This window comes from Pelophylax lessonae, assembly GCF_965119305.1.
Source record: "Pelophylax lessonae genome assembly, chromosome: 1".
NCBI classification, from domain to species: domain Eukaryota; kingdom Metazoa; phylum Chordata; class Amphibia; order Anura; family Ranidae; genus Pelophylax; species Pelophylax lessonae.
The window spans coordinates 185801682-185945860 of NC_138768.1; the positions used below are offsets into that span (position 1 = coordinate 185801682).

Here is a 144179-nt window from a genome sequence, read left to right on the forward strand (position 1 = left end):
GGATCGCGGTGCACTTAAAGGGCCAGTACCTTGAAAAAAAAAAAAACAGTTTTTTATTATGGAGTCCCAGGACAGCAAATTTCCCCCAGCTTTGGTGGATGATTCAGGTTCCTCTGAATCTTCTGCTCTGACTGCCGCACCTGCGACTTTAGCGTCCAAAGTGGATCTTTTGATGACTGAAGGGGATACTAGAAAAAGGCCTAGGCTCTCTCTTTCTTCTGATTCTGAATCTGACATGGTTGCCGTAGATAGTGTGCCCCTTGAAGGGTCCCGCTCTTCTCAGTCTGAGGGGGAGGCGGAGGTTGCGGGGGTGGATGATTCCCCCCCTGGGACGGCCGAGGACCGCGCAGCTATGGATGCGCTGATCAGTGCTGTTAAGGAAACACTACATTTAGAGGATGAGCCCAATCCTCCGGGTAAGCGGTCCTCTTTTGGTACCAGGCCACTGTACCAGGCCACTGTGGCCAGATTGAACAGGGCCACTCTGGTACCCACCGAGGATTCTCCGGTGTTTAGGGATCCTACGGATAGGAGGCTGGAATCTCTTGACCGACATTCCTACATGGTGGCGGGTTCCATGCTGAAACCTATTTTCGCCTCTGTCATGGTGGCTCAAGCCGTGGCGGTTTGGACCAAGGTGCTCAGACGCACCCTCGTGGCTGATTCTGCCCCCCCCCCTACTAGCTTGGGGATGGTGGACCAGATTTATCAAGGGGTCATGTATTTGTGCGATGTGGCCTTGAATGAGGCCCCATTGGCTGCGCGCTTGTCTAGTGTCGCAGTGTAAGATCCTGGCACTCTCAGTGCCTTTCTATCTCCTCACTTCCGGGTTGCGTTCCACCACTCAGGTAGGTGGAACGCATATAGGTGTGTATTCCTTAAACAGTGCTGACGTCATCATCAGGCGCCGCACTGAGAGGCTATTTCAACTGACCGTCTGCACTCACACATTGTTCGTGCAACCGCTCCTGATACCTGCCTAACCTGACGCTGCCGAATCTTCCAGCTACATACCCTATACCTGGATTGACCGGAGCCTCGCTACCTTGTCCTGCACTCCCTCACTACTGGCTATTGATAAGTACCCCACAGGGGACCCCCTCTTATCAACAACACTTGCTAACTAATATCTGCATTACAGAACTGTTGCTAGCTCTAGGATACATGCTCTCTAGTATCTATCACCTGCATTACTAAACTAGATTGCTAGCTCTTGTGCCTACTGCTTACTAAACCCTGCATTCCTGAACTAGATTGCTAGCTCTTGTGTCTACTGCTATCTGTTACCCTGCAACTCTGTTTGTGCATACCTCTGAACACCACATCGGTTACCAGTCTATCCGATTCCCACATTGGTTACCAGCCTATCCGATTCTCACATCGGTTACCAGCCCTATCCGATTCTCACATCGGTTACCAGCCCTATCCGATTCTCACATCGGTTACCAGCCTAGCTGATTCTCACATCAGTTACCAGCCCTATCCGATTCTCACATCGGTTACCAGCTATATCCGATTCTCGCATCAGTTACCAACCTACCTCCACACACCTACAAAGAGACTAACATACCTGTGTTATCCATTGTAACTATTACTTCTACCTATCATCATCTACTATCACTCCTGCAACATCACTATCTGAGTGCTTATCATCATCTACTGTCACTCTTCAAAGCCTATACCTTCAGTGTATCATTTCACTGCTACTTGCATAATTACCTATCACTCCTGCAACATCATTAACTGAGTGTTTGTGTATGTGCATACTGAATCAGGCTGAACCACTGTGATGAGTCAAGAGTGTTGGATCAGGTGATTTAACATATCTCTACAAGACTACTGAGTGGAATTCTGCAGCTGTAGATCCAGCCCCATTGAACTAACAACCCAGAGCGTTACACGCAGTACTTAATCACCGCTTGATTTGGTTGAAAAGCTGGTCGGCTGACCAGACTTCCAGGAAGATGGTGTCTGACATCCCTTATGCTGGGTCTCGTCTTTTTGGAGAATGCCTGGATGAATTGGTTAAAGGTGTCACTGGGGGCAAGGGCACTCTGCTGCCCCAGAATCCTAAGGGTAAGTTTTCCAGCGGTAAGCGGGGCCCCTCCTTTAAACCAAATCAGGGGTCCTTTAGTGCCTTCAAGGCGCAGGACAAGGGGAAACCTTTCAAGGGCCAGGGTGGCCAGAGAAAGCCCTGGGCGGGCAAGCCAAAAGTCGCCCAGGCTGGTGCGGCGGCACAGTCTGCCACTGCCTAAAGGGGCACCCTCACCCGTTTCAGTGGGGGAACGTCTGCGCGGTTTCCTCCAACCTTGGCTGCTCCGGATTCTGGACAAGTGGGTTCAGGAAACCATTCAATCAGGTTACAAGATCGAATTCCTTTCGCGACCAGGGGACAGATTCTTTCCCTCAAATCTTCATTTGACCCCAGATCGGCCGCAAGATCTTCATCGGGCGGTTTAGGATCTCCTCGCCCAGGGGGTAATCGTCCCGGTGCCACATCGGGACAGATTTCGGGAGTTTTACTCAAATCTGTTCACTGTGCCCAGAATGGAGGGCAAGGTGCGTCCGATTCTGGACTTGAAAGCTCTGAACCGCTACGTGCGCGTTCAAAAATTCCGCATGGAATCGCTCCGTTCGGTGGTGGCCTCCCTGAGTCCGGGAGATTTCCTGGCTTCTATTGACCTAAAGGATGCGTATTTACACATCCCCATATTCAAGGGTCATCAGAGGTACCTCCGATTCGCTATTGAGGAGGAACACTATCAGTTTGTGGCATTACCTTTTGGTCTCGCTTCGGCTCCAAGGGTGTTTACCAAAGTGCTGGCTCCTGTTCTGGGCCTATTACGGGCACAGGGCATTGCGGTCTTGGGTTATCTGGACGATCTCCTGTTAAGATCGAGTGCCAGTCAGAGCCTGCTGTGCGATCTGTCCACTACGGTTCAGACGCTCCAGGAGTTCGGATGGACCATCAACGTTCAGAAGTCGACTGTGTCTCCTTCGGTTCATCTCCCGTATTTGGGAATGGTCTTGGACTCCGCCCAAGCGAAGGTGTTTCTGCCGGAGGACAAGCTCTGGACCCTGCAGAGCGAGGTCAGGTCCCTCAGGGAAAACGAGTCCTAGTCACTCAGGACCTGTATGCGGTCCCTGGGATTGATGGTGTCAGCCTTTGAGGTGATACTGTTTGCACAGTTTCACACACGGCCTCTCCAGGCGGAGATACTGGCCAGATGGGACAGGCTTCCTCAGTCCTTGGACCTGAGGGTGTCTCTTAGTCACCCGACCAGAGTGGATCTTCTGTGGTGGCTTCAGTCCCCGGCCGTAGCGGAGGGAAAATCCTTCCGGCCGTTGCTGTGGACGGTGATTACCACGGATGCCAGCCTGTCGGGCTGGGGTGGCGTCCTGGGCAACCTGTCTGCCCAGGGCACTTGGTCGGTGGAGGAATCATCCCTACCAATAAACATCTTGGAATTGAGAGCGATCAGGCTGTGTCTGCTTCATTGGTCGGATCGTCTTCAGGGCCGCCCTGTACAGGTGCAGACGGACAATGCCACTGGGGTGGCTTACATCAATCACCAAGGGGGCACCAGGAGTGCCCGGGCGGCTCAGGAAGTGACCAGCATTCTGTCTTGGGCCGAGACTCACGTCCCAGGGATTTCGGCAGTTCACATTCCGGGTGTGGAGACTGGCAGGCCGATTATCTGAGCCGCACCCGGAGGTTTGTGCGAAATGGGGATCCCGGGATGTGGATCTGTTCGCGTCCCTGCTAAACAACAAGGTGGGAAGGTTCGTGGCAAGAACGCGCGATCCTCTGGCAGACGCCTCGGATGCGCTGGTGATGTTTTGGCACCTGTGTTGTCTGATGTATGCCTTTCCCCCGATTCAGTTGTTGTCCAGGTTCCTGCAGGTTGGTCTCGGAACCAAAGTTGGTGATTCTGGTGGCCCCGGACTGGCCAAGCCGGTCCTGGTACGTGGACATCATTCAAATGGCCGTCGAGCCTCCATGGCGGCTACCGTTACGAGACGATCTAATGTCTCAGGGACCGATCTTCCATTCTGCTTTACAGTCGCTGGCTTTAACGGCATGGCTGTTGAAAGCCAGGTCCTGAGAGACAGGGGTCTCTCATCTGAGGTCATTCCTACTTTGCTCAAGGCTAGGAAAGCCTCGTCCGGTAAGATGTATTACCGTACCTGGAAGGCTTATTTTGCCTGGCGTGAATCCAGAGGCTTCCCTTCTCGTTCCTACTCGGTGGCGAGGGTATTAGCCTTCCTACAAACTGGTGTGGACCAGCACCTGGCGTTGACCATGATTAAGGGTCAGTTGTCTGCACTGGCCGTCCTTTTCCAGCGCCCATTGGCGTCTAACTCTTTGATTCGCACCTTTATTCAAGGTGTGCGTCACTTGGCCCCTCCTCGAGAGAGCGCCCCTACCTCCTTGGGCCTTGAACTTGGTTCTGTCCATTTTGCAATGTTCTCCCTTTGAAAACATCAGGGAGATTTCTTTGCCTCTGCTGTCGAAAAAGGTTGCTTTTCTGGTAGCGATCACTTCTGCACGCAGAGTATCGGAGTTGGTGGCCTTGTCTTGCTGCTCCCCTTACCTGGTGGTTCATAGGGATAAGGTGGTCTTGCGACCTAACCAGTCCTTCCTTCCAAAGGTGGTTTCTGACTTTCACCTTAATGAGGACATTTTTTTGCCTTCACTTTGTGCGAATCCTAAACATCCTAAGGAGTTTGCCTTACATTCCTTGGATGTTGTCAGGGCGATCAGGGTTTACCTGTCGTCCACTGAATCCTTTCGGAAGTCGGGTTCTCTTTTTGTCCTTCCTGAGGGACCTCGGAAGGGAATGGCTGCGTCTGCGGCAACCATTTCAAACTGGATCAGACAGATGATTGTACAGGCCTATTCGATTAAGGAACAGGTACCGGCCTTCCCTGTCAAGGCGCACTCTACCAGAGCGGTGAGTGCGTCCTGGGCCTTCCGGCATCAGGCTTCGGTGGTCTAGGTGTGCAAGGCTGCGACTTGGTCATGTGTGCACACCTTTTCAAAATTCTACAAACTTGATGTTCTGGCATCGGCAGATGCCTCCTTTGGCCGCAAAGTTCTGTGTGCGGCAGTGCCTTAAGGGGACCCTAGTTTTGCAGGACCCTGGCTGTTGGGGTTGTTTTCCCCCTTGTTTATTTGCTTTCCTGGGTTGTTGCTCCAGTTGAGCTTTTCTGTTGCCCAGAGGATACCTTTCTGTTCACATAAGGTTCCTTTCTCTGCGGTGGGTGCTGCGTTGCCTTTCTGACGGTTGCGTTTCCCACCCCTCATGTCTACACTGCTTTGGGACATCCAATTGGTGAAGACTGTATGAGTGGGCGGCGACTGTCAAAGGACGTAAGAGAAAACTGAATTTTTGTAAAATCTTACCGTAAAATTGCTTTCTCTGAGTCCTCTGACAGTCGCCGCCCCCGCCCCTCTATTTGGGTTTTTTGGACTTTAACTGCTTGCTACCAAACTGAGTTGGGATGGCTGATAGCAGGGGGATATTGGACCAGTGGGACAGCCCCCATAGGTGTGTCTATGTAAATTACTTTGTTTTTAACAAGTCTTATGCCTAGCTTGCTCCTATAGATAAGAGGTCAATACCCATTGGTGAAGACTGTATGAGTGGGCGGCGACTGTCAGAGGACTCGGAGAAAGGAATTTTACGGTAAGATTTTACAAAAATTCAATTTTTTTCCTTTGTTTTTTTGGGGGTTTTTTTTAACCATTTTGCTAAATCTTTTGTGAATCCGTACTGCTTGGACCTTGATGAAGGGGACATACTCCAAAAGCTTGTCCTTAAAAATTGTATGTTAGTGCAAATAAAAAAAGTATCGCAGACAGTACTCAATTGTCTCATTTACTTGGGCAAAATCAAAACTAAAATACCTTGTAATAAATTTAACTTCATCATCAGAATACCTCTATAATGTCAATTATATACCAATGCTAAATGAGATAAAAGCAGATATTAAAAAAATATAGAATCACCCACTCTCCTGGTTGGGGAGGATAAACATAATCAAGATGATTATATTGCCCAAAATCCTATACAGATTTCAAATGTTACCGATTGCTATCCCATCTACGTACTTTAGAACAATAAAAACAAAATTTCTTAAATGTATCTGGCAGGGGAAAAAGCCTAGAATACAATATACGGCTCTCAGTAGAAGCAAATTACAGGGAGGACTAGCGGCACCAGATATTAAAATATATTATATTGCAGTTATATTTTCACGTATGTTAGAGTGGACAAAAATACATTCAGATAAAAGATAGGTTAAGATCGAAACCACAAGTAGAACACAATTAAATAAGAATATTTGGATTCCACCAAAGTATAGGGAAATTGACGCAGATAAACACGTGAATTGACGAGAGTGATATATAAAACATGGGATAGGATTTAGAGACAGGCCAAATGGGAATATAACTCTCCTTTGATATCATTAGAAGGCACAAAATACTTTGCACCTGGGAATGAGATACAATTTGGGAATTGGGTAAAAAAAACACGCAGTTAAAAGATGTAACACAAAGTGGGAAGATTAGGCCATATCATGAACTCATCGCTAGGGGAGGAAACTTAATGTTGAATGAATGGAGATATCTTCAGTTAAAACACTTTGTGAGCTCTCTGCCACAACCTATCAGATCCGAGAAGGACCTGAATCTAGTGGAAAAATTTTGCAATCCAATAACAAAAATAAAAAATGGTATATCTCAGATATACAAGATGTTAACAGAGATGGCGAGCCTGGGGAAACCTCTATTCATTGAAACATGGGAAAAAGAGATCACGCCTAAAAGAGCACGAAGTGAGGGGCATACTGAGAGCCGTACATTGTTTTATGATAGATGTGAACACCATTGAAATTAATTATAAAAGCATATCGAGATGGTATATAACGCCGGTAAAAGCACATAAATACCATCCCGAGAAATTGGAACCGTGTTGGTGGGGCTGTAATGCACAGGGTACGATGTTTCATATTTGGTGGGATTGCCCTAAGATCTGTAAATACTGGCAGAAGGTACAACAGTTTATCAGGGAAATTACAGGAGTGTGTATCAGGTATCAAGTGTTGGAGGCCAATGGAAAGAGGGCTTCCCTTGCAGCTAAGTTCCAAACTCCTCTGGAGATGAGACAGGAGGAGTTAGGCCCAAAGTCGCACAAGTCGCCTGCAGAGTTGCTTGCAAAAAGGGTTCAGGGATATCGCTGTTGTGCTGCGGGGTTACTGCAGGCAGGTGGTACCTGTGAGATGAAGCAGGTACTTAGAATCGCTGAGACAGAGGGTGGTTGATTCAAGCCAAGGTTCGGTCCCAGGTGGGTAGCGGAGAAGACAAGGTCAAGTGGTAGCCAAAGTCTGGACAGGTAGCAGGCAGAGGAGATCCGTTAAACAAGCCGAGGTCAAAGTCAGGAAGCAAGCCGAGTCAGTAACCAGGAATCACAGGAAACACAGGACGTTGGTAGAAGCTGAAGATCAAACAGAACTTAGAGAAGGGCTGGCTCCCTTATAAAGGCTCAGGTGAGGGGCTGACGGAGATGAGGGGTCCTAGAGCCCTTCTCCTGTTCTGACGGATACTGGGTCCTAGAGCCCTCCTGCTATTGGTGCCCTTACAGTGTGCATCATGAACATGCTTATTTCACAAAACAGACAAATCACAAAAGCAGTATAAAAACACGCTCATTCCAATCCTGATAAACGCTGCAAAAGGGGCAATACCAAAAAAATGGTTAGATGCAGAAAGTCCCACCCTCAGAGATTGGTTCAATAGAACCGAATATATATATATACAATATGAAGTACCTAGGTAGTATAGAGGAGGAACAGAGTTAAAGCTTTTTAAATAAATGGAGAAAATGAGCAGACTTCAAAAAGGCTATCAAATATATAGAAGTATGGATAGACTGGGGGGGGGGGGTGACTGAGGAGCTTAATAAAGGTAGGTTGGGAGAAATGGCACAATAAAGGAAATTAGGGGTAGAAGATAGGGGGAGGGAGGGTTGGTAGGCCGAGGGATTAAGGGAGGAACGATATTTATTGTAGATTGAAGTATTTTGAATTCTTTTTTTTAAAGCTTTGTACACACCAAATTGAAAAATAATACATTTATTTTAGGAAAAGAAAAGTAGGGGGAAGGGAGGGAGAGGAAAAAAAAAACAAACAAACATTTTTTTACACAAAGTTGTCCATTTATAAGATATTTCTAACGCATAGAATGTACATACCAAAAATTACACCATAAAAAAAAAATATTCTGCTACTCATCCTGAGCATAGCGATACCACATGTGTGAGACACAGCCTGGCCACATACAGATGCCCAACATCCAAGTAGCACCTCCATGCGTTCTAGGAGCATAAATTACAAATATAATTTCATGACGACCTATCACGCTTTTGAAGGCCCTGGAGAACCAGGACAATGGAAAGGCCCAAAAATTAACCCATTTTGGAAAGCAAACACCCCAACATATATTCTATGAGACATTATAAGTCTTTTGAACGTGTCATTTTTTTCCACAAATTTTTAGAAAACATAGAAAATGAAAATGTATTATTTTTTTTTTTTTTTTTTACACAAAATTGTCAATTTATACGATATTTTTAACACAGCAAAAAGTACAGCTCAAAATACATTCTGCTACTCCTGAGTATGGCGAGACTTTTACACAGCCTGGCCATATAAAGAGGTCCAACATCCAAGAAGTCACCTTCAGACATTCTAGAAGCATAAATTATACATTTAATTTCCTGACAACCTATTGCATTTTTGAAGGCCCTCCATATTTCTAACACATAGCATGTACATACCAATTACACCCCCAAATCCATTCTGCTAAGCAAAAGGTTAACACAAGATTACCTGTGGTTTTAGTAGTGCAGTGGTCCACAGAGGAGAGCATCCAGGTAGCAGGGAGGGATGTGGTCAGCGACAGCAAAAGCAATCATCCAGGCAGCAGGCAGGAATACTGTCCATAGTCAGTACAGACAGCAGGCAAAGATACTGTCAGCACAGCCAAAGTGTTGGTCCAGGTAGCGGGCAGAGATGTGGTCGATAAAGTCCTCAGTCATTACAGGCAGCGATATGGTCAGCACAGCCAAAGTATTGGTCCTTGCAGCCGGAAGGACCATCAAGCTTAGGGCCTCTGTTAGTAAAGAATGGGGACAGAGGTAGAGGCTTCTCCCACCCAAATCTCTTTGAAGCCTCCGGACCCCAGACCCTGTTTTGGGAAAACAGAAAAACAAAATCTGGTATTATCTACTCTGAACACCATTCTGATGCCCTTCACATACTGTATGTGAGACCCCTGTGTACTAAAGTAGAAGGGAAAAGAATCAGTCCAAGTGTCAGGCAAACAAAACGTGGTTGAATAACAGGCCGAGGTCGGTGCATGTGGAAGTCAGAAACCTTGTTTAAAATGGCAGGCAAAGGCATAGTCAGTAAAGAGGCTGAGGTCGGTGCACGTGGAAGTCAGAAACATGGTTTAAAATGGCAGGCAAATGCATAGTCTGTAAACAGGCCAGGGTCAGTTAACGTAGAATGTAGAAACCTGGTAGCAGGCAAATGATCCACATGGGTATTTGAAACAGGGAAATGGCAGTCTGTTAAAAATAAGGGGAATTAATATCTTACACATGTGTGATAAATTCTGAAGCATTCTCCAATGTATAGGCCAGGTTGGGAGAGACTTTGGGGACAATGATAACTCGTCTCTAATGATAACTAGTCTAGTGTCTTTTCTAACTCCACTGCTGCACACACAAAATGTATTTTGGCGTCTTCTTCCTGATTCTGTGGGGGTAATGCTATAGGGAAAATGTTGCTCATGAAGTCGACTCACACTATCAGAGTGAAGGCTTCCTGGGGAGGGTCCTTGCTGGTAAATCAGGGGAGTGACGATATCTTCAATATATTTGAGATAGGCTTTCTGTTGACTTCTGACATACGAATTATACATGGTCATATGAAAGAGATGAAATGCAACCTTCTTTATACCAGTAAGGGGACTTTCGGGTTGATAAATATGGTTGTACATCTGGTCGTTTAAATCCACCCCCCCCCCCCTCCCCCCATGAACTGATTATAATCATGGACACATTCAGGATTTACAATGGGGCCACGTCTTCTGTAAATTTCCACCAAGGTGTCATTGTGGATGGTGGACATGACATAAACATCTTTCATGTCCCTCCACTTCGCGGCCAACACTTCCTCATTTCTCAGAAATGCAGATTCCCCTCTTTGACTAAATGTTGTGGGAAGCCCTTCCTGTTTTTTCTGGAGGTACCACAGGCCAGGGTTTTTTCACGGTACAGGTGAGGAAAAAGGGGCAAGCTGGTATAATAGTTGTCCACATATATATGATGTCCTTTTTTGAACAGGGGGTACATGAATTCCCAGACATATTTCCCATACACATACACGTGGAAGGAGGCATGCACATATCCAGTGGCTCTGTCACAAAGTTTGTTTAGTTTCAACCCATACCTGGCTCTCTTACTGGGAATATACTGTTTGAAGTACAGGCGGACAGTAAAGTGGATAAGGGATTTGGTCACACAAAAATTTTGGTCTGGGACATGCACTTTAAAAAAACCTTTTAGAAAAAGATTTTATTAGAGGGTGTATTTTATACAATTTGTCGTGGTTGGGATGATCTCGGAAGGGCTTAGTGAGTTATCAATAAAATGTAGGAAGCGCATAATCATGTCATAGCGTGTCCTGGACATGACAGCAGAATAAATCGGCATGTGATGGATGGGGTGGGTGGACTTCATTTTTGTTTGTAAGCCCCATATTAAATGTAAGGCCCAAAAACAATTTGAATTTGTCTAGTGTGAGACAACGCCAATGAAACATACGGGCGTATGACGAATTGAGGTTGGAGGAAATAAATTGCTCTGCAAAGAGATTTGTTTGATCCACCATATACTGCAGCAAATCTTGTGGGAAAAACAAATAAAAATAATCTAATTGTGAAAAATTTGTAATGTTGGGCTGCACACCTGGGTGTGCGGTGAAAGGGGGGATTATAGCTGACCCTGAGCTGGCAGGCAAACATAAGGTGTTTGCCAGGGCATCGGGAAGGTAGGTTTGGGCCCAGATTCTTCTGGTTTGGTGTGTTATTCCATTGATGGCACTGGGCTCCTCTTCCTGGGGGTCTACCTCCATTTGTGTTGGTGCCCTTGGGGTGTATGGCCCTGCTGGTGGTAGGAAGGTCCTCTCATCTTGTTCTCCTTATTCTTTTAGGAGGGACTTTTTACTCCTCTGATTCGGTCCCCTATCCACTACTCTCTACTGGCTTGAATTCCGAACCGAATCAGATTAAAGCTCCCCGCTGCTGTCGTCATCCTACATAGTAAGGATTGTATATGCCTCCTGTAGCATCCTCCTAGGTAGGTGCTAGTGAGAAAGTATAGTTTTGAGCTTTGTCTGCTTACCAGAGGGGCTGCAGGTAAATCTATATTGTTCTCTGCCTACCAGAGAGCAGGATCTGTTAGTGAAGTCTGCTCATTGTGCTCAGTATGCAATTCATTCAGTCTAAAGAGTGTTTCACACTGGTCCAATAGGGAGGTATATTAGACAGTGGGAGGAAACCTGAAGAATGGGTGCATGGGCTTTTGATACAGTCCTGATGATTGGCAGAGGGCAGGACGCCTCGGTGCATGTTGGGATACTGTGTAAAAGCCAGGAGCACATGTGCTCGATGTCTTTCGTAGGGGAGCAGAGTCCCGGAGGGAGGGGCGGCTGCCTCCTCTTCTGTAGAGGTGCCAAGCAGCCTCAGAAGGTCAATCTGAGGGTGGGAGGAGTGGTCGAGAGGAGCTGAACCCAAAGGTCCAGGGAAGCTGACCGAGAAGGGAGACACTGGAGGTCCTGTTTCTGCAGTATCGTGAGTACAGGAACTCGTGTCAAGTGGCCTGACCTGAGAGGGGCCACGCCTGCTCCTAGGATAGTCAGTGGATGGGTGTCAGCCGAAAGGGGATGCTAGTGAGAGTGTCCTGAAGATAAGATAACAATCCCCAAGTCATCTTGTCAGAGAGTGAAGATAGCAAGATACTAAATTCCATCTACACCTGTGGCAGTGTGGATTAACGGCCGTTCCTAAGTACTAAAGTTCTGAAGGTAGAAGTCCTCATCTATGTGAATAGTTAATTTGGAGTATCCCAATATTCCCTTCTCCTATCCCAATTACAAAATAAACAACAAACAAAACAAACACCCCTAGACTTTTTATTTCAGTGAAGAGCCAACAGGAGCAAGGAGGGATTCAGGAGTTTGATCTAATTACAACTGTATGCTTGAAACCAGGGGAGCACGTCAAGGCAATTCCTAGCAGTCCCAGCAGGGGCAGTGCCACACTCCTCAGATGTAAAAAATCTTTTGGAAATGGCGGCTAGTATTGACGGCCTGTGTGACAGATCACTGATGGCGGCACTGATGGCCTGTGTGACAGATCACTGATGGCGGCACTGATGGCCTGTGTGACAGATCAGTGATGGCGGTACTGATGACCTGCGTGACAGGTCACTGATGATGGTACTGATGGCCTGTGTGACAGGTCACTGATGGCGGTACTGATGGCCTGTGTGACAGGTCACTGATGGCAGTACTGATGGCGGTACTGATGGCCAATGTGACAGGTCACTGATGGCGGTACTGATGACCTGTGTGACAGGTCACTGATGGCGGTACTGATGGCGGTACTGATGGCCTGTGTGACAGGTCATGATGGCAGTACTGATGGCAGTACTGATGGCCAATGTGACAGGTCACTGATGGCTGTTCTGATGACCTGTGTGACAGGTCACTGATGACGGTACTGATGGCCTGTGTGACAGGTCATTGATGGCAGTACTGATGGTGGTACTGTTGGCCTGTGTGACAGTTCCAGATGAACTGTGTGGCAGATGGCCTGTGTGACAGATTCAGATGGGCTGTGACAGATCCAGATGTGCTGTGTGCTAGATCTAGATGGGCTGTAGGACAGATCTAGATGGGCTGTGTGATAGAATGAGATGGGCTGCGTGACAGATCCAGATGGACTGTGTGAAAGATCCAGATGGGCTGTGTGACAGGTTCTCTTTTTTTTGGGGGGGGGGGGGGCATGTGGTGCACAGTAATGTGTGTAGCAATTGTAAAAAACTCAAACACTCACCGATCCCTGCTCTTCTCCTCACACAATAAGTGTGTGTGGAGAAGAAGCCAGGATCTTTTAGTAATGGCTCTGTCTTGTGTTGATAGTTGTGACAGGCTGTAATTGGATACAGCCAATCATGTAGTAAACAGCCAATTTCATTTGCTGTTTACCATGATCAGGGATGGGCTGTGTCTAAGAGACACATTTCACCCTTGATCGCCGCAGTGCGCCCCCTCTGGGCCACACATTAGCAGCGCATTCTGCTGGACATCATATGACGCCCAGTCAGGATAACTTAACCACTTTGCAGCCATCATTTTGCTATATGATGGGTGGGAAGTGGTTAAAGAACATATGTACAAAGCCATTATACATTACTTTTAATCTCAGCGTGTGTTGTACTTTTTGCAATGCCTCTATGTAAAAACAATATATACCTTACTTTTGGTAATATTTAATAATATATCCCCTGTACCTTTCCAAAGTCTGAAACCTAAAAAGTCATTTGTAAGAGAAAGCCTAAAACTGTTTGCTAGACTTACTGACCTTCCATGAGGACATTTATTTATTCTGTTGAATATAGAGTTGTCATAGCTATATTATCTGTTATCTGTGTTCTTGTACATTTGATGCACTACACCATGCCAGCCCAGATGCCGAAAGATAATGGAGAGCCTTCGCTTAGGTTAAAAGTACAGTACAGTACAGTATTCGTCTGCAAAAAATCAGAAGAACAAAACCACACATGCTCAGAAATGAAAGACAATATTACAATACAATACAACACATTACATCACTTCTGAAGTTTTATTCTGTCGTGCAAGAATTTTTGTAATTTACTAACTTCTTAATTTTTAATATGAGACTAGCATGCAGAAAAAAATGGACGATCATTCATCTGATATTCTCATCGTGTGTACGAAGCTTTTCTCCAAAAAAAGAAACAGATATATAACTCCTAATTGGTTATATTTAGTTATAAACACAGCTCTACCATTAGAAAATATAAAAAAAATGTTTGCAGTGCAATCATGATTAGATCATTTTATCCCTCCTAAGAACATCTCAACAGATAATTCTCAGAGGTAAATGCTTAATATCAGGTTTTGTAATTTTCTAAAAATCCAGAGAGACATTTATCTGGTACATCACGTTTCTCAAATATTTAACTTTTTTAATTTTGCTATATACAAGCAATCTTAAACCTTTTCCCCCCGAAAATACTTTTCTGATTCACGAGATACACATATGCAGTATGTAACAGCAATACGTGATAAAAGTGGCATTTTAATACTGTGTGATTCATTAACGGGGGGAAGGCTTCGTGCATTATTAAAGCAATATATTTTTCCTTTGGCTTTAACATATGAGTCACAAAGCTTGGTGTTAAAGGACAAATTAAAGAGGAGCTTCAGTCACTTTGTAATGTCAGCAGCTACAAACACAATAGCTGCTCACTTTTAATAAAAGGACACTTATCTGTCCAGAGATCCAGCACTGTCCTCACCTGGGCCATCTCTTCACCAGTCTTTGGGTCACTAAAGCCGGCATGTGTACTGGGGGAAGCCAACTGTGTTTCCTGGCAGCTGCACAGCTCACTCCCCACTGTGCATGTGTGAGCCTGGCTACACTTTCTAAATGGTCCTGCAGCCTCCTGAGGTTGTGGGGGGGGGAACTTCTGCTCTGTGGAAATGGGGAGTAGGTACCTGTTAAAGAGGAAGTAAACCCTCCTCTGACACTTTTACCTATAGGTAAGCCTATATTAAGGCTTACCTATAGGTACTGTAAATATCTCCTAAACATGCACCGTTTAGGAGATATTTACCTTACATGCAGCCAGTGACATCACTGGCGCATGCGCTCTAAAGGAACGGCGATGCATACTAGCTCATTATGGGTTTCTCTTTCAGGTTGCAGCAAAAAAAAAAAAAAAAGTTTCATGGGTTTACAACCTCTTTAAATCTAGGTACCTGTCCCCCCCCCCCCCCCCCGAAAAAACATTCTAAATATGATGTTGGGGTTGGTGGAAGAGAAGCAGACCTTCCTTTCCTCTTTTGGGTAAAATTCTAATTCTTTTTTGAGTTAAAAAAAATTAAATAAACAACTGGCCTCCCTGCCCTCCTTATTATTTACTTTACACAAATATATAATTTGGATGGAAACAAAACAGGAAACATGCCTATAAATTTAGATTTAACCACTCTGTAAAGGTTTGGGAACTGAGGAGACCAGTTGCTGGAGTTTTGGGAGAGGAATTGTCCCATTCTTGCCTGACATAGGATTCTAACTGCTGAACAGTCCTTGGTCTTCTTTTTCGTATTTGTAATTTCAAGATGTGCCAAATATTTTCAGTTGCTGAAAGATCTGGACTGCAGGCAGGCCAGTTAAACAACAAGACTCTTTGACTACAAAGCCATGCTGTTGTGATTGATGCAGTATGTGCTTTAGCATTGTCCTGCTGAAATATGCAAGACCTTCCCTGAAAAAGACATCATCTCCATGGGAGCATATGCTGCTCTAAAACCTGAATATATCATTCCGCATTGATGGTGCCTTTCCAGATGTGCAAGCTGCCCGTTCCAGATGTACTAATACAATCCCATACTATCCAATCTTTGGAACTGAGTGCTGAACAAGCCAGAAGGTCCCTCTACTCTTTAGTTCAGAGCACGTAGCACCCATGGTTGTCAAAATGAATGTCAAATTTCAATTCCTCTAACCACAGAACAGTTTTCCTCTTTGCAACAGACCATTTTAAATTATCTTTGGCCCAGAGAAGACCACAGCATTTCTGGATCATGTTCAGATATGGCTCCTTCTTTGCATTATGGAGCTTTACCTTGCATTTTTGGATGGTACAGCGAACCATATTCACAGACAGTAATGTCTTTCACAGAATCATGCCTGTTTTTAATGCACTGCTGCCTGAGGGCCCGAAGATCATGGGTATCCAATATTGCATTTGCGATTGGTGTACCTCCCTCTGACCTTTACTTCTAAGACACTTTGACTCTCTTTTTGTACCCAATCTTTCTTTTCAGGTTAATGTACTGTAGTCCCGTTGACAGAAAAGGGCTGGCTTCAGCCAGGAAAATTTCAGTGAACAGAATCCAAACACAGTGGTACCACAGGGCCCACCCGGCAGTAGATCTTCTGATATGTGTATCAAACAGGTGCAACGTTCAGCAGCCTTTCCATCAGTCTCTCTCCACTTCCTCATTAGCCCTCTCATTTATTAACCCCTGCAGTGTCTCTTAAAGAGACCTGTCGTACAAAGAAAGGAGATATATACCTGCTGTTTTGGGCAGTATATACCCACCCCACCAAGCCTCAGCCAGTAGGAGGTTTAGGCACCAGTGAAGTCAAAATAATGGACATTGGAAAGAGCATCAACATTTTAATTTTAAAAAGTCCAAATACCAGCTGCACTCAATACAGTATTTGAACTTGTGATCATGTGTGCTCGTGAATGCCATGGAAGGTGCCATGCCAGAACCAAATGCATACATGTGAAGTCATCAGCACTCTAAATAGATGCATTTCATGTGTTTACTCTGAAGACAGTGTCAAAAAAGCCATAAGACACGGATGTTTTGGGGCCCCCAGGGTCCCTTTTATAAGGGAACATGGTAACCACTATCAGCATAATAATCCACTTTGATGTCAGAGGAGCGTGGTTGGAGATAAGCCTAATAGTTTCTTCCTAAGAGGTAGCAACAGAGTGATTCTGAGGCCCACTTAAGAGCCAAACATTCTACTACAGTGTAGTTTCTCTCTGCCCTGGTTAATTACCGACTGAGAAAAACCACAGGATGCTCTTTTTTATGGATGACCTGTGACAGGACAGCTCCTAGTCTGTCTGGATGAAAAATTATTAAGTCGGTAACCACCAGGAAAGGATATTAGAACAGTGCTGACTCACTTGTCAGCAAGGTTGGCATCTATTTCCTAGAGTGACTAAGATACTGACTCAGAGATGGTGCAGTTAGGTAAATCCTGGTGCCTGTGAAGGTCTTGGCATTATTCACAAATGTCTGAATCAAATTAGGCCCCTGCTGCTACCTCTTACCTTGTGACCACCTACATAATTGCAATAGGCAGTCTGAACCAGAGTAGAGTAGAGTAGAGTGTAGAGTAGAATGGTGAGCTTGGTCATCCTCTGAATTCATCTCTATCCAAACTTCCAAGTTGCACTCTTTTAAGCCCAGTGAGCTGTGTGTCCCACAGCACATGTAAATAAAGGGGCAGGATGCTGGTGATGACATTAGTGCTTTTACATGGACACATACTTATATTTAGTTAATACCATTGGCTAAATATGGACAAGTGTTCATAAAAGGGCACTGAAGGGTCGTTCCTCACCCCACATCAGATGTAAACAAAGGGGCAGGATGCTGGTGACATCAGTGCTCTTGAATGGTTTTGTCCATATTCCCATTGTACACTTTCCTGGAAACAAGGCTTGTCAGTAGCGGGTGCAGCAGCGACTACCAGTTGAATAATGGTCTCATCACAGTTCAATGCACATATTCGCCAGCACACCATGGATCATCAAATGTTGTCCAAAACTTTTATTGCAGAGAGATCACATTAAAAAGATACAAGTGCAATGTTTCAGAGCTGCAGAGGACCCCTTCGCCAGACATGAGATGACATTAGTACTTTTATGTGGACACATCCTCACATTTAGTCAATTCCATTGGCTAACCATGGGCATGTGCTCATATAAGGTCAATGACAGGTCATTCCTTACCCAACATCACATGTAAACAAAGTGACAGGATGCTGATGTCAGTGCCCTTGTATGGACACATGTCTATATTTAATCAATTTCATTGCATGCCACCAGCCTCCTGCCCCTTTGTTTACAGATGCTGTGGGACAGAGAATGACCTGGCCCTTAGCTGATTAAACTTTGAAACAGCACAGAAATCCAAACAGAGATGAGTTTAAAGGATGCCCAAGCAAATCTTTACTAGCGAAGAGACTGAGGAACTGTTTTCTCCTGCCATAATGACATCATCTCAGCTTGAGCATAATCAATAATTTGTATTTCACAATGTGATATTTTAATTTTAAAAAAGTGTGCCATTATTATTTTTCCAAAAATTCATATATTTCACATTAGAAACCCATTTTGTTCTGCCTGGTAAAAAGAATGTATTGTTAGCTCAAAAGCAAATGCTAAGTCCATACCTGTCAGCTGAATACAGAATATCTGTATTAGATTCATTGTATGGCACATAAAGGGCAATGTGTATTACTGAGGTGCTTAAAGGCTTCTGTTAGGCCAATCACAACTAATGAAGGGGAAAGCTGCACCATATTTTTAGATGTCCAGAAATAGTCATGGGCTACAGCTTGGGCAGGGAACACCTAGTGCAGGCCTGATGAGCAAAGCAGGAAAACAAAACACAAACTGCCAAGCAACCAACTGAACATGAGCTGAACATTTGGAACTGTAACAAACATAGTAGATTAGGCATGGTAGATATTGCCAAGATTCAGCAGACTTTTCAGGTTACAATTTCAATAATAGACAAATCAGCAGTGAAATGGAATAACTCTTACCTAATATTAGCAAATTCAGCTTAACGTGGCCTGCACACATGAAGATGGGATAATGGGAAACATTGCCTGTCTGCATGATATGTGCTGTTTTCACCATCAATTAAAGTAGTAGTAGGTGTCTAGTTAACAAACGAGTGTGCCCTGGAAGTGAAAAGTGTCTACAATGGAGTTACAATTTAGAAATTTGTTGTTTAGGGTTATATGGAGCTGAGGATGCCCTACTTTTTTGTGTCTTCAAAAACATATCAAGGAACAAAAAAATATTGGGTTAAGACACCGTTAGTATCACATATTTCTCATGAATGTAAAGTCTGCAGCGGTAATAACCACCACTTCATCTCTGGAAGATTTACCCCCTTCATGACTAGGCCATTTTTTGCGACACTATACCCAAAAAAAAAATGTTGTCCTTTTTTTCCCACAAATAGAACTTTCTTTTGGTGGCATATGATCACCTCTGCGCTTTTTATTTTTTGCGCTATAAACAAAAATTGAGTGACAATTAAAAAAACAAAAAACAAAACAATATTTTTTACTTTCTGCTATAAAGCATATCAAATAAATAAAAAAAAAAAATCAAATTTCTTTATCAAGACATCATTGGTAAAAGAAAATCCCAATAAGCATATATTGATTGGTTTGCGCAAAAGTTATAGCATCTACATACTATGGGATATATATCAATTTAATCTTTATTTATTTATTTTTTTTATTAGTAATGGCGGCGATCAGCGACTTATAGCGGGACTGCGGAACCAGTGACACTAATACAGTGATCAGTGCTAAAAATAATTACTGTCACTGTATTAATGACACTGGTTGGGAAGGGGTTAACATCATAGATGATCAAAGGGTTAACTGTGTGCCTAGCTAGTGTTTTAGTGTAGTGTGGGAGGTGCTTTGCAGGAATACAGGATCTATGCCTTCCTTAAAGTAAGAACAGCAATCTGCCTTGTTTACATAGGCAGACTGCCGTTCTTCCTGTGGAATCACAGCAGGAGCGATCTTCTGGCGGCACGCACTCATGCGCGCCAGGAAGGGAGAAACACGTATGTTTACGTGATCCTGCACAGCGCGGACACACTGAAGCAGTAAAACTGCTATAGTGCGATCAGCAACTGGATAACAACACAGCAGCTTTAGTTCTGAATTGGATAGATAGGGTGGGTTGGTAGAGTTTCTTGCTTGTCAAAGGCACGTAAATGAGTAAAGCCAATGATCAGCAATCAGTGCCTCATGAGCCACATGCTGCTTTCAGTACTCTAGATTTTACTAGATTAAAAAAAAAATTGATATATGTTGCCCCCTTTTCTTAAAAAAGGCTACCAGCAAATAATTTAGCTGTGCTAGGTTGTAGTTGACCCGGCTGATTTTATAGTCTTTGTGATCATTTGGGTTTTCTCCTAAGCCTTGTGTGGCTATAGGCAGGGCCGCCATCAGGGGGGTACAGCCAGTACTCCTGTATGGGGCCCGGGCCCATAGGGGGGCCCGGGCAGCAGGAAGATTGGTGGGGAGAGGGATCAATGACAGAGCGATGCACTGTCTGCCTCTTCCTCCACCAGCTGAAAGCCGGGTTTTCCCCCTCTCGCCGGCTTTCAGCTGTTTGTCCCCGCCCACACTCAGAGCTGGGACACGGGGACTGCAGTCTGGAGAAGTGGTGGAGTTGTGGAGAGGTAAGACCTGGGAGGAGGTGCGCTGTGTGGTGCTGTGTGGGCTCTCCCCTCCTGTCTGAACAACACTCGTCCATGCAGCATAAGAGACAGGATCGCTCTTACATTGCATCGCACTGTACACACACACACACACATAGTTTGATTACCACCCCCTACCTCCTCCACGGGCTGCTCATCTCCAGACAGCAGGAAATGTGGGTGGGGGGGGGGGGTAATCAAACTGTGTGTGAGTGTACAGTCCGATGCAATGTAAGAGCGATCCTGTCTCTTATGCTGTGTGTTGTTCAGACAGGAGGGGAAAGCACAACACAGTGCACCCCCTCCTGGCTTAGTATTGGTTTCTCCCTGTCGGTTTGGGGGGCTTACAGAAATAATAATGGGAAAATAATTTATGCCTGGGATGTTTGAGGGATTGGCAGCTCTTATTGCTAGAAAGTGTAATGGGGATTTGGGGGGGGGGGCATTTGGTAGAAGGAGGAATGGGGGGTATGTGCTTGTAGGAGGGTTTGGGGGATTTGAGCCAGAAGGGGGGATTGTGGGAAAGTTTGTGCTAGGAGTGGGGCTGGGGCATTTGTGCTAAGAGGGGGGAATTTGTGCTGGGGGGATGGGGTTGTGAATTTGTGGAGGGATTTGGGGGGTTGTGCTGGGAAGGGTGATTGGGAGGGATTTGTGCTAGGAAGAGAGATTAGGGGGGGGGGGGGGTTAATCATTTTGATATTTTCGCCGGAAGTGGGGGGGGGCCCTGTCAAATAGGCTGTATGGGGCCCTGGGATTTCTAGCGGCGGCCCTGGCTATAGGTCCCCCCTTCTGTCAGTAGGTGGCACTGTTACCTTTGACATTAGTATGAGGAACTACAGTAAAGCTAGGTTATGAAAATGAATACTTTTCTCAGCCAATCAGTAAGAGCTTGATGGCCACTGTTGCATGCTGGGAGAGTATATATATATATATATATATATATATATATATATATATATATATATATACAGTATATATATATATATATATTTGGGGAGGTGGCCCTCCCACTCAGCCATGTGCACAACCATATCTGTGCTGCTGCCTTGTGGGAAGATAGACCTGTACATCTCCCAGAGCTCTGTGGCTATGGGGATCATCTGCATCCTATGCTCTGGCTTTGCCATTTTTTTACGCCACTGGAGTCGGCGCTATGGCAGCAGAGAACTACTGCTAGTAACCGCTCATCCACCACTTCCATCCCAAGTGATGTAAATAGACTGGGTGCATGGTTATGCAACTGTTGAAGAAACTGATTCTACTGCTACTCATTCCAGTGTGTCTGTCTTGGCCAGCATTGATCCTGCAATGCAGAGGCTACTGCACTTGCCAGCATCACCGCCACTGCAGTGGAAGTGCTAGTTCCCACTGCGACCATCTACTGTGAGCCCTCTACAGCCACCACTGGCCCTGATCAGTTGTTGCCCACTTCACCAGTCACTGCATCAGAGTGCCCGCATCTACCGCTAGTACAGAAGAAGCTGCAACTGAGAACTGTTGACCATCAGTCACTGTTAGCTGGGTTAGGCATGCCCATACATCCCGCTGCTGTGGGAAGAGTCTATCCCGTGTCTTGCCACATCGATGTCTAAAGCTAGTGAGCAAACTGGAGTAAAGAATGTGGAGAAATAGTGATAACTGTTTGTGTATTATCTGATGTGTGCTTTCCTGTGAAGATGCTTATGTTTGCTGAGGTTACAGCCATTGTCACTTCAGTTATGGCTGTGACACTTGTTGCCAATGGGAATTGTTGACCTTGTCTAAAGAAAACACCCGTAGGAATTATTGTTGCTGTTTCAGAAAAGAAAATTTACAAAGTTCACTGGAATCAGTCACTGTTTATCCCTAGGAGGCTACATTGATCTAAGGTTACTTACAACATGTTCTGTGCCTGCAGCCCTTGGGATCACAGGCTGGGAAGAGCATTGTCACTATTATAGGGAGTCAGTGCTGTGCTTGCTGCTGTTAAGAATGATCTCCCAGGTATGCAGAAAAGGTACCCTAACCTCTTGCAAAACTTGGGATTACAGACAATCCTATCATCATTAGAAAGCCTAACCAAGGTAACTGAGGCATTACATTTCTACTACTGGATCCTCTGGAAAGCCTATTCAACTGCCTGAACCCTGTTACTATTGGTGATCCTGTAAGTGGTTGAATCCTGTTTTTTTCGAGTTAAAGTGGGGCACAGCCATGTTGCTCAGGATTGGCTGTGTTAGTTTCACAGGGAGTCGTTCTTTATATGTAAAATGTTGCTGCAAGGACACTCTTGCTGGTGCTGTTTGCTGCTGGGTTGTGCTCCTGATACCAGCAGTTGCAAGAAGTGCCCTGAAAAGTGATCTGCTGTCCTGTTGCTCTGGATTGCTACTATGTCCTGTTATCTACATGGAAGGAATATAATCTAATTTCCCTGCTACAAGGAGCTGAGGCATGTTTCCATGTGCTTATGGGACTTGTGTGGCTGTGCTGCCTGTCAATTTTGCAAAAATAACAATATTTTTCACATTTATTTATATGAAATTCCCCCCCAAAAAATGTAAAAATCTTTGAGAGGGAGGGGCTATGTGTGTCCCTAGGGGCGTGATTCTAACTGTGATTGGCTGTGGCTTGAGATGTATGAACAGTGATCAACGGTTCTACATAGTAGAACCGTATGATCGTCATTCATGCACCGGGGAGAATGACAGGCGGCTTGTTTACATTAGCCGCCTGCCTTTCTCCCTCTCCACTCTCCACCTACGTCGCTCTGCCTGTGAGGGGCTGACTGCCGCAGTAAATATACTGTGAGCAGTCGGCAAGTGGTTAAGCTTTTAGTCCTTGAGATCATGGGCCCAAAGAAAAAGTTGTTGCTAATAATGGGGGTTTGTGCTATGTTACTCCCATTCGACACTGCTCCAGAATGTTATGTTATGTTTCCTAAAGTTGAAAAGTATTTGCTGGACTTTGGTTCACACTAAAGTTTGTACCTATTGGACTCTGGGGAAACAGAGACAGTAAAATGTCTTCTGCTAGCCAAATACTTTGTTGGTTTGGGCCCAACAAATTTAAGTATGTTCCATTGGACTCTGGGGCTACAAAGACAATGAAATGTTCTAGTTAGTAGGCTGTGCCTTTGATTCCTGGGACAAGCCCAGAAACTCATTATATATACAAACGCTTTGTTGGTCTCCTGATTGTGAGATCTCTGTTGTCAGTAAGCTGCTTTGTGTGGCACAGGAACTCTATTATTATTACATTTTTGTATGAGGACCACTTTACTACTACAGGTCACATCTTTGCATTTGTAGGTTTGCACTTTGCATTTGCATTTGACTTCTATTTCTTATTGGCACATTTGGATAAAGTTATTTAATTAGTTCATACTTCATATTGTTATTGGAAATACCTGGTTGAATAGTAGCCCAGCTTAAAGGGCAAGATGTAAATAGACCTTATGGCAAAGTGGGTCTAATGTTCTGGTATGCAGCTGGTGTGGAACATGGAGGAGCACAATATCAGTGGTGGATCTCATAATTATATTGCATTATCACCAATAGGAGGAATATTGATTATATGGTGATAACAAAAGCCTGTGGAAGATAGAAGTGTTGGGACTTTTGATTGCATGAATTTTCACACTATGAATGAGTTTTCTATCTTTATTTATTCATTCTTGAACGTTTATATTTATCACCTTGTGTTCCTATTTATGTCAGATGCAGTTAAATCAAATGGAGTTGAGGCACACACACACATAGCAAAATATTTGGTTGCGCTGCTCTTTTTACTTGGTTTTGACTTTTAAATTGTTACTAAACCTACAGTAAAATCAGTGTGTATATGCAGTAAAGCATGCTTGTTATACTCGCTTTTGAACCTAAGGGGTTAATCCTTTGCATTGCGTATAAAGGCTGGTTGATCGAGTCTCTCTGATCCTCCTCTTCTTTCACTGTCTCCAAAAAACAAACTGATATTTAAAGAGCCAGGGGCTGGGCTGTGCATGCTCGGTTTGGTGTGTATTGCTAGTGAGTTTTTTTTTTTTGGGAGAATTCATGTGATCAGGTCAGGGCCAATTAGCACTGTCCAGACATGTCCACACAGGGGATCAGGGGAGAATGAAAACTCCTCCTACAAGCTTTACTAGGAACTGTTACAAGTCACAAGGCTTCTATATACTGTTGATGAGAAAAGGTATTTATCCGTTTATATTTACTAAAATAATTACATTCCTATGTTCTGTGTACTGCGGGAGACCAGATATAGTGAATGCAGGTTCTGGGTTTAAAGTTTTTAAAGTTAACACTTTAAAAAAGTTCTCCTGAATCCCATGGAACAAACTGATTCATGCATTGACTGGCATTAGAGCATCGTGCACTTGTGCACTTCCAGAAACCGTAGAAAAAAAATTCTTGTTCTATGTTTACTGTGTATTCCCCCATGTGGTCTTGTAAAATTATAAAACTGAGGAACTGGCCTTGTCAAGAGGTATTTCAAGCAAGTCAATGCATGAAAGTAGACCATTTGCAATATTCATGAGCTAACTTCATATATTACATTATACACATTGTTTCTTTAACAGCAGTCTCTATAACCTCAACCTTTCCCTGTTGGCAAGCTTTATACAATGTGGGTTTGCAAAAGCCTCCAACTATTAGTGATTAGTGTCCTGTTATCTCATATATATCATATATATATACACAGTATCTCAAAAGTAAGTACAACCCTCACATTTTTGTAAATATTTAATTATATCTTTTCATGTGACTACACTGAAGAAATTACACTTTTTTACAATGTAAAGTATTGAGTTTACAGCTTGTATAACAGGGTAGATTTGCTTTCCCCTCAAAATAACTCAACGCACAGCCATTAATGTCTAAACCGCTAGCAACAAAAGTGAGTACACCCCTAAGTGAAATTGTCCAAATTGGACTCAATTAGCCGTTTTACCTCCCCGGTGTCATGAAACTCGTTAGGGTCACAAGGCCTGAGGAGTGAATGGGGAGCAGGTGTGTTAAATGTGGTGTTATCGCAGTCACTCTCTCATATTGGTCACTGGAAATTCAACATGGCACCTCATGGCAAAGAACTCTCTGAGGATCTGAAAAAAAGAATTGTTGCACTACATAAAGATGGCCTAGGCTATAAGAAGATTGCCAAGACCCTGAAACTGAGCTGCAGCACGGTGGCCAAGACCATACAGAGGTTTAACAGGACAGGTTCCACTCAGAAAAGGCCTCGCCATGGTTGACTAAAGAAATTGAGTGCACATGTTCAGCATCATATCCAGAGGTTGTCTTTGGGAAATAGACGTATGAGTGCTGCCAGAATTGCTGCAGAGGTTGAAAGGGTGGGGGATCAGCCTGTCAGTGCTCAGACTATAAGTCGCACACTGCATCAAATTGGTCTGCATGGCTGTAGTCCCAGAAGAAAGCCTCTTCTAAAGATGATGCACAAGAAAACCCACAAACAGCTTGCTGAAGACAAGCAGACTAAGGGCATGGATTACTGGAACCATGTCCTGTGGCCTGTTGAGACCAAGATAACTTATTTGGTTCAGATGGTGTCAAGCATGTGTGGCAGCAACCAGGGGAGGAGTACAAAGACAAGTGTGTCTTGCCTACAGTCAAGCATAGTGGTTGGTGTGTCATGGTCTGGGGCTGCATAAGTGCTGCCGCTACTGGGGAGCTACAGTTCATTGAGTGAACCATGAATGCCAACGTGTACTGTCACTTACTGAAGAGAGCATGATCCCCTCCCTGGGCCGCAGGGCAGTATTCCAACATGATAACGACCCCAAACACACCTCTATGATGACCACTGCCTTGGTAAAGAAGCTGAGGGTAAAGGTGATGGACTGGCCAAGCATGTTTCCAATCCTGAACCCTATTGAGCATCTGTGTGGCATCCTCAAATGGAAGGTGGAGGAGCCCGAGGTCTCTAACATCCACCAGCTTAGTGATGTCGTCATGGAGGAGTGGAAGAGGACTCCAGTGGCAACCTGTGAAGCTCTGGTGAACTTCATGCCCAAGAGGGTTAGGGCAGTGCTGGAAAATAATGGTGGCCACACAAAATATTGAAACTTTGGGCCCAATTTGGACATTATCATTTAGGGGGTGTACTCACTTTTTCTTTTCCAGCAGTTTAGACAATAATGGCTGTGAGTTGAGTTATTTTGAGTGGACAGCAAATTTACACTGTTATACAAGCTATACACTCACTACATTCTAGCAAAGTGTAATTTCTTCAGTGTTGTCACATGAAAAGATATAATAAAATAGTTACAAAAATGTGAGGGGTGTACTCACTTTTGTGAGATACTGTGTATATATATATATATATATATATACACATCATATATATATATATGATATGTATATATATATAATATACATATAAATCTTATATTTCTCTTTGTTCCATGCTCTCTTTCTCAGCCTTCCATATTGCAAAATGCTTCTGATATATGGAGTCCTGGAAGGTTCTTTCCACTAGCCGATTGAACTCTGGACTCTTTTCTTCCAAGGCGTTAAAAAGATTTATTGGAAAGGGTGTCTTGTCTCTTGGCAGGTAATTGTCTTTTGGTCTCACTGGGATCACGGTGTTATATTTATGATACATATTAATGGAATTGATTAACGTGGCATGGGACTGGAACTCACACCAAGTTTCTTTGAGGAAGTTCTCAGTGAGTAATATAATAGTCCAGGCTGATCCATTTACTGCATTGTCCAGGGTTTTTAATATATGGTGTCCTGCAGGCATTTCTGCAAATATAAGTCCTGGCTTGATGTGGAAAGTGTCTTGCAATAAATCCTTCATTCTCATGGCCTCATTTATATCTGTTTCAGCATGAAGAATTACAAATTTATAAAACACTTCATCGTTGTCTTCATTGAGTGAAGAGTCCATTTGTGTTGTCACCGTGTTGTTGTTTGAGCGACATGCAGGTTCTTCCGTACTGATCTGATTTTTATTTGCTCTGCCAGTATCTAATGGAGGTTTCCTTCGTTGATTAATGTTTCCCATCATGTTAATTCATTATCCCCTTTTAGTGCGTCCTAAAATAAATAGAAAGAAGTTTATTTACTTAGATTTCTATTTAATTAGACGTGGAAATGGTAAAAGAAAGTGCAATAGCATAATCATTTATAGAATGTTCATACCACATGTTATAAAAATATTTTCTCTGGCATCTGGCAATTCCATTTTTGGCACTAATAACCAAAAATCATATTAAATTACACCTGTCAAAAGACAAAAAAAAAAATGGGCTGCCATTGCAAGTTCTGTGTAGGCAGAAGCTGCCATGTAAATTAACTTTGCACTCCCCTCTACTCACTTGGCGAGAGCACTGTTGGGGGGTCCCAAAGGTGGACAATGTGGACAATGTGCTGAGATAGACTGGACTTACTAATTGCTAACAAGGTATGATCTATTATTGGGCGAAGGCACCAGAAGGTACCAGGGCTTGAGTACTGAATACCAAATGATGTTTATAGGAGCAGTCACTATATCTGGTCTCCCACAGTACACAGAATATGGAAACGCATTAGTCTTAGTAAATATAAACATGCTTAATACCTTTTCTCATCAGCAGTATATAGCAGTCTTGTGACTTCTATCAGTGTCTGGTTAAAGCTTGTGGGAGGAGTTTTCATTCTCCCCTGGTTGCCCTATAAGGCTGCAGGACCCCTGACCCTCCGTCTGAACAGTGCTGATTGGCCTTGCGCTGATCACATGCACCCTCCCAAAAAAAAAAAAAACTCTCTAGCAATAAACACCAAACTGAGCATGTGCTTGTGTGGAAGAACAGGAGGAACAGAGGAGATGGGATAAAACAGTCTTTTTAAACAACATTCAGGTTAACACCTTAGGTTCCACAGTGAGTATTACAAGCATGCTTTACTCCATATATAGACTGATATTACTGTTGTGGGTTTAGTAACACTTTAATCCTTTTTAGATTGTATCACCATTGCTAGTGACTACAGTATAAAGCTGGTCAAAGATGGTTCGAATCTCGGCCAGTTCAGCAGGGACCTACCAAGATTCGAACCATCTACAGGCAGGCTGATTGTAACAAATTAGGTCCATCAATCAACTTGGGTACAACCAGCATGCTAAAATTTTACATGTGATTTTTGCCAGGGGCTATAGCTGCTAGCAATAATCGCTGTGTTCTTCCAGCAGGAGCGGTTTCCCGCGCCCCCCATGCCCCCACCACCTCCGCCATGAGAACACAATAGCTCTGCAGACAGTGTTGATGGGGGAATTGAGTGATTTTCTTTCCTGCAACCTGTATTTGCAGTGAAGAAAATTGCATCATCTATCGCCTGTCTAAGTGTGTTATTATGGATAACAGCCAGCCAGGAAGCTCAGCTGACTTGGTGTAGATGACGGAGGTCCCTGGTAGGGAAGGAGCCTGTGTGCCTGGCTTTCCTCCCTAGCGATCAGTACCCTAGATTGGGTTTGATTGCATTATGGGGCCTTCTAGGGACCCGGCCTAAGCGGTCATAGAAGCCTTGGGGAATAAAGCGTAGGTGGAGTATGGTGTTGAGCTTCCTGCTGTTTATCTGTATGTTACCGGGTCATTTCTGAATAGACTATATAGCGGTGTGAAGAGAAGAAGCAAAGAGACCAAAACCGATGTCAGTGTCCCAGGGAGAGGTGACCAGTGTTGGTGAAGACTGATGCAAGCTATGCGGCACCAGCTCAAAAATGTAACACAAGAGGTTAAAGTGTATCAAAGACCTGATATCGGAAGTGTTGTGTCAGAGAGAAGAATGAGCCAAGTAACAGAAACCAAGAATCAAGCTATATGTATGTTAGGGAGAAGTGTTGCTCATAATGTAGAGCCACACCATGCACTGTGTTTACCTCTGTCTGCCTCTGGGAAGCATGAACACACACTTCCCCTGTGTCCCCACCTAAACCTGCTTACATCTGGTATGGGTCCTGGAGCTTGGAAACTTTGTAGAGTCCTGGATGAAATGAAGCTTCCAACCCTGGGTCCACATTTTGCTGGTAAACGGCACACTGATTATGCAGGTTGGCTTAGTTTTTTATTTTTAGGAAGCAGATTGTAGTGCAGGGCTCTTCCGCACACTATCCTAAATAAAAAAATTATATGTCCTTAAAAATATGTAATCAACTAATTTAGTTCCGTAATTATTATGTTAACTGATGCATGCTGATGCTGCTAAATGTGGCTTGAGTATCTAGGCATCAATGATACATGGCCACAAAAGGGTTAATGCAGGTTATAAGCAACATCTGGTAATATACTTTAAAACAGTTAGTATCATTGGAACTTCACTGGAAATCCAGTGTTCTTTCTTTAAAGGCTATAATTCAGATATGTAAAACTAGGTAATAAAAGGATTATGCAGTTTTTATTAGGAAACATTTTCTGAACTGACTTTAAAGTAAGATTTAGCAAGACAAGTACTCACCAAAAATAATTTTGTAGAGCTTTATGCAATTGAAGTCTAGGATTTTTACACTCTATTTTTACAGTTCTAAAACATTTAACTATTTCTGATTTATAAATGTATATCTAAAACTAAAGCCCCGTACAAACGATAAGAAAATCTGAAGGGAAATTTCGTCCGACGACCGATCTGTCGATTTTCGGATTGTTAGTATGGTGCTTTCGACAGCCGACTCCGACTTTTCGGCTGACAAAATCCTGATGTGCAGGCTATAAAATTTTTGTTGTCCGTAATACAACGTCCGATTTTCATCTCATTAGTACAGATTTCGACGGAAAAAATCTTAAGAGCAAGACTAGGCATGCTCAGAGACGAAAGAACACATACAAAGCAATCCAACACATGACATCACTTCTGAAGTACGGGGAAATTCGTATGAAAATATCCTCTTCACTTTCCACATCAGACTAGCATGCCACAAAAAACGGACGACAGATCGTTCGATAATCTGATCGTGTGTACGGGGCTTTAGACTATCTGCTCTCTGTTAGAGCTATCTATGTCCCTACTGGGAAGCATAGGAGTAAAGAGAAATCTCAATAGGATATAAACAGCAAACAAAAACCTTGAGAGGCATTTCTATTTCCTATTCTATTCAGACTTTAAAAAGTTTTGGTTTTTATTATACATTTTAAAACTTTTAAATACTGTTTTAGTTTTAAAAAATTTCCCGTTTCAGACCTTACATTTTTACTACGAAACTGCAAGTAATACTAGGTATTGTAGTTCCTCCATACCACTAAAATGTGATATAGGTATGTACAATAAGGGTAAATTACAAATGCACACTCACTGTGGTAGGATTTTAGCTTATGCTTCTTGACTGTCAAACATTTATGCACTGTTCAGATCTCACGTTTACAGAAACTAGAGTTTCTGCTCACAATGTTTAAAGTGCGATTTACATGCTGTAGGGACTCGCATCAAATGTAGAGCGTTAAGGATACCGCCACCCCCTGTTTCTTCTTTAAGAGCTTTCCTTGCCCATTTTTATTAAAAGAATGTTCACTACACAAAACTTGAGTTTACCTCGCAGGGGTTTTCAGCATTCCTTTGCTCATCAACATTAACGTCCTTCAGCCTTTTTAGCTCTCATTTGCAGCACTGTTGCTCTGACCTTAGGCCCCTTTCACACATACTGCCCGTTTGTCCATTTTTCATCCATCCGTTGATGGATGAAAAACGGACATCAATGTATCTCTATGTAAAAATGGATGACAACGGATGATCATCCGTTAACATCCGTTTTCATGCGCTTTCGTCAATGTCCGTTTTTTGGAACGGATGAATGCCCTATTTTTCATCCGTCAAAAAAACGGATTGGACGAAAAACGGATGTTAACGGTCAAACGGTCCGTTTTTCATCCCTTTTTGCAATGGTAGTGGATGTAAAAAAATGGATGAAAAACGGATGAAAAAACGGATGAAAAACTGACACATTTTGACGTGACTGACCTGATGAACTGAACGGACCGTATGTGTGAAAGGGGCCTTACACTTCAGGCCCTTGTCTGTCTCCCACAGACGGTTAGCCCACCAACAGGGTGCATACCGATAGCAGCCTCATGCTGCACTGATTCCCATGTGGAGCTCTCCTGACTCCTGGGCCAGACCTCCTCTCTTCCGAGGTGGAGCCCAGAACCATGGTCAGGTCAATATTAAAAGCCAGCACATACCTGACCAATTAGTATGCTGGCTATACTGAATGGCTAGACCCAGGGTTGGAGATTTCATCCCACCCAGATCATTTTGAAATCTCCAGGCTCCAGGTCTCAAACTGGACTTTTTAAAACACTGAGAAAACTGAAAAGCCAGTTTCCTCTTAATTTCACAAGCTCCTCAACCTGCCTGGCTGAGAATTCTGGATCACAATCACTTTCTAGACCCTGGCAGGGCAACACTCTGCCACAATGCATTACCAGGTGTAATGAATATGGAAGCACATTCACTTTAATGGACTCAAAAGAAGCACCTGCAAACTTAAACGCACATTTTGCTGCAATGGCTGCACGATCCTGTTGTGCAACAATCCTGCCAAAATGGCACCATATTTGGGGTGCCAATTAATAATAATGGCACCCAAACGTACATTGCGTGTTCTGCCGTGATTCTGCCTGCGCTTCCAAATTGCCTAATGAGAGTAGGGCCTTACACAGAAAGGCAGTCCAATCAGGGCCGGCCCTACCATGGGTCCCGGTGGGACCATGGGACCCAGGCGGCACTTAGAGAGGGGCAGCCCCCGGCCGCCTCTTCTCTTCGTCTATTGCTAAAAAGAAAAAAAAGGTCTGCGGCCGGCCTGACATGCACACTGCGCATGCGCCGCCGCTTGGAAAAGCCCGTAAACATTCGGCTATTTCCGGGAATAGCCGAACATGTACGAACTTTACCGAGCGGCGGGCGGTGCATGCGCAGTGTGCATGTCAGGCCGGCCGCGGACCTTGTGCCGACGTTCGTTTCCCCAGGCACTCGGCTCTGATCGGAACTCCGCCTCCCCAGCACACATGGATTCCGCCCCTCCAGCTTCCACCAGCCTTCTGCACTCCAGCTCCGCCTCCCCAGCCATTTTTAAATCCTAAGGCGCCCTCTAGGAACAGGTAAGTGAGACTGCTCCACACACAGCCACACTACCTGCCATAATGCTGGGCTGCAGGCATACTACAGAAGATGCAAAAACAAAAATTGTGGTAGTGATCCAACATGGAGCACTCCCACGGAAAGCCAACTGAGGATACTCGAGCAAGGAAATTAGTGCAAAACGGTAAATTTTATTTAGGCACTTGTGCCAATAAAAAAATGAGAAAAAAGGTTAAATACAAGGCAATGGAGAGATACACTGTTTGGACATTGTTAAAAAACATATAATAAAAAGTGGCATTAGACACATGTAACAGTAGAGACTGGAGCCGGTCAATACCGGATGAGGATGATCTAGTAATATATCTGGACTGGCTAATACACTCAAGGGTGAATAAAGACAAGAAAACCAGATACTAGTATATATAACTCATACGTGACCTCACATACCACCAGACATGTATCGAACAATGAGCTCGGTACGGATGCCAGGTGGTATGTAATGACCTATGGATGCATCCAATAGCACAATGGAAAACGTACTTAGATGGAAATTAATGAAAGTAAATGACCCACTGTTACTGGGTGAAACTCACAGCACATCCATGTGGGTATATACACGGGGCACGGAAGATTGTGCAGTCCTCTCAAAACGGAGATGTGTGGGGGCTGTGAGCTCCAACTTCAAAAAAGAAGGGGGTGAATGGTAGAAAGTTTGTGCTAATCGGTCGCTGGAGTCCAGTAACGCCCCCGGTTTTGGCTGCTGGATATGCCGGTGAAGTGGAAATGTCCTCATACGGTAAATTGGGGTCCAGCCAGCAGGGGAATAGCTCCACAGGTATAAGTGTAAATGCAAGTTTTACCTGCAGGTGTAGTGAGGATATATGATCCAGCTGGGCTCCAAGTGGGATCCAAGGAGGTATAGAGCTCCGTCTAAGTCCCGCTGAACTGTGCGGTCCGGTCCGCTGTCTGTTTCCGAGCGGCGTTCGACCCGGTTGTCGGCTACCACGGCATGGAGGATTCGGTTACTTCCTGGTGTGAGTGAACAGCGTCACTTCCGGTAGGATCGATCCGCCGGGTGCCAGGTGAGGGGAACAGCCGCTGACAGTGACCAACGAGATGGCAAGCCGTGGGGGCTATACTGCACAGGGGGACAGCATGTGAGGAATGCCACAACGCCAACGCTGACGCGTTTCACCGACGGGCTGTCGGTTTCTTCAGAGCTGGTGGTGTAATCCAGGGTGCCCGCCTTTATGATGGACCTAATTGGTTACAACAAATTAACCATATCACTACCATTACAGCATTTAACCCATTCATGGGAAATCAATAGAGATTATTTCTCCAATGGATAGAAGGCACCCGTATCTTGGAGTAAAGTGATTAGGTCAATCATGCGGGGTGGCACCACAGGAAATGTCGGCGTTCATTTTGTAAACGAACAGAAATACATATGAGAATAAAAATACTGCATAATACAAATACATTGTACAATGAATGTGACATCACAGATAAAACTAATTAGTCTATGTAATTGCACACCACCGTGGGAACCTATAGGTTGTTGTAACCAATTAGGTCCATCATAAAGGCGGGCACCCTGGATTACACCACCAGCTCTGAAGAAACCGACAGCCCGTCAGTGAAACGCGTCAGCGTTGGCGTTGTGGCATTCCTCACATGCTGTCCCCCTGTGCAGTATAGCCCCCACGGCTTGCCATCTCGTTGGTCACTGTCAGCGGCTGTTCCCCTCACCTGGCACCCGGCAGATCGATCCTACCGGAAGTGACGCTGTTCACTCACACCAGGAAGTAACCGAATCCTCCATGCCGTGGTAGCCGACAACCGGGTCGAACGCCGCTCGGAAACAGACAGCGGACCGGACCGCACAGTTCAGCGGGACTGAGACGGAGCTCTATACCTCCTTGGATCCCACTTGGAGCCCAGCTGGATCATATATCCTCACTACACCTGCAGGTAAAACTTGCATTTACACTTATACCTGTGGAGCTATTCCCCTGCTGGCTGGACCCCAATTTACCGTATGAGGACATTTCCACTTCACCGGCATATCCAGCAGCCAAAACCGGGGGCGTTACTGGACTCCAGCGACCGATTAGCACAAACTTTCTACCATTCACCCCCTTCTTTTTTGAAGTTGGAGCTCACAGCCCCCACACATCTCCGTTTTGAGAGGACTGCACAATCTTCCGTGCCCCGTGTATATACCCACATGGATGTGCTGTGAGTTTCACCCAGTAACAGTGGGTCATTTACTTTCATTAATTTCCATCTAAGTACGTTTTCCATTGTGCTATTGGATGCATCCATAGGTCATTACATACCATCTGGCAACCGTACCGAGCTCATTGTTCGATACATGTCTGGTGGTATGTGAGGTCACGTATGAGTTATATATACTAGTATCTGGTTTTCTTGTCTTTATTCACCCTTGAGTGTATTAGCCAGTCCAGATATATTACTAGATCATCCTCATCCGGTATTGACCGGCTCCAGTCTCTACTGTTACATGTGTCTAATGCCACTTTTTATTATATGTTTTTTAACAATGTCCAAACAGTGTATCTCTCCATTGCCTTGTATTTAACCTTTTTTCTCATTTTTTTATTGGCACAAGTGCCTAAATAAAATTTACCGTTTTGCACTAATTTCCTTGCTCGAGTATCCTTAGTTGGCTTTCCGTGGGAGTGCTCCATGTTGGATCACTACCACAATTTTTGTTTTTGCATTATTGTATATACCAACGGTTACTCTATGCTTTTTCTCTAGTCCTAGCTGTGTTACCATACACAATTGGGTGACTAGGCATATTATATGTTCCAGTACTTTTGAGGCCCACTACGGATTACCATATATCCTGTTTTGTTTATACTACAGAAGATGCAGTGCTGCGGGCATGGTACATGCCCACAGCACTGCATCTCCTGTAGTATGCCCGCAGACCCGCATTCTCCTGCACCATGCCCGCACCCTGCATTCTCCTGCACCATGCCCGCACCCTGCATTCTCCTGCACCATGCCCGCACCCTGCATTCTCCTGCACCATGCCCGCAGCCCCGCATTCTCCTGTACCATGCCCGCACCCAGCATTCTCCTGCACCATGCCCGCAGCTCTGCATTCTCCAGCACCATGCCCGCATTCTCCTGCACCATGCCCGCAGCCCCGCATTCTCCTGTACCATGCCCGCAGCCCCGCATTCTCCTGTACCATGCCCGCAGCCCCGCATTCTCCTGTACCATGCCCGCAGCCCCGGATTCTCCTGCACTATGTCAGCAGCTCCGCATTCTCCTGCACCATGCCTGCAGCCCCGCATTCTCCTGCACCATGCCTGCAGCCCCGCATTCTCCTGTACCATGCCCGCAGCCCTGCATTCTCCTGTACCATGCCCGCAGCCCCGCATTCTCCTGTACCATGCCCGCAGCCCCGCATTCTCCTGTACCATGCCCGCACCCTGCATCCTCCTGCACCATGCCTGCAGCTCCGCATTCTCCAGCACCATGCCCGCAGCCCCGCATTCTCCTGCACTATGCCCGCAGCCCCGCATTCTCCTGTACCATGCCCGCAGCCCAGCATTCTCCTGTACCATGCCCGCAGCCCCGCATTCTCCTGTACCATGCCCGCAGCCCTGCATTCTCCTGTACCATGCCCGCATTCTCCTGTACCATGCCCGCAGCCCCGCATTCTCCTGTACCATGCCCGCAGCCCCGGATTCTCCTGCACCATGTCAGCAGCTCCGTATTCTCCTGCACCATGCCTGCAGCCCCGCATTCTCCTGCACCATGCCTGCAGCCCCGCATTCTCCTGTACCATGCCCGCAGCCCTGCATTCTCCTGTACCATGCCCGCAGCCCCGCATTCTCCTGTATCATGCCCGCAGCCCCGCATTCTCCTGTACCATGCCCGCACCCTGCATCCTCCTGCACCATGCCCGCAGCTCCGCATTCTCCAGCACCATGCCCGCAGCCCCGCATTCTCCTGCACTATGCCCGCAGCCCCGCATTCTCCTGTACCATGCCCGCAGCCCCGCATTCTCCTGTACCATGCCCGCAGCCCCTCATTCTCCTGTACCATGCCCGCAGCCCTGCATTCTCCTGTACCATGCCCGCAGCCCCGCATTCTCCTGTACCATGCCCGCAGCCCCGCATTCTCCTGTACCATGCCCGCAGCCCCGGATTCTCTTGCACCATGTCAGCAGCTCCGCATTCTCCTGCACCATGCCTGCAGCCCCGCATTCTCCTGCACCATGCCCGCAGCCCTGCATTCTCCTGTACCATGCCCGCAGCCCCACATTCTCCTGTACCATGCCCGCACCCTGCATCCTCCTGCACCATGCCCGCAGCTCCGCATTCTCCAGCACCATGCCCGCAGCCCCGCATTCTCCTGCATTATGCCCGCAGCCCCGCATTCTCCTGTACCATGCCCGCAGCCCCGCATTCTCCTGTACCATGCCCGCAGCCCCGGATTCTCCTGCACCATGTCAGCAGCTCCGCATTCTCCTGCACCATGCCTGCAGCCCCGCATTCTCCTGCACCATGCCTGCAGCCCCGCATTCTCCTGTACCATGCCCGCAGCCCTGCATTCTCCTGTACCATGCCCGCAGCCCCGCATTCTCCTGTACCATGCCCGCAGCCCCGCATTCTCCTGTACCATGCCCGCAGCCCCACATTCTCCTGTACCATGCCCGCAGCCCTGCATTCTCCTGTACCATGCCCACAGCCCCGCATTCTCCTGTACCATGCCCGCAGCCCCGCATTCTCCTGTACCATGCCCGCAGCCCCGGATTCTCCTGCACCATGTCAGCAGCTCCGCATTCTCCTGCACCATGCCTGCAGCCCTGCATTCTCCTGCACCATGCCTGCAGCCCCGCATTCTCCTGTACCATGCCCGCAGCCCTGCATTCTCCTGTACCATGCCCGCAGCCCCGCATTCTCCTGTACCATGCCCGCAGCCCCGCATTCTCCTGTACCATGCCCGCACCCTGCATCCTCCTGCACCATGCCCGCAGCTCCGCATTCTCCAGCACCATGCCCGCAGCCCCGCATTCTCCTGCACTATGCCCGCAGCCCCGCATTCTCCTGTACCATGCCCGCAGCCCCGCATTCTCCTGTACCATGCCCACAGCCCCGCATTCTCCTGTACCATGCCCGCAGCCCCGCATTCTCCTGTACCATGCCCGCAGCCCTGCATTCTCCTGTACCATGTCCACCACCCTGCGTTCTTCTGTACCATGTCCGCAGCACTGCAATCTCCTGTACCATGTCCGCCACCCTGCGTTCTTCTGTACCATGCCCGCAGCCCTGCATTCTCCTGTACCATGCCCAAAGCCCTGCATTCTTCTGTATTATGCCCGCAGCACTGCATTCTCCTGTACCATGCCCGCAGCACTGCATTCTCCTGTACCATGCCCGCAGCACTGCATTCTCCTGTACCATGCCAGCAGCCCTGCATTCTCCTGTACCATGCCTGCAGCACTGCATTCTCCTGTACCATGCCCGCAGCACTGCATTCTCCTGTACTATGTCCTCAGCCCTGCATTCTCCTGTACCATGTCCTCAGCCCTGCATTCTCCTGTACCATTCCCGCAGCCCTGCATTCTCCTGTACCATGTCCGCCACCCTGCGTTCTTCTGTACCGTGCCCGCAGCCCTGCAGGGCACTGTGGCACTATAGACAGTAGAAAGCCTGGTGCGCTCATCTGCCCAGTGTCTACTGCTCTGTCCTGCTCCTGCTGTCACTCCGTACACACTCACACCCCTCTAACTGCTTTCATAGTCCTATAGAATGTGGGGGCCTCTTGGAGGGCGTGAATTTTTCTTTGGGGGGGGGGGGGGGGGCAGCATTTCATTCTCGGACCCAGGCAGCACAATGTCCTGGGCCAGCCCTGAGTCCAATGGATACATAGTTACATAACGCAGTTGATGAAGTTGAAAAAAGACACAGGTCTCGTGAAGTTGAAAAAAGACACAGATCTATCCACTTCACTCTGTGTGTGTGTAATTGTTAGTCTCTAACAATTCCCCTAGCCCTGTACATTCTACTTTATGAGGAAGGCATTTAAAACATTTTTGAAGTTATCCACACTCTCAAGTCGTGCCATTTCCTTAAAGAGGGAGTTCCACATTTTACAGCTCTAACTGTAAATAACCCTTTCTGCAATCTAAGGTTTCTTCTAATCTCAAATTGTGGCTTTCTGTCCCCTATTTTGGTACCTAGAGTTTATTACAGTTACTAAAGCTACCTTTGATTTATTTCTACATTGTAATCATATCTCTGCTTAAGCACTCCTTGTAATCAATCTATGTAATCAAACCTCATAGCTGAGGTCCTCCAATTCTCTTATAAATTTTGTTGCCCTTCGCTGAATCCTTTAACCACTTTAAGACCGGAAGGATTTGCCCCCTTCCTGACCAGGCCCTATTTTGCGATTCTACACTGCGTTACTTTAACGGACAATTGCACGGTCGTGCAACGCTGTACCCAAATAAAATTGATGTCCTTTTTTCCCCACAAATAGAGCTTTCTTTTGGTGATATTTGATCACCTTTGCGATTTTTATTTTTTTTTGGGAAAAAAAAAAAACAATATTTTTCACATTCTGCTATATGACATTCCTAAAAGAAAAAAAATCATTTTTTTTAACATTTTGGGCCAATTTGTTTTCTGCTACATATTTTTGGTAACAAAAATTGCAATAAGCGTATTTTGATTGGTTTGCGCAAAAGTTATTGCGTCTATTAACTACGGGAAAGATTTATGTCATTTTTATTGTTTTTTTTTTTTTTTTACTAGTAATGGTGGCGATTTGCAATTTTTTGCAGGACTGCGACATTGCGGCGGACAGATCAAACCCCTAACTGCCATTTTTGACACTTTTGGGGGTACCAGTGACATTACTACAGTAATCAGTGCTAAAAATATGCACTGTTACTGTCATAATGCCATTGGCAGAGAAGGGGTTAACCCTGTGGGTGATCAGTGGGTTAAATGTGAGCCTAGGGAAGTGATTAGTAGGTCTACGTCGGTTTGCGCAGGAGAGCCATTGTTTATACTACAGAAGATGCAGTGCTGCGGGCATGGTACATGCCCACAGCACTGCATCTCCTGTAGTATGCCCGCAGACCCGCATTCTCCTGCACCATGCCCGCACCCTGCATTCTCCTGCACCATGCCCGCACCCTGCATTCTCCTGCACCATGCCCGCACCCTGCATTCTCCTGCACCATGCCCGCACCCTGCATTCTCCTGCACCATGCCCGCAGCCCCGCATTCTCCTGTACCATGCCCGCACCCAGCATTCTCCTGCACCATGCCCGCAGCTCTGCATTCTCCAGCACCATGCCCGCATTCTCCTGCACCATGCCCGCAGCCCCGCATTCTCCTGTACCATGCCCGCAGCCCCGCATTCTCCTGTACCATGCCCGCAGCCCCGCATTCTCCTGTACCATGCCCGCAGCCCCGGATTCTCCTGCACCATGTCAGCAGCTCCGCATTCTCCTGCACCATGCCTGCAGCCCCGCATTCTCCTGCACCATGCCTGCAGCCCCGCATTCTCCTGTACCATGCCCGCAGCCCTGCATTCTCCTGTACCATGCCCGCAGCCCCGCATTCTCCTGTACCATGCCCGCAGCCCCGCATTCTCCTGTACCATGCCCGCACCCTGCATCCTCCTGCACCATGCCTGCAGCTCCGCATTCTCCAGCACCATGCCCGCAGCCCCGCATTCTCCTGCACTATGCCCGCAGCCCCGCATTCTCCTGTACCATGCCCGCAGCCCCGCATTCTCCTGTACCATGCCCGCAGCCCCGCATTCTCCTGTACCATGCCCGCAGCCCTGCATTCTCATGTACCATGCCCGCATTCTCCTGTACCATGCCCGCAGCCCCGCATTCTCCTGTACCATGCCCGCAGCCCCGGATTCTCCTGCACCATGTCAGCAGCTCCGCATTCTCCTGCACCATGCCTGCAGCCCCGCATTCTCCTGCACCATGCCTGCAGCCCCGCATTCTCCTGTACCATGCCCGCAGCCCTGCATTCTCCTGTACCATGCCCGCAGCCCCGCATTCTCCTGTATCATGCCCGCAGCCCCGCATTCTCCTGTACCATGCCCGCACCCTGCATCCTCCTGCACCATGCCCGCAGCTCCGCATTCTCCAGCACCATGCCCGCAGCCCCGCATTCTCCTGCACTATGCCCGCAGCCCCGCATTCTCCTGTACCATGCCCGCAGCCCCGCATTCTCCTGTACCATGCCCGCAGCCCCTCATTCTCCTGTACCATGCCCGCAGCCCTGCATTCTCCTGTACCATGCCCGCAGCCCCGCATTCTCCTGTACCATGCCCGCAGCCCCGCATTCTCCTGTACCATGCCCGCAGCCCCGGATTCTCTTGCACCATGTCAGCAGCTCCGCATTCTCCTGCACCATGCCTGCAGCCCCGCATTCTCCTGCACCATGCCCGCAGCCCTGCATTCTCCTGTACCATGCCCGCAGCCCCGCATTCTCCTGTACCATGCCCGCACCCTGCATCCTCCTGCACCATGCCCGCAGCTCCGCATTCTCCAGCACCATGCCCGCAGCCCCGCATTCTCCTGCACTATGCCCGCAGCCCCGCATTCTCCTGTACCATGCCCGCAGCCCCGCATTCTCCTGTACCATGCCCGCAGCCCCGGATTCTCCTGCACCATGTCAGCAGCTCCGCATTCTCCTGCACCATGCCTGCAGCCCCGCATTCTCCTGCACCATGCCTGCAGCCCCGCATTCTCCTGTACCATGCCCGCAGCCCTGCATTCTCCTGTGCCATGCCCGCAGCCCCGCATTCTCCTGTACCATGCCCGCAGCCCCGCATTCTCCTGTACCATGCCCGCAGCCCCGCATTCTCCTGTACCATGCCCGCAGCCCCGCATTCTCCTGTACCATGCCCACAGCCCCGCATTCTCCTGTACCATGCCCGCAGCCCCGCATTCTCCTGTACCATGCCCGCAGCCCCGGATTCTCCTGCACCATGTCAGCAGCTCCGCATTCTCCTGCAGCATGCCTGCAGCCCTGCATTCTCCTGCACCATGCCTGCAGCCCCGCATTCTCCTGCACCATGCCTGCAGCCCCGCATTCTCCTGCACCATGCCTGCAGCCCCGCATTCTCCTGTACCATGCCCGCAGCCCCGCATTCTCCTGTACCATGCCCGCAGCCCCGCATTCTCCTGTACCATGCCCGCAGCCCCGCATTCTCCTGTACCATGCCCGCAGCCCCGCATTCTCCTGTACCATGCCCGCAGCCCTGCATTCTCCTGTACCATGCCCACAGCCCCGCATTCTCCTGTACCATGCCCGCAGCCCCGCATTCTCCTGTACCATGCCCGCAGCCCCGGATTCTCCTGCACCATGTCAGCAGCTCCGCATTCTCCTGCACCATGCCTGCAGCCCTGCATTCTCCTGCACCATGCCTGCAGCCCCGCATTCTCCTGTACCATGCCCGCAGCCCTGCATTCTCCTGTACCATGCCCGCAGCCCCGCATTCTCCTGTACCATGCCCGCAGCCCCGCATTCTCCTGTACCATGCCCGCACCCTGCATCCTCCTGCACCATGCCCGCAGCTCCGCATTCTCCAGCACCATGCCCGCAGCCCCGCATTCTCCTGCACTATGCCCGCAGCCCCGCATTCTCCTGTACCATGCCCGCAGCCCCGCATTCTCCTGTACCATGCCCGCAGCCCCGCATTCTCCTGTACCATGCCCGCAGCCCCGCATTCTCCTGTACCATGCCCGCAGCCCTGCATTCTCCTGTACCATGTCCACCACCCTGCGTTCTTCTGTACCATGTCCGCAGCACTGCAATCTCCTGTACCATGTCCGCCACCCTGCGTTCTTCTGTACCATGCCCGCAGCCCTGCATTCTCCTGTACCATGCCCAAAGCCCTGCATTCTTCTGTATTATGCCCGCAGCACTGCATTCTCCTGTACCATGGCCGCAGCACTGCATTCTCCTGTACCATGCCCGCAGCACTGCATTCTCCTGTACCATGCCAGCAGCCCTGCATTCTCCTGTACCATGCCTGCAGCACTGCATTCTCCTGTACCATGCCCGCAGCACTGCATTCTCCTGTACTATGTCCTCAGCCCTGCATTCTCCTGTACCATGTCCTCAGCCCTGCATTCTCCTGTACCATTCCCGCAGCCCTGCATTCTCCTGTACCATGTCCGCCACCCTGCGTTCTTCTGTACCGTGCCCGCAGCCCTGCAGGGCACTGTGGCACTATAGACAGTAGAAAGCCTGGTGCGCTCATCTGCCCAGTGTCTACTGCTCTGTCCTACTCCTGCTGTCACTCCGTACACACTCACACCCCTCTAACTGCTTTCATAGTCCTATAGAATGTGGGGGCCTCTTGGAGGGCGTGAATTTTTCTTTGGGGGGGGGGGGCAGCATTTCATTCTCGGACCCAGGCAGCACAATGTCCTGGGCCAGCCCTGAGTCCAATGGATACATAGTTACATAACGCAGTTGATGAAGTTGAAAAAAGACACAGGTCTCGTGAAGTTGAAAAAAGACACAGATCTATCCACTTCACTCTGTGTGTGTGTAATTGTTAGTCTCTAACAATTCCCCTAGCCCTGTACATTCTACTTTATGAGGAAGGCATTTAAAACATTTTTTAAGTTATCCACACTCTCAAGTCGTGCCATTTCCTTAAAGAGGGAGTTCCACATTTTACAGCTCTAACTGTAAATAACCCTTTCTGCAATCTAAGGTTTCTTCTAATCTCAAATTGTGGCTTTCTGTCCCCTATTTTGGTACCTAGAGTTTATTACAGTTACTAAAGCTACCTTTGATTTATTTCTACATTGTAATCATATCTCTGCTTAAGCACTCCTTGTAATCAATCTATGTAATCAAACCTCATAGCTGAGGTCCTCCAATTCTCTTATAAATTTTGTTGCCCTTCACTGAATCCTTTAACCACTTTAAGACCGGAAGGATTTGCCCCCTTCCTGACCAGGCCCTATTTTGCGATTCTACACTGCGTTACTTTAACGGACAATTGCACGGTCGTGCAACGCTGTACCCAAATAAAATTGATGTCCTTTTTTCCCCACAAATAGAGCTTTCTTTTGGTGATATTTGATCCCCTTTGCGATTTTTATTTTTTTTTGGGAAAAAAAAAAAACAATATTTTTCACATTCTGCCATATGACATTCCTAAAAGAAAAAAAATCATTTTTTTTTAACATTTTGGGCCAATTTGTTTTCTGCTACATATTTTTGGTAACAAAAATTGCAATAAGCGTATTTTGATTGGTTTGCGCAAAAGTTATTGCGTCTATTAACTACGGGAAAGATTTATGTCATTTTTATTGTTTTTTTTTTTTTTTTACTAGTAATGGTGGCGATTTGCAATTTTTTGCAGGACTGCGACATTGCGGCGGACAGATCAAACCCCTAACTGCCATTTTTGACACTTTTGGGGGTACCAGTGACATTACTACAGTAATCAGTGCTAAAAATATGCACTGTTACTGTCATAATGCCATTGGCAGAGAAGGGGTTAACCCTGTGGGTGATCAGTGGGTTAAATGTGAGCCTAGGGAAGTGATTAGTAGGTCTACGTCGGTTTGCGCAGGAGAGCCACCCTGCCGCAGTAAAAAGGCGGCGGGTGGTCGGGAAGTGGTTAATTCAACAATGTCTTTCCTGAAGACTGGTGACCTAAACTGAACTGCATATTAAAGATGAGGTCAAACCAGTGTTTTGTAAGAGGGTAGAATTATTGATGTATCCCTTCAATGTATGCACTTTTAAATGTATGAGGGTTTTTGCTAGCTTTGTTAACTTGGTATTGATTGCTATTGCTAAATCTGTAATCTACAAGCAGCCCAGATCCTTTTCATTCAATGATTCTCCCAGGGGAGCTCCTCCTAATGTATTTTTGGCACCCAAGTAATCAAAGTGATACTAAACACACACTGTTTAATGTATATTATCTCTTCTATTTTTGTATGTGTGATGACACTGTAATTACTAAACAAAAATATATAATAAAAATAAAAACATCTAAGTAACTATTTCCCAAGCGATATACAGCTGTCACGTGACACAGCTCTTTCCCAGCCTGTCTGCAGGGAAACATAAACAGGAGGAGCTTCTAGTCCTCTGCTGCTGGTCACAATATTATTATTAATATAGTACCAACAGTTTATGCAGCACTTTACAAGGTAGAAGGGAAACAGTACAATTATAAAACAGTTCAATACAGAAGGAATAGGAGGGCCCTGCTTAGGGATCTTACAATCCAGGGAGGGGGAGGTGGTACAAAAGGTAATAGCTGTGGGGTATGATCTAATAGACACAACAAACAGGTAGGTGAGCCGCATATTCAGGTGAAAAAAAAATGTGTACCTCTAAAAGGCTTCATTCATTATTATTATTATTATACAGGATTTATATCAACAGTTTATGCAGCGCTTTACAAAAAAAGGGGGGCAGCACAATTTACAATACAGTTCAACACACAAGGAATAGGAGCTGCTCATGGAGCTTACAATCTAAAGGGAGAGGGAGGTGGTACAAAAGGTAGTGGCTGCAGGGAATGATCTGATGGAGGGCGCTCACGTACAGTTCTTAGGTGGAGGTGGGGTAGGCTTCCCTGAATAAGAGAGTTTTCAAGAATTGTCTAAAGGCAGACAGGGTAGGGGCAGGGAGTTCCAGAGGATGGGAGATGCTCTGGAGACTTCCTGGAAGCGAGCATGGGAGGAAGTAATAAGGGAGCAAGAGAGCAGGAGGTGTTGGGAGAAGGAGAAAGGACAATTTGGGCGATATCTGCAGATGAGGTTAGTGATTTAGCTGAGGGCTATGTTGTGGATGGCCTTGTGTGCTGTGGTTAGTATTTTTAATTTTATACGGTGGGGTAGTGTAAGCCAGTGAAGGGACTGGCAGAGAGGAGCAGCAGTCACAGATCGGTTAGTAAGGTATATTAGTCTAGCAGCAGCATTCATAATAGACTAAAGGGGGATAGCCTGTGTAAAAGTAGGCCAGTGAGGAGAGAGTTGCAGTATTCAAGGTGGGAAATAACCAAGGAGTGAATAAGTTGTTTTGTGATGTCATTAGTCAGGAAGTGGCGAATTCTGGAAATGTTGCAGAGGTTAAGGCGGCAAGATGTAGCCAGTGACTGGATGTGGGGGCTGTAGGAGAGGTCAGAGTCTAGAATTACACCCAGCACCTTGGCATGTGTGAAGGGACCAATGGTTGTGCTGTTGATCTCTATGGTAAAGTCGTGGGGAGAGGATCAGGGAGGAGGAAATATTACAAGCTCAGTTTTAGAAAAATTCAGTTTGAGGAAGTACAGTATGTGACATCAATACTGATATGTTGCTCAGTAAGTTTGTGATATGTGAGAAGATCGAGGGAGTGAGTTGAGGAGTATAGAGATAGATCTGGGTGTTGTCAGCATAGCAGTGGCATTGGAAGCCATGGGAGGTTATTGTCATGCATCTGCAGTAATATTTTATGTCCTGACTGCTTACCTCTCTGGTCTGTGTATCAGCTTTAGGGATTGTGCTCTCACACCTGTGTGTTTAAGTAATCTTCTCTCAGCAAGGCTCCACCCCAGCCTCTGACAGGAAACACTATATTAACACACGCACTGCAAGCCAGCCTTGCCCGAGCAACAATTGTGTGAAGGCTTCCCTGAGTGTTTCTTGCTGTGTGCTCTACATCTGATCTCTGTGTACCAACTTTGGCTTGTTCGCCTGACCATTCCTGTCTGCTTGTTGCCCTGACCTTTTGGCTTATTCTCCTGGCTATTCCTTGTTGCCCTGGACTGCTGCTTCCTCTCCATCCACCAGAGCCAGCCGTGGACATGACCCTGGGGGCCGCAACCTGGAGTCAGCTGTAGCCAAGTCCATCCTCACTCTCAGAGGCTCTGGTGAAAATCTGCTGGCTCTTAGACTCCACCCCCAAGGGGAATTTTATGCTTTAGATCCCTGTCCAGGACCATGGCTGCGAACCAGTGTAGCTGCTTTTTATAGCCATCGACCCTCGGCAGTCAGCCATTGGGTTCACAACCACCGCGGTGCACTCCCCGTCACTTGGTCCCGCAGGTGATGCTGACAGTAATCAACTGGCCCAGGGAAGAAGTATAGAGAGAGAATAGGAGGGGCCAAAGGACAGAGCCTTGGGTTACCCCAACAGAAAGAGGAAGAGGAGTGGAGGAGATGGAGTTGTATGTTACACTGAAAGTGCACTGAGATAGGTAGGAGGAGAACCAGGAAATAGCAGAATCACGGAGGCCAAGGGAGTGGAGTTTGTTAAAGAGGAGTGGGTGGTCAACTGGGTCGAAGGCAGCAGAGAGGTCCCAGAGTATGAGTATGGAGTACTGGCCATTGGTTTTGGCAGTTACTAGGTCATTGGTTAGTTTTAGTAGGACAGTTTCAGTGAAATGTTATGGGTGCAAGCCAGACTATAGGAGATCTAGAAGATTGTTGTCAGTAAGGTAGGAGCTCATATGGTTGTGGACAAGGCATTCGAGAAGCTTGGAGAAATATAGGAGCAGGGAGATGGGTCTTAAGTTAATCAAACAGGTGGGGTCCAGGGAGGGTTTTTTTAAATATGTGGGAAGCCAATGCATGTTTGAGTGTGGGGGGGAAGATGCTGGAAAAGAGGGCGAGGTTGAAGACGTGGGTTAGAGAGTTTAGGATAGAGCAGGAAGGTGGTCGCAGTAATTGTGGGGGAGAGGCGGTGAGGTGGGCCGTGGAAAGGAGTTTGGCAACTTCCTCAGTGGTAACAGGGTTGAAGGAGGAAAGTATTGAGTGTGGTGGCAGACCTGGTGTGTTGGTTTGGGGAGAAAGCTGTGCGCTGGATATCTCATCACAAATTGTGTGGAATTTTTTAATAGATTTTTGTTTAACATTATTGGCAATCTCCTGGGCAGTAAGCAAATTGGTGGATGGAGGCAGTGGGGGGTGAAATAAGGAATCAAGGGTAGAAAAGAGTTGATGAGGTTTGGATAAGAGGGTTATGATGAGAGTGGTGTAGTAGGTATATTGTTGTATGGAGGCAAGAGTTGTATTTGAGAAGGGCAGATTTGTAGAGGGTGAAGGGATTTAGTTTTATGCCATGCTCGCTTAAGGGTGAGGCTGTGTCTCTTGAGACTTCTGCTGTTGTCTGTTTGCCAGGATTGTAGCAGGCGAGGCCTGTTCTGCATGTGGAAAGAGGGGCGAGTGTGTCAAGGGAGAATGACAGTATATTGTTGTAGATGGAAATGGTCAGGTCTGGGCAGGACAGGAGTGAGATTTTATCAAAAAGGTAGTCAGTAGCAGAATGAAGAAGGGAAGGGTTGAGATGGTGAAGGTTCCTGTTTGCAGGTTGGCAGCATGGTGGATAGGAGACAGGAGAGTGTAAAATGGATAAGTTTGTGATCAGAGAGAGGAAAGGGGGTGTTAGAGAGAAGTTGCAGGGAGTGCAGAGGTGAGAGAATACGAGGTCAAGAGTGTTGCCATTGGAGTAAGTTGTAGTTTGTGTCTATTGTGTTAGGTTAAAAGAGGAGGTTAAGTTGAATAGTTGAGAAGTGGCTGAGATGTTAACATTGTTTGGAATGTTAAAGTCATCAAGGATGATGGTGGGTACTTCAGAGGAGAAAAAGTAGGGTAGAAGTCGGCGAGAAAGCGGCACACTGGGCCGGGAGGCCTGGTAAACTGCTGCAATACTCAGACAAACTTGAGAAAAAAGACAAATGCAGTGCACTTCAAAAGAGCAGAGGGAAAGAGAGGGAGGTGTAGGAAGAGACTGAAAGGTGCTTTGTGAAGAGAGAAGAAGTCCAACTCTGCCTCTTTTTTGTCCGCCGGGTCTGGGTGAGTGAGTGCAGAGGAGGCCACCATGTGAGAGGGCAGCTGGAGAGGCAGTGTGTGTCGGATTCCTGGAGCCAGGTTTTGGTAATAGCAAGTAGATTGAGGGAGTTGGAGAGGAAAAGGTCATTGACAGCGGAAAGTTTGTTAGAGACTGAGTGAACATTCAAGAGGGCACACATAAGGGGGGGGGGGGCTGACTCATGAAATCAGGGGGAATTGAGATAAGAGAGTGAGTTATGGCTACTATCAGAGAAGGTAGACTGCCAATTCTGGGGGTAAAAGTTGTCTGGAAGAGGGCCAGGGCTTGTGGGCGATATCCACAGATGTTAGGAGTAGTAGAAGGGTGAGGGCAGTAAGGTGGGAGTGGTATTTATATGAGGGCAAGTGCTGCAGTGACCTGGAAGTACAGGATGCGGGGTGGAGAAAGGGGGTAAAGAAGTGAGTGTTTGAGGAGTGAGGACCTTATTGCAAAGAAGATGATTAGTATGAGCATGTTGGAGGGTGGAGAGAGGGGGAAAAAGAAGGCTGAGGGAAAGGGAAAAGATGAAAGGGAACTCCGAGACAACTTGGTGTGGAGCACGAATGTTTGTACTTGCTTTTTGTAGAAGTGCCTTAGTTAAAGTGCCGTGATGAAAGTGCCAGGCACTAAAGCCGAAGTAGCACTTTGTCAGGTCACCTGTGGCCAGGTGACAACTGCACCCTGTTGGAGGCAGGGGCGTAGTGCAAGGTAGTGAACCCGATAGCAGACTGCTGCAGATGGACCGGAACGTGAGCCCAAGATTCCCCAGGGCGCGGAGTCTAAGACCCAGCAGGTGTTCACCAGAGCCTCTAGTGGTGAGGTTGGACATGGCTGCAGCTGGGCCCAGGTCGCGGCCCCTGGGGTCCCTCAGGTCACGCTCCGTAGGGAGAGAAGGGAAGCAGCCACTCAGGACACACGGAATGGTGATGGGTAAGCCGAGATCGGGGTAACAGGCAGACAAAGGTAACCAAGGGACAGGCCAAAGGTCAGGGTAACAGGCAACCAGGAATAGTCAGAGACAAGCCAAAGTCGGTACACAGAAAAGTAGATCAAGCACACGGCAAACAGGAAACAAACACTGTTGAACAGCAAAGCAGACCTGCAGTGCACTGGTTAATATAGACTTCCTGTGATGACCTGGGGCGGGGCAGGAACAGGAAGTAGAGGTGATAAAAAGGAACCAGAAGTGCAGTCTGACCTCTAATACAGACATGAAGGGACAGGTAAGCTTGCCAAACACTATTGCAAGTCCATGACACACTTTATGCAAAAAGTGGCAAGCCATACCAAGAGTTGAACTGAATTTATACTGGGATGGGGTAGGAGGAGGTTAACAATTATTTAAGAGCTAATAAAAAAAGACACATGGTGAAAGTGGGTGTTTTCTGGCCTATACAGAGTTCAGAGCAAAAGGGAGATGGTAAGATAAGGCTAGATGTTTCATCTTGGCCAAGGGGGCATAATAAAAAAGTAAGTGTAACTTCCAAAAAAACAAGTACTGTACAAACAGCAGTTTCAAAGTCTTAGCAAGGCAGAAGTTGAGTTCAGTCATGCAATGTAGACCAGTGTTTAAGAGAAGAATTTAGTCAGTGGCTACTGATGGTTACAGCGAGGCAGGTGTGTATTGCAGATAGGCAAAGTGGCTTTTGTGTTACTGGGAAGGGTGTAGGCAGTTACCTGATAGAGTAGAGCAGAGAAGGCATAATGAGGGGAAGATGATGATGATGATAATGAGGCGTTCCCATGTCGAAAGTGTACCCGTGTTGAAAGTGCCAAGCACTTAGCGCCGAAGCAGCACTTTATGGAAGTGGCTAGCCTACCCCGGCAAGCTGTCCCAAGAGTTGAACTGAATGTTTAACCACTTTAATACAGGGCACTTCCCTCCCTTCCCGCCCAGGCCAATTTTCCCCTTTTAGCGCTGTTGCATTTTGAATGACAATTGCGCGGTCATGCAACACTGTACCTACACCAAATTTATGTCATTTTCCCCCCACAAATAGAGCTTTCTTTCGGTGGTATTTGATCATCTGTGCGATTTTTACTTTTTGCTAAACAAATAAAAAAAGACCGAAAAGTTTAAAAAAAAAAAAAAAAAATTTTGTTTATGTTATACAATTTTGTAAATAAATAATTTTTTTCCTGCACTGATGAGCACTGATGAGACTGCACTGACAGGCACTGATGAGGAGGCACTGATGGGGTGGCACTGATGGGGTGGCACTGATGGGGTGGCACTGATAGGCGGCACTGATAGGCGGCACTGATATGCGGCACTGATAGGCACTGATATGTGGCACTGATAGGTAGCACTGATATGCAGCATTGGTGGGCACTGATAGGCGGCACTGCTGGGCACTGATAGGCGGCATTGATGGGCACTGATAGGTGGCACTGACGGGCACTGATAGGTGGCACTGACGGGCACTAATGGGCACTGATAGGCGGCACTGATGGGCACTGATGGGCGGCACTGATCGGCACTGACGGGCGGCACTGATGGGCACTAATGGGCACTGATAGGCGGCACCGGTGGGCAATAATGGGCACTGGTGGGCGACACTTAAGGATGGCAATGATGGGCACTTGTGGGCAGCACTGATAGGGAGGGCACTGGTGGGCAGCACTGATGGGGTGGGCAATGGGGGGCTCCCTGAGCCCTGATTGCCATCCCTGGTGGCCATAGTGGGCATCCCTGGGGTCATAGTGGGCATCCCTGGTGGATCTAGTGGCATCCCCCCCCCGAGGGTCTGCACTGGTAATCAATGATCTGATTACCAGTGCCGACCCCCCCCCCTGTCAGGGGAGCCGCCGATCGGCGCTCCTTTACTCGTGCCTGTCAGGCACGAACTAAGGAAAGCCGATCAACGGCTGTTCCTATTTACTATGTGACCAGCCGTGATTGGACACGGCTGATCACATGGTAAAGAGCCTCCGTCAGAGGCTCTTTACCGAGATCGGAGATGCAGGGTGTCAGACTGACACCTCGCATCACCGATCGCCGCTCTGCGCGCCCCCGGGGGGCGCCCAGAGCGGAGTTATCCTGCCGCCGTCATATGACGTCCGGTCAGGATAACTCAACCACATTCCCGCCGTCATTTGCCTATAGGGCGGGCGGGAAGTGGTTAATGGGAGGGGGTAGGGGGAGTTCAACAAATATTCAATTAAGAATGTCACATGTTCAGAATAAAAAAAAACAGCCTTTGGGATACAGAGTAAAAATAAATATTTAATATCAACAAACTGTTTTAAATTGTCGTACAAATATATATTTTAAATAAAATCTTTAATATTTTTTGGCAATAATATGGTCAAAATGAAATATCCCACCCCCATTGTGTTTAGCTGGTTAGTGTGCATGGAGGAGGGTGGGAGTCAGCTGTCATTTTCCACTGTGTATACGCTCACATGTGTGACTCTATAGTCACATGGGCTACTCAGATGTGATAGGGAAGAAATGCTCAGCACAGAAACTCACTGAAAACTGAGCATGTGCACAGTTACCACCACAGCTGCAAAGTCCCCAGCTAAATTGGACATGAACAGAAAGTGGAGATAGAAAACAGCAGGATCAACCAGGTTTTTTTGCTGAGCACAGAAAACAAATCTCATAGTGACTGAGCGAGTATGAACAGCATGTAATACAGCATTTTATGATAGTGTTTTATGATGTGGATTTAGTGACACCTAAACTTTACATTTCCCATTATTGAACCTCATCTGCCTTGCCCAACCTTCTATTTTGCCAAGGTCTTCCTGTAATGATGCCATATTCTGTGCCGAAGTTATTCCCCTGTATAATTTGGTATCATTAGCAAACACTGAAATTGGGCTCTTAACTCAAACCTATTTATCATTAATAAACAAATTAAACAGCATTGGCCACATAACAAATATCTGGGGCACATCACTCACAACTTTGGACCATTTAGAAAATAAGTATGTACTGTATGTATCACTACTCTTTGAATCTATTCAAGTAACAAGTTTCCAATTCATGTACATACAAACAATTGTCATCAGCTCCAACAGCCCTTATTTTTTAGAACAAACGTTTATGAGCTACAGAATCATATACTTTACAAAATGTAGATAAAATACATCCACTGGACTTCCACTGTCCATATTCTCACCTATTTCCTCATGGGATGAAAACAGGTTGGTCTGACAAGAACAGTCGTTCATAAATCTATGCTAGTTGTCCCTTATTACACCTTTATCGCAAACACATTTCTGTACAGAGTCTCTTACCATTCTCTCAAATACCTTGCATACTATTGATGCTAGGCTGACTTGTCTGTATTTTTCATGGTATACGTATTGATCCCTTTTTTTTTGTAAATTGGTACCACATTTGCTCTAGGTCAGTTAGTTGATACCATTTCAGTCAGTAAGGTGTGTTAGAAAATTACAAATAGTGGGTGTAAGCCACCTGGACTTGGTGATTTGTTCATATTAGGTTTCTCTGGTCTCTTTTGCACCTAGTTTTTAGTCAATCACAGAGGTACCTTTGGTGAAACATCATTAATATTACTCTATAGACTATTAAACTTCTATTTTTCAACTGCAAAAACTAAAGAGAAAAAAAATATTTATTACATCTGCCTTTCACTTTAATTTTTGACCAGCTTCCTGTGTTTATCTGTTATGGGGCCCATCTATTTTTTTCATAACCTTATTTGTATTGATATGTTTGAAAAAAAAAAACATTTAGATTTGTTTTACTTGCTGTTGCAATGTGCTTCTCATTATCTATTTGAGCAGCCCTGTTTGCTCCTTTGCATTTCTTGTATTCTTTGTAAACCTGGAATGCAGAGTGTGTCCCTTCTACTTTGTACATTTTAAAGGCCTGTATTTCTCATTGCTTCGTTTTTGTACACGTCAATTTAGCCACATAGGTTTTATTGTTATTTTATGCCTAATATCCAACGGAATACAGTGATTATTGCACTTGTTTAATTTATCTTTAAAACACTCCCACTTGCCTTTTGTGCTCTTTGTTACATTTTTTGGTACCAATGAGGCTCCATTCACACCTTGCTATTCTGGATCGCAGGGCGGAATCACAGCTATTCTGCCCGCGATTCCCAAATTGCCACAAATCGCGGGACGCGCTTACGACCCTATTACTTTCAATGGCACCTCAATTGCTCCGCGATTTTGCCACGATTGTCACTCAACGAATCGCTCTAAAATTGGGCAAACAAAATCACAGGATGCCTCTAGCCCAAAAGAACTTCTTTTGGGTGACAGGCGTCCCGCGATTTTGTTTGAGTGATGTTACTGCTATTTGTTGGGCGACAATCTGTATTAATGTGCATAAAGAAGCCAAGGAAAGATGGAAAAATCTCCAAAAGGCATCAAATTACAGATTAGACATTCTTATAATATGTCAACAAAAGTTATACTTTATTTCCATCATTTACACTTTCAAAATAACAGAACACAAAAAAATGGCGTCTGCAAAAGTTTGGGCACCCTGCAGAGTTAATATCTTGTACTGCCCCCTTTGGCAAGTATCAAAGCTTGTAAACGCTTTTATTTTTTTATTTTTTGTGTCAGTTGAAAGATTTATTAGTAAACTATTCTGAAATAAGTAAAGGTCCTTTACATATATATATATTGCCTATGTACATTGTACCTTCTAGTATACAAATTTAAAATATTAAAACACATTTAAATAAACTTATAGCCAGAATTGGTAGTTGAACGTACATACAAATGAGAGCACTGACAAACTGTCAGACACCAAATAATGCTGTACATCCTGCCCCTGAGTATCTGTTTTCATATAAAGTTCATGAATGAGACCAGGACAGGAAGAAAAAACTCTGACCTGTAGGTTTTACTTTAACTGGAGGATTAGAAAAAAAAAAAAAAAATAAGCATAGTGTATTCACCATCCTTCTCATTTAACTACACAGAGGATATTTTTCTGATCACACTTGCTAAGCATTACATATTGCATGCACAAGTCATTGCTTTGGCAACATATCTAAAGCACGAATGGTCTCAATCAAGAAATGAGAATGATCTGCCTATATTTAAAAGTATTTTATGGAAAATCTGCAGCTCTGAGCCAAAGGGCTCCAGATCACATGGAGGAGGTTATAGATACTTTGTAGCAGGGTTTTACATTTTCACTAATCAAGGACCAATAAGGCTCCATTCAAGAAACATGAATGCTTGGATCACACATGCAGTAAATGCTTTTTGTAGCCAGCCAAGAGTCTTTCAATTCTTGTTTGAGGTATCTTTGCCCATTCTTCCTTACAAATGTCTTCCAGTTCTTTGAGATTTCTGGGCTGTCTGTCACGCACTGCTCTTTTAAGGTCTATCCATAGATTTTCAATTATGTTGAGCTCAGGAGATTGTGAAGGCCATGGCAAAACCTTCAGTTTACGCCTCTTGATGTAATCCCCCATGGATTTTGAGGTGTGTTTAGGATCATTATCCATTTGTAAAAGCGATCCTCTCTTTAACTTCAGCTTTTTCACAGATGGCATCAAGTTACAATCCAAAATTTGCTGGGATTTTATTGAATCCATATTTCCTTCTATTCGTGAGATGTTCCCTGTGCCACTGGCTGCAATACAACCCCAAAGCATTATTGATCCACCCCCATGCTTAACAGTTGGACAGAGGTTCTTTTCATTAAATTCTGTGCCCCTTCTTCTCCAAACATACCTTTGCTCATTCCGGCCAAAAAGTAAAATTTTAACCTCATCGGTCCACAGAACTTATTTCCAAAATGCATCAGGCTTGTCTATATGTTCATTTGCAAAGTTCAAACGCTGATTTTTGTGGTGAGGACGTAGAAGAGGTTTACATAGTTACATAGTTAGTGAGGTTGAAAAAATACATCAGTCCATCCAGTTTCTTCTGATGACTCTTCCATGAAGACCATATTTGTACAAGTATCTCTTTAAAGTGGAATAGTGTACCACAACTCATGTGTCTGCCAAATCTTTCTGGAGGGATCGTGGAGTGGGTTTGAATTGTTTTTCTCACAATCCTACGAGCAGTTCTGTCTGATATTTTTCTTGGTCTTCCAGATCTTGCTTTAACTTTCACTGTTCCTGATCACTGCCATTTCTTAATTACATTCCGAACAGAGGATATTGACATCTGAAAACGCTTTGCTATCTTCTTATAGCCTTCTCCAGCTTTGTGAGCGTCAACTATTTTCAGTTTCTGTTTTCTAGACAACTGCTTAGAAGATCCCATGGTGCTAATTGTTGGGGTATGACACTGACAGGTCTCAGCCTTGCAAAGGGGGCAGTGCATGCTATAAATTCTGCAGGGTGCCCAAACTTTTGCAGGCGCTATTTTTTTGTTTTCTGTAATTTTGAAAGTGTCAATGATGGAAAAAAATCTAACTTTTGTTGACATATTATAAGAATGTCTAATCTGTAATTTGATGCCTTTTGGAGATTTTTCCATCTTTCCTTGGCTTCTTTATGCACATTAATACAAATTTTTACCTGGGGTGCCCAAACTTTCGATCCCCACTGTATAGTGTGCCCCCTTTCAATGCAGAGTGACCAGCATGCTCCCTTACAATGCAGAGTGACCAGCGTGCCCCCTTTCAATGCAGAGAGACCAGCATGCCCCCTTTCAATGTAGAGAGACCAGCATGCCCCCTTTCAATGCAGAGAGACCAGCGTGTCCCCTTTCAATGCAGAGTGTCCAGCGTGCCCCCATTCAATGCGGAGAGACCAGCGTGCCCCCTTTCAATGCAGAGAGACCAGCATGCCCCCTTTCAATGCAGAGAGACCAGCGTGCCCCCTTTCAATGCAGAGTGTCCAGCGTGCCTCCATTCAATGCGGAGAGACCAGCGTGCCCCCTTTCAATGCAGAGAGACCAGCGTGCCCCCTTCAATCCAGAGAGACCAGCGTGCCCCCTTTCAATGCAGAGAGACCAGCGTGCCCCCTTTCAATGCAGAATGACCAGCGTGCCCCCTTTCAATGCAGAATGACCAGCGTGCCCCCTTTCAATGCAGAATGACCAGTGTGCCCCCTTTCAATGCAGAATGACCAGCGGCACCCCCTTCAATGCAGAGAGACCAGCGTGCCCCCTTCAATGCAGAGAGACCAGCGTGCCCCCTTCAATGCAGAGAGACCAGCGTGCCCCCTTTCAATGCAGAATAACCAGCGTGTCCCCTTTCAATGCAGAATGACCAGCGTGCCCCCTTACAATGCAGAATGACCAGCGTGCCCCCTTCAATGCAGAGAGACCAGCGTGCCCCCTTTCAATGCAGAGAGACCAGCATGCTCCCTTTCAATGCAGAGAGACCAGCGTGCCTCCTTTCAATGCAGAATGACCAGCGTGCCCCCTTTCAATGCAGAATGACCAGCGTGCCCCCTCTCAATGCAGAGAGACCAGTGTGCCCCCTTTCAATGCAGAATGACCAGCGTGCCCCCTTCAATGCAAAGAGAACAGCGTGCCCCCTTCAATGCAGAGAGACCACCGTGCCCCCTTTCAATGCAGAATGACCAGCATGCACCCTTTCAATGCAGAATGTCCAGCATGCCCCATTTAAATGCAGAGAGACCAGTGTGCCCCCTTTTAATGCAGAATGACCAGCGTGCCCCCCTCTCAATGCAGAGAGACCAGTGTGCCCCCTTTCAATGCAGAATGACCAGCGTGCCCCCTTTCAATGCAGAATGACCAGCGTGCCCCCTTCAATGCAGAGAGAACAGCATGCCCCCTTCAATGCAGAGAGACCAGCGTGCCCCCTTTCAATGCAGAGAGACCAGCGTGCCCCCTTTCAATGCAGAATGACCAGTGTGCCCCCTTTCAATGCAGAATGACCAGCGTACCCCCTTTCAATGCAGAAGGACCAGCGTGCCCCCTTTCAATGCAGAGAGACCAGCGTGCCCCCTTTCAATGCAGAGAGACCAGCGTGCCCCCTTTCAATGCAGAGAGACCAGCATGCCCCCTTTCAATGCAGAATGACCAGCGTGTCGTGCCCCCTTTCAATGCAGAGTGACCAGCATGCCCCCTTTCAATGCAGAATGACCAGCGTGCCCCCTTTCAATGTAGAGAGACCAGCATGCCCCCTTTCAATGCAGAATGACCAGCGTACCGTGCCCCCTTTCAATGCAGAGTGACCAGCATGCCCCCTTTCAATGCAGAGAGACCAGCGTGCCCCCATTCAATGCAGAAGGACCAGCGTGCCCCCTTTCAATGCAGAGTGACCAGTGTGCCCCCTTTCAATGCAGAGAGACCAGCGTGCCCCCATTCAATGCATAGAGACCAGCTTGCCCCCTTTCAATGCAGAGAGACCAGCCTGCCCCCTTTCATTGCAGAGTGACCAGCGTGCCCCCTTTCAATGCAGAGAGACCAGCATGCCCACATTCAATGCATAGAGACCAGTTTGCCCCCTTCCAATGCAGAATGACCAGCGTGCCATGCCCCCTTTCAATGCAGAGTGACCAGCGTGCCGTGCCCCCTTTCAATGCAGAGAGACCAGCGTGCCCCCATTCAACGCATAGAGACCAGCTTGCCCCCTTTCAATGCAGAGAGACCAGCGTGCCCCCATTTAATGCAGAGAGACCAGTGTGCCCCTTTTCAATGCATAGAGACCAGCGTGCCCCCTTTCAATGCAGAGAGACCAGCGTGCCCCCTTTCAATGCAGAATGACCAGCGTAACCCCTTTCATTGCAGAATGACCAGTGTGCCCCCTTTCAATGCAGAGAGACCAGCCTGCCCCCTTTCATTGCAGAGAGACCAGCATGCCCCCTTTCAATGCAGAATAACCAGCGTGCCATGCCCCCTTTCAATGCAGAGTGACCAGCGTGCCCCCTTTCAATGCAGAATGACCAGCATGCCCCCTTTCAATGCAGAGAGACCAGCGTGCCCCCTTTCAATGCAGAGAGACCAGCATGCCCCCATTCAATGCAGAGAGACCAGCTTGCCCCCTTTCAATGCAGAGAGACCAGCATGCCCCCAGTCAATGCAGAGAGACCGGCATGCCCCCTTTCAATGCAGAGAGACCAGCGTGCCCCCTTTCAATGCAGAGAGACCAGCATGCTCCCTTTCAATGCAGAGAGACCAGCGTGCCCCCTTTCAATGCAGAATGACCAGCGTGCCCCCTTTCAATGCAGAGAGACCAGCGTGCCCCCTTTCAATGCAGAATGACCAGCGTGCCCCCTATCAATGCAGAATGACCAGCGTGCCCCCTTCAATGCAGAGAGACCAGCGTGCCCCCTTCAATGCAGAGAGACCAGCGTGGGGGCGTGGCCGGCGAGTGATGTGAGCGGATGTGTCCTGCAGTAGCTCCGCTGGAATCCTGAACATTCTCCTGTATATCTCAGCGATCCTGTGTTCGATTTACCTGTGACTTTCGGGCTACCCTCTACACATCTTCTGCTTACCTTAAGTGCAGCCATTTCCATCCGGACTGGTGTCCAAGCGCGGCACGAACTCCCGGTCGGTGGCAGATCCTGGCAGCCAAGATGGCGGCGTGGCGACCCGTTCGGCGAAGGAGAAGCAGAGGGAAGCCGTGTAGCGCCTGTTTGCAAAACCCCAAGGTAAAGACCCTGCTCCCCCTTCCTGCTTGGCTGATGTGGGGGATGTGGACATGGCATCGGGGGATTCGGTGGATGGCTGGCCCTCCTTGTTGTTGGAGTCGGGGCCTTTGGCCTACCATGAGGCGGGCGCGGTGCTGCAGCTGCGGCCTACCTCCTCTACCCTGGCCCTTGACTCTGAGCCCACCTTGCAGTATATCCTTTCAGCGGTCACTACTGGCAATGCCAACATTGCTAGATTAGCCGGGGAAGTACAAGGCATGAAATTAGAACTGTCCCTGGTGCGCCAGGACATGCAGAAGCTGCGGGATCGCACGGCTGCATTAGAGGGCCGGGTCAGTACCATAGAAGATGAGTGGCAGCCATTACAGTTTCTTCATACTATTACTACAGCTAATGCGGCTAGACTGGATGATATGGAAAATCGCCTGTGCAGGAATAATGTGAGGGCGGTGGGGGTCCCTGAAAAGGCGGAGGGACAACACCCTGTGGATTTTATTGAAGCGTGGCTTCTGAACACCTTTGGAAAGGATGCCTTCTCCCCTATGTTTGCAGTGGAGCGGGCCCATAGAGTCCCTGCCAGACCTCCTCCTCCGGGTGCCCCCCCAGACCCTTTCTCTTCAAGCTGCTTAATTATAAGGACCCCAATGTCATCCTGAATAAAGCTAGAATCACTGCTGTTCTTTCTGTGGACAACGCCAGAGTCTCTCTGTACCCTGACTTTTCTGCTGAAGTGCAACGCAGGAGAGCTAAATTTTTGGATATCAAGAAGAGACTGCACAAGTTGAATGTGCCTTATTTTATGCTTTATCCTGCTAAATTGAAGGTTGTGGCGGATGGCTCTACTCAATTCTTTGACAACCCCCAGGCAGCTGTGAACTGGCTAGACAGGGAGGAACGTAATCTGGCCCTGCAGGTACCCCCTTGAGTTCAGGGGCGCTGTTCTCCTTTATTGGCTTCGAGTTTCAGTCTACTGTGAGGAGCACTGACAATCCGTTTTCAAGTCTCTGTTCTACAGTCTGAGTTTTACCCCCCCTGGGGGTGCTACGTTTGGGTTCACCACTCGTCTGAGCGAGACTGTCGTTTTTCCCCCCAAGGTTACCTGTATGCGGTTCCTTTGCATACTGTGCCCTTATCCTGTTGTTCTGCGTGGACACATTGGCTCCATGGAGAGTGTTTTGCTACTGGGCCCTGTTGGCCCCATTGACTTTGTTCTTCACTTTGATACTGTACTTTTCCCCCCTTTATCTCATGTTCTTTTTCGGGTGAGACCTTTCCTGCCTAGGACTCTTGCGACTGCAGATGGCTGGCGTGGACTGTTTTACCTTTTCCATCTAACTACGTGTCCCGTGCACGTACTCCTGTGGACTTTGCTCTCGTGGATTCTGAATGGCTGTGGGGAGTGTTATGTCCGGTGATTTGGGAGGTTTTTGATGTTGGGCTTTTATTATGACTTTGTTACCTCATGGAGCTCTCACAGTTTAATGCTTTAATTATGTCATGGAATGTCTGGGGCTTGGCTGATGGGGTCAAACGTAAAGTGGTTTTTGCATATCTTAGGAAGCTTAAACCTACAGTTGTCTGTCTGCAGGAGACCCACCTTGTGCCAGGGGCGGATCCAGAGTCTAATTTCGGGAGGGGCACTGTCATTTTTATTTTTTTTACTAGTAATGGCGGCAATCTGCGATTTTTAGCGGGACTGCGACATTGCAGCAGACAGATCGGACCCCTAACTGACATTTTTGGGAGGACCAGTGACATTACAACAGTAATCAGTGCTAAAAATATGCACTGTCACTGTAATAATGACACTGGCAGGGAAGGCGTTAACCCAGGGGCGATCAAAGGGTTAAGTGTGAGCCTGGGGGGTGCTTTCTAACTGTGTGGGGGGGGGGCTTGTAATACCAACACAGAGACCTGTGTTCCTAAATAGGAGGAACACAGGAGCTCTGCAGTGATTCCTGAGACAACAACGGTCTGCTGCGTTTCCAACTGAAGACCGTCGTTCTCTCTTCACAGGGAGTGATTGCAGGTGCCCGGCGCCAATCGCAGCTGCTGGCACTGTGCCTCAGCTTCCCCGCTGGCAAGTGGGCGCGTGCGCCCCCAGGATCAGTCCTGCACACCAACGTACAGGTACGACGATTTGCGAGAACCTGCCGCCATATAACTGTGGCGGCTGGTCGGCAGGTGGTTAAAACAGTGACATTGTTTTAAAGTGTTCCATGCATCCCCATGCCCGCATGCCATTTATTTGCATTCTGACACATGGCTGCACTGTCCTGATTAGGGATGATCGAACGGTTTGGGTCAGAGAAAGAGAAAATTGGCCCGTGGGACTTTATATGAGGTGGGTACATGTGACTGGAAATAACAAAAGATAAGTAATTGAAAAAATATAATCTTTATTGCAAAAAATGACATCAAAGTTGTGCGCGTGAAGCGCTGGGATAACAGACTTCATTGGAAATCATTGAAAAACATGTATAACATAAAGTACCATACATAAAATATACAATATTCATGAGAATGCAAAACATCTAAATCTCAAGGATAAAAACATGGTAAATAATTTTCACATAGCGTATAAATGTCGTATAAATGTCGTGCATCTATTCTGACGCGTTTCGCGAGTCACTGCTCGCTTCTTCAAGAGAGAATGCATTGGAAAAATGATAAATCTGAAAAAACGAAAAAAATGAAAAAATAATAGGAGTATAACGGTTTGGGTCGACCATCGGTTCGGCCCGAACATTGGGTGTTCGAGGTTCGGCCGAATTTAGAACTTTTTGCCCAAAAAGTTCGGAATTCGGCAACCAGAACCGCCCAAAATGCAATGCTTCAGGAAATGGGCTTTAAAAGCCCGTGATTGGACCAGAACCATTAGCAAAAGCCAATTGAGGGGGCAGGAGAATGCTAGGAATGTGATTGGAGTGACTAGGGGGTCCCTAGACCAATCATTAGTGAATACGCCCCCCAGTATATAAGATCGCCCCCGCCAAATCCCTAGCAATCTTATACTGGACATGGAAGAGAGTGCAAGCAGTTCTGTTAATTTTACTTTAAAAGTGTCATTTAGCTATTTTTAGTGTGAGGAAAGGGATATCTAGTGGAGTTAGAGTGCTCCTTTACACTTAAGTTAGCTTCAAAAAATTAGTTTCTGTAGGGAAAGTATGAAGTGCCAGGGTGACCGTAATGTAGTGTAGGGGAAACTGACTGCCATGGCAGGCTGACCAAACCCTTCCATACCAGGGTGACCGTAATGTAGTGTAGGGGAAACTGACTGCCATGGCAGGCTGACCAAACCCTTCCATACCAGGGTGACCGTAATGTAGTGTAGGGGAAACTGACTGCCATGGCAGGCTGACCAAACCCTTCCATACCAGGGTGACCGTAATGTAGTGTAGGGGAAACTGACTGCCATGGCAGGCTGACCAAACCCTTTCATACCAGGGTGACCGTAATGTAGTGTAGGGGAAACCGACTGCCATGGCAGGCTGACCAAACCCTTCCATACCAGGGTGACCGTAATGTAGTGTAGGGGAAACTGACTGCCATGGCAGGCTGACCGACTGACCAAACCCTTCCATACCAGGGTGACCGTAATGTAGTGTAGGGTGAACTGACAGTGACTGCCATGGCAGGGTGACCAAACCCTTCCATGTCAGGGTGACCGCAATAGAGAAATTATCATTTCTCTGAATAGCTTCGGAACACCATTATGGCTTCTCACCAGCAAGCATTTTTTATGCTGCAGGGGCTGCCACTGTCAGTGCTTTTTTGAGGACATGTTTGATGTCAGACATGACATCTGAACATGTGTATAGGGGGTATATATACACATATATGTCTGAATATATACCCCTAGACATATATAGGTGTGATAGTAGCAGAAATAAATGCTTGCGCTAATGAAATCATTTACAGTAATATATTTCTGCTACTATCACACCTATATATGTCTAGGGGTATATATTCAGACATATATGTGTATATATACCCCCTATACACATGTTCAGATGTTTTGCCTGCCTCAAAAGAACCCAAAAAAATGCCAAAAAAACGCTAGCGTCAAAAAAATAATGCCCAGGTGTGTTTTTGCTGGCATTTTTTGGGGGGTTTTGGAGGCAGGCAAAACATCTGAACTTGTGCACAGTACCACTATATACAAGTTCAGATGTTTTTCCTGACTGCAAAGAACCCAAAAAAATGCCTGCTATTAAATTAATAGCAGGCAATTTTTTGGGGTTCTTTGCAGTCAGGAAAAACATCTGAACTTGTGTATAGTGGTACTGTGCACAAGTTCTGATGTTTTGCCTGCCTCCAAAAACCCCCCAAAAATGGCAGCAAAAACACACCTGGGCATTTTTTTTTTTTGACGCTAGCGTTTTTTTTTTGGCATTTTTTTGGGTTCTTTTGAGGCAGGCAAAACATCTGAACTTGTCTATAGTGGTATATATACACACATACTTATATGTTTATACACACCTAGACATATATAGGTGTGATATTTATGTACTAGAACTTTAACCTTTAAGTACATATACGGTCAAGACTGTGTTAGAGCCAAACAAGATAGAGAATTGTCTGAAAGCATCTAACATTTTACCATGGAGGACTTTCAAGCCCTCCGGGACTTAATATTGCTTCTTGAGGAGAATGGTGAACCTGCCATGGCGAAAACACCACCAGAGAGACAACACACTCTGTATCTCAGCCCACCAGTCCTCTCTCAGTGATCACAGATAAGCGCTTTAAACATAAATCTCAAAAATTCCCAGATCTTATGACCAACCCTCACATTTGGGCATTCCTGACCACGACAGTCAGTGAAATTAAACAGTTATCACTCAGCCCTCTCCAACACAATCTGTCATCCACACAACATCAGACTGTAGCTAAACTTCGCAACCATCCAGACCTGGTCAATATATCTTCTGATAAGGGAGGCAATATTGTTTTTTTGCCAATGAACAATATGAAATGATGTGTTTCGATATACTATCTAATATATAATGGTACCGCCGCATATCATTGTCCCTCACCACGTTTTTCCAAGCTGAGTATAAATCATTTATTGTGAAGGTCTACCAGGATGGACTTATTGATCAGGACGCGTACCACTATCTGAATAATCGTATCCCTCAGGATGCAACGTATTATACTCTGCCTAAGACGCACAAAAGCCTTACTTCACCCCCTGGCTGACCCATTTAGTTTGGCATTGGGTCCCTCACTGAGAATGCTAGTAGGTTTATATACTTTTTTCTTGTTCGGTTACTATCCTACATGAAAGACATGCTTGACCTACTCAAAAACATTGAAGGAATGGTGGTCCCCCCCAATGCCCTGCTCATGACTCTGGATGTTGAGGCCCTTTACGCGAGTATCCCTCACGAACAGGGCGTTGGAATGGTACGCACCTTCCTTACAGAACAGGATCGTACCCTGTGGCCCTTTAATGAGTTCATCTTAAGACTTCTCATGTTTATTCTTACACACAACTGTTTTTTTTAAGGGCTCCCGCTACCTCCAGGTGAGGGCGTGGCCATGGGCACTTGTTGTGCACTGGCCTTTCCCAACCTGTACCTGGGGGTTGGGAGCATGAGCTATTTTCAGATGATACATTGGGGACGTATACCAGCCATGCATCCATATGGCTGTGTTTATAAAGATGATATATTTATTGTTTGGACAGGCACTGACCAATAGCTCAGAGCATTTGTTGATCAGTTGAACAACAACTGTTTCAATTTGAAATTTAGTCTCAATAGTCATCCAGACACCATTACCTTTTTAGACCTCCAAATTTTCAAGGACCTGGATAATTGTTTGGCCACTAGCCTATGTCGTAAGGAGATCATTGGCAATACCATCCTACATGCCCATAGTGTACATCCTACTGCATTAATCCGTAGCATTCCCTACGCTCAATATATCAGACTAAGAAGGAACTGTACACACCTTTTAGATTTCAAAAATCAGGCTAACTTGCTCCGACAATGCCCCAAACAAAGTGGTTACACCAAGTCCCTCCAAAGAAAGGTCTAAACCAAAGCCCAAAGCCATGCCGTAACTCACTTTTGTATAGATCTAATATTAAGCAACAAAATGCCCCTACTGTCAAATTCATCACACGATTCTCTGGCCAACAACACCAATTAAGGAATATACTGAATAACCTTTGGCATTTATTACATGATGACCTTACCCTCCAAAAATATCCCGAAAAAGGTACGAAAATATCCCGAAATCATCTTTAGATGGGCTGCGTCGCTTTGGGATAGGCTTACTAGCAGCCATTATGCTCCTATCCAGAAGCGAGGCTCATTTTCAAATGTGGTCATTGTGCCTTCTGCTTCTGAATTTCCAGTGGCTCTAGGTTTACGCTTCAGAATGGGGAGATCTTTTTTCCCAAATTCTGGGTTGATTGTGGCACCCAAGGCGTCATCTACCTTATGCTCTGCAAATGTGGGGCTTTTTATGTGAGAAAGACATTCCGACAGCTGCGACAAAGACTGAATGATCACATTTATTACTCAGCGAAAAGGAAAATGCCTACCCCTGCAAGCAGACACTTGGATCTATATCATTCATTCAGTACAACTTTGGTAACCTTTTTGGTGTTGAAAGTCATTCCCTAGGACCCCAGAGGGAGTAATTGGGATAAACAAATACTCCAAAAAGAAACCTTGTGGATATAGCGACTCAACGCTACCTATCCACCTGGGAGTTATTGAAATACAGTTCTATAAGCCTTTCCTATAAGTCTCTCCCCACAGGGCTAATAGCCTTATTAACCTCCCTGGCGGTCTGATTATGTCAGAGTTTTTGTGCTAAAAGCGGTACATTGTTTTGCATGGAAATATGTTGTTTTATATTTTAGGCCTGTAATTCTTAGAAATAACCCACCTTAATCTGTCAAAACAAGAGTCTAGTAGACATTCTGGGTATGATAAAGTTTGAAACACGAAATAATAAATTATAATATTAAAATAATACATTTTATTTAATAATATAATCAAACCAAAAACACTGAAATATGTACAAACAAGGGGTGCGATATTACTAGTCACTGTAATAAAGGTTCAGTAAACATATCGGGTATGAAATATTTTGAAACATGGGACTGCACAAAGTCTGACGTCACAATCGGGACAATAGTATCTGGTTTATTTTCTTATTTTCCTTCCACTGTCATCTCATTTCGAGCAACAAACCACGCACATCCTTGTAGGTGCCGACTTTTTCTCAGTTGGTGGGATGTAGTCCATGAAGTGACGACCAATCAGGCGTTCCGGGTTGACAACGCCAACAGCACGACGTCCAGATCTGTTCACAGCCATTGATGGTGTTTGGTGACTCAGAAAGATTTGTTCGGCAACTTTCCAAATAAAGTACACATGAATCAAAGGCTTGTCACTCTTTTTTTTTTAGCAGAATGTATGCATTCCACAAGCATTGCTCAAGAAGATGTCTAAAGATCTTTTTATAGTATTTTTTTTGTTGCTTCCTCATAGCTGGGTAGAATGTCTTTGCTTGGTTGTCTCTGTCGACACCTCCCATGGTGTTGTTGTAGTCTATTACTACTTGTGGCTTCATGACTTCTTTCCCACCTTTTGGGCATACCATAACAGTGGAGGTGTTAAGCCCTGTACTCATTAGGCACACATCTTTCTTGTCCTTCCATCGCAGTGCCATAATTTTGCCTTTCTGCAAGGCAACCATTTAGCCTGTCTTCAGCTTCTTTTTGCCAAACATTGGCGGCATGTCACGTCGGTTAGCCCTTGCGGTTCCGTAGGCATCAGTTTTGTTGTGCAGTAGAACCTCATAAAGTTCAGGAGACGTATAAAAACTGTCCTTTGTTACACAATAGCCCTGATTTAGCAATGGCTCAATCAGTGAAAGAACAAAATATGTTGCCACTCCACAATTTCTGTATTTTTCATCAAATTTTGTTCCTTTTCCAGTGTATATCACTGAATTCCAAATGTAGCCAGTTGATGATTTGCACAGCATGTAGGATTTTACACCAAATCGTGCCCTCTTTGATGCAATGTATTCAACCTAGCTGAGCCTTCCCTTGTAGGCCATTCAATTTTCATCTATGCTGATGTCTCTTTCTGGCACATAGCTACGTTGGAAATTCTAAAGAATCATTTGATATACTTCAAAAAAAATTTTTAGTTTTGGTGCAGGATGAGTAGTTTCATCAAATTCTTCATTATTTTCAAAGTGCAGATATTTCATTATGAGGGAAAATCGGTATTCTGACATGACCATGCCAAAGAATGGAGTGGCAAGTAATGAATTGGTTGTCCTATACCACTTCTGCAGGGGTTTCCCCACCACTCCCTGAGGAATTATTAGGCCCAATAATTTCCAAAGGTCATCTTTGGTCACTGGTTCCCTCTTTCTGCATCTTGCAAACCTCCGACACGTAGCGCATTTTTGGTCTTTGTACCGGTTGGTCTCAGTAACAATTTTTTCAATAACCTTATCGGTCAAAAATAATTTGAGGTATGCCAAGGGGATGTCATGGTCAACATCAACTTTTATACTAGGTGCTCCTGTATCTGTACCACAGTCAATAGAGCACCAAGTCTGCACACCGCTGAGCTCAGTCGCAGAATCGTCGCTGACGTCGTCACTTTCCGTACCTGATGACAAATTTTCCCACGAATCGCTATCGCTCAGTTCTTCAAGTAACTCAGTTTCACTGCCGCTGTTTTCCAGTTTGTTTAAAAGCGCTTTTACGCAAAAAGAGCGCTTTTTGGACGCCATGGTCGTTCTCAATTTTCCAGGCACAAAGAACTGGAAAAGCACAGGCAGGGCACTGGAAAAGTCAGCAGGTGAAATCCTGAGGTAAATGACTTGATACAGTGTAATCTGTTAGGATAACAACTTTGTATCATGTAATTTATTTTATTCACTGTTTGAATTTGCCCTCGGTTCCACCCCCCTGCGTTACAACGCTCACAGGGAAGGGAACCAGAAGACAGGTGCCGGCTTCGGCCGAGTACACAGCTGGAAGACAGAGCGAGAATGCCTGGAGGACAGCGGGGGATCCCGGGGGAAGGTGAGTTTCATTCTGGGGTAATCCCGAGTGTGGCTCGGGGTTACCGCTTTTGGTACACTATATTAACCCAGATCCACACTCGGGAATACCGCTAGGGAGCTTAAGAAGTGATTCTACCTTTGGTGTACAACTTCTAGGTCTGAAATATCTATACACTTTGTTTTATTATGTTTATGTGCCACATGCTAATTGGTACTATAATCATCTAATGAGGGTTGTTCTTAAAGAATATTTCTTTTATTAGTTTATCTCTTTTTTTGACCTTTGTTTATACAGCTGTGTTGTATTTCCAGTCCCTGTGTGAAATTGTGTATGCTGGCCCCTTTGGGCATATGTGCGGCCAGAAAGCTGCAGCCTAGTTGTCCCCATCTCCTTTCCAGGAGTGGTGATAATGGTTGCGGCATTTGGAGGTTACACCAAGGGGTGCTGCGCCTTGGGGGTGCCTCCTTCTGAGTGAGCTTTTCTGTCTCAGCCGGCTCTATTGTTCGCGCATGCGCGTGCGCGATTCGGGCATGCGCACTGCAGACTAGCCGGGTCGGGAGACACCATTACCATTGGCGTGGACACCCCGTCCGGGACGCACATATAAGATGCAGTTGTGGGCCTTGTTTAGCGTCGGACACTACCATTTTTTTTATGTGCAGGATGTGTGGTGTTTTACAATTGTCCCTTGGCCTCTCTGCATGCTGTATTCCACCTTTGGACGTCAAACACAGTATTTCTACTTTTGGCTTATTTATTGATCTAGAATATTAAATGAGCTCCTGAAGAAGCAAAATATTGCAAAACATGTCAAGCTTCCATTATCGATTCTGACTAATTCCAACTGTATTGGCTACCACTATTGGGCCCTGGGTTACCAGTTTACCCCAGTTAGTGTTAACTTTTGGTTTGGCCAGCTACTCAATTGATTTTATATGGTTTTATATATGATGTGTATTTTGTTTTGCTCTGAATAAACTTTTTGGATTTTATATATGTGTGCCTATATGTGTGTATATCATATGCATGTGGGCAGTGTTCATATTTATTACATCCAGTGTATACATGAGTATCAGATAGTTGCTTAATCAGAAGTTATAATTAAAATCTAAGATGAAAAGGCTGACATGGTTAGGCTATTTATAATGTGTAATGTGTTATAATGTGTAAAGAAATTGCATTTGATGAAATACATAGCTCTGAGGAATCCATGGAGTCTTTATGTCAGCTGTGTAAAATTATCCTTGCTCATTATCTTCTGGGTGGACCCCTAGGGCTTTCATGCAGACCGATGTGCTTAGAAGTACTCCTTTGGGAGTCTCTCAGGTAGCATATGTATAATATGCCCAAATCACCTCAGCAACATTTTTTTAATTGTAACAGGCAAACACTCATCTTCATGGCAAATTTAGATTGCTCACAGTTTTGTTCTATTGTAGTAGTAAGGTTAGCAATATAATGACCAAGTTCCAATCAGGGCTGCTGTTAGAAATTATGGAGCACAGTACAGCCCACCTAACAGGGCCCCCTTCTGAAAATATTGCATGATAATTTCGCTGAAATGCCACAGCCAGGATGCTATGTTTCACAGCCATGGCAGAAAAATGCCCCCATTGAACAAGATCCATTCAGATGAATAGCACTGCTCTGTAAGCGCCCAGCAACCACATGCAAAGCTCATGGTTGCAGCGCGTTACTGCAGAGTTAAAGTAGGCGGTCGGGAGGCACTATGTCTCCTCACCACCTGTCAAATGCTCTCTAAATAGTGATCCAAATGCTGACTGCTCTTCAGAGAGCAAAGCACATTTGAAGGAGACCTTGAAGTGATGATTTTTTTTCTCTTAAAAATAACAAACATGGTATACCTATCCCCTCTGTAAAGTGGTTTTGCACAGAGCAACCCAGATCCTCTTCTTCCCGGGTCCCTCTTCGGGTCTCCTGGCCCCTCCTGGCAGCTTGCTATGGGGGCACCCGAGCCACAGCTCCCTGTGTCCATTCAGATTTGGAGCTGCGGTTCGGCCCGCCCCCTCTCTCTCCTGATTGGCTAAATTACTTTGATTGACAGCAATGGGAACCAATGGCCCCGCTGCTGTGTCTCAGTCAATCGGGAGGCAGTCGTGGACATCGCTGGATAGAGATGGGGCTCAGATAAGTATTAGGGGGGCTGAGGGGGGCTGATGCACACAGAAGGTTTTTTTATCTTAATGCATAGAATTCATTAAGATAAAAAACCTTTTGACTTTACAGCCATTTTTATTTCTTTTAATATGTTATTTTTTTTTTTTTTTACATTTTTTAAACTGCCCTGTTGGGGGGCTTTGGTTAAATATCAGGGGTCTAAACAGACCCCTGATATCTCACTTTTCAGAGAGAAAAAAGGACTGATGACAGAGATTCCCCAGTCCCTTTTTCTGCAGCCTTAGCTTTACTGGACAGTGAATGAATGGGAAGGGCTCTAAGGCTTACTGTTCATTCAAAAACTAAAGCATAGTTAACACAGTTTACTACACTTCAGTGATAAATTGACACAGCAGCAATCGGTACAGATAGCTCACTGTGATCATTCAGGAAAGGAAGGGGCCAGTAAATAGGACATCCATCCTGAAACATAAACCGGTGTGCCTGCAGAAGCTGTCGGCAGGAGAGGAGAGGAGGGAAGCCGTAAGTGCTGCAGGAGAGGAGGCAAACAGGGGGCCCAGACAGCAGGGTGTGGGGTTTGCAGATACCAACCCCCTGCAGCACAGCTGGAGGGAGAAAAAGGAGAAGCAAGCAGTGCAGCAGGGGGAGCCACAAGATTTTCCAGTAAGGCGGTACAGCTGTCCCTCCTGATCAGCAGGTGCCCGGGCCCATCTTTTGAACTTATGGGGCTTGGTACAGTAGGGTCAGCTGTACTGCCTCATCAGCGGCCCTGGTTCGAATGCCTGTATGCCCAGTCTTTTTCTAGGCCAATGGTGATCACGTAGATAGGGTAGGTGACAAGGAGTATAAAACTGCAAACACTGTCAGAAATGCCAGGAAAGTGTATGGTATGGAGCTTCCAACCAACCAACCAACCAACTTGTCAATCTTGTGTTCCAGTTTTCCCTCACTTTAGAGCAGGGGTATCAAACTCAATTTCATTGTGGGCCGCATCAGCATTAGGGTTGTCCTCAAAGGGCCGGTTGTATCTGTAAGACTATGCATCTACTTGGATACTTACTTAAGTATGCAGTGTACAGAGTGTAGAGTTTACGAGTGCACTACATACAGATTGCAGAATTCAGGGGTGCACTATGTACAGACTGCAGGGTTGGGTTGAGGAGTGTATGATATACAGAGTGCAGGGTTTATGGGATGCGCTATGTACAGAGATAAGATGTATGCAGTGTGCAGAGTTCAGGAGTGTGCGGAGTACAGAGTGCCCCCAAAAAGCTTCCTCACATCTTATCTGCCTGGCTCTAGTACCTCCCGGGAGGGTAGGTGGCTCCGCGTCTCTCTCTCTCATTTGCAGGGCTGTTCCTCACCATGAGTGCATACAGGGTAGGCAGGGATCTGCGGGAGCCAGAGGTGGCAGGACTGAGTTCCACCACGTTTCAGCTGAAAAGAAACCCTGGGTGTGAGGGCCAAATTAAATGGCCTGGAAGGCCGGATTCGGCCCGCAGGCCTTGTGTTTGACAATTGTGCATTAGAGAATTAACCTAAAGTATACAATCCCCTTCATGGAAGGCATACTTGTGCCCAACATAAGCAAGTCACTTTTTAAAGTATATGTCTATGCAATACATGCACTTTTCCCGATGTTCTATCCCTTTAAAAAGTGAGTTTATAAAATTAGTGTTGAGCCTTTGCTGCTCTGAAATCCCACACAGAATTGGTGGTCATATCTGCTGGACTATAGAAATCCTTTCATCACTGCCCCTCTCCACAGGCATACGTAGATTTTTTTTTTTTTTTCCCACCTAAACAATGCAGTTGTCTTGGCTTTCAAAAACCTTCCCAAACACTAAAACTGGAGCAGAATCTGGAGCAGCTGTGCATGGTAACAAATCACCTTTTAACTTCAGCTTGCTCAGTTAAAGTGGTTCTAAAGCCTAAACATTTGTTACCTTAATGCATTCCCTGCATCAAGGTAAAAAATATTTAGGCACTGAATTTGGCCCCTCCTCCCTCCTTATACTTAGCTGAGCCTTTTTTTTGATCCAGTGTTGTGCAGGTCTGCAGCTCTTCTCTCCCCTCACTTCTGTTTCCAACTAGCTTTGCTGGGGCACAGGGAACCATTGGCTCCCAGTGCTGTCAATCTAAGCCAGTGATGAGGGAGCATGGGGCAGGGCTGGGTCTTGCTGTCTGTGTCAATGGATGCTGTGGGGGCACAGAGAGGAGGAGCCAGGAGTGCCGGCGGAAGACCCGAGAAGAGGAAGATCGGGGCCGCTCTGTGCAATTCCTTTGCACAGAGCAGGTAAGTATAGAGATGTTTGTTTATTTTTTTTAAACATTCTTTTCCTTTACAATCATTTTAAGCTTGGAAAATAAAAGCTAGAAACTGACTGGTGGCCAAGCGCAGCTGCTCTTGATTATCTCTGCTCCAGTCTTAGTAAATTCCCCCACTGAATGTAGAGAAAGGACCCCTAGACAAAATGGTTCTGGAGGATGGTGGGAGGGAACCTGGTGATAATCATACCTATACAAATCACAGTTCAAGGAATACATCTTTCTCAGATATGTGCTGCATATATACGCGAAACGGCCTAGAGCTACCCATATACGCCTAAGGTCCAGCCATCACTCTGATTTGTGGAGTGGTGGCTTTTGATGTGAGTCATTTTTACCATTGAATTTTATCTACTTACACTGTACTGACCTGTCAGTGTTTTACATGTATTTTTTTGTTGTTTTATTTAATTATTTATGTACCTTCATACTACACCATGAGCCTTTGCTTTTCATTTGAATTCCTTCATGTGACATGTTGAGCAATCTACCCTGTTGGAGGAGAATCTCGGTTGTGTTATCTTCAGACTTCCAGGCCTTCCAGGACTAGGAGACCTACAGATACATATCCTATTGCTCTCCTATAACTTAGACAGCCTTAGGCTTTGGTGAGTGTGAATTTTATCTATAAGGTGAAGGACACATCTGCATGTATGAATATTACTGTTCATCACAACACTGCAACACTTTATATCAGCACATGATTGGACTTTTTAGTTGTTTCATTGTATCAAATACAAAGTATATCAACACTGGGATATTATACAGAATCTTAGTACTTTAATGTTTTTAGCGGTGCAACTTTTGTATTTTTAGGTATTTTGGTGTATGTATATTTTGCACTTTTTTGCTAGCAGCTGTATTTGGTTTCTATATTTAAAGCGCTGACTCACTTTTCTTTTACCACCATAGGTAAAATACTGTATAAATAAGCAAGACGTTTTGCAAGCTACTATTCTAGAACATATTACACATATCCACGAATATAGTTTTGTACAGATGACTAAACTTGTTACCTAACAATTAATAAAACATACACCAGACTCATAAATAGCCTATACTTAACATTATGAAATATAATTAGGGCATGTACTGACTTAATACTGCTGCAACAATATCACATATGCTTTTTATAAAATGTTCCTTTCATCTAAACTTCTATGTACAGTATATAAAAGTTGCCCTTTTCTTCCACTAGATAATCCTACTATATATTCTCATTGTACTTGTAGCACTGTCCCCGTAGGGCTTGCTGTGTGCAGGGCTGGACTGGGAATAAAATTCAGCCCTGGAAAAAATGTCATACCAGCCCCATAGCATTATTATACCGGCCCAACACCATAACGCCATTATTTTCTTGTTCATAAAAGGGAAAACCATGCATTTTAAAGCAAATTTGAAGAGTGTACTATCATAGATAAGATAGATATAAAAGCAGGGCTTTATATATAAAAGAGCAAATTATAGTTAAAAGTGGTAAAAGTGCGGACATGATACAGGAGAGGTCAGGGGCTGTGCGGACATGGTACAAGAGAGGTCAGGGGCTGTGCAGACATGGTACAGGAGATGTCAGAGGCTGTGCAGACATGGTACAGGATCAGTGGCAGGGGTGGTGGGGGGGGATGGGATCGGTGGCAGTGGTGGTGGTGAGGGTGATGGGATCAGTGGCAGGGGTGGTGGGGAGGATGGGATCGGTGGCAGTGGTGGTGGTGAGGGGGATGGGATCAGTAGCAGGGGTGGTGGTGGGGTGATGGGATCAGTGGCAGGGGTGGTGGGGGGGGAACAGTGGCAGGGGTGGTGGCATCAGTGGCAGGGGTGGTGGGGGGAGGGAATCAGTGGGGGTGGTGAGACCAGCAGGGGCCAGGGGGCAGTGGTGGTCTGGTGGAGGTCAGAGGGTGGGACCAATAATTGCACTGCTGCTGATTTTTATTACTAACTTGGTCCGTGGATCATGCTGCTGGCGTCTGTGTGACTGTGTACTGACACAGACAGTACTGGATGTGGGACTCTCGGCGCCGTGACGGTCCGTCTTGCTGAGCCTGGGTCACATGATCCACCGCCGGTGTTCTAAAATTTTCTCGCCGCGCAGCCGCTCCCGCCAGATGTGATGTCATGCCGCTCATAGCGGCTGACGTCACGTTGGAAAGACTTCACCGGGGCGGGGCTGCAGTGGCCATCACAGCGCGGCCGCCGCACGGTCCCAATAGCGTCCGCGTCTTAAAGCGGCAGTGTCTTAAAGCGGCCCCAATCTTAAAGTGGCCCCAGGGCCGGCGGCCCACCGGGAATTTTCCCGGTATCCCGGTCGGCCAGTCCGGCCCTGGCTGTGTGTTGACTTCTTGTGCCTCCCTCTGATTACCTGCAGACAGTTGCTGGGGGATTTTCACATCCCTCCTTACTCCCATTTTGCTCGTTACTCAATAAACAGTCCAGGAATATTTGTTTTGTTTTTGTATTTATTGTGAAACTTGTATGGGAGAAGGTTAGGGTCCATTCACACTAGCGCGACTTGTCAGGCGACTTGGTCGCCTGACAAGTCGCAGTCGGTCGCCTGCCATTGATTAGCACAGGACCCGTTCTAATAGGAGCGACACAAGTCGCTCCGACTTAGAAAAAGGGTCCTGTACTACTTTGGGGGCGACCTGGAGGCGACTTGCATTGACTTCAATTATATGAAATCCGTGCATGTCGTGCCGAGGTCGCGGTGCACAGCGTCACAGGTCGCCCCAGCAAGTCGTGTCGCCCCTGTCTGAATGGGCTCTAATAGTCCAACTGAACTTTAAACAGTAGACAATGACAACTCTCACTTAGACTCACCAGATTATTTGTGGAAGCATACACACTGCTTTGGCCATACTGCCACTGGTATGGAAGAATTAAGTCCTCTTGCTCTTTTTGGCAGCAGACTTGATGCAACTACTTTATGTTCAGGACACTCTCTAGCATCCCCTTGACTGACACCGTCCACTGCCTAATCCACCTGAAGTGATGGCCCCCACATTACAGGCCCCATGGCACAGATCTGTACTCACTGTAGACAGAAGCAGATCCTTTCCAGTGTCTCCTTTCCAGTCAGCACTGAAGGACAACTGGGTTCAGCTCCGTGCATAAAAATAACACTAAAAAGTGTTGATCTCCTCTGGAAGAAAAGGGGGGGATTTTTAAGGCAATAATTCATGAAAAAACAGTAAATAAAATGTATATAATTTATTATATTAAAAAATGACACATCATGTCATTAATACACAGATATAGAGATTCCATGACCGAACGTGGAAAGCCACAGCGGGTCATGGATCACAAAAATCATATAACATACAGCCTGACAGTGCAATACAGAAATGTGTAAGAAAGCAAGGGATATAGTACCCCTCCCGTGCCGGGATAAGGACCCAAGGCGAGGGAGAGTGTTCAATCCAACGCGTTTCAAGTGATTAATTGAACTTTTAGTTCCAATCTTCGTCAGGGATATGTGAACTGGTCCCTTTATTTTCTTACCTAAAAAGAAAATGCCAACAAACAAACACAAAAAAGAAAAACAGTGTAAGAATACATTAGAAGCATGAATGCGTCACCAACCCAACACTCCAATCCACGGTCATGGATGTAATAATTGAAGAAAGCGGGCATATACAGTGGGTACGGAAAGTATTCAGACCCCCTTAAATTTTTCACTCTTTGTTATATTGCAGCCATTTGCTAAAATCATTTAAGTTCATTCTTCTTCCTCATGAATGTACACATAGCACCCCATACTGACAGAAAAACACAGACTTGTTGACATTGTTGCAGATTTATTAAAAAAGAAAAACTGAAATATCACATGGTCCTAAGTATTCAGACCCTTTGCTCAGTATTTAGTAGAAGCCCCCTTTTGATCTAATACAGCCAGGAGTCTTTTTGGGAAAGATGCAACAAGTCTTTCACACCTGGATTTGGGGATCCTCTGCCATTCCTCCTTGCAGATCCTCTCCAGTTCTGTCAGGTTGGATGGTAAACGTTGGTGGACAGCCATTTTTAGGTCTCTCCAGAGATGCTCAATTGGGTTTAAGTCAGGGCTCTGGCTGGGCCATTCAAGAACAGTCACAGAGTTGTTGTGAAGCCACTCCTTCGTTATTTTAGCTGTGTGCTTAGGGTCATTGTCTTGTTGGAAGGTAAACCTTTGGCCCAGTCTGAGGTCCAGAGCACTCTGGAGAAGTTTTGTGTCCAGGATATCCCTGTACTTGGCCGCATTCATCTTTCCCTCAATTGCAACCAGTCGTCCTGTCCCTGCAGCTGAAAAACACTCCCACAGCATGATGCTGCCACCACCATGCTTCACTGTTTGGACTGTATTGGACAGGTGATGAGCAGTGCCTGGTTTTCTCCACACATACCGCTTAGAATTAAGGCCAAAAAGTTCTATTTTGGTCTCATCAGACCAGAGAATCTTATTTCTCACCATCTTGGAGTACTTCAGGTGTTTTTTAACAAACTCCATGTGGGCTTTCATGTGTCTTACACTGAGGAGATGCTTCCGTCGGGCCACTCTGCCATAACGCCCCGACAGGTGGAGGACTGCAGTGATGGTTGACTTTCTACAACTTTCTCCCATCTCCTGACTGCATCTCTGGAGCTCAGCCACAGTGATCTTTGGGTTCTTCTTTTCCTCTCTCACCAAGGCTCTTCTCCCCCGATAGCTCAGTTTGGCCGCAAGGCCAGCTCTAGGAAGGGTTCTGGTCATCCCAAACGTCTTCCATTTGAGGATTATGGAGGCCACTGTGCTCTTAGGAACCTTAAGTGCAGCAGAAATCTTTTTGTAACCTTGGCCAGATCTGTGCCTTGCCACAATTCTGTCTCTGAGCTCTTCAGGCAGTTCCTTTGACCTCATGATTCTCATTTGCTCTGACATGCATTGTGATCTGGAAGGTCTTATATAGACAGGTGTGTGGCTTTCCTAATCAAGTCCAATCAGTATAATCAAACACAGCTGGACTCAAATGAAGGTGTAGAACCATCTCAAGGATGATCAGAAGAAATGGAAAGCACCTGAGTTAAATATATGAGTGTCACAGCAAAGGGTCTGAATACTTAGGACCATGTGATATTTCAGTTTTTCTTTTTTAATAAATCTGCAACAATGTCAACAATTCTGTGTTTTTCTGTCAGTATGGGGTGCTATGTGTACATTCATGAGGAAGAAGAATGAACCTAACTGATTTTAGCAAATGGCTGCAATATAACAAAGAGTGAAAAATTTAAGGGGGTCTGAATACTTTCCGTACCCACTGTATGTGTAGAAAAATACCCACCAAAACCTCCTCGTAGCAACAAATATTGCAGTTGCTGTGAAGATCCAAGCTTCAACGAAGGAACAATAACCTGTCACTGTTGACCCAAAGAGGAACCAGAGTGGCTCAAAAACTGTCCCGGATATGAGGTTTGGCACCCATAGTCTGCCCATCCAGTAGGCCCACGGGGTATATATGGTGCCTAAAAATAATAATGATAGAAAAAATATTAAGAACAAGCCAAAATAAGCCAAAATATGGGGTGATGCCTATAGAGTAGTAGCCCAATAACCCAAGCTGAAGAAACAAAAACAAAAAAGGGGGGGGGGGGAAAGGGGGGATTGTTTGTAAATTCAGCCAGAAAGCCATGATGCCTGGCTGAAAGTAAGAGAAAAACACCCCCAAACGATAAATGTTACTTACAGGCATCCAAGAGTGGAAATCTCCAATGAGTGTAGGCTAAGCACGGACAAATTCAGATGGAGATTCGTAAAGGCCAACAAAAAACTGGTGTATCACAGCTCTACAGACCCCTAGCTTCCTCCTACAACATGGAGGAGCATGGGGATAAGGCACCGTGGTGGGTCTTGGCGTCCTCTATTTCAAGGAGAGGCGTGGTGAGTGACCACGCCCTCCTTGCATTCCCGCGGGTTCGCGCTACCCGGAAGTAGCTGCGTTCCCGCGTGTGGACCGGAATTGGCACGCACGGCGCACCGGAAGTGACGTCATCGTCAACTTCCGGTTTCAGAGGGGAACGAGAACAGAGGGCTAAATCACCACCGACACTAATTGAAACACCGCGCAGCGTGGTAGAGGAAACTCAGACCACGCCAGGCAGTGTACTCAGGCCCCCCACTGGAATCCATCCAGGTGCAGGGGCCCACATGTGCCGGACCGGAGGGGCAGAAAAAAGGGGCCGAACCAACACTGTTAACTCTACACATGGTCATAACAGTGTACCGAGGACAAAAATAATTATAATATGGAAAAATATGTGAAAGGGCTTGGATCACAAAGGGGAGGAGGAATAAAAAGGAGGAGGAATGAAAAAACCCCCAAGGAGAGTGAACACCCCCAAAACCAGGCTAGAAAAATGCCTGTCCTATGCAATGAACACCCATGAACCATGGTTACAGAATGCAGATGGTAACGCAGCACATATGCATGCTACAATGTATCAAAACAAACACAACAACATGAAAATACAAAAGTTATTTGCAAAAATTGAAAACCATAATAACAATCATGCAGACAATAATTATTGACCACATAAAAGATTATAAAACCGAAGAAATATGTATATATATATTTTCGCTCTGTTGTTTGAAAAGCATATCAAGTAGTGAGAAAATAAAATAAATAAATAAAATGAAATGAAATAAAATAAAATAAAGTAAAAGTGGGGGGATAGGCTGGGAGAAGTTTAATCGGTCTTGCCTGAGCTAAACCCTTGTAGAAAGGGTCTAAAGCTCTCTAACTCGTTTAAACCCGGTCGTTTGGTGGCATCCAGAGTCTGGATCCAACGTGCCTCCCTCTGGAGCAACTGCTTGTTCCAATCGCCGCCCCTTGGTGGAATGTGAATGCGGTCCAAGACGGTAAAGTTGACTTGAGGCATGCGATATTGGTGATCCCAAGCCACATGTCTGCCGAGGGGCAGATATAGGTCACCAATACGCATGCCTGCCAGATGTTTGTTGCAACGAGCCTGAAACTCCTGCTTGGTCTTACCGACATAGAATGAACCGCACTCACACTCCACCAAGTAGACGACCCCCCTGGTCTTGCAATTCGCAAAATGGTGCAGTCGATGACTGTCACCATTTGGAAGGATGAAGGAAAGTCTCCTCTGCACAAAGGGGCAGAAGGAGCAGGAACCACAGGGGAAAGTACCCCAAGTGCGACAGGGGTCGTGTCTGCGATCCCCCTTGTATTCGCTCTGGACCAGTTTCTGGCCAATCGACCCAGCTCTTCTGTATGTCACAGACGGTTTGTGGGAGACAAATTTAGATAACAAAGAGTCATCTGTTAAGATGTCCCAATGCTTAGTAAGAACTTTGAGTATGGTCTCATGTTCTTTCGAATAGCGTGTGATCACACGAACTGTATGATCTTCTTGTTGTTTTTTGGACTTGAAAATTAAATCCCTGCGTTCCAAGTCTTTGACCTTATTAAAAGATTTTCTTAGGCATGACTTGCTGTAGCCTCTAGCTAGAAAGCGCTCAGTCAAGCCGCCAGCCTCCACCCGGAAGTCGTCAAAGGTCGAGCAGTTCCGTCGGGCCCTGAGGAACTGGCTGTAGGGAATCGACCTCTTGAGCGACTCCGGGTCGAAGCTGGCAGCGTGCAGAACGCTATTGCCAGCTGTCTTTTTCCGAAAAAGTTTGCTGAACAGTTGGCCATCCTCCCCCTTAAAGATTGTAACGTCCAGGAAGTCAATCCGTCTCTAACTGGCCACCATAGTGAAAAACAGATTGAAGACTTTCCGGTTCAAACAATCCAAAAAAGTCTCCAAAAGGTCCAGGGAGTCACCCCAGACGAGGAAAACGTCGTCTATGTACCTCTGCCACATAAGTATGTGGCAGGTGTACATAGACAAGGTCTCGTCTGAGAAGACTGCCCGCTCCCACTCCCCCAGATACAGGTTGGCATAGGTGGGGGCACAACAGGTCCCCATAGCCACCCCCTGTACCTGGAGATAGTGGGAGCCTATTCGAAAGAACATGAGACCATACTCAAAGTTCTTACTAAGCATTGGGACATCTTAACAGATGACTCTTTGTTATCTAAATTTGTCTCCCACAAACCGTCTGTGACATACAGAAGAGCTGGGTCGATTGGCCAGAAACGGGTCCAGAGCGAATACAAGGGGGATCGCAGACACGACCCCTGTCGCACTTGGGGTACTTTCCCCTGTGGTTCCTGCTCCTTCTGCCCCTTTGTGCAGAGGAGACTTTCCTTCATCCTTCCAAATGGTGACAGTCATCGACTGCGCCATTTTGTGAATTGCAAGACCAGGGGGGTCGTCTACTTGGTGGAGTGTAAGTGCGGTTCATTCTATGTCGGTAAGACCAAGCAGGAGTTTCAGGCTCGTTGTAACAAACATCTGGCAGGCATGCGTATTGGTGACCTATATCTGCCCCTCGGCAGACATGTGGCTTGGGATCACCAATATCGCATGCCTCAAGTCAACTTTACCGTCTTGGACCGCATTCACATTCCACCAAGGGGCGGCGATTGGAACAAGCAGTTGCTCCAGAGGGAGGCACGTTGGATCCAGACTCTGGATGCCACCAAACGACCGGGTTTAAACGAGTTAGAGAGCTTTAGACCCTTTCTACAAGGGTTTAGCTCAGGCAAGACCGATTAAACTTCTCCCAGCCTATCCCCCCACTTTTACTTTATTTTATTTCATTTCATTTCATTTTATTTATTTATTTTTTTCTCACTATTTGATATGCTTTTCAAACAACAGAGGGAATATATATATATATATATATATATATATATATATATATATATATATATATACATATTTCTTCGGTTTTATAATCTTTTATGTGGTCAATAATTATTGTCTGCATGATTGTTATTATGGTTTTCAATTTTTGCAAATAACTTTTGTATTTTCATGTTGTTGTGTTTGTTTTGATACATTGTAGCATGCATATGTGCTGCGTTACCATCTGCATTCTGTAACCATGGTTCATAGGTGTTCATTGCATAGGACAGGCATTTTTCTAGCCTGGTTTTGGGGGTGTTCACTCTCCCTGGGGGTTTTTTCATTCCTCCTCCTTTTTATTCCTCCTCCCCTTTGTGATCCAAGCCCTTTCACATATTTTTCCATATTATAATTATTTTTGTCCTCGGTACACTGTTATGACCATGTGTAGGGTTAACAGTGTTGGTTCGGCCCCTTTTTTTCTGCCCCTCCAGTCCGGCACATGTGGGCCCCTGCACCTGGATGGATTCCAGTGGGGGGCCTGAGTACACTGCCTGGCGTGGTCTGAGTTTCCTCTACCACGCTGCGCGGTGTTTCAATTAGTGTCGGTGGTGATTTAGCCCTCTGTTCTCGTTCCCCTCTGAAACCGGAAGTTGACGATGACGTCACTTCCGGTGCGCCGTGCGCGCCAATTCCGGTCCACACGCGGGAACGCAGCTACTTCCGGGTAGCGCGAACCCGTGGGAATGCAAGGAGGGCGTGGTCACTCACCACGCCTCTCCTTGAAATAGAGGACGCCAAGACCCACCATGGTGCCTTATCCCCATGCTCCTCCATGTTGTAGGAGGAAGCTAGGGGTCTGTAGAGCTGTGATACACTAGTTTTTTGTTGGCCTTTACGAATCTCCATCTGGATTTGTCCGTGCTTAGCCTACACTCATTGGAGATTTCCACTCTTGGATGCCTGTAAGTAACATTTATCGTTTGGGGGTGTTTTTCTCTTACTTTCAGCCAGGCATCATGGCTTTCTGGCTGAATTTACAAACAATCCCCCCTTTCCCCCCCCCCTTTTTTGTTTTTGTTTCTTCAGCTTGGGTTATTGGGCTACTACTCTATAGGCATCACCCCATATTTTGGCTTATTTTGGCTTGTTCTTAATATTTTTTCTATCATTATTATTTTTAGGCACCATACATTAAGGGGTACTCTTTTGTCGATATATACCCCGTGGGCCTACTGGATGGGCAGACTATGGGTGCCAAACCTCATATCCGGGACAGTTTTTGAGCCACTCTGGTTCCTCTTTGGGTCAACAGTGACAGGTTATTGTTCCTTCGTTGAAGCTTGGATCTTCACAGCAACTGCAATATTTGTTGCTACGAGGAGGTTTTGGTGGGTATTTTTCTACACATATATGCCCGCTTTCTTCAATTATTACATCCATGACCGTGGATTGGAGTGTTGGGTTGGTGACGCATTCATGCTTCTAATGTATTCTTACACTGTTTTTCTTTTTTGTGTTTGTTTGTTGGCATTTTCTTTTTAGGTAAGAAAATAAAGGGACCAGTTCACATATCCCTGACGAAGATTGGAACCAAAAGTTCAGTTAATCACTCGAAACGCGTTGGATTGAACACTCTCCCTCGCCTTGAGTCCTTATCCCGGCGCGGGAGGGGTACCATATCCCTTGCTTTCTTACACATTTCTGTATTGCACTGTCAGGCTGTATGTTATATGATTTTTGTGATCCATGACCCGCTGTGGCTTTCCACGTTCGGTCATGGAATCTCTATATCTGTGTATTAATGACATGATGTGTCATTTTTTAATATAATAAATTATATACATTTTATTTACTGTTTTTTCATGAATTATTGCCTTAAAAATCCCCCCCTTTTCTTCCAGAGGAGATCAACACTTTTTAGTGTTATTTTTATGCACTGACTATTTGGGATGATGGCAATTGTAGGTCACTAATCATCTGGGACCAATTTCTGTGTCACTGGGTTCAGCTCCTATCTGACTTTCAGGCCCTCAGGTGGACTACACAAGGCCGCATGGCAGCTTCTACAGAGGAGAGACAGCCGCTCCCTCCCTCCAGAACCCCACTCTCCAGCCCAAGACCCTGGCACATGTGCCCCTTGGCATTTATACAGTCACCTAGCATGCACAGATGCACTTCCCTCTGCCAATCACCAGGGCTGTAACAATGCCTGTGCCCTCACTTGACAGGTCTCCTACATCTGTCCAATATGTCTCCCTATTGGACCAGTGAAACTTTCAGAAGCTGAGCTGCACCTGAGCACCATGAGCAGACCATACCAATGGATCCTGCTCCCTGGTAGGCAGAGAGCGCTACGCATCTACCTGGCAATCTTCCTGGTAAGCAGAGCGTGATGGTACTCACTGTCAGTGGGAGTGAAAGACAGATACTTACTGGACACTGAGAAAATGGTTTGGATAGCTTCAAATGAGAGAGTAATATTTATCAACCATATCTCTCAAGAAATATGAAGATTTAATCCCACTTTACACTGTGAGACCTATAGCCTGTTGCCATGAAGTCTGCGACTCCTAAATAATCAAAGCAATGCTCAGATGTGTATTCCATGTCCTTCAATGTAGGAGACAGACAGACTGTCACTGGCAGGCTCTTCCTATTTTCTGTCTATTGAGGTGGGATGTGGATTGTGTTAAGTCTGTTTGTTTCATTGTTAAATGTTAATGATCTCACATTCTTTCTGTCCAGATGGCTAGATAATTAGTTCAGGTTAATTCTATTTCTGTATACAATTCCATCTGCATATGGTATTGTAATCAGGCAACCCCTGACCTGTGTGTGGTAATCTGATCGGGGGGAAGTCCATGCTGTATATAAATTCTGTGTGACTGTTCAATAAACAGAGATTCTACAAGCTAAGTTGTCGGCTAGTTTTGTATGTATAGGGCGGCTGGGAAAATCTGGTAGCTATGTTCACGACCGGGATACTGACGGAAGTCCACAAGTACAGTGTGGGTTGAGGTTACGTTACACAGAAAGACCCAAAAAACTATACTCTCTTCAAGCACCTACCTAGGAGGGTGCTACATCCCCCCCCCCCCCCGCCAAACCAAGCCATGCCTTCATTGGCTCTGGGCATCCGCCCCTACAAAAATACCTGTACAAATATCTACAAGGAGTATCCCACAAACTTGGAAATGGAAAGTAACATAAGTACAGGGCCAAAAGGCATACCCCATATGTGGCCAGTAAGCACAATAATTTTACGTGAAAAAAATATAGACATCTGTTTTTACAGGAATTTGCAAATTTACAAAAGAATATCCACCAAGTGCATTATATTAATGCACCCCCCCCCCCCCCCGCCAAACAAAACTGCTTGACAGGGAAATGGTTAAACACCCTGACTAACTATACTACAAACAACATTAGTGCACATATAAATAGAAATAGGCCATGGACAACCTCTCCAGAGGGATGGAGACTCCTTGCAAGCCTGCAAAGAGAACACAAGCATGTAGCAAATTTACATTCCATTTAATTACAGTGAGACTGTCCTCTCCGCAGAGGCGACTGTCTCACCTGAAGAATCTCTATAACTAGCATTCCTGAAGAGACAGCTGATGCATCCAGCCCCCTAATGGCAACTCTTGACTCATCGTCCTGTTGTGCTCCTGTAATAAATAAACAGAACAACCTACCATTCTGACTAACTAAGCATATTCTTTACTTGATTCATTCGGGAGCCACATGGCTAGCAATAGGCAAAGTCCCCCTGAATTACCAGGATAATGACTCTTTCCTATTCTAGTCAGACCAACAAGTTAGAATGAAGAGGTGCGGAGTCCATCACATCTTCTCCTGGCGGTGCGCTGTCATTGCTGGAGCCTTACCAATAGCTGGCCGACTTGTGAGTGTCTGTAAGAACTCTTAAAGGGGCCCTTTCTCTCTGGCACCCCTTTCTCTGAAGAGACAATGAGCCGCTACTCCTTTTTTCTCAAAAGGTAGCAACTTGCACAGATTTTCCCCCAACATAACACTGGCCCATTGGCCCAAAGGAATCTTTGCAAAGTGTCCTTTAATGAATTATTATTATTATTATACAGGATTTATATAGCTCCAACAGTTTGCGCAGCGCTTTACAATGTGAGGGAAGACAATACAGTTACAATACAATTCAAAACAGGAGGAACTAGAGGGCCCTGCTCCTTAGAGCTTACAATCTAGAAGGGAGGGTTAGGTGAAACAAAAGGCAATAACCGTGGGGGATGGGCTGATGGAGAAAATGGAGGTACATTTGTTAGGTGTGGGTAGGGTAGGCTTCTCTGAAAAGGAGGGTTTTCAGAGATCGCCTAAGAGCTAATAGAGTAGGAGATAATCGGACAGATAAGGGTAAGGAGTTCCATAGGATTGGAGAGGCTTTGGAAAAGTCCTTGAGGCGAGCATGGGATTATCTCCGCAAAGTGTCCTTAAATTAAGTATCTTCGCAAAGTGCCCATAAAGAGATATTGCCTTAGCAATGGTAATGGCCTATGGCCCAAAGGATCTTCACAAAGTGTCTCTGTGAACAATGGTTTACCCCCTTCAGGTAGCAGCCCCTGGCTTTAACAGGAGAAGTCCTCTGTGGCAGAAGTTCTTTTCTCCAAGGTGATGAAACAATGGCAGTTTCAATGTTTCCCTCCTTCATTTGCAAGGATAGAAGAGAAAGGGGAATTGGGAAAAGGGCCTCTAGCCCTATTAGCAACATTATAACGGTGGTAATTCTTTGGGCTCAACGGCCACTTTGTAACATGCAATTCTAGCCACATTCCTCCGAATGAGTCTTTAAAAACTAGAGAACTTGGGAAGTTTCTCCCTGTCTCCTCTTCCAGGTGGGGCATACAGGGTCTCCACTTTAAAGATCAATTTGGGGTAAGTGTCGTTCTATGCTCAGGCACAAGCATAGGTATGGGAATCAGTCCGGGACCCTTGTGGCCTAGGCCTCACAGAACCCGAGATTCATCGCACACCTCATGCGAATGACCACTGCCTCCATTTGTTCACTAAGTGAACTGAAACTTGGAGGACTTCTTCTTCCTACAGTTCCCCAATTCCACTCAGTCTCCACATCTGATCCCCTTTCACCGATTCCCTCTTCCAGGGATCCTTATCGGCACTCAAAGCTGGGTGACCCCACATCAATGATCCCTGACTTCTCCTCACTGGACGAACTGGAGGACCTCAGCTTACGGATTCATTGAAGTCCCTCTGCATCTTTAAGAGCTGCACCTCCTGTTGCTGTGACCGCAACCAATGCACCCTTTGAACGCTGCCCAGCCCTCACAACTTGTGTGCATTGCACCTCTGAAATGTGGGTCTCTTTGGTTTGGCAGATGGTTGTGTGGGTCTGCACCACTAGTCCCGGCACCAGAGGTGTTCTCGGCACTCCCCGTCCTCTTCCAAAGGGAATTAGTCAGCAGTTCAGAGGTGGTCCCTACCTCCCAGTTCACATATAGCCTTCTGGGCTATCAATCGCTCTGCTCCATCTTCAGCAACATGTCACCGCAGTGCCCACATTGGCTCCACGCGTGTCGCCGCATGGATACATTTAAGCATCTGCCACATATCAGTCCGAAATGCTCAGTGTCCCCTCCGTTGCACAATGCCAGACTTCTTTTGGGCATAAATTGGAGACTCTTGTTTCCAACAGGGTCAGATTCTGCATCTCAGTCCACTCTGCTGGCTCTCCGCCAAAAGGTGGGATAGCCTTTGCGCTCCGGCTTACTCCGCCATCTGCCATCCTGCTCCTCAACACATGTGTCTTCTCCTCAGCTACATCCAACAGCAGAAGTGATGTCTCAGCTCCATTCCTCCGTTCGCATTGGCAGCCTGCAGATGCCAACTCCGCCCACGTTCCCAGAGTAGTTGACTCTCCCGCAGTGACTCCTCCTGCTAGGCAGATCTCTTTGGCGCACTCTCTCCCATGCGGTACAGTAACCTCTTCGCTGCTGCCACAACACTGCTCAGCCTGCGCGAATGGTAGTACTGCAATGCAGATTGTGTTCCCTGCACAGACACCCATACATCTGCCTCATCTGTCTTTACTTGAGCTCCGGGTACACCTTTTCATTTATATGTTAACGGAACTCCCCCACTGCTGCTGGAAACTGTCCTGCTGTTACCAACTGCACAGCAGACATTTTCTTCGACAGCACATGTACTGACAAAACCCCTGACGTGCCGATCCCTGCGTCCCAGGTTACTGCTTTCTTGACCATAACTCGACACTTGCACTGATGACTGTAAAGCAGACATTACTTTCTTCCACAGTACAGCACATCCTTCAGTACTTTACATAAGAAGATCGTATACTTGGGTATCTATCCGGTCGTTGCCGGTAGTGACCACTACTGTAACTCAGAGAAAAATCCCAGACAAGCCCCCAAATGTTGCACTGTGACTGTAGGGCTTGCTTTGTGTTGACTTCTTAGACCTCCCTCTGATCAGTGGCGGTTTTAGGCACGGGCGAACGGGGCAGCCACCCGGGGCGGCATTTTTTCATAACACGTGGGGGGGCGGCATGCCCGGGCCGCGGACCGATACGGTCCGTGGATCAAATGGTACCGGACCGCCCGAGCCCCGTTCGCCCATGCCTAAAACCGCCGCAGCCGACTCCAAGCCGAGCCGAGGAGCAGAGCATTGCTCCCCCCCGAGCCCGCCCATTGTGTGACAATAGCGAATGAAAATTCGCTATTGTTACACTGATCCTCCTCCTGGCCAATCAGGGAGCGGGTCCTCCCGCTTCCTGATTGGCCGAAAGGCAAACCCCACGCCATTGGCCGAGGAGGAGGCGCCGCGGGAGGACTGAAGAGACGTGAAGAGAAGAGAGGTAAGTGCTGTGCACAGACGCTGGCGCTCTGCATTGAAAATTGGCACTCTGGCATGGCATCTCCACATTGAAAGGGGGCAATGCTGTGGCATCTCCACATTGAAAGGGGGCAATGCTGTGGCATCTCCACATTGAAAGGGGGCAATGCTGTGGTGCTCTGCATTAAAGGGGGTATTGCTGTGGCATCTCTGCGTTGAAAAGGGGCATTTCTGTGGCGCTCTGCATTAAAGGGGGCATTGCTGTGGCGCTCTGCATTAAAGGGGCATTGCTGTGGCGCTCTGCATTAAAGGGGGCATTGCTGTGGCGCTCTGCATTAAAGGGGGCAATGCTGTGGCATCTCTGCATTAAAGGGGGCATTGCTGTGGCGCTCTGCATTAAAGGGGGCAATGCTGTGGCATCTCTGCATTGAAAGGGGGCATTGCTGTGGCGCTCTGCGTTGAAAAGGGGCATTTCTGTGGCGCTCTGCATTAAAGGGGGCATTGCTGTGGCGCTCTGCATTAAAGGGGGCATTGCTGTGGCGCTCTGCATTAAAGGGGCATTGCTGTGGCGCTCTGCATTAAAGGGGGCAGTGCTGTGGCGCTCTGCGTTGAAAAGGGGCATTTCTGTGGCGCTCTGCATTAAAGGGGGCATTGCTGTGGCACTCTGCATTAAAGGGGGCAGTGCTGTGGCGCTCTGCATTGAAAAGGGGCAATGCATTTATTGGGGGCAACAATGCTGTGGCACTCTGCATTTATTGAGGGCAACAATGCTGTGGCACTCTGCATTTATTGGGGGCATTGCTGTGGCACTCTGCATTTATTGGGGGCAATGCTGTGGCACTCTGCATTTATTGGGGGCAATGCTGTGGCACTCTGCATTTATTGGGGGCATTGCTGTGGCACTCAGCATTTATTGGGGGCAATGCTGTGGCACTCTGCATTTATTGGGGCATTGCTGTGGCACTCTGCTTTTATTGGGGGCAATGCTGTGGCACTCTGCATTTATTGGGGGCATTGCTGTGGCACTCTGCTTTTATTGGGGGCATTGCTGTGGCACTCTGCATTTATTGGGGGCAACAATGCTGTGGCACTCTGCATTTATTGGGGGCATTGCTGTGGCACTCTGCATTTATTGGGGGCATTGCTGTGGCACTCTGCTTTTATTGGGGGCATTGCTGTGGCACTCTGCATTTATTGGGGGCAATGCTGTGGCACTCTGCATTTATTGTTATGTTGTCATGTTTGTTGTCATGTTGTTTTTTTTTTTTTTTGGGGGGGGGGGGGGCGCCGGGAGGGAGTCTTGCCCGGGGAGCAATTTTATGTAGAACCGCCACTGCCTCTGATTATCTGCAGACAGTTGCTGGGGGTTTTTCACATATCCCTCCTTACTTCTGTTTTGCTCATTACTCAATAAACAGTCCAGGAATATTTGTTTTTTGTATTTATTGTGGAACTAGGATGGGAGAAGGGAATAGTGGGATACTCCAACTGAACTATTCAAAGTGGACAAGGAAAACTCTCACTTGGCCTCACCAGATTATTTTCGAAAGCAGGGAAGCAGACACACTGCTTTGACCATACTGCCACTTGTATGGAAGAATTACGTTTTCTTGCTCTCTTAAGAAGCAGACTTTATGCAACTACTTTATCTTCAGGACACTGAACATAACACTAAACTGACACCCGTCCGCTGACTCTTCCATCTGAAGGGATGGCCCTCACATGACAGGCCCCATGACACAGATCAGTACTCACTGTAGGCAGAATCAGATCCTTCCTGGTGTCTCCCTTCCAGTCAGCTCTGCAGGACCTCTGGGTTCAGCTCCTCTCTACCAGCAGGCCCTCAGGTCGACCACCCAAGGCCTCATAGCAGCTTCTACAGAGGAGGGGCAGCCACCCCCTCCCTCCGGGACCCCGCTCTCCAGACTAAGACCCTGAGCACATGTGCCCTTGGCATTTATACAGTCACCCAGCACGCACTGAGGCACTTTCCCCTGCCAATCACCAGGGCTGTAACAATGCCTATGCCCTTACTTATCAGGTTTCCTCCCACTGCCCAATATGCCTTCCTATTGGACCAGTGTGAAACGTTCAGACAAGCTGAGCTGCACCTGAGCACCATGAGCAGACCCTACCAATGGATCCTGCTCCCTGGTAGGCAAAGAGCACTATAAATTTACCTGGCAATCTTCCTGGTAAGCAGAAAGACCCAAAATCTATACTCTTTTCTAGCACCTACCTAGGAGGGTGCTACATACTTAATTATAAATGACATTGCAGTTGCATTTATGATGACATATATAAATAGTCACTTGCATTTTTAGGCTAGGTGGACATCTGTGTGGTTGGTTTCCACTGCGGCTCCACATCTGTTCTGCACAGAAAAACATGCTGAATGCATGTGGGTGCCATTAATGGCATCCCGCACCCAATGAAAATCGCACCTGCACTGACAACAGCACTGTACTTGTGTTTTCAATGCAGGCTGCATTTCAGGAGGCACAGCAGTCAACAGCCCTCAAAACTGCCAACCCTACATTCACTTGGCTGTTGACTGACTCACTATCTTTGCTGAAAGTCTGCTTCAAGCAGCAAATACTCTTTCTATAAAAAATACTTTCTATGATTAGTTTTGAACTTTCCTCTGCAAGTTTGAGGTCATGTGCCTGTGTTATTGATCTTGACTTCATATTGAATGCTGCCCTCCTGCGCCTTTTTCACTCCCTCAATTTATTTAGAGGTTACATTAATGTCTCTCCTTACCCTTCTTTTCAATGCACTTCCTGTCCTTTGGTGATTATATTCACTTCTACACTGTAACAATGGAGGGTGCCATGAATGTGATCCAGATTGGACTTTAAAGCCCAACTCCAGGGTAGGTAAAAATACTCCCTTGCAGTGGACCTGTCCCCAAATTGCAAGGCTTAAAGTGATACTTAAAGCGGAGTTCCACCCAAAAGTGGAACTTCCACTTTAGGGAGTCCTGACCCCCCGACATGCCACATTTGGCATGTCATTTTTTGGGGGGGGAGCGGGTACCTAGTTTTGACATGTACCCGCTCCCACTTCCGCTCGGAGCGCCGCGGCGCCCTGAGCGGAAGTTCTCCTCTCCCCCTCCCTCCCTGCAATCTTCTGGGACACGTCAGAGGTCCCAGAAGATTGCCGGCCAATCACGGCGCGCAGCGCGACTCGCGCATGCGCAGTGGGTACCCGGCTGTGAAGCCGCAAACTGTAACAGCCGGGTGCCCACAGCAGTGATTCCGGCGCCGAGGGAGAGGATCGAGGCTTCGGGCGGCCGCATCGCTGGACCGTTGGACAGGTGAGTAAATGGCTGGAACTCCGCTTTAAGTCTTGTTTTTTTTTCTTTTCTATAAAAATAAACATGTTATACTTACCCAGGGTAGCCATCAGAAATTTTGGGGCCCCTTATACACAGTTTTAGGCCTGGGCCCCTCCCATTGATCCGACCACCAACATTCCCTAACGCCGCTCCAGTAGACGTCGGATGACGAAACGCGTACGGCGGAGTTTGTACGTCAACGTCACTTCCGGTTTTTGCAGTTGGGAGCCGTGGAATGTGGAAGAAGCTTCAGCATCTGGCATCTGCATCCGAGACTGAAATTGATCAACCCAAAGCGTGAGTTTACCTACACTTGCCTGCACATTATTGAGACATACTACACCATGGGGCTTTCTTTATTTTTGAGCACCTAGACCGGACCCATGCTTGGAGGATCCCCTGAGGGACTGGACCCATGCTTGGAGGATCCCCTGAGGTTTGCCCAGCTTAAGACCACATATTCGTCCCTATTTGGTGTATCCGAATACATACAGCCTTCCTTTATACTGTGCCTTCTAAAGGGGTGAGTGCGACACCTAGTGTCCTTTTATAGGCACTACCTTTATCATTTTTCATGGATTTCAGTGGTTTTTCACAATCCACCTTTGCCCTATCACCACCTTTTTGGCACCACAGAGCTTGGAAGTTTTATGGACAGTAATTTTACCTGCTTATATTATATTTATTCTAATAATACCCGCACTATTTATTATTTTACTTATTTATGCACTTTCTGTGAAAAATAAAACACACTTTTGTTGTTTTAGATGTTTGCACATTTATTCCTATCACTTAAGCACTTTCTGGGGCATGTATTATTGAGCCCAATTTAGAGATCCTGACCTTTGGCACTTGCACTTTTATGATTTTATTATAAGTTAATTAATTTACCTGTTCAGGTAATCACTATATATTTTTTTCACACACGGGATGTTGTGCAATATACACAGTTATCAGGTTAGCGCCATCACCAACCTTTTTGCACTTTAATTATTCCCTAAGGCCAACCTACTATGTCCTCATCCTCCTCCAGTCGCATGTCCTCCTTCATCCCATGTCCCCATCCTCCCCCAGTCCCATCTTCTCCATCCCAGGAAAATAAAGGTGAATGGTTCTAGTAAATGCCACCCCTCCTGTTCAAGAGTGAACAGCTGGAGAACAGAGGAGGGCAGGGCCTACAGCTGTGTGTGAGGGCTAGTGAGGGGCAGGACCCCCCACATAGTGCCAGCCTGCAAGGGAACGGCAGAGCTTACAATTGAATGGTATTGCGAGGACAGGTTGCAACCCAACCCTGTTTGGGGCCCCTCAGGATGCCTGGGCCCCCTACATGTGTATGGGCTGTACCCCCTCTGATGGCGGCCCTGTACTTACCTGCCCTTTGCAGTGGTTTTGCACAGAGCAGCCCAGATCCTCCACTTCTCAGGTCCCTCTTTGATGCTCCTGGCCCCTCCCTCCTGTTGAGTGCCCCACACAGAAGGCTTTTTATCTTACTGCATAGAATGCATTAAGTTAAAAAACCTTCTGACTTTACAACCACTTTAAATAATGGTTTAAGTCTAAGGTCTAAGGCTCAGTTCACACCTATCAATTTTTTGGTGCTTTTTGCAGAAACACACTACAGTTCATTTAACATGGTTTCCTATGGGACATGTTCACATCTTTGCTTTTTTCAGCCACTGCGTTTTTGGAAAGCGCCAGGGAGCTTTTTAAATGCAAAACTGTGATTTTTTGCAAAGTGTAAACACCCATGCAATCCGATTTCAGTGCTGACAAAAAAAAGGGTCCTGCACCATCTTGGTGCGAATGCGATGCGATTTTCAGCCATACAGTTCGTATGGCTGAATTTGCATCGCACAGACATCGTATGTGATCTGCACAGCAATGTGGTGCGATGTGCGATGTCTGTGTTCACACCAGTGTGAACCCAGCCTCAAAAGAGATCTATAGTCACAGCATACATTTTCATTTTATAATGTCAGCAGCAGTGTAATAACAAAAAACAAACAATAGTTTTTTGACAATACAATATGAGCTTACTTGAAAAATGTCCTTTCATGTTGTGTGAGTGCTGCCTGTCTGCTGGCCAACTCTTTCAATAACTTCCTGGATTCCCTGCATACTTTGCAGTTTCTCCTCTGCTCTTATCTTTGGGTTACTTTCCATTTTTAAGGACTACATAACCAATGATGTTTTGTTGCCTGTGAAAAGTGATTCCTATATTGAAATTCCTCCTCTCAGCACCTCTGTAGTTAAATTAGACAGCAGGTTCTGTGAAATGTTTGACTCTCAACGTTTGAACTTGACAATGAGGGACTCTTGGTTAAGATGTATGCATTGCACACAGCAGTGAAAAGTGGGCGTGGCCATAAACGTTAGTGTGACTATGGGTTATAAGCCCACAGGGTTCTCAGGCTATGCCAGGCAGTGTGGGCGGGGTCACTCATCCTGCACGCAGGTGAACCTTTCTGCACAAAGCGCGCTCATCAATGCCCAGAACCCGGTGAAGACTGCGGTCATGTGTAGAATCCAAACATTTAGGCAGTTCCCCAACTTAGAGATGAGCCTTCACTGTGTGCAGCAATTAAAGTATAGAGTTCCTCTGAAAAGTGACTTGTCCCCTGTCACTACACACTGTAACTTAGTAGATGTTGTATTAGGAGGGGAGAGCTGAGCCTGCTGCCCTCTCCACCAGTCCAGCGTACCTCTGTTACCTCACTCCCAGTAACAGAATGGGGTCCCGCTGTGCACATAGCGTGGACTTCATACGTGCACTTATTAACTCTTCCACTCCACGTACCTCCTGACCACGCCATAGATCTCCGTAACATAGGTTCAGATCCGGTTGCTATGAAAAAATGACTGCTGGGGAGGGAGCTAGAACATTGACCCTCCTTTCTCCTGGACCTGTCACCTTACCAGGTACCACACCTAATGACTGGTTGCTTTGTGTCTTGAACTTGCCCTTCGCTACCCTTAGCAACGGCTTTATTCTTCCTTGCCCTGCTAAGATAATCCCTTGTGACTGACCGGCGTTATATCCCTTATGTGCTTTACTGACTCAATTTAGTGTAGTGTATCTAACCAGGGCACATGCACTCCTTTCATGACTTTAGACCAGGCTCAGAAAACAGTTAACAAACTTTACTGAAAATTCTGTAGCATAACAAGTTAAGTGTAAACACAGTTCAATACATCCATCCCTAACTAGCTACTCTAGAGTGTGACTGCCCAGGCATACCTTGCAAAGGTGAGAGTCCATTACTTGGTACAAGTCCATGCTGTAGCAGGAGAGCCCTAGGGAGCTTCTGGGGGGCTGCTGGCTTTAAAGGGTTACATTTTCTCCTGTGATCCTCTTGCTTCTGTTCCCATGTAGAGCTCAGAAAAGTGTGAGAACTGCAGATCTAGCATTAACCCTTCCCTAACCTGAGCAGACTAGCTAGTTTCCTAACATGGTACATTCTCTTTGTTGACAGCTGCCTACAGTGGCCATGTGCCTGAGGTTTAAAAAGGTGTGGTCAAGTCCATAAAGATACAAACCAGGAAAGATCTTTAGTGCATACTTTATGGTTCTGTTTTTTTTTTTTTTTTTTTTCAGCCAGCCAGCTGAATGAAAAACTGAACTGATTTCTCCATCCACACATTTGATGTGGATGCGGGAATCATTCCTGCTGTGACATTGTGTTCTGACAGCAAGACCCCCCGACCATCAGAATACACTTATCAGCGCTGCAGCTGATTGGCTGCATGCGCTGATTGAGTGAAAATTTAAAGCAAGGCTAATATAGGGCAAATCTACCAATGGCCATAACCGGCTGAACTGGCTGAATTCCGTTCCATGTATGCCAGCTGTGCAGTAAAGGGGGAAGATCAGGATTAACCACTTCTGGACCTGAAGGTTTACCCCCTTAATGGCCAGGCCATTTTTTGCGATATGGCACTACGTTACTTTAACTAACTATTGCGCGGTCATGCGATGCTGTACCCAAATAAAATGTATATCCCTTTTTCCCACAAATGGAGCTTTCTTTTGGTGGTATTTGATCGCCTGTGCGGTTTTTATTTTTGCGCTATAAACAAAAAAAGAGCAACAATTTTGAAAAATAAAAAAAACAATATTTTTTACTTTCTGCTTTTCTTACTTATTTCACGTACAGGTATGCCATTTCGTGCACTAGAGCCACACTGCCGCAGTATATACACTGCCGGCTGTCGGCAAGTGGTTAAGGCATATGTATAATGTACACGTAAAATTACTTTATAGCTATATAGCCAGCACCCTTCAGAGTTACATATTACCTTCACATGTCCTGTAAGCCTCCCCAGGCTGCTCCTGCTGCCCCTGAATAAAATAAACTTCCGTGTATGGAGCAAATATGCTTTCTCATTGCATAGTGCTGCATGTGGTGCCTGGAAAATCTGAAATCACCCTGCATGAGTTCTGTCACATGAGGGAAGGGCTTGAGGAATGCCTTGATGTTTAAAGAAAGTCTATCACCAGAAGAGAAAAAAAAGCTTGTACCAATTAAAACCAGCAGTGGAAGTTATAATGAATATTTATTTTTCATTGCTGGCTTGTAGCTCCACCCCTCCTGAAGCTTACAATTGTTTTATTGTAAATCGCTGCACAAATGGCGCAATAGAAATTCTGTATAATATAATAATTATAATTTTGGGCGTTCCCATGGGGAAATAGGCTACATTTAGAACTGAACCCCACCTCCTCTCCTTTCTGCAGTGCCATGTCTCCTCATTTCTCCTCTTCAGTTTACAAAGGGGCTAAGTGGACAGGACCCCCTGGGAGATTTAACAAAGCTTTCTTTTCTTCTGGTGATAGATCTTTAAAAAGGATTATGTTTAATGTTGAGAAATTTGATTACTTGCTGACCACTCTATAGCCGTTTTACTGCTACAGGGAAGCAGCTTTATGCAATCCCGCACTTAGGCCTGTAGGGGATGCACAGGCACCACTGGTGTGCCGCTTCTGCTGTGCATTTTCAGAGCAGAGGCCGATCTACGAGTGTCGGGCGCTCAATGTCTTCCGGCACCCACCGATCATCGGTAAACACAGAATGGGGATCTAATTTTGTAAACAAGGCAATTTGACGTTCTGACAGGATGGATTCCTGTGCTCCCCTAGTAAAAGCAGCACACATAGTAAACACAAACACTGGCTAGGCACACATTTAACCCTTTGATCGACCAGTCAGTGTCATTAGTACAGTGTCAAAAGTGTCAGTTAGTGTCCGATTGTTTGCCGCAATATCGCAGTCCCACTATAAATTGCTGATTGCCGCCATTACTAGTATAAAAAAAAATAAATATAAATTCCACTATATAACCCATAGTTTGATGATGCTTTAACGTTGCGTAAACCAATAAATATACGCTTATTGGGATTTTTTTTTTTTACCAAAAACATGTAGCAGAATACATATTGATACAAATTTATGACGAAATTTGATTCTTTACATTTTTTTTATTCGATATGGTTTATAGCCGAAAGTAAAAAAAATTTATATATATATATATATATATATATATATATATATATATATATATATATATATATATATATATATATATTTTTTTTTTTTTTTTTAATTGTCTTTCTTTTTTTGTTTATAGTGCAAAAAATAAAAACAGCAGAGGTGAACAAACACCACCAAAAGAAAGCTCTATTTGTGGGAAGAAATTACAAATATTATTTGAGTACAGCATTGCATGACCACGCAATTGTCAGCAAAAGTAACGCAGTGCCGTATCGCAAATAATGGCCTTGTCATGAAGCGGGGTGAATCTTCTGGAGATCAAGTGGTTAATAGAGACAATACAGAGCATACAACAAATATATTGTAGACAGAAAAAACTTTAGAAAAAATGTAAACTCGAAATGTTTCAAATTTCCAGCTGAATAGCAGCTTAAAAAAATGATTGTCTCCGCACTACAATATGTTTTCCTACAAAACTCCCTGGTGCCTAAGGATAGGCTTTAACAAGGAAAACATTTGCTTGGTTTTGCTATATTGATTGACAAGCTCTGTATTGATATCGTGCTGTCTGCTGAACTTCATGCTTTCAAAAATGTCAGCAGTTCTGTGTAATATATATCCACAATATATTTTAAATCTTGGTTTTGTTTAGGCTTGGGTTTCATTTCAACAAACTTCGTGAGCAGTTTATTGATTTACCTACAATTTTATTATTTACAGGTAGCTAAAAAAGTTTTTTCCTTTTTTTTTTTTTTTTTTAGAAAACCAACTTTACTTTCAGCAAGCGTTACTTCCACATTCATATTATTCCTATCACAGTATATGATAGCAGAGCACCCCCTTCTGGCCTTTTCTTCTGCTTCTTTGGAAACAAATGAAATAGCAATTGTTAATGAGGAGTCACTTATATATTTAAACAAAAAGGATATAAATCTATTCAGAACCTACTTATAAATAAAGGGCCCGCTATTGCAATAAACACTGCATTATACGTAGAATAATAATATTTAGCATATAGATTCCCTTTGTGCTTTCATCAAAATGCAGATTATATAGAGTTCAATAGTAATGCACCTACATTCACTGTCAATTGATATATTTTAGAATTGTTTTAGGTAGGTGTGTTTGCCTCCTTTTGGATTGGTAGAAGATCTGTGCTTAAAGCAATAAATCTTGGCTTTGTTGCAGAGTGAAACATCACTGATATGTTGGATGCAGCCTGAAGTAATCTTTGATTACAGCCTATTCACAAAACATATTCCAGACACTGCATTAAAATGAGAACATTCTGCCAGTGCACTGTACCTTTTAACCACTTTACCACTAGAGGATTTTGCTGTTTTACGTCTGGGCCACTTTTTGCGATTCGGCACTGTACTACTTTAACGGACAATTGCGCGGTCGTGCGACGCTGTACCCAAACAAAATTTACGTCCTTTTTTTCCCACAAACAGAGCTTTCTTTTGGTGGTATTTGATCACCTGTGCGATTTTTACTTTTTGCGCTATAAACAAAAAAATGCGTTTATTTTGAAAAAATAACAATATTTTTCACATTTTTTTATATGAAATTCCCCCCCAAAAAAATGTAAAAATCAAATTTTTTTAAAATTTTTGGCCAATTTGTTTTATGCTACCTATGTTTGGTAAAAAAAATCACAATAAGCGTATTTTGATTGGTTTGCGCAAAAGTTATTGCGTTTACTAACTAAGGGAAAGATTTCTGTCATTTTTGGTGGGTTTTTTTAACGCGTAATGGCGGCGATCTGAGGTTTTTTTTGCGGGACTGCGACATTGCGGCGGACAGATCGGACCCTTGACTGACATTTTTGACACTTTTGGGGTTACCAGTGACATTACTGCAGTAATCATGCACTGTTACTGTAAAAATGACACTGGCAGGGAAGGGGTTAATTTTATTGGAGAGGGAGAGGTTAATGTATGCCTGGTGCTTACTAACGTGTGGGGGGGGGGGGTGACTGTGTGACACAAGGACAGATCGAGGGTTCAACTATGCTGAACCCTGCAATCTGACCCTGCCTTGTCACTTGCCTGTTTACACAAGCAGGCGGATCTCCACACTCGATTCCCCGACGATCGGGGAAGAGCAGCGGCGATCGCCGCTGCTCCTCCCTTGGCCCGACTCCCGCTGTGACTGAATACAGCGGGAGCGAGCCTCTGGCGGCGTGCGCGCGCTGCCGAGAAAGGGGAGTGTCTGACGACGTAGGTCTACGTCGTCAGACGATAACGAACCACTTTGCCGCAGTAGGCTCAACGTGAGCAGACGGCAAGTGGTTAAAGTTACAGTGCTGGAGGCCAGTTTATGTACCTGAAGGTGCAAGAATCTCTCCGTGACTGCACTGAAGAAGGAGCGCTCACAATAGACACTCCTTCGTCAGTCCGCAAACTTTCACCCTCCCTCCTCGGCCACTGCGCCCGTCATACTGACGTCACGCTGACTGGTGCAGTTGTGAACTAGAGGTGGACAGGGAACTGAAAGACTAGTTTCTCACTAGGTCCACCTAGCCTATGTTTGACAGCGGACAGAACACAAATCTGCTATTGCACTGAATAGTGGCGATGGAATCCACCCACTGCCATCCGCTGTCAATCAAAGGCAAGGTGGACCTGATGGGGAACTAGCTTCCTAGAGTTCCTGATCAGGCTCCACCCACTTTCAGTTCAGGGTGACTTGCGCCAATAGTTGCTGGGATGTGCGCAGCCTTTGTCCTAGCCACCAATAAAGTAAATAGAAAATGCATTCAAACATTCTGCATTAATAAAGTAACATACACACACAAAACCCCCTCCCCTTTGTAGGCCTTAGTTTGTCTTAATTACCAACAGTTTGCTTATCTGTGAACTGATGGAAATTCTTTAAGGCTTGGTTCACATCTATGCATGTCAGGAATGCGTGAAAAAATTTGCACTTTACCACTCGCCCAGAATCAAGCCGCTTTTTAGCAGACATGTGGGAGTGCCATTAGTTCTTAATGACACCCTCACACATCTCCAACTCCGCCTTTCTACCTGCACCAAACCACATGGTGCCACAACACCATGCGGTTTAGTGCGGTTTAGTGCAGTACCATAAGGGTGTACACCCCAAAGCTAAAAAACACATGCTTTTCTCTGCAGCCTCAGCTACACTGGACAGTGAATAAATAGGGAGTGCTCTGTACTGAGCAGGTTCGTGTTCATTCACAAATTGAAGTGAATGGGGGGGGGGGGGAGTCACTTGGGGGGAAGCCCGAGCAGTGGGGGAAATCAACACCGCAAAGTAGTGATTAGGGTGTGCCAAGGCCCACCTGGCACAACCCTTGCGCACGTCTATGTGCAGCACGATTTTACAGAAGGGTCAACCAAAAATTGGTGGTTCATCCATGTACTAGCCTACCTACAGTGTGACATGGCGGCCTTTGCCACGGGTGCAATGCTTCCCTTCTAGGGTCTGGCAATTTTAACTGAGCATATTGAGTTTATTAAGTGGTGTTGCTTGTTAAACTCGCCAATTAAATTCATTTGGACCACACTTTATGCCAAGAGCTTAGTGTGCAGGTCGCTTTTCAGAAAGGCGGTAGAGCCTGCCATTTGTGTGAAAGAAGCCTTCGGGTTTACATCTTCTTCTGCGTGTTTGCTAAGGATTTTAGCATCTATCACTTGTGAAAATTCTCTTTTTTCAAAATGGCTTGAAATCTAGGTCAATGTGTCGTAATTAAAAGAGAACTGCTGGTCAAAATGTGGGGGATTGGAGGACATCTAGAGTAACAGTCATGAAATAATGTGTATCCTTTCTTTTAGCAAAGGTAAGCATGGGCCTCCCCTAGGCATAGAGACTAAATGCAACCCAGTTTTAGGATTATAGAGATTTGATTTTCACTGCTTGACACTTCCAGGTTACAGCCGTTAGGTTTACCACCTTATGGCAGTTGTTGGGGTGACGGGGCACCAAATTAAGTATAGAATCATCAATAAAGAATGTATTTTGAACTCAGGCAAAGTCATAACACAGCCAAAAGGTCAAAGGAGGAGGCAGAAAAGATGAAAAACTGGAACTAGAAAAGCAGGGATAAAAGAAGAAAACATGAAGGCAGGACCAGAAGGCAGAAGATACTCTCATGAACAGAAAATCAAAACTCATTCAGGATTATTAAGCTACAGAACCACAGTCGCTGGAAAACAAAACACAAAAGGTCAACAGTCATTTAAGGGAGATGGAATCCTTATGTATTTTCAGATACTTATCAAGTGACATACGGGTGATCAGAGGGCAGAGATAAAGACTGAGACACATATGCTGGCCAGTGGCTGGTAGGAAAAGGCTAAGTGGACATACAGGTTGACACAGGTGGAAGCACAATGGTTGAGAAGGTACGCAGAAAGACAAAGGTCACAATGTTGAGTTTGCACAAATCTCTTACACAATGTTTACTTACGACAGATTATACCAAAAACGAATTTGCATTGGCCTAAGTTTAGGTAGGAGGAGCTCTATACCCGGAAGTGACGTATCGGACAGCACTCGATCTTCATAGTGTCTGCACGCTCTGTATATGCTGAAATCAAGTCTACTAAATTGTAAGTGTATCTCTGTACATACGGAAATAAACAGTTCTTAATACTGCACCATGATAGCTCTACTTTTTTGAGATATAAAGGAGGCTAGTGCGAGTGAAGCGGACCCAATTGGTTTATAGTGGATAGGATTCCAGGAGACCCCGATCGATTTGGAAACCTGCGCTGGAGACCAGGACCAAAAGGGGACAGCGTTTAAAGAAAACAACACCAGATTATACCCTGGAAATATACCACAGGCGTATGTTCTTGGGTCTAAAGGTGAGAGTTTAGCACACCTAGAAGTGACACACAAGGTGGAGGAATTTAAGTCACTATATTTATTCCAAGCACGTCTACAACAAAAGAAAGGAATATACAGTGGGTACGAAAAGTATTCAGACCCCCTTAAATTTTTCACTCTTTGTTATATTGCAGCCATTTGCTAAAATCATTTAAGTTCATTCTTCTTCCTCATGAATGTACACATAGCACCCCATACTGACAGAAAAACACAGAATTGTTGACATTGTTGCAGATTTATTAAAAAATAAAAACTGAAATATCACATGGTCCTAAGTATTCAGACCCTTTGCTGTGACACTCATATATTTAACTCCGGTGCTTTCCATTTCTTCTGATCATCCTTGAGCTGGTTCTACACCTTCATTTGAGTCCAGCTGTGTTTGATTATACTGATTGCACTTGATTAGGAAAGCCACACACCTGTCTATATAAGACCTTCCAGATCACAATGCATGTCAGAGCAAATGAGAATCATGAGGTCAAAAGGAACTGCCTGAAGAGCTCAGAGACAGAATTGTGGCAAGGCACAGATCTTGCCAAGGTTACAAAAAGATTTCTGCTGCACTTAAGGTTCCTAAGAGCACAGTGGCCTCCATAATCCTCGAATGGAAGACGTTTGGGACGACCAGAACCCTTCCTAGAGCTGGCCGTCCGGCCAAACTGAGCTATCGGGGGAGAAGAGCCTTGGTGAGAGAGGTAAAGAAGAACCCAAAGATCACTGTGGCTGAGCTCCAGAGATGCAGTCAGGAGATGGGAGAAAGTTGTAGAAAGTCAACCATCACTGCAGCCCTCCACCAGTCGGGGCTTTATGGCAGAGTGGCCCGACGGAAGCCTCTCCTCAGTGTAAGACACATGAAAGCCCGCATGGAGTTTGCTAAAAAACACCTGAAGGACTCCAAGATGGTGAGAAATAAGATTCTCTGGTCTGATGAGACCAAAATAGAACTTTTTGGCCTTAATTCTAAGCGGTATGTGTGGAGAAAACCAGGCACTGCTCAACACCTGTTCAATACAGTCCCAACAGTGAAGCATGGTGGTGGCAGCATCATGCTGTGGGGGTGTTTTTCAGCTGCAGGGACAGGACAACTGGTTTCAATCGAGAGAAAGATGAATGCGGCCAAGTACAGGGATATCCTGGACAAAAACCTTCTCCAGAGTGCTCTGGACCTCAGACTGGGCCGAAGGTTTACCTTCCAACAAGACAATGACCCTAAGCACACAGCTAAAATAACGAAGGAGTGGCTTCACAACAACTCCGTGACTGTTCTTGAATGGCCCAGCCAGAGCCCTGACTTAAACCCAATTGAGCATCTCTGGAGAGACCTAAAAATGGCTGTCCACCAACGTTTACCATCCAACCTGACAGAACTGGAGAGGATCTGCAAGGAGGAATGGCAGAGGATCCCCAAATCCAGGTGTGAAAGACTTGTTGCATCTTTCCCAAAAAGACTCCTGGCTGTATTAGATCAAAAGGGGGCTTCTACTAAATACTGAGCAAAGGGTCTGAATACTTAGGACCATGTGATATTTCAGTTTTTCTTTTTTAATAAATCTGCAACAATGTCAACAATTCTGTGTTTTTCTGTCAGTATGGGGTGCTATGTGTACATTCATGAGGAAGACGAATGAACTTAAATGATTTTAGCAAATGGCTGCAATATAACAAAGAGTGAAAAATTTAAGGGGGGTCTGAATACTTTTCGTACCCACTGTATATGCAATTTTGAAACAGCCTGGGACTAATTTTAATATATAAACTTTTACATTTTATATGGTTTATTTTGTTTTTTTATATGGTGATTTTAGAAGACACTTGGCACGAAAATGTAAAAAATATAATTGAATAAAAATGTCCAGTGTGATATAATCCCAACACCACAAAGTCTTCCAATGCAAGTTTCCAAAATCCTTCACTGCTTGTGCTCAAAAAATGGATGTGCACTCACCAGGATTATTTGGCCCTTTTTACAGGTATGTCAAAAAGCATTGTTGCTCTCAAAAGCTGGGGTCCCCCCTGGGGTATGATCCAATAGTTCCTCCTGTTTTTGAAGTCACTCATACATATGATGATCCAGGAGCATGGATCGTGGGACTGTCATTTCCGGGTCCCGTGTGACATCAGGTCTGGGCCAAAAACTGTGGCAGTGTTATCCCTAATCCATACACACTGTATATGCAGGTGCCGGCTTCCAGGCACCAACACATGTGAGTGTAATCTACTTTTTTAAATTGGCAACCAATTTTAATAAAAATAGTCACTCATACACTCATAAGTATAAGTGACTTCAAAAATTGAAGTAACTATTGCAGTATACCCCAGGGGAAACCTCAGCTATTAAGAGCAACAAAGTGCTTTTTGACCTATCTGTAAAAAAAAAGGGGTCAAATACCTTTGGTGAGTGCACATCTATTTTTTGAGAACAAGCAGTGAAGGATTTTGGAAAATTGCGTTAAAAGACTTTGTGGTGTTGGCTTTATGTCACACTAAACTATTCTGTTTAATCACTTGCCTACTAGGCACTTTTACCCCCTTCCCTCGTAGGCCAATTTTCAGCTTTGAGCACTGTCACACTTTGAATGACAATTGTGCGGTCATGCAATGCTGTGCCCAAAAGGAATTTTTATAATTTTTTTTCACACAAATAGAGCTTCCTTTTGGTGGTATTCAATCACCGCTGGGTTTTTTATTTTTTATTATTTATTAAGAACATTTTGGAAAAAAAAGTTCTTCTTAGTTTCTGTCAGTAATTTTTGTAAAAAAAGTAATTATTCTCCTTCACTGATGTGCGCTGATGAGGCGGCACTGATGGGCACTGATGGGCTGGACTGATGGGCACTGATGGGGTGGCACTTATGGGCACTGATGAGGCAGCACCGAAGGGCACTGATTAGGTGGCACTGATGAGGAGGTACTAATATGCCGCACTGAGGGGCACTGATATGTGGCACTGATGGGCGGCACTGATGGGTGGCACTGTTGGGCAGCACTGATGAGCAGCACAGATGAGCAGGCACTGACGGGCCCTGACTGACATGACTAAGGGGCACTGATTGGGGCCACTGATGGACATTGATTGGTGTCACTGATGTGCACTGATTGGTGTCACTGATGGGCACTGATTGGTGTCACTGATGGGCACTGCTGGGACTTTACTGCAATCAAGGCACTAATGATCAGAGCCCTGATTTCCTGTCCTGGTCACCCCTTTGAGGAAAAGCCGCTGATCGGCTGTCCTCACCTCACACTCTGACAGTGTGAGGCGAGGAGCGCCGATGAAGCACTTCCACATTTAAATGTGACCGGTTGTGATTGGACACAGCCTATCACATGGGTAAAGAGCCACGTCATTGCCTCTTTACCAAGATCGGGGTCGCGCCGTGTCCTAGGAACACAGTGCGGCTTCGATTGCTGCGCTGCACACATCCACAGGCACACAAGAGCAGCAGTTTTTGGATGCCTTCATATAAAGACGCCCCAGAACGAGAGATGCACTGCTCTGCCATCATTTGGCGCGAAGTGGTTAATGACATTTTTTACACATGCGCCATACCTTTTATTGCATTTATGTCACAAGTGGATTTATTCCGTTTTAAAGGGGCAGCTACATTTTGTATAATGAAGAGAGATAACACCACTCATTCTAGTTAAAGTCCACAATTCAAGGTGGGTGCTGAACCTCGGCTCGCCACCCGGACAAGCATTAAAGAAGAAAATGGTCGCACACCACCACGGAATCTAATGAAGAAAAATTCCTTTATTTACAGTGGACGCATTTCACACGACTGCTACGTGCTTGTTCACTAACAGCAGTGAACAAACACTTAGCAGTAGTGTGAAATGCGTCTACTATCCTACCCTGCTGTACCTTGTACCACTTATGTGAATAAAGGAACTTTTCTTCATTGGATTCCGTGGTGGTTTGCGACCATTTTCTTCTTTAATACATTTTGTATATACAGGGTTTATTATAAGCGCCCTACACTGGCTTAATATTATTTCATGCAAGGACATTTCACCCTTTTCTCCTTCAACCACTGTGGTGAGGGCAGCAGATTTTCCTCAAGAATTTGATGGTATTTTGTCTCATCCATTTTTCCTTCTATTCTGACAAGTACTCCAGTCCCTGCTGCAGATAAACACCCCCATAACAGGATACTACCACCCTCCATGCTTTACTGTAGGAATGGTGTTATAAGAATGGCGAGCTGTATTGGATTTCTGTCAGACATATTGTTTGGTGTTGAGGCCAAAAAAACGTATTTTTCCATGTATAAGACGCTACTTTTTGCTCAAATTGTTTTGCTGAAAATCGAGGGGCGTCTTTTACACGGTCAGTAAGCAGAATAGAAAGCTGCGCTGGTGCAGAGCTGCCCATACCCTGTCAAAGAGGCTTCCTCCAATCACGAGCTTTGGACGATGATGCCGTAAAGAGAAAGAGAGAGTGTGCAGATGCGATCCCGTTGGAGGTGGAGAGTGTGCAGATGCGAGAGAGAGATGAGAGAGAACGGAGCCCAGATGTCACAAAATAAAAAAATAGGGCTGCAGAGAGACAGTTTGGACCTCCGCCCACTAAGTGTATGATCAGAGAGTGGAGAAAACAGGAAGAACAACTCCTTAAGATGCCAAAAAAGAAGAAGGCCTTAAGAGGAAAACCAGCTAAATGGCCAAACTTGGAGCAGAGGCTTAAGACTTGGATTATGGAGCAGCGCCAGAAGGGCTTATGTGTGTCAACTGTAAGGTTCTGGCACTCTCAGTGCCTCCTATCACATTATTTCCGGGTGATTTCCATCTACCTAGATAGAAGAAACACATATAGGTGTGTTTCCCTTTAAGACTGATGCTGTCATCACTCAGCGCCGGACTGGATAGCTATTTAAATCGCCGGTTCTCACTCACATGTGTTCGTTCAAACACCCTTACCTGGATGCTAACTTGGCTTGAAGCTTTCGTGCTTGCAAGCATACCTCGCTGACGGAACCTTGCTGCGCTGATCCCTGTATCCCGCTTCTGGATCATCCGCTCCTCCTGAACCAACCTTCGGCTGTATTGCTATTAGTGCTAAGTACCCCGCAGGGGAACCCTCTATAAACTTATACTAAGCTTACACTATCTAGCTCTGCATAGTAAAGACTATTTATCACATCTGCATATCTAGATTGCTAGCTCTTAAGACTACTGCTACTTATTCCTGCACTGGGTTGATCTCTCTTGTATGTCCACCTGCTACTCTGTCATCTGCTACCATACATGATTGCTAAACCTACCTGCATCCATCTGCTACTGTCTTACCTTCAAGTGTCTGTCACCTACCACCTCCACTCAACCTGTCTCTAAAATCTTCATCACTGTGTTACTACATACATAAAGTCACTCTAGGAACCAGCTTGTTGAGTGTGTGTATTTACTAGCTGAATTAAGACCTTCCACACATGATGAGTCATTGAGGTTGGGAATGGTATCTCAGCATCTCTCTTACATGACTACTGAAGGGGAATATTTCTGCAGCTGAAAATCCACACCATACATGAAACGCAGGAGCGTTACAGATTGAACGAACCACAAATGGATTCAGCAGAAATAACCACTCAGGTGACACAATTAAAACAGCAAGTAACTGCGTTAATACACGCACTTGCTGAATTAAAAGAAGACAATCAGGCTCTGTCGCAGCAGGTAATTAGACTGACACAACTTACCTCTGCTCAGTCCCCTGAACCCAAGATAAATCTCCCTTTGGTATTTACAGGCGATCGCAAAAAATTTCGCGAATTTAAAAACGCATGTGAGTTACTTTTCTTGTTAAGACCCCGTACCTACCTTACTGATCATATTAAGGTTTGTACTATTATTTCTTACCTAACAGGCGATCCTCGGGCCTGGGCAGACTCTCTTTTTGAGAAAAACGACCAGCTTCTCAGCTCCTATGCCTTGTTCCTAGCAGAACTTACTAGCCTATATGATGATCCAAATAGGCAGAGTACTGCCGATTTTCAATTAAGATCCTTGAACCAAGGTGGGAGACCTGTGGAAGACTTTGTCGCAGAATTCAAGAGATGGACCCTTGATTCAGAATGGAATGATGCATCTCTGAAAACCCAATTTAGGCTTGGCCTATCAGAAGCCGTTAAAGACGAGCTCGCCCGAGCGGATCTGCCAAAAACCCTGGATGCATTGATACAACTCAGTATCACCATAGATAGAAGACTACGAGAAAGGAAGTCTGAAAAAATGGGAATGCCATTATCCAGTTCTTCTCGGATTTCGGCCATTGACCCCACTCCTAAACCCGCTCCAGGTAACCACAGACCCCGGCTACCTAGGGAAAAAAGGAAACCTAATAAAAATGGTGATCCTGCCTGGTCATGGTCCAAGCCTGCCTTAAACAGTCAGCCTTGTCACTCTGACACATCCCATTTGGACCCTGATCCTACAGAGATGGATGAGGAGCCTATGGAGATTGGTGCCATACATACTAGGTTGTCCTTACAAGAAAAAAGAGATCACAGGAGAATCTGTGGCCTTTGTTTTTATTGTGGTGAAGGGGGACATTTCATTACATTCTGCCCAACCAGACCCCATAGGCCTAAGGCTCTCCCAATGGAGGCCAGGCGAATCCGAAGGGTCTTCCCTGAAAAACAGCCTGGAAATTATCAAGGCTGTTGCCAGCCCTGTCCCCGTTCTATATTCAGAGAAGGACACCCAGAAATTAACAAATATTGGAATAGATATTCCTTCAACTCCAGTGAACTTGATACCACGTTCTAAAAAACCTCCTGTACCACCTCCTGAGGATACTCCTATTTTTGCAAGCACATTTTTAGCTTCCAATGAAAATATTGAGATTCTTGCACCTGACTGCGTACGCGCTTCTAATGGCACGGTGGTATGTAGGAAGGATCTGAGGATGTTTGAAGAAGCATTGGTTGCTAGGACTACTAGGATTACTTCGGATGGTTATGCGTCCGATTCTAGTGAGGGGTTCATGTAGCAGACACCCTAACAACAAGTGATCCGATTCTCAGATCGGTTACCAACCTGATCCGATTCTCATATCGGCAACAAGTGATCCGATTCTCAGATCGGTTACCAACCTGATCCGATTTTCATATCGGCAACAAGTGATCCGATTCTCAGATCGGTTACCAACCTGATCCGATTTTCATATCGGCAACCAGTATTATCCGATTCTCATATCGGCAACCATTTTTTTTTTTCCCGATTTTCATATCGGAAACCAGTCTGATCCGATTCTCGTATCGGCAACCAGTATTATCCGATTCTCGAATCGGCAACCAGTCTTTTCCGATTCTTATATCGACAACCAGCCTTAGAGGCCTTCCGGAGCCGGCCTTACGGGGGGGGGGGTACTGTAAGGTTCTGGCACTCTCAGTGCCTCCTATCACATTATTTCCGGGTGATTTCCATCTACCTAGATAGAAGAAACACATGTAGGTGTGTTTCCCTTTAAGACTGATGCTGTCATCACTCAGCGCCGGACTGGATGGCTATTTAAATCGCCGGTTCTCACTCACATGTGTTCGTTCAAACACCCTTACCTGGATGCTAACTTGGCTTGAAGCTTTCGTGCTTGCAAGCATACCTCGCTGACGGAACCTCGCTGCGCTGATCCCTGTATCCCGCTTCTGGATCATCCGCTCCTCCTGAACCAACCTTCGGCTGTATTGCTATTAGTGCTAAGTACCCCGCAGGGGAACCCTCTATAAACTTATACTAAGCTTACACTATCTAGCTCTGCATAGTAAAGACTATTTATCACATCTGCATATCTAGATTGCTAGCTCTTAAGACTACTGCTACTTATTCCTGCACTGGGTTGATCTCTCTTGTATGTCCACCTGCTACTCTGTCATCTGCTACCATACATGATTGCTAAACCTACCTGCATCCATCTGCTACTGTCTTACCTTCAAGTGTCTGTCACCTACCACCTCCACTCAACCTGTCTCTTAAATCTTCATCACTGTGTTACTACATACATAAAGTCACTCTAGGAACCAGCTTGTTGAGTGTGTGTATTTACTAGCTGAATTAAGACCTTCCACACATGATGAGTCATTGAGGTTGGGAATGGTATCTCAGCATCTCTCTTACATGACTACTGAAGTGGAATATTTCTGCAGCTGAAAATCCACACCATACATGAAACGCAGGAGCGTTACATCAACCAAGCTTATTCAATGTCAGGCAAGAATGTTTGCAAACTAAATGAACATTGTTCATTTAGAAGGAAAGGCAAAATGGAGAGAAGTGTTGACCATGAGAACTCGAACAAAGTTAGCTCAGAAAATGCCACCAGTTTATGAGGATAAAATCCAACAGTTTCATTCCTATGTCATACAACTTAGGAAAAAATATGATTTTGAAACAAGTCAGATTGCAAACATGGATGAGGTGCCTCTCAATTTCGATGTGCCTCCCAACAGAACTATTGATGTGAAAGGAATCAAAACAGTGGCAATCAAAACAAGTGGCCATGAGAAGACACACAATACTGCTGTGCTTTCATGCTGTGCAGATGGTACTAAACTGCCTCCTATTCTTATTTTTAAGAGGAAAACATATCCTAAACAGACCATACCACCTGGCATTATTGTGCAAGTTCAAGAGAAGGGATGGATGAATGAAGACATTATGGACATTTGGTTTGCAAAGGTTTGGTCCAGAAGATCTGGAGGGCTCTTAAAGAAGCCAGCTCTGCTTTTCTTTGATCAGTTCCGAGCACATTTAACAGAAAAGACAAAAAGGGTTGCATCAGATTTGCGAACATACCTAGCAGTTATTCCTGGTGGACTTACAGGTCAGCTACAGCCACTAGATGTGTCAATCAACAAACCATTTAAAGCCCTGATGAGAGAAAAATGGAGTAGATGGATGCAAAAAGCAGGTGATAACTTGACACCGACAGGAAGAGTGAAAAAACCAACCATTACCGAGGTCTGCAATTGGGTCCTAAATTCATGGTATGGCATCAAACAAGAGGTGATTGTGAAGTCCTTCAAGAAATGTGGAATCAGTAATGCCATGGACGGAACAGAGGATGATCTCACATCTATAGACAGTGACTCAGAAGACAGCAGTGATGCAATAGCAGTTGAAGAAATTGAAACTGATCAAGAAGACAGCAGTGATGCAACAGAGGCTGAATAAAGTGATATGCTGCATAATATCATAGTATGAGTATGTGAACTTTACATGCAGTACTGGTAATTACTAAATAAAAATGTGTCCAAAAATGTGTCCTGTTTTATGTTTAAAATATTGATTTCTTAAGTTTGGGTTGGAAAAGTTGGGGACGTCTTATACATGGGGGCGTCTTATACACGGAAAAATACGGTATTTAAATTTTAATCTCATCTGACCATAACACCTTTTTCCATGTGGCCACAGAATCTTTAAGGTGCGCCATGGCAAAGCTCAGTCATGACTGCATGTGGCCTTTCTTGAAGAGGGGCTTTTTTCTTGCAACCCTCCCATACAAGCCACATTTGTGGAGAATTTGCGATATTGTTGTCACATGCACACAAGGACCACTCTTTGTCATAAATTCCTGCAACTGCTTCAGACTTGCTGTAGGCCCCTTGTTAACTTCCCTGACCACTTTTCTCCTGGCTTTCATCAAGTGTGGAGCAAAGTTCTGACCTAGGGAGGGTCTGTGTTGTACTAAATACCTTCCACTTTTAAATAATAATAGATTTTTCTTTACTTCTAGGCATTGATAAAGCCTTTGACATTTTTTTGTAACCAGCTCCTGACTTGTGCCTGTCCACAACTTTATCCCGGAGATCTTTTGACAGTGCCTTGCCACCCATAGTTTATTGTTTGCTTCAGTTGCACTGCAAAGGACCAGGAAATGCACCAGGAAAGCTCTTTTAATGCTGAGCTAATCAAAATGACCACAGCTAAAAGTCAAATGGATTTGTGTGCCATTGAGAAGGTGATTAGCTACAACTGATTGAATCAGTTTTAGGAAAGGGAGTGATTCTTTTTCCAATTCAGTGATTCTGTTTTTGATTTTTTTTTTTTCTGACATGTTGGTGTTATATCTTTTACTTGGATGTTATAAGTTGCACTAATTATTTACAGCTGGATAAAACTAAAGCTTTGTCTGTCCTAATTTCAGGCTGCAAAGCAACAAAATGTGATTGTTCTCTATACCCATTTGTATACCTTCAATTGTCCTCACTCAACCTCCAGAGTGGGCTCATCATTGGTCAAATGCCATATGATCCCTTAATATACCTCCCAACTTTACTAAACCCCCTCCCTGTCACATGCTTGGCACCAAATTTAGCATCCCAGACACCACTATTCCACACTGATATCACAATGTCTAACATAATGAGGCCAGACGCACCTATGTCTAGACACCACCTGATCAGCGTCATAATGGAGTTTGGAAGCAAAGGGTCATATGAAGGGTACTTCCCTCCGGCCCATTCAAAGGTCAAGCCACATCAGAGTGGACACCTCCTTCACACAGAGTGGGATAAATTACATACTCACCAGTGCTTCCCTCAATGCACAGTACTACACTGGGCATTTAAAGAGGCCATTTTGTTCTACCTTAATTTAGGATAAATAACCCCAGATTGGCAGACAAAAGGCTTACCTGTGGGTGCTGGGTCCACCAGAAGCTAAACCGGCCCCTTCCCACCCAAATGCCAGTTCCTACAATAAATTAGGGCCCGTACACACAATGCGAAAATCAGATGAAAAATATCGCTTTCAAAATGATTGTAAGATAATCAGATAGTTAGTACAGAGCTTCCAAGAGCCGATCACAACTGTTCATCCGATATTATCTGATGGGACAAACACAAACATTTTTCTCATACATTACCGGATCGTACGATTTTTGTTTAATCCATACAGTTGTCATTGGAAAATACAATACAATATTACAACAGATTACATCACTTTAACATTTTTATTCTGTCATACGAGAATTTTCATAACTTTAGCAACCTCTTCAGTTTCAATCTGGGATTAGCATGCAAAAAAAATAAAATGGACGATCAATCATACGATAATCTAATTGTGTGTACGGGCCCTTACACATTATAACATTATATTTACAAATACTGCAATATTTTATTAACATTCTGTGCACAGAATAACTATTAATCTATACAGTGATAATTTTGTATCCTTCAAACTCCCCATTACTACCAATAGTGCTTATATAGAACTATTTGATGTATAGGATGTCTATATAAAGAGGATATGTTATGTACAGATTGATGTAAACATTTACATGTGTTGGAACTGCATGGATATTGGATGGTGTTTCTTTTAAAATAATTACCTTTTTGATCCCCGTTTTATGGTTTGCTGGTCATGGATGCTGGTCATAGATGGATCGAAATTCAATATATCAGCCGGGGCTTGCCGAATTTCAATCCATCTATGCCCATTCCCGCTGAAAAGAAGTCGATCTAATGATCGCTTTCTGTTAAACCGATATGTCTATCTGTATGAATACACTAATTAGTGTATTTTGACAGAGGAGGGATCCTCCCCACTATGCTATTGTATTCTGACAGCGGGGAGGATTCCTCCATCGATCTCGCTTGTCTGGATAGAGGAATTTGTTTGTTTTTTAAAACCAGCCCACTGGCTGATTGAAAAAAAAAGACCCCTCTATGTCCAGTCTTAATTTACTACCCTTACTTTTTAATGTAGCCTTTCTGCTTTCTGGTGATCTTTGATTACTTCCATGTTGTTTAGGTAGACCGCCACCTCTCTGGAGTTGCCTCCCCCTGCTCTAGCCTACTGGGCAGATCTAACCTCACATTTCTCCTGGGACAATGGTCTGTGAGAGAGAAAGTGAGAGGATTGCAAACTGTTACCGCTGTAAGGGGCATCTCCCAAATGGGGACAGGGAGAACAATAAAAACCTGGCAAAGCTTCTCAAACCGTCTCACTCTATCCAAAACTGAAAAAAGTTTTGGCGGAAGTTACACTTCAAGTACAATTTGATATTTAGAGAATGTTGCAGTTCACCCTGGAGTTACACTTCAAATACAATTTGATATTTAGAGAATGCTGCAGTTCACCCTGGAGTTAGACCCCATTCACACTAGCGCGACTTGTCAGGCGACTTGGTCGCCTGACAAGTCGCGGTGGGTCGCTCGCCATTGAATAGTACAGGACCCGTTCTAATAGGAGCGACACAAGTCGCACACTTGCATTGACTTCAATGATATGAAGTCCGTGCATGTCGCGCCGAGGTCGCGGTGCGCGCTGTACACCGCGACTTCACAGGTCGCCCCAGCAAGTCGTGTCGCGCCAGTGTGAATGGGCGCTTACACTTCAAATACAATTTGATATTTAGAGAATGTTGCAGTTCACCCTGGAGTTACACTTCAAGTACAATTTGATATTTAGAGAATGTTGCAGTTCACCCTAAAGTTACACTTTAAGTACAAATTGATATTTAGAGAATGTGAAAGGCTAGGTTCATACCTAACTGCTGAGGTGCAGTGAGTTAAGGAATGAACCCCTTTTTAATCATTTATGTGTGCTGGCTAAGGCAGCCCATTAAAGTGTTACTAAACCCACAACAGCAAAATGAGTCTGTATATGCAGTAAAGCATGCTTGTTATACTCACTGTGGAAGCTAAGGGGTTACCCTTTGCATTGAGTAAAAAGGCTGTTTGATCTTGTCTTCTCTGATCCTCCCCTTCTTCCACTGACACTGCACATGTTTAGTTTGCTGTGTATTGCTAAAGAGTTTATTTTTCTTTTTCTTTGTTTTTTTCTTTATTTTTTTTTCTTGGAGGGGTGCATGTAATCAGCAATCAGCACTGTCCAGACTGAGGGTCAGGGGTCCTGCAGCCTCATAGGACAGTAAGTCAAAAATGAAAACTCCTCCTACAAGCTTTAACCAGACACTGATAGAAGTCACAAGACTGCTATATACTGTTGATGAGAAAAGGTATTTAGCAGTTTATATTTTCTAATATAATTGCATTTCCATGTTCTGTGTACTGTGGGAGACCAGAAATAGTGAATGCAGGGTCCTGGGTTTAGTAACACGTTAAAAAAAAAAAAAAAAAAACATACAAAGTTTGCACCCTTTCAGCACCACCCAGCTTGTCAACAGTTAATTTTTCAATCGACTTTTGTTGAAGGAGCCTGGTGAAAAATTCCTAGCCATACAGTCACTGCATTTAATGCAGTAGTCAGCTGTCAGAATACAATAGCTGGCAGAGGAGATTCCTTCACCCATGTTGTTTAGCATGTATGAATCAATTCGATTTCTCATTCAGCCTGTATGTATGGCTTACCTTAGAAAGTACATCACGTGTAAGCTGGTATGTTCATTAGACACATGCAGACACTAAACATTACACAGATCATAGTCACAATTGCTAAAGCTACAAAAACATGTTCATGCTTTGTAAATGTTTGCTACAATCAGGTACCACGTATGGAAAATCTGTACACACATATTACAAAATGAGTGCCCTGTCTATTACACATGTTGGTACAAGAGTGAAATCATAAGCACTTATTAATGACAGGTCTTCTGTGTGCCTCCTGTGACTCACCTGCAGCTCAGAGAGATTACACACTCCATGTGCTCCACCCAGAGTTCACAGTCTTTTCTGGATTCTATTTCACAGTTTATAGGAAGTCGAAAGAATGTTTTTGCTACTTCTGCATGGTTAGGGGAAGCTGTAAAGGAAAAAAACTGACAAGCCTGAGTTTCGTGATTTGTACATGTAGACCTTGTGACTAGAAGAGGAAGGGGAAGCACTTTTTTTTTCACTCTTACTTAAAGCTGTACACCAGGCGAACAATAAATGCATTGTTGAAACAGATATATGTAAACTGTCTTAGGCTGGTCATACATTATACAATTTTCTTATTCAATTTTCATTTAGATTTACCAAAACCATATAATATGAGGTCAAACTTAAACAATTTCAATGTGTATACAGTCAGGCAGGCTGTTGCATTACATAGTTGAAGGTAAATCTAAAGAAAATTGAATAAGAAAATTGTATAGTGTATGGCCAACCTTATGGGACAGTAGTCAGGATCTTTGATATACCCTTTAAAATAAAATAAAAACTTATATACATGTTTCTATTTATAAAAAAGACAAAGACTCAGAAGACTTGGCTTAAAATTGGCCGCGGCCGTTTATTACTAGTTAAGCTTCAATAAATAATCAATAAAATTTTATTAAAAAATCCAGACAACCCAGCCATTACAGCTCAGGCTGCATCAATAAATAAAACAAATTTTTCTCAAAGACAAACTCCCATACTCAATAACATACTAGTCCCTCCTTGCATAGTTGCAAGAGTGACCTTCCACATAACAAACAGCCGCGACATAAGGGGAGGGGGGGTTGGGAAACTCCAATGTTGAGTGCTGTGAGGTGAATGAGCCCCTCAGGTAATGCCAGCTCCTTATATAACCTATTGGAATGTTCTAGAAATTCCTGAGGTACCTTCCCACTTTCCTCACTAACTGACCTATCACCTGACAGACTGCCTAAACTCCACCCTTAACTACAATATCTCCAAGCAGGTTCCCTGAGGTAAATTCTACCTGCTATCTTCCCGTCTAAACCTGACTGGAAATATTCTGACCTGCCACTTATCCCATGAGAAAAAGGGGGGGCATATAAAATGCCCCTTTTCTTTCATTTTCTAAAAAATAAATAAATAATATTAATTTTAATACATTCTGTTCAACTGGTCTTGTGACCCAGGCACAAAGTGAGGCAACACATCCAGATCCCTGACTTCCAGTCAGTGTAGTTAATGGAACAAGGAAAGAAATAGAAATGTCTGCAGGAGCCTGACATTGCACCCGCTATTGACTGACATTCTGCAGGACCTTGAGGGCAAAGGAGGAAGAAATCCCTAATGCCGCACATCCATAGAGTCCTGAAGTGATGGTGGTGAGAGTGGCAACCGCAGCCTGGGCTCTCACCAAGCCACACGCCCAATACATTTTGCTCCACCCCCGGTGCTTAGTCATAGGGATGATCCCTACTAGTACATTATAGCTTAAACCTGCAGGGGGGAACATTATTTATTTTATATTGTGAAAGACTGCACTCTGTGATGGAAAGATTCCTCACCTGCAGGACTGGGAAAGTCGGGACAGCTGAGAGAGTGTGGGGGACTGGGAGAGCTGAGGTGACAACACAAGTCCAGGGGAGAGGCTGTATAGCTGGATACACACTATACAATTTTTGTTGTTCGATTTCCTTTAGATTTACCTTCAATTATGTAATGCAAGGGCCCTGCCTGACTGCATGCAAATTGAAAGAGTTTAGGTTTGACCTCATAATAAATGGTTTTGGTTATTATAAAAAAACTAAAGAAAATTGTATAGTGTGTATCCAGCTTTAGTTTTAGGGGTGTGAGAGAGCCTGTGGTACCAGGAGATCCCCTTTCTAGAGGCCAGGAGTGGGCCCATGCAGCAAGGTGCTGTAACTAAAGGCTGAATGAGCCAGGGAAGCAAGAGAGCAGGGTCTGGAGGATTCTGACAAGAGCGGTGGTGCTGCTGAAGAGGAAGCTTAGCATTTTCATTACCTGTTTTTGCGTATAACACTTTGTGAAACAGAAACCCCTGTGTGGAAAATACTGACACAAGAGACTTTTTTTTTTTCCTTTTCGTTTGCTTAATAAAAGTGGGTCAGCAAGACCTTAACCCCAATTTTGGGCTGATATGACTCTAATTCTTGCTCCATTGCAGCCTGTTGATGCATACAAGAAGGACATTTTCCATGGAGGAGACCACTCACTCTAGCTAGCTCCCTTGGGCCAGTCAGCTCAATGCCTCCCTGTAGGTGCCCAATATCATTGCTGTTTCATGTGGGTGGATCGCTTTAATAGAGGGAGATTTAGCCTCTCAACTACGTCCTCAGCACTGCCCCACTCTTTTTCTTTAGGCCCCTCCACATTATATGAAGCACCCTAAAAAATGGCAACCCTAAAAAATGTGGATCCCTCCTGCCAGGTCCCTCAGCTGCATGAATTTTTTTTCAGCCTCCTGCAGTGACATTCTAGGGACTAAAGAGAGCAAAAGTGTAAGTAATATTAAGTTAAAAAAAAACAAGCGAAGGGTGCGATTATAGAGGGGAGAGAGCGGTATAGGTTTAGCATTACATGCTACACAGAGATAGATTTTAGTTATCGATAATTGATCTATGTTCTGTAAATAGATATGTTTTTTCACACAAGTGCCAAACATTACAACATATCCCTAACCAAAAAAAAAAAATGTATAGACATTTACATCAACATAAGTGGAAGCAAAGATGCAGCTTCCAAAAGATGCTCCAAATGCACTGTCTTCTTCCTTTGCATTGCTCACTTTATAATTATACTGTATATGATGAAACTATAAAGCAGTATGCTTGAAAACATGACACATGACAACGCAGTAGAAGTAGAAATGTATTTATTTAAATTGCACCTGTTCACATTAGTACACTCTGTCTCTTGTAGCGTACCCCCCCCCGTCACAGGAAGAAGTACAGGAGATTTTTTTGGAGCAGATTCAATGTGGTTACCCCAAAAGAATTAACATTGGTGAAATTGTCATGAAAGAATCAAGGAGAAAAAAACTGGTCAGTGCAAGCCTAAGCAATCTTCACTTTCTGTTCCCTAAGCCAAGTGAAGACTGTGTTTTTGGTTTTATATAGCCTTTCAGGCTTGTCACTATATGCCATGTTTAAACAAAGTATAATTAGGTGATTCCCTGTGAAGGGAATACAAAAAAGTATTTGTTAAAGATGGAATGCATAAAAATACACTTTACTAAACAGATGCCTTCCAAAGAAGTCTTAAAGCTGAACTCTAACTTTCTTTTCACTAGAAATGAATGGAATGACCAATCCCAGCATAGATCATACCTCTGTACTGTGTTGCTCTGATGTCTGCAGATTCTCTGATATTGTGGGTTTAGTTGAGGTTTCGTACCATGTGATACTTACTCTGTATAGTCTGGATGTAGACTGAGGGCCTTACAGCCACTTCCTGCTCAATCTTTAGCCTGAACACACCCCTCTGTAGTCTTTCAGAGTCTGAAAATTAACTTCCTTCATAACTCTGATGGTGGGTGGGATGGAATACATCCTAATTAGCATTCATTGCCATCCAGTCCCACCTACAGAAAGAGGCCAAACCTTCCCAAGACCCACCTCACAGATCACAGCATTATTCAATAAGGAAACCCCTTCATACACAGCCTATTCTGAAAGCTAGCTGTGCTGCTGCTGCTGGACAGAATTGAATAAATCACAGTTAGAAGTCAATCCTACCCAGTTATATATGCCGACCAGTGTGAAAAAGGAGAGTCCCACACTTCTGATCCCACCCTCCCAGAGCCCAGCTCTCTGTGAAGTGATTAATTTACATATCAACTAAACACTTTCATAATAACCTCCCATAGCCCTTCTTCCTCTGTAGTCTTGCAGTAAGCCATTATCCTTTGGCATGCTGCAAGACAGGAATGACACATGAAATTAGAAGACAATGTCTCATTGTGACTCAGGCTCAGACAGGGACCACTCTGGAATTGTCTTATATAAAAAAGCACATACTGCCTGCCATTTTGGGTAGCCTCCTCTCAAGTAAATCCATCATAGATCACCATAGACAACGGCCTCGCAAACCTGCTGACACCTGCACTGACTATCCTCTTCTGTCAGACCCTCGCTGCAAGTGACAACTCTCTGGCTGGCAGCTGAATGTCAACAAAACTGTCCAGTGATGCTGGCTGACATAATTGACCACATATGATCATGACTGTATGTGGTCAGTAATGTCACACAGGATCCCTCAGCCATTTATCTACAAACAGAAGGTTGGGGGAAATTAATGTCTTTCAGCATCAATCCTTTTTTTTTTTTTTAATTTAACTTTTGCTGGATTATGGCCTACAGGTGTGCTACTTCATGAGTGGGTTTAAGGGACCCCCCAAAAATATTTAAGGGAATTGGGTATTTTTAATGTTCCCCCTTAAGCCTTATAAAAGACTCCTCGCCTTACTAAACAGTATTAAAAAAAAAAAATTGTATTGGTACATATCCCCCACTGCAGTGTCTAGTTAACAATGCTTATTTTTTACCAAAACCTTGCAATTGGCCCTAGGGAGAAAATTACAAGATTTGTCTTCCATAAACTACAATGGGGTTCTGGCTTTGCATTTGCAATTTTTTCAAGTGTTTGAAAAATATCCAGTGAACCAAACTTTGCTTAGTTCGCTCATCACTATTAACTACCTCTGACTACTTCACACTGCTAACTCTGTCACTGCTCAACACTTGTCATTTTTACAAAGACTGGCAGAGAGGAGCATGGATTATCTGGGCTCTTTGCCCACTTCTTCCTTCCTCTGGTGACATCACCTCCTCCCTAGTGCAGCCTGTAGAGATCAGTCGGTCCTGTGGCAGCATTGTGCACATTGTGTGTGTTTCCTGGAGAAGATGGTGTGCTCCTCTTGCCAGACACTAAGATTGTACCCTTCTAATGAAGCAGCCATTTTCTAGAAGCCTAACTTTTAAAAGTATTCTTTAGGAGAGAAATGTGGTACTGTGACTCAGATTACGCTAACAGTGTCAGCTGACGTCACACAGCAGGTCCAGGCTCTGCAGAGATCCAGACAATAATATACAAATTCCTGACTGGCAACTAGCTAAGGCCTCTCAGCACGCCGCTGAAAGCCAGAGCCAGCCGCTTTCGCCCCCTACACTGCCCAGCACTCTAGTGAGGGGCAGAGCAGACACAGTCACTGCTCTGTGCTCAGTGAAGACCGAGAGCTGAGCGATCAGTGGCCATGTGATCACTCAGTTCTTGGGCTTAGAGTCGGCGGGGGACAGCTGCAGTTCGGACTGATGCTGCAGCCACATATGTAAGTATAGCTGTTTGTTTTATGAATTAACTTACTTCTCTTTTAATTCTCTCAGGCCTCATACTTAAAGTGGAATTCCACCCAAAAAGAGGAAGCTCTGCTTGTCTGCCTCCTCCCCTTGTCGCTGACACATTTAGCACCTTTTGGGGGGAGCAGGTACCTGGTTTTGACAGGTACCTGCCCCCACTTCCGGCTAAGTTTCCAAACTCACAAACTCAGCCGGAAGTTCGTTCCCCTCCTCCTTCCCCCACAGCCCCCATCACAGAGACAGCGTGCTTTGCTCATGCGCAGTAGGGAGCAGGCGGTGAGGCCGCAAGGCTTCACTGCCAGTTTCCCTTAGTGGAGATGGCGGCGGCAGCACTTGATAACCGATTGAAAAATCAGCTCGGGTAAGGACACTGCTGGATTCCTGGACAGGTAAGTGTCCTAATTTTTTTAAAAGTCAGCAGCTACAATATTTGTAGCTGCTGATTTTTTATTTTTTCTGAAGAAGACTGGAGCTCCTCTTTAACCACTTAAGCCCCGGAAGATTTTACCCCCTTCCTGACCAGGGCCTATTTTGCGATTTGGCACTGCATTAATTTAACGGACAATTGCGCGGCCGTGCGACGCTGTACCCAAATGAAATTGAGGTCCTTTTTTTCCGACAAACAGAGCTTTCTTTTGGTGGTATTTGATCACCTGTGCGATTTTTACTTTTTGCGCTATAAACAAAAACAGTGACAATTTTGCAAAAATAACAATATTTTTCAAATGTTTTATATGAAATTCCCCAAAAAAATGTAAAAATCAAAATTTTTTAACATTTTAGGCCAATTTGTTTTGTGCTACATATGTTTGGTAAAAAAAATCGCAATAAGCGTATTTTGATTGGTTTGTGCAAAAGTTATTGTGTTTACTAACTAAGGGAAAGATTTTTGTCATTTTTATTGTTTTTTTTTTAACGAGTAATTGCGGCGATCTGCGATTTTTTTTGCGGGACTGCGACATTGCGGCGGACAGATCGGACCCTTGACTGACATTTTTGACACTTTTGGGGGTACCAGTGACATTACTACAGTAATCAGTGCTATACATATGCACTGTTACTGTAAAAATGACACTGGCAGGGAAGGGGTTAACTTTATTAGAGATGCAGTGGCTATGTGTGTCCCTAGGGGCATGCTTCTTACTGTTGTGGGATGTGGCTTTTCATGTAACAGCAGAGACATACGATCCTACATAGCAGGACCGTATGATCTCTGCTGTTACACAAGGGAGAATGACAGGCGGCTGTGTTTACATTAGCCGCCTGCCTTTCTCCCTCTGTAACCGAAGTTCGCGAGTGACCGGCGGACATCGGGTCCGGCGCTCACGCGCGGGGGGGGGGGGTCCGTGAGCGAGCGGGAGCGCGCCTCCGGCGGCGCGCGCTCGCTCCCTAGAGCCTCACAGGCTAGTGACATACCCCTACGTCACTTTGCCTGTGAGAGGATGACTGCCGCCGTATATAGTCGTGCGGCAGTCGGCAAGTGGTTAAGCATGCACTTGTGTAAGGGCCCTGTTTGCCCTCACGGGAATGCACTGTTGTTTCGTTTATCAATGTGCAGGCAGTCCTATTCATGTTAATTAAGATGCAGTAGCTGCATAGACACATCTGTGTGCGATTGGGGACATGCACCCGCACCTATATGGATGTCAAAGTGAGAACAGCGACTGTGTCCGTGCAGCCTCTGTGTCCCAACTGACATGAATGAGACTACCTGTGCATCCATATGGGGGCAAACACGGCCCTCAAACAGGTGTACACTTAAGTATGCCTGTGTAAACGAGGCCTTACTTTCAATGTAAGCATTTTATTTAACACCACTATTTATCACTCCTCCTTTCTAAACTATTGAACCTTCTATATTATTATTTTGAACATGCAATTTCTATATCAGCCCGAAACTACCAGGTAGAAACGAAAACCTTCATTTTACTTCTTGCATTCTTTTTTTCACAATAAGTATAGGATGTAGACAACTTCATAAAGTTTTATTTATATTTCTTATGCCTTGTTATGTTGTGAAATGGATAAAGCGTTTTATCAAGCGCAATCATTAAATAATGCGCAACCTAAACCCGTGAATCTAAACATAACGCTACAACATGATATCCTCATAAAATGTTATAAAACAATACAGTAATATCATACCTTGAAAAAGTGCAGCGCAATCACAATATAATAAAAAGAAACGCACTACTGACATACGTAGTACAAATCCAACTTCACTGCAATATGACCTAATGGTTTAAATTGGTGAAATGATATGGATTAATTTGCTAACAAACTACATGCATTAACATGTATCAAAAATCATAGTAACTAAAAAAATACCACAATGCAAAGTGCATATACTGTATAAACGTCAATAAAATTTAATATGTACACAAGTCCAATCCACAGCTTAGTTGATATACTCCAAAGGTGCTCAGTGTCCAAAAACAATCTTCAGTGATAATGGTTCAAGATAAATTATAATGGAATCCACCACCAATTACACTAGCTGCTCACCTCAGTCATGTATATACAAGCGCCTTGCCCTTTAACTGAGCTGCAATAGCTCTCCAGATGTGCTCAGGAGCTTAGGCTGGCCATACACAATTCAAATCTTGGCCGATTCAGCCGAGATTTGAACTGTTATTGGGCAGGCTGAATGTACTAAGTTGATTGATCGATCAATGGATCAATTTGGGTACATCCAGCCTGCCGGGTTCTCTTGCGATTATCGCTAGTGGCTGCTATAGCTGCTAGGAGTATTCACTGTCTTCTTCAGGCGGGGCACTGGAACAATTACCACTTTAAAACAATGTTGCCCTCTTATGGAACAATGCCAGCATGGATTTTACATACAAGTGTGCTTCCTTCCTGCATAACACACTTTATCAAGCTACGCCCCTGACATGTTTCGCCACGCCCACTGCAGCTTACTCATGGGAAAATATGCCCTCTTTGAAAACACAATTGAATCGACATACACCTTTACAAATCGTATTAAATAAAGTCTATCAAAATATTGTATGAGACTATATTTGTTCATTGTTCCCTGTACTTTTCCCACTTCCCTGTGCACAAACCAAACACCAAACGTTGTGTACAGCAGTTGTGCTCATATATACTGTCACCAGAGTTGCATGATGTTACTTAGTGTGAATTCATATATACTGCGGTGACAGTCGTTTTATTGCATTGTAAAACGCCTGTCACTGCATGGACACAATTGTTTCCTATGTGTCCCATTCACACTGCAATACAGTCTAGGGCTGCCCTGCAGCGTGCTGTGATAAAATGCAGACATGCTGCATTTTATCGCAGGGCACCATGTCGAATTGCATGGAGGTACATTGCCATGGAGGTACATTGCCATGAAGTGTAAGTTTTGTACACTTCACAAAAAGTTTGTGCAAGACAAAGCAAAGTAAAAAGGAAATTGTGTAATGCTCTGAATCATGCACCACACTGCCCCCTTACTGTTCTGCCTACAAGATTTCTATTTAGTTTACTTGTGTTTATGTTGCTTAAAATAACATGTTGGGTTTTTTAATTTACGCCAAGCTATTTAAATGCAGAGTGTAGGCTCCACCTACTGTTCCCTTTCTGGTATAGCTTTAGCTGTTCTGTAGAAGTTACATATTGTAATCTCTCAGAATGTGTTAATAAAGTTGTTAGGAACCAGTGTATTCTGGGAGAATTCTCTAGAGGAAGTGAGTCAGCCACCAAGGCATGTTTCTTCAACCTCTTGCTATCACCCCTGAGCGAGCTTAAAAATTTCACCTGGCTTGTTCTAATAAATTTAAGATCAAAGAAATATGGTATCTAAAGTTTATGGAGCAGGAAGGTTTAGCTCTCTGTCCTAGGAGACAGAAAATCTACCGTAGCTAGGAATGGAGAGCTGCCGGTGCGGTAAAGCGCTGTAGCAGCTCACAATTCCCCTTGCCGACTGGGCCATAGCCAAATGACGGCTACAGCACTGTCGGCTAGTTCTGGGAGAGCATCTGGAGAATCCGGTGCATCATGGATCAGCACCTTTCCAGGTTTGTTAGTGTCTCAAGAAATTAGATAGGCTGTCAGTACATCAGGTGTGATCAATTTTCAATGATTGACACCATAGCTTGTAGAATCTAAAATTTTAACAAAAGCCAAATAATATACTCTGATTTTGGTTATTTTTACCAAAGATATGTAGCAGTATACATTTTGGCCAACATTTATGAAAAAAAATTACTAATTTCTAAATTTTATAACAGAAACCAAAAAAATGCATTTTTTTTACAATCTTTTCAGTCTTTTTTCCTTTCTAGCGCAAAAAAAAAATAAAAAAATCCTTTTGGCGATTAAATACCACCAAAAGAAAGCTCTATTTGTGTGAAAAAGGGGCACAAATTTAATATGGGTACAGTGTTGCATGACTGAGTAATTGTCATTCAAAATGTGAGAGCGTTGAAAGCTGAAAATTGGCCCGATTAAGTGCCCAGTGGGTAAGTGGTTAAAGAGTAACTCCACTTTTGTTGAGAAAAAACAATCCCCTCTGGGTGATATGTGTATATGGGAAGGATTTCAACAAACGTTCTTGCAGATTCTCAACCATTTCTGCTCTGAAGGAATAGCTCTTCGGTAGCTAATGTCCAGTGCAGGACTGATTTTGAATGGAACTCACTAACTCATTACAAGCAGCTGATTCACTTTCAGGGTTCTGATGAGAAGTTGCAGTGTGAGCATTCCTTCAGAAGTGATTATCCCTTAGGGATTATTTTACCAAAAATTAAATTTTTGTTGCAGAGGATGCCTGAAACCTGATTTGTAGAATGCCTCCAGGTTACCATATTGGATTGCATTTATCAAAAATTACAACACCTGCAAATTTAGAAGGGTGGGTAATTTTTAATATTAAATTGCATTGTGACTTCTGTAGTAATTTTGAATGCAATAATAATTTTTCTATATTTTTTTTTCCATTAAAGTGAAGTTACCCTTTAACTACTTCCTGCCCGACCACTATCAAATGATGGCAGAGCGATGTGGCTCCTGTTCTGGGATGACGTCATATGACAGCGCTTCTAAACGCCTGCTCTCGCACGCCCTTGGGGGGCGTGCATTGATCGTGGCCGCGCAGTGTCCTAGGATAAAGAACCGATGACTCGGCTCTTTACCCATGTGACAGGCTGTGTCCAATCACAGCAGGTCACATGAAAATGCAAGAGTGCCGTTTATCAGCACTTCTCGCCTCACACTGTCAGAGTGTGTTTTGAGGAGAGCCGATCAGCGGCATCTCCTCAAAGGGAAAACCAGGACAGGTAATCCAGGCACTGATCATCAGTGCCTTGATTACAGTAAAGCTCCAGCAGTGCCCATCAGTGAGACCAATCAGTGCCCATCAGTGATCCCAAAAAGTGCCCATCAGTGACCCCAAACAGTACCCATCAATGACCCTAATCAGTGGCCATCAATGACCCCAATCAGTGTCCCATAGTGCTGCCAGTCAGTGGCCATCAATGCCTGCCCATCAGTGCTGCCTATCAGTGCCACCCATCAGTGCCGCATATCAGTGCCCATCAGTGTGGTATATTAGTGCCTCCTCATCAGTGCCACCTAATCAGTGCCCTTCAGTGCACAAAATTTTCTGTCTTTTTTTTTTTTTCTTAAAATATAAAAACCCAGCAGTGATTAAATACCACCAAAAGAAAGCTCTATTTGTGTGAAAAAGTGTTGCATGACCATTCAAAGTGTTAAGTGGTTAAATATTCGGGTGAATTTGCACTATGTTTAAAATAATTATTTCCATTAATTCCGCCAATGTTCTTTTCCTTCTCCCTCAGCCAGTGTTATGCCTCATCTTAGACAATGTAAAAACACACTCAAAAAGCTATAGTGTTATACTACAATCAATTTAAAAAAAATCAAAAAATAATATTCAAATGCAATTACATCTTCTGGTGCTCAGAGCAGCACCAGTTTTCCATAGCATTTATCAGTTTAGATATCTTGCCTGGAAAAAAGTCCCATGTGATGAAACGCATTGGTGGGGGTACACACACTGAGCACACTTGCGGGATTCAATGCTAGTTGTGGAAAGTGCTGGAGGCTGAGAGATCTAGGTTTGAGTCAGGTGGGGTAGAGATGGTGGGGGTCATGAGGTACAATACCAACTGAGGACAAAGGAGAAGAGCACTAGAGGAAAGAAAGAAAGAAAGAAGTTCAATTGTAACTGAATATTGAATATATTTGAAAAAAAAAATGGAATATATTGTATTTTACCAATACTTATATGGGGCGGCTGCATTTGTCTTCTTTCTTAGGCTTTTTTCCTTTATTTTCACCTGATGATCTAGCCAGCAACACACTTCCTGTCTTAAACTGGCCATACACTAGGTCATTTAACAAAAATTTGGATGAACATGCGTAAACTAATCTGCACAAAAGTTCTCAGTACATTCGATGAAATTTAATTTGCTTTTAACATTTCATTTTGGAGTGATTTTGGTACACCGGACGAAAGCCACATTCTTTGTTAGAAATTTGTTAATTTGAGATTAATTTTCCATCCTGCTCCTCAGCTCTGTGGTTGAAATCAAATGTTGATTTGACCCCACTAATGATTAGAAAATTAAACAACATTCTTAAAATGAAAAATTTCAAACAAAATTATACTAATGTATGGCCAGCTTTAGGGTGGCTTCACTCTGGATGGAGGAGCAATGGAGCCACTCTTGGACAGCAGCATTGTCTGACTAGGGTGTAATGTTAGATGCAAAAACAAATTTAGGTACTTATTTAACAAATTAAAGTCAAACTCCAGCTAACACATTTTAAGCAGTTACAAGTTTGTTTTTCCTTTGGGATAAAGATTTTACATATATACATAACAGCTGATCATTGTAACTGTGACAAAACCACATATTTGGGTTGTTTATTTAATGGACCTTGGTACCTGTTTCCCCTTCAGCCAGGAGAGCGTTATTTGGCAAGGCTGCATCTAAAGCCTTGTACACACGCACCGATTGTTGGCCAACCGATCTGCCGTCTTTTGTCCAGTGTTGTTGTGTTGGTTGAAATGTGCTCTAGACTGCACACGAATTTTGTCGGCCAACAACAGCCAACTGCAGAAGTGATGTCATGTTCTGGTTTACTTTCCATGTGTTTTTTCTTCTCTGAGCATGCCCAGTCTTGCTCATCTGACTTTTGTCTGCCGAAATCTGTACTGACTGACGAACAATCGGCCGTTCTGGTGACGACCAACAAAAATTTTATAGCATGCACACCAGATTTTGTTCGGCCGAAAAGTCGCAGTCGGTTGTCAGAAGCATCATACTAACAAGCTGACAATCGGCCGATCGGACGTTGGCCGAAAATTTACGGCCAACAATCGGTGCGTGTGTACGAGGCTTAAGACCCAGATGATCCAACGCTACTCCTGAAACCCGTGGACCGTTCACCTTTTTGGGTCGATTTGGAGACATTCATAACTCACCGACCGCGACCCCTAAACTTATGGAACTATTGTGGGCATCTGCCCACCTCGGTGGCATTTCTGCTGAATACATGGAATAAGAGTGCTATTTGGCTAGATTAAGTGTTCCAAAACCAGCTATTTGGGCATCTAACATTTGTGGGGGTTCTGACATATTTAGGATGTGTTATTACATATTTTTATGTTTTCTGTATTTTCTGGCGAGTCATGGTAACTCAAGTTTTTTGTGGGCGTGTCGTGGGAGTTCCTGTGGGCGTATATCATGTACCTTGATTTGCATAAAAGCTGGCCATCTGGCCTTAATAAAACATTCCTGTTGTACTCTTCATCTAGTATCAACTGATGTTTGGGTATGCGATTGCTGTGTTTATTCTTCTTCTATGCTCCCTAGAATTTCGGGAACAATCGACTCAACGCTCCAGGCGAAAGGGTCTATAGTCACAAAGTCCCATAGCTGGTTCGGGAGTGTCTGAAAGAACGGGTATTCAGGAAACCAGTGTTCTTTACAGTAACCATCCCTGTCAGTGTTAAATGGTTTGCCTCAACCCTGTTACTGTCACTTTTGTTGGACAGCTTGGTCTATTACGGAATACTAAAAAATAACATACTGGCTGGATCAATAGTTGAAAATAAGGAAAAAAATGTGAAAATGAAAATGAATGCAGACACCACATTTACGGCCCTTTCACACTGCAGAGTACCTATTTTCACACTGCACAATTGCTAATAGGTATTATACTTTTTTTAAGATGCATATCACATAAGTAGTGAATAGCCAGTTGTTAAGAAGCCAACACCTGACGGCATCCCTAACAACCGGCTATTCATTGGTTGTTAACCAAACCTTAAATTGAAAGCCGGGAGCAGCTCAGGCGACATGATGGGGAGGAGAGGGGGCACATTGAGCAGACCATGGAGGTATGTGGGGCATATGGTCCAGGCTGGGGAACGATCACGACAATAGAGTCGGGCTTAGCCTGGCCTGGCACATGCCTGGACTGGCACCCGGCTTAGCCTCTTAGCAAGCCGCTGAGAGCCTGAGCCGGCCACTCCCACCCCCTCAACAGCCCAGTGCTCCAGTGACTATCACCGTCTCTCTGCTCATGAAGCTCTGAGAACAAAGCGATCAACGGTGGTGGATTACTTGGTTCTCAGTCTTAGGTTCCATTCACACCTGGGCAATTTGAATTAGGGCAAAATCACTCAATTCCAAATCACAGCAAATTGCGGGATGCGTGTGATGCATGTGTGCGACTAAATCGTGGCAAATCGCAATGCACGACGCTGTTGCTTAAAATAAGCTCCTGCTCCTTTTTGAGTGACAAGTATCGCGCTTTGCAGTGTGATTTATTGCGTGACAATCGTGGCAAAATCACTGCATGATTGGGCTGCCATTAGGAAGTAATGGCAATCGCAAACGTGTCCCGCAATTTGGAATTGCGGGCAGAATCATGGTGAATTGGCTGTCAAAATGGACCACACCACACCGCAAAACGTGGGAAATGCACAGGAGTGTGTGCCGCGTCACCGTTGGATCACAGAGTGAATTGGCCCCAAGTTTTCTTCAAAACTGCCTTATTTTTTATTGGCCTTGATAGGTTAGCTCCTAAAAATAGTGTGCTGTGCCCAGTGATCTTTGATTTCTCCCATGTTGTTAAGGCAGATCTCTGTCCCTCGAAGGTTGCTCTAACCTGCTCTAACTGTTGCATCTGAAAAACAAGAAACTTATTACTTACTTAGCACCAAATTAAAATAAAGAAAAGAAAGCCTGAAAAAGAAAATGAATGCCCCTACTACATCTATGCAGCTGCAATATAATAAAAGTTTGCTTTTGGGTTTAATGCTGCTTTAAGGCTTTTAGCCCATTTTTTTTTTTTTTAAAGAAGTCTTGTACAGCAGGTTTATCTCTCCCATGGGCCTGGTCAAAACACCTTTCCTGACAGACTCCATGGCAGCATACGTTCGGGGTAGGCTCCGCCTCCTCTCCTACCTCATAGGACCCCACTCCCATAAATCTTTGCTCCCTTTCAGCATCAGTGTTCTTTTTTCGTCCTCCTCATACATATAGTTTTATGTTCCTACTTTCTTCGGTCCTATATGAAAAACGGTGGCAGATTGAGTCATGGAGTCTCCGATAAGCCCTGGCTCTTAGCGGGGTATGGAGGGGGCAATGGAAGAGACCCTTAGCAGGAGCTCTGTGGTCTGGCCGAGAGAGCCTTGCTGCTGCGGGTGGCCCTTTTTTTGCCCGAAGATTTGAGCCGGTGCTGCGTCTCCTGGACTCGATTATGCCGTCGGCAGGGTGGTAAGCCCTGATATGGGACCAAGTTTCTTATCCTTTTTATTTATTGTGTCTTTTGTACTGCCAAAATTCATGTCTATATTTCCTTCATGTAGTATACAGTAGTGCCATTATTATAGGGTCTAGTTGGTCACCTGTTAACATACCGGTTTCTTCTTTTGTCGGTTCCGCTTCTCACGGCCATGGCCGCGATCATGTCCGCCGCTTCCGGGTTGTCCGGCGCCTCTGCGCATGCGCAGTGTGCTCCGGATAGGTCTTTTCGTCGCGCATGCGCAGACGCGATGTCTGACGTCGCGCGCGCATGCGCAGTACCTCGGAATCACCTCGGGGCGGCATATTTAAACAGGGTTATTGACCAGGGCTGGTGGGAAGGTCGGCAGATCGATAGCCTCCCCCAGTCTCTGGTATACTTTAGCGAGGTAAGATTCTTCCTTTTCTGGGGTCTTTTTGTATGACACTGGGACTGATAGTCTTCTGTCCTCCCTCCAGCTAGCTTCAGTACAAAGTCTGCTTATACTATGGATACCTCATCGCCGCCCCCTAGTGGCCAGCCAGCTCTTTCAAGGTATGTGCTGGATCCTGTAGCTAGACTGATCTGAGTGTCTTTTTAGTGTCTCTTATGCTCTGCTATATGTGTCTGTCTCCAGCTCTTTTAGGCCTGATCAACAGCCACGTGCACGCAGCGAAGACAGACATACAAAATCGCAGCACCGGCGCTCCTCATCCAAATCTAAACGCAGCTCCCCCCATAGTAGGGGATGCGATGGCCACTCTTCCACACATTATGGCCAAGTGGAACGCCAGCAGGGGAAAAAATGCTGGGGATGTCGCACTGTGATACCGGAAGGTTCCTCCCTATGTAAAACCTGTTATGCCCAAGCTACGGGCGAAAGAGAAAAATCAGACCAACATATTGAGGAGGTGGTGCGTAGGGTTCTCAAGGACTCTCTCGCTGATTTTCACAAGACAAATGCTCCTGCAGGGCCGTCCCACTCCCCTGATAGAGATCTTTTGCTTCAGAATCCGTTTGAGTCTTCCCAGCCCAGCCATCCTTCCATTCTTCCGTCAGATTCCGAATCCGATTCAGATGACTCCGGTTCTGGATTTGAGTTCAGCCTCGTTTCCCCGTTAGTGAAGGCGGTTAGAGAGGCCCTTGACTGGGAAGATCCTGCTGTTTCTTCGCCTAAGCAGAAGAAATATTTCAAGCAGCTGTGTAAGGAGAGGTTAAACTTTCCATTTTTAGGAGAGCTGGGAGACATAATCTCTGAGGAGTGGAACAAGGTGGAGAGGAAAAATTCCATGACCACAAAAATGACAAAGATGTATCCTTTTAAACAGGAAGAGGTGAAGTATCTGGAGTCTTCCCCCAGTGTGGATGCCGCAGTGATGCGTCTTGCGAAGCATGTCACCCTTCCAATGGAAGATACAGCATCTTTTAGGGATCCTTTGGATAGAAGGATTGATGCTGACCTTAAACGGGCATATCTTTCAGCCGGTATGGCCTGTAAGCCAGCTTTGGCCTCGGCTACAATTTCCAAAGCAATGGAAGTTTGGATCAACGCCCTTGAGGATACTCTTGGAGGAGTTTCGGAAGAAGCTCTTCGGAGCTCCCCGATTCAGGAGCTGAAGATGGCTGCGGGCTTCTTGGGGGAGGCGTCTCTGGACACCATTCGCCTCTTGGCCCGAGTTATGCTGTCCTCTGTTACGGCAAAACGTGCCCTTTGGCTTCGCCCTTGGGTAGCCGATGCTGCCTCCAAACAGGCTTGGTGCCGAATTCCCTTTGAGGGTTCTTCCCTCTTTGGGAATAAGTTGGATGCAGCCATAACTCGGGCCACGGGTGGAAAATCTGGGTTCCTCCCTCAGGATAAACGCCCAGGCGCTCAGAAGCGTTCCTTTCCAAGAAGACAGAATACTAATCGTTCGAGGGAAGCGCGCAGCTACAGACCAGGAAAATCTTATGGTAGAAGCTGGAAGTCAAGACAAACCTCCTTTCAGAAAAATTCCAAAGGCTCTTCGTCCGGTGACCGGGAGGCCACTAAATCCTTTTGAGGTTGGGCCCGTCCAGTCTGTTCCGGTAGGGGCCAGGTTGCTCCAATTTCGGGACGTCTGGGCGGCCTCGATCCAGGATCCCTGGGTTTTAAATATTGTGTCCCAAGGGCACTCTTGGACGTTCGACAACGTCCCCAAACCCAGGTTCGTTGCAACTTCCCTCCCTCCTGCAGCAGAAAAGAAGAAGGTTCTTCTCAGTTATGTGGATACCCTACTGGATCAGCGAGCTGTCGTACCAGTTCCCGAAGCGGAAAGAGGTCAGGGAGTCTATTCACCTCTCTTCCTCGTCCAGAAAAAGAATGGCACATGGCGCCCGGTAATAGATCTTACATATCTCAACAGATCTATCCATCGGGAGAGATTCAAAATGGAATCTCTGGTCACAATACAACACTCGGTCCTTCCAGGGGATTGGTTGGCATCAATAGACCTAAAGGATGCGTATTTCCACGTTCCTGTGGCAAGAGAATACCATCAGTTCCTCAGGTTTGCTGTCAATCATGTCCACATGCAATTTACATGTCTTCCCTTCGGGCTCTCGACTTCGCCTCGCACCTTCTCCAAGACGCTATTGGCAATTGTGGCCCTCATCAGAACCAGAGGTATCAGGTTACATCACTACCTGGACGATCTTCTTCTTCTGTCCCAGGACAGGTCCCAGCTACTGATACATCTGGAGCAGGTGATCCTTACTCTTCGAGAGTTCGGTTGGATTCTCAATTTGGAGAAGAGCCATCTGGTACCCACGCAGTCCCTGGTATTTCTCGGAGCACTGTTCAACACGTTGAATTGCACCATATCTCTACCAGAGGAGAAAATCCCAGTAGTCCAGAGCAGGGTGGCTTTCGCTCTTGCTGCCTCCCATCTCACTGCCCGTCAGTGTCTAAAGGTGGTAGGGACTCTAGTAGCTACCTCGCCCATGGTGAAGTGGGCTCTGTGGAAGTTGAGACCCTTCCAGAAAGGGTTTCTACATCAATGGACGACAGAGAACTTATCACAAGTCATTTACCTAACACCATTCATGAAGGGGTGCCTTCCATGGTGGTTACGCCGTGTGAATCTAACCAACTGCCACTCAATTGCTCCAATTTCCTGGGTGACGATAACCTCCGATGCCAGCAGTACCGGTTGGGGAGCCCATTGCCTGGCGGAAGTGGCACAAGGCAGGTGGAATTTCTCCAGTCACGGAGTGGTATCCAACATCCTAGAGTTACGAGCCGCCTTCAAAGCCCTTCAGGCTTTTCACCATCTGACTCAGGGAGCCTCAGTGTTACTCAGGATGGACAACACCACGGCAGTGGCATACGTCAAGAGGCAAGGTGGAACTTGCAGCATGTCTCTACTCCACGAAACAGAACCAATTATGTCCTGGGCCCAGCAACATCTGGCCAATCTCTCGGCGGTCTTTGTACCAGGAGTGTTGAATACGGAAGCAGACTTCCTGTCCAGATTTCAGTTGGACAACAACGAATGGTCCCTTCATCAGGAGGTGTTCAACTGGGTTCTGTCTCTGGGAATCTCACCGGAGGTGGATCTCTTTGCGAGTCCACGCAACAAGAAACTCCAGAAGTATTATACGAGGTTCAGGGATCCCCGAGCCTTCGGTGTGGATGCCCTCACGGACAGATGGAACTTCCAGTCTGCCTATGCCTTTCCTCCGGTGCCAATAGTACTCCAATTCCTGCGGAGACTGAAGATGGAGGAGGTGGAGGTCATAGCAATAATTCCCTTCTGGCCCAACAGGCCTTGGTTTCCTCTGCTGTCCCTTCTCAGCTTCAGGGATCCGATCCCTCTTCCTCTCAGGCCAGACCTTCTATCGCAGGGTCCTACTCTTCATCCATGCCCTGCGCGGCTACACCTCAAGGCCTGGTTCTTGAGAGGGGGAGGTTGGAGGCTCTCGGATGTCCAGAAGAGGTGATTCCCACTCTTATGAGTTCTAGAAGAGCCAGTACCAACAGAGTTTATGAGAGGATCTGGGCAAGGTTTATGAGTTATCAAGCTCGGAGCCTGGGTTCAGCAGGCACCCCTACTATTCAGCAAATCTTAAGTTTCCTACAGTCCGGGTTGGATCTATCCCTCTCGGTTAGTTCTCTCCGGGTACAAGTTTCTGCCATCTCTGCTTTCACCGGGATTCAGTGGGCAAGACATCAACTGATCCAACAGTTTTTTAAGGGTGCAGTCAGGCTAAGGCCGCAGAGAAAGCCAAGATTCCCGAAATGGGATCTTCCGTTGGTTTTGAACTTCTTTACTTCAAAAGATGTTGCTTCCATGTCCATCAAGGAGCTTACACTGAAGACGGTATTTCTGGTGGCTATCACCTCTGCTAAGAGGGTTTCAGAGATACACAATCTGGGCTGCAAAGAGCCTTTTCTGACCTTCTTTCAAGATAGAGTGGTCCTAATCCCTATGCTGGGGTCAAACCCTAAAGTAACATCTGTCTTCCATGAGAATTCTGAGATAGTTCTTCCCACCTTCAGAACAGATGAGCAGTCCTTAGTCCATCCTGTGGACGTGGGCGACACTCTGAGTCGATACTCAGAAGCCACATCCTCCTTCCGTCAATCAGATTTCCTGTTCGTTCTTCTCCATGGAAATAAGAAAGGAAGGCGTGCTTCTTCAAGAGCAGTGGCTGCATGGATTGTTCAGGCTGTACAATGGGCATATAGAGCAAAAGGCTTGGCTCCTCCAGAGGCGATTACAGCTCATTCTACCAGAAGCATCGCTACGTCCTGGGCTGTTTCTAAACATGTCGCGCCTGACGTAATCTGCAGAGCAGCCGCCTGGTCGTCTGTGAATACCTTTCTTACACATTACTGTGTAGAACCTGCTGCTTTATCTTCAGTTAACTTTGGCGTTCAAGTTTTGTCAATTGACAGTGCCAATTAAAGTTTTTTCTTTGTTCAGCATCTTCCCACCCGGGAGTGTATAGCGAGTTATTTCCCGAACGTATGCTGCCATGGAGTCTGTCAGGAAAACGGAAAATTGATATCAAATACTTACCGTAATTTTCCTTTCCTGATGGACTCCATGGCAGCAGGAGTCCCCTCCCAATTCCTGAGTAGGCTAGTTACAGAACACTGATGCTGAAAGGGAGCAAAGATTTATGGGAGTGGGGTCCTATGAGGTAGGAGAGGAGGCGGAGCCTACCCCGAACGTATGCTGCCATGGAGTCCATCAGGAAAGGAAAATTACGGTAAGTATTTGATATCAATTTTCCGTTTTCCCTCAGGCACAAAAATTCCCTGCATGTCTGCTCACACATGCTACTTCCAGCAGCACAACCCCCCTGAATATAGAGCCTTCTGTAGCCAGCCTGACTGCTTTTTGCAGGGAAACGCCCACCTGGTAATCAGTATCACAAGGTGCATGCTAAAGCATAAACAGCCTCTTCTTAGGGCTCTTTCACACAGGCGGACCATTCAGATCCGCCTGTCCGTTTTTTTGGCGGATCTGAACGGTCCCCCCATGCATCCCTATGGGGCATCGGATGTCAGCAGAGACATGTCCGCTGACATCCGATCCGTCAAATCTGGACGGATGGAAACCCTATTTATCATCCGTCCAGCGGATCAGATGGGATCGGAAGAGAACGGACCGACGGTCCGTTCCCATCCGATTTCCCCCATAGAGATGCATGGGGAACTGACAGCTGTGTCTCTGCACACAGCGCGGAGACACAGCTGTCATCCTCCTGCTCAGCGGGGGATCGGCGGATCGATCCCCGCTGAGAAAAATGGACTCCGTCCGACGGACGGAGTGTGTGAAAGGGGCCTTAGAGTCCTTTCACACGGGCTTTCCACCCTGTTTTGCTCAGCTTGGATCGATTCGCCGATCCCCGCTGAATGGGCGGATGACAGGTCCATCTCCGCTTACTTTGCAGAGACAGACCTGTCAGATCCCCACTCTTCTCTATGGGAGATCGGATGAAAACGGACCACCTGTCTATTTTCATCCAATCCTATACGATCTGATCCTCCAGACGGATGGAAAATAGGGTTTCCATCCGTCCAGATTTCACAGATAGGATCGGATCGGATAGTAGCAGGTGTCAGCGGAGATGTCATTGCTGACATCCGCTGCTCCATAGGGATGCATGGAACATCCGATCAGGTCCGCCTGAAATACTGACAGGTGAACCTGATCGGAAAGCCCTTGTGAAAGGGTTCACAGTCTCCTCTCTAATTCCTTTTAAAGGGTGTTCTATCGGGTTGAGGTCAGGTCTCTGTGCAGGCCAGTCAAGTTCCTCCACCCCAAACTCGCTCATTTATGTCGTTATGGACCTTGCTTTGTGCACTAGTGCGCAGTTATGTTGGAAAAGGAAGGGACCATCCCCAAACTGTTCCCACAAAGTTGGGAGCATAAAATTGTCCAAAATGTCTATGTATGCTGATTCCTTAACAGTTCCCTTTACTAGAAGTAAAGTGACGGCGATTATGTCAGTGGCTTATCATTCGCTTTTATTTTATATTTTTGGGTTTTATCTTTTTTTTGTATGTTTTTGCTGCTGTTCACAAGTTAACCACTTGCCCCTGGTACATCACTTGACTACAAGTGGTTGTACCGGAATAATGCCTGCGGCTGCAGGCATTGCCCCGTACTGACCAACGGTCAGTTCTCCTGTAATAGCAATCAGTGGCTAACTAGCCACCTAATTTCTATTACAAGAAGTGGGAGATGTTCCCCCCTCCCGCCGCCTTCCACGGCTCTCTCGTGCTCTACAGTCCCCCTGGGAGACCCGAGCTACCACCTGGCACGTCTGCCAGCTGGCTGGAGACCCATACAAAGCCGGAATCTGCTTTGATCGGGTCTCCGCTATGGTAACCCAGAATCTGGGCTGGGGGACAGCAGCAGCCTCGGTTAAATCTACAATCAGAATTACATCTTTACTGCTACTTTGTGGTGCTTTGCAGGGGTTAAGAACCCAAGAGGCTTAGCATCTTACTACTGCAGCTTCTTGTGAGGGCGGGATGTGTACTGTGCCGAACACATGGGATGAACAGGAAAGGAGGGCCGGCGGGGATCAGAGCAGTACACATCCTGCCCACACAAGCATCAGCAGTAGTAGCGGCTCTGCCTCGGGGTTCTTCCTTAACCACTTGCCGACCATTCATCGTAGTTACACTGCGGCAGGTCGGCTCTGTTACATGATACAACATACATGTACGTTGCTTTGTAGCAGTTTGTGTGGGCCGCAATGTCCGCCGGGCATCCGCGATCGCTCCCCATGGAGACAGAATGGCAGTCTGCCAATGTAAACATGGCAGACCTGTGTTCCTTAAAGCAAAAAAGAATGACCGCAGTGCGGTCATTCCTTTTTGCTTTATGTGGCTTTGGAATACGGATCTGACCGACACCTGATTCCTGTCTCATCTGGAGCGGTCTACCATTTAGGAACACAGGTATCTGTATTCATCCAGTGAGCCGATCCCCCACACAGAAAGAAAAAAGGCGAGGCACTCCTTTGGAAGTGCTAATTGCATTGCAGGTACCTCTGCCGTTTAGGCATCCTGGCAGCCTATGAAGGGAGGTACAAAAATCCTGCTCAAAGATCTTCCTCAGCTGCATATTCCTTTTAGCAATTGTTTGAAGAGAGGTAAATTGGCCAATTGACTGGTCCTGCAAGGAAAAGCTTGACACTGTCAGTAGAGAATCCTTGCACAGTGGGAGTTGTAACAGACTCCTTTAGAGTGTCTTGACTACCCTTGGCAACCTGATAGTTGCTGTCATCTTGCGACCTGGATGCCTGAACAAGGCAGAAAATTCAAACAAGGTTTTACCAGCCAAGGCATGAGCAGCAAAGGGCCAGTTTACGGTGTGCATAATACAACTCAATTCCAAAAAAGTTGGGACACTGTACAAATTGTGAGTAAAAAAGGAATGGACTAATTTACAAATCTCATAAACTTATATTTTATTCACAATGTAATATAGATAACATATCAAATGTTGAAAGTGAGACATTTTGAAATGTCATGCCAAATATTGGCTCATTTTGGATTTCATGAGAGCTACACATTCCACAAAATTTGGGACAGGTAGCAATAAGAGGCCAGAAAAGTTAAATGTGCATATAAGGAACAGCTGGAGGACCAATTTGCAACTTATTAGGTCAATTGGCAACATGATTGGATATAAAAAGAGCCTCTCTGAGTGGCAGTGTCTCGCAAAAGTCAAGATGGACGGAGGATCACCAATTCCCCCAATGCTGTGGTGAAAAATAGTGGAGCAATATCAGAAAAGAGTTTCTCAGAGAGAAATTGCAAAGAGTTTAAAGATATCATCATCTACAGTGCATAATATCATCCAAAGATTCAGAGAATCTGGAACAATCTCTGTGCGTAAGTGTCAAGGCCAGAAAACCATACTGGATGCCTGTGATCTTCAGGCCCTTAGACGGCACTGCATCACATACAGGAATGCTACTGTAATGGAAATCACAAAATGGGCTCAGGAATACTTCCACAAAACATTGTCAGTGAACATAATCCACCGTGCCATTCGCCGTTGCCGGGTAAAACTCTATAGGCCAAAAAAGAAGCCATATCTAAACATGATCCAGAAGTGCAGGCATTTTCTCTGGGCCAAGGCTCATTTAAAATGGACTGTGGCAAAGTGGAAAACTGTTCTGTGGTCAGACGAATCAAAATTTGAAGTTTTTTGGAAAACTGGGACGCCATATCATCCGGACTAAAGAGGACAAGGACAACCCAAGTTGTTATCAGTGCTCAGTCAGAAGCCTGCATCTCTGATGGTCTGGGGTTGCATGAGTGCGTGTGGCATTGGGCAGCTTACACATCTGGAAAGGCACCATCAATGCTGAAAGGTATATCCAAGTTTTAGAACAACATATGCTCCCATCCAGACGTCGTCTCTTTCAGGGAAGACCTTGTATTTTCCAACATGACAATGCCAGACCACATACTGCATCAATTACAACATCATGGCTGCGTAGAAGAAGGATCCGGGTACTGAAATGGCCAGCCTGCAGTCCAGATCTTTCACCCATAGAAAACATTTGGCGCATCATAAAGAGGATGATGCAACAAAGAAGACCTAAGACAGTTAAGCAACTAAAAGCCTGTATTAGACAAGAATGGGACAACATTCCTATTCCTAAACTTGAGCAACTTGTCCACTCAGTCTCCAGACGTTTGCAAACTGTTATAAAAAGAAGAGGGGATGCCACACAGTGGTAAACATGGCCTTGTCCCAACTTTTTTGATATGTGGTGATGCCATTAAATGTGAAATCAACGTATTTTTCCCTTAAAATGATACATTTTTTCAGTTTGAACATTTGATATGTCATCTATGTTGTATTCTGAATAAAATATTGAAACTTGAAACTGCCACATCATTGCATTCTGCTGTTATTCACAATTTGTACAGTGTCCCAACCATTTTGGAATCGGGCTTGTACATGAAGATCTGGAGACGCTTAATAGCAAGTGTCTATTAGTCAGCTTTAGGAGACCCGCAGAAGGGCTGGATTGATAATCCATGAACAGTGTCAGTAGGGAGACATTGCCCCCCACCCCAATCTATAACCTGCATTAGAGCAGAAAAGGCATAGAGGTATAAAGCCTCGTACACACGATCAGATTATCAAACGATCTTTTGTCCGATTTTTGTTGCATGCTAGTCTCATATCGAAAGTGAAGAGATTACTTTCATACGAAAATTCTCTTACGACAGAATTCAACTTCAGAAGTGATGTCATGTGTTGAATTGTTTTGTATGTGTTCTTTCGTTTCTGAGCATGCCTAGTCTTGCTCTTACGATTTTTTTCGGACGAAAACTGTACTAATTAAACGAAAATCGGACATTGTGTTGACGTACAATAAAAATTTTATAGCCTGCACATCCAGATTTTGTCATCCAAAAATTCGTAAACGGCTGTCGAAAGCACTATACTAACAATCCGAAAATCGACAGATCATTCGTCGGACGAAATGTTACTTCCGATTTTCGTATCGTGTGTACGGGCCTTTAGGCTGCAGAGGATTTGTTGCAGAAATAAATAAATCTCAGTATGTTTAAGGGAGAACTCCACATTGTTAAAAAAAATAAATATTATAACATGTACAATTGCAAGTACAATTACATGCAGTAATTTATTAAATAACCTTCCCAACACAAACTGCAGCTGCTGAAGTTGAAGCTGTTTAAGTTGTTCAGAGAGACAAAGTAACAGTTGTTTGTTTGCTAGGTATTAGAAAACCCCTAAGGGGTTAACCACTGCTAAAGGAATACTACCACAGCAGACTTCTCACCACAGATGATTTCATTAGGCAGAGCATTCAACACAGAAAGAAAAACCTAAAACAAACAGATATCGGTTTATCTGTTTAGGAGAGAAGCAACTGCACTAAACTTTGATAAAAATGCTACAATGCACATCACAGCATAGAAATCTTCACGTTTGCATTTGGTTATTTATTTTTCTTTCCCAACACAAGTGGAGTTACTCCCTAGCAGCCCGAATGGCATCTGGTCCCTTCTGCTGACTTTAAGCCAAACATACTCGCGTATCCTGAACCTCATTCACAGAGCAATCGATGCATTCACAGGGTGACCCGGATCAAAGGAAAAGCAGAGCACACCATCATGCTGGGCACACTTTAGAGGTCACCCACTTTTAGCAGGGCATCCCACCTAGCGCAACTGCTCGCCAGTGGCAGAGCTTCCGTGGCAGAAGCTTACAGGTGTCAAGCTTCTGCGCATGTGTGCCATTCACCATCCTGCTGTTAGCCGGGCATTCGGTGACTACTGGAGCCATCCTGGAATTTCTGGACACCACAGGACGCTCCTAAAATCCGCACAGTCGTCACGTGGGAGATCCCAGTAGCCACAGCTTCCAAAAGGTAGGAAACTTCATACAGAATGGTCCTTACGAGTGAGGAAAAAAAAAGATACGCAGCCTGAAAATTTATGGGACTGGGGTCCTATGGGGTAGGAACGAGGGCAGAGCTACCCAAAGGTATGCTGCCATGGAAGTCTGTAAGGAAATTTGATTTTTAAATTGTTTTTATTGGGAATGTTTTATAGCAGAAAGTAAAATATATATATTAAAATTGTCGCTCATATTTTTTATAGCGCAAATAAATAAGAAAAATCGCAGAGGTGATCAAATACCAACAAAAAAAGCTCTATTTGTGGGGAAAAAAAGGACATCAATTTTAATTGGGTACAGTGTTGCATGACCGTGCAATTTTCAGTTAAAGTAACGCAAATAAAAAGGCCTGGTTATTAAGGGGGTAAAACCTTTCGGTCCTCAAGTGGTTAACTTCTGCAAAGCACCAGAAACTGCAGGGGAAAGAAATGTCCTTCCAATTGTAGATTTAGCCCAGCGACCACCTGCCAGAGTAGGTAAGTTCTACCACAGCAGCTTCCCTGCGCTGCTCTGTTTAAAGAGCCCATATCTGTATTATACATTACTGCATCTTGAGCTGTGCGCGCCTGCCCCCAGTACTGTGCCCCCCCAGATCCCAGTATTGTGCCCTCCTGCCCCCCCACCGTCATACTGTGCCCTTTGTGTTGATTACTTTGATTTACAGCACAAACTGGAGTACCCAGAGGAAACCCACGCATGCACAGGGAGAACATGCACACTTCAAGCAGGTAGTGCCGTGGTTGGGATTCGAACCGATGACCCTGGTTGCTTAAACATATTCTTTATTAAAGATCTTTGAAAAGCACAAGACTAGGAAAGCTGTTTCACATTTAAAGTGATACCTAATGTTTTCTCAAAGTATAGCATAAAACACATAAGAGTTTACATGTTTCTGTTTTTTGCTGACATTGATAATTTTTGAGCATTTACTTGGTGTGCAGTAATCTTTCCATTTTGGACAAGAGGTACTGTTGATGAGGAGTGCTTTCACCTGACAGGTGCTTTGAGGCTAGTGTGAGGACTGACCAGGAGTAGTGTTTGCTCATACTTTTTTTTTTAATGTTTCTCAGGGCTCTTTCACACGGTCTGCCTCCGTAGGCGGATCCGTACTGCTCAGCAGGGGATCATAAACACAGATCCCCGCTGAGCAGGATGGTGACATCTCCCTCTCCGCTCTGTGTGCGGAGAGGGAGATGTCAGAGCCCCATGCATCTCTATGGGGGAATTGGATGAGAGCGGACCGCCTGTCCGCTCTCATCCGATCCCCTGGACGGATGGAAAATTGGGTTTCCATCTGTCCGGATTTCACGGACAGGATCGGATGCGGATGGCAGCAGGTGTCAGCGGACATGTCTCCGCTGACACCCGCTGCCCCATAGGAATGCATGGAGGATCCGATCAGATCCGCCTAAAAAACTGGCAGGCGTATCTGATCGGATCGCTCGTGTGAAAGGGGACTTACTCACCCTCCCTCCTTCCTAACGTAGATTTGTCAAGGACAAAATGAGCACATGTAAACACAACCACCACCAAAATTAAGCTTCGCTCCATTCACACTTCTGCGACTTGTCATGCGACTATGGACTCTAAAGTCACACAATAAGTTGTACCCCATGTTTTTTAACAACAATTCAAATATGTGCAACTTAAAGTCACAGGACTTTAAAATGGTTTCGACACTACTTTGGTCTGGCTTTCAAGTGACTTGAGTGCCACAGACAGCAAAGTAAACCCTCAAAAACGTACATGAAAGTTGCACCATAATGTTATACATGCGACAGTTGTGCAACAGTCATCCATTATGTGTAAAGTGCAAAGAGAGGTTGTAAACGGCGCTACCTTTGTGCAATTAAAAGAGATAAAGTGCATACATTCACTGTTAAAGAATTATAAAGGGGGTGTCCCATAAAATCAAAAAAATTATATATGCTGTATATCAAGTGGGTTCAGGTCAGAAAAGATCAAAATATCCTAATCTGTGATAAATAAAACCCAAAAAGTGCTGAAGTGCAATAAATAAATTTAATACCATAGACAGTGTTTTTATTGTGATGTACAAATAATAGAAATCAATCTAGTGTAGAAATAAAATCAAGTGTTAGTGATATTCCTGGCACTGTTTACTGCTGAAAGTGCACCATGCCCGCAGAAAACAAATCAGTGAAGTGGAAGTGATAAGGGTTACCGGGGAAAAAATCCCTTAGAATGAAAAAGATAAAAAATGAAATGAAATGCCAGCTGCAATCACCCGTGTGACCACTAGGTGTCGCGCTGTAAATACAACCTGCCTTGCACGGAAGCTTAGGCAAGGATGGATCTCCAGGGGTCCCCCTCCACAGTCAAAGCACCAGTTGGCGTGTTTCCATATGGAGAGAAAGAAGAGGGGAGCCTCATGAAGTATCAGATCGTATAAATAAAGAAAAGACGTAGCATCCACTCACTGTGTGAAACCGTGATAGCTGCCTCGGATCAGTAGTACTCGCCAGGAAGCTTCCGCGTTCCACGGCGGTGGAATCTCAAAACCGGAAGTGACGCTGTGGCGCAATGGACCCGCCCTACGCGTTTCGTCATCGACGTCTGCTGGAGCGGCGTCACCACGGCGTACTCCCGGTCTTAATATAGCCAGCCCTTGTCATGGCAACAGATAGACTGCCGTCAGCCATCTTGATGCTCCATATTTGTTGCCAAAAGGAGGCCATCTTGCTACTCCCTATATTCCTATAGGTGAGTATAAAGGGCGGCTTGCATTACATCATTTGCGAAGCAGCTTTCACGGGGCTACTATGAGGGCCACATAGAAAAAATAAAAAAGAAAAAAGTCAAAAAAAGTATTTAAGTTAAAAATCATTCTTTCCGTAGGGTACAACCTTTAATGGACGAAAGATAAAATATATGTGAAAATAAAAAT

At 45.3% G+C, this 144179-nt stretch overlaps 1 protein-coding gene across 1 annotated transcript; it reads right to left on the reverse strand.

Moving 5' to 3' along the window:
* Positions 1-26814: 26814 nt before the first annotated feature.
* On the reverse strand, positions 26815-115348 carry TICAM2 (TIR domain containing adaptor molecule 2; the record flags this gene model as incomplete). Its single annotated transcript, XM_082267485.1, has 2 exons — positions 115213-115348; positions 26815-27473 (listed from the first exon to the last, which is right to left on the reverse strand). The coding sequence occupies exon 2, from the start codon at positions 27442-27444 to the stop codon at positions 26815-26817; it is 630 nt and encodes a 209-aa protein (XP_082123611.1). The 5' UTR covers positions 27445-27473; positions 115213-115348.
* Between the last annotated feature and the right edge of the window lie 28831 nt (positions 115349-144179).